At 44.4% G+C, this 144179-nt stretch overlaps 2 protein-coding genes across 4 annotated transcripts; both read left to right on the top strand.

Annotated features, from left to right (window-relative positions):
• The first annotated feature begins 14363 nt into the window (after nucleotides 1-14363).
• GFPT2 (glutamine-fructose-6-phosphate transaminase 2) lies at nucleotides 14364-59807 on the top strand. The gene is made up of 19 exons (XM_081230779.1): nucleotides 14364-14477; nucleotides 30144-30251; nucleotides 31116-31214; nucleotides 31713-31838; nucleotides 34282-34340; nucleotides 35008-35142; nucleotides 37443-37504; nucleotides 39848-39927; nucleotides 40364-40481; nucleotides 46253-46416; nucleotides 47843-47938; nucleotides 48018-48115; nucleotides 48387-48507; nucleotides 51140-51297; nucleotides 51448-51562; nucleotides 54294-54421; nucleotides 56364-56531; nucleotides 57557-57718; nucleotides 58932-59807. Exons 1-19 carry the CDS (start codon nucleotides 14471-14473, stop codon nucleotides 58974-58976), a joined length of 2049 nt encoding a protein of 682 aa, XP_081086905.1. The 5' UTR covers nucleotides 14364-14470; the 3' UTR covers nucleotides 58977-59807.
• A 9306-nt stretch (nucleotides 59808-69113) lies between these two features.
• Nucleotides 69114-128465, top strand: MAPK9 (mitogen-activated protein kinase 9). Of its 3 annotated transcripts, none has more exons than XM_081231005.1 (12): nucleotides 69114-69338; nucleotides 87694-87864; nucleotides 100129-100258; nucleotides 102750-102808; nucleotides 105426-105564; nucleotides 114788-114953; nucleotides 116411-116482; nucleotides 119646-119828; nucleotides 120849-120973; nucleotides 121998-122061; nucleotides 123667-123738; nucleotides 125105-128465. In XM_081231005.1, the coding sequence occupies exons 2-12, from the start codon at nucleotides 87743-87745 to the stop codon at nucleotides 125245-125247; spliced, it is 1275 nt and encodes a 424-aa protein (XP_081087131.1). In that variant the 5' UTR covers nucleotides 69114-69338; nucleotides 87694-87742; the 3' UTR covers nucleotides 125248-128465. The 3 variants fall into 3 exon arrangements, with proteins under 3 accessions (XP_081087131.1, XP_081087132.1, XP_081087133.1); XM_081231006.1 differs by having other exon boundaries at nucleotides 125100-125200; XM_081231007.1 differs by lacking the exon at nucleotides 125105-128465 and adding an exon at nucleotides 124995-125088.
• Nucleotides 128466-144179: the final 15714 nt, after the last annotated feature.

The following is a 144179-nucleotide window of genomic DNA, read 5'->3' as shown; positions in this document are numbered from 1 at the left end:
CATACAGAGTGAAGTAAATCAGAAAGAGAAAGACAAATACCGTATGCTAACACATATATATGGAATTTAAGAAAAGAAAATGTCATGAGGAGCCTAGGGGTAGGACAGGAATGAAGACACAGACCTACTAGAGAATGGACTTGAGGATATGGCGAGGGGGAAGGGTAAGCTGTGACAAAGTGAGAGAGAGGCATGGACATATATACACTACCAAACATAAGGTAGATAGCTAGTGGGAAGCAGCCGCATAGCACAGGGAGATCAGCTCTGTGCTTTGTGACCGCCTGGAGGGGTCGGATAGGGAGGGTGGGAGGGAGGGAGGCGCAAGAGGGAGGAGATATGGGGATATATGTATATGTATAACTGATTCACTTTGTTATAAAGCAGAAACTAACACACCATTGTAAAGCAATTATACTCCAATAAATATGTAAAAAAAAAAAATCACACACACACACACACACACACACACACACAAAAGGCTCCCCCATTAGCCATGCCCGTAGTCTAGTAACAGCACCTTAGATTTTACTTGGGTATGTCCACCCCTACCCTCACTCCCTCAGACACTCAGCAAGTGTGATGGATGGATATGGACCACACAGCATCTTCCCCCTTTCCCATCTGGGGACCTTCCGTTTTGCCTCTCATTCCAGGTGGCTTTGGGTTGAACCCTAGTCCCCAGCTCCCAGTTCAGGTCCATGACTGGGGAAGTGAACTCACTTCTCACCCGTCACCAGGGTGGCTCATTGTATAGACCCCAGTCACCAGGAGAGGGCACCTGCCTGAGCCCTGAGACCACCCAGAGGCAGGCTGAGTGGAAGACAGCTCCGTGAAGACACTGTTCAAGCCCCTGGATCTACTTTCAGGAACAGGAAACTTCCTTTCTTTATTGCTTAAGCTGATGTTATCGTCAGATCAGGCTGCTATAACAAAATCACTGTAGACCAGGTGGTTTAAACAACAGATATTTATTTTTCAGAGTTCTGGAAGCTAGAAGTCAAGATCAAGCTGCTGGCAGATTTGATTCTTCTGGTTCCTGGTGAAAACCCTATTCCTGGCATGAAGACAACTGCTTCTCACTGCCCTCACATGGCCTTTTCTTTGGTGCATGTGCATGGAGGGAAAGAACGTTCTCTCTTCCTCTTCTTGTGAGGGCATTTATCCCTCAGGAGGATCCCACCCTCAATGACCCTTGCTAAACCTAGTCACTTCTTAAGGGCCCCACCTCCAAACACCATCACTGAAGACCAGGGCTTCAACATATGAATTTGGGGGGACACAATTCCGTCAAACATCCAGTTTGAGGTACTTTCCTGCTCCATGAATTGAACAGAGGCCTGAGGCCTGCACTGTGTGGGACTCCAGGGTTGGTGACAGAAGGCAGGAGGCAGGCTCAGGCAAGAGCCCTGTGCTTGGCAGAGACCTCGGAGGTCCCGTCACAATGAGATGTTGAGGTGCCCAGTCAGAGGATTATAGGGATTTCCTTGTTGACAAATGAGAGAACACAGTGTCACATCCCAATCATCTTCAGTCAGCCAGGTATGAAAGGCACCTGGCACAAAGTCACATGATAGCCAGGACCCCTGGCAGGGGCAGTCACCACAACCTGCCTGTGTGCTTAGAGAGCTAAGACAGGGTTAGCATGTCCCTTCTAGGAAAGGCTTCTGTGGTTAACTGTTATCAGTGTCTCCGCCACGATTCCACATATGCACATGGACATGCCCGGCTGGAGGCAAGGGATTCTGATGTCAACCTGTTTTCAGTTATTTTTGCTCACCTTTGTCTGCAGACCCATGAGCATTTCCAAAATATTTCACTCCACAGACTGAGCCCAGTCAGCTTCAGGACATGGGATGATTTGCATCCCTGTAGGACACAGAGGCTCTTGTTCTCCTTGCCCCAGCTTCTCTGCTGAGGCGCTGGCCAGCCAGGCAGGCTGTGCCAAGAAGGCCAAGACCTCAGCTCAGCAAGCACGCAGGTGAGGGAAGTGCCAGGGGCCACCAAGAAGAGCTGGTGGTGTAGGGGATGCTGGCCCCATCATACCCCGTGGGCACTGTCCCTCCCCAATGAGCCTCTGAGGTCCCCAGAACTCAGAGACCTGGTCCTGGAAGGCCTGCGTGTGCCCCACAACCCTCAGACTCACAGCACCAGCTAGGCCTGAGTCACAGACCTGCCATCGGCCAATTTCCAGGCAGGACAGAAGACCCACACTGCTACTCCCAGGTGAGGGACCAGCCTCTCTGCTCCCCAGGAACACCTAAGCCTTAAGGACAAGGAGCCTTTTCTGCCAGCCTTGGAGGCTCTTGATTTTATTTTTGAAGGGAATGATGAAAATGTTCTCAAATTGATTGTGGTGATGGTTGCACAACTCTGTGCATAAGCTTAAAACCATTGAATTGTACACTTTACACTAGTGAGTTGCTTGGTGTGTGAATTATAACTCAATAAAACTGTTACATATGAAGCAAAACACAGTAAGGATTACACAGTACATAGCATCTCTGTAGCCCTCTTTTCTACTGAACCACCTATAGCCTGTACATACCTGTGCTGCCGTTTCATGGTGGATACTTTCCACTCTTCATGTAACCCGTCCCCTGTCTATATATATTGCCAAATTTCTCTCTAGAAAGTTGTACTTGTTGACACTTTCTCAGGCAGTGTGTGAGAGTGCCTGCTGTCTTCATCTTATGGAAGAAGAGATTGCCCTGCTCGAGACCACACCATGAGGCTGCAGACAGCCAGGGCTTATAGCTAGCCAGCCCAACTCTGGGGCCAGTGTCTTCTCTGCTGTCATAGCTAGCTGCCTCTGGCTTGCACTGGCATCTCCATTCCCTCCTGGTCTCCACACCTCCTGCCTGCTCCAGGCCCTGGGGTGCTGCTTTTCCAGTAGCACGTGGTCCCCACACAGCCTACTCTGTCTGCTCTGAGCCAGGCAGGAGACAGACATCCAAAGGAGCAGTTACGCAGGGCCTGGCAGGGTATAAAAACACTTGCTGTTTTCAGACCATCCCAAGTGGTGGAGGCAAAGGTGTGGCGGAGATTTTGTATGTTTTATGGATTACAAATTTAAAAGTCTTAGAGAAGTATAACACAAAGGCACTGTGTAGACATTGTTAGTATACTGATCAACAAGTTATAAAAAAACATTTTTGAGACAATCAAGGAATACTGACTACATTCCAACATACATCAATGTTGAAAATAAGTAGACACTGCAGAAATACAAAAGAGACACTGCAGAAATACAAAAGATCATGAGAGATTACTACAAGCAACTCTATGCCAATAAAATGGACAACCTGGAAGAAATGGACAAATTCTTAGAAATGCACAACCTTCCAAGACTGAACCAGGAAGAAATAGAAAATAGGAACAGACCAATCACAAGCACTGAAATTGAAACTGTGATTAAAAATCTTCCAACAAACAAAAGCCCAGGACCAGATGGCTTCACAGGTGAATTCTATCAAACATTGAGAGAAGAGCTAACACCTATCCTTCTCAAAGTCTTCCAAAATACAGCAGAGGGAGGAACAATCCCAAACTCATTCTACGAGGCCACCATCATCTTGATACTAAAACCAGACAAAGATGTCACAAAGAAAGAAAACTACAGGTCAATATCACTGATGAACATAGATGCAAAAATCCTCAACAAGATACTAGCAAACAGAATCCAACAGTACATTAAAAGGATCATACACCATGATCAAGTGGGGTTTATTCCAGGAATACAAGGATTCTTCAATATACGCAAATCAATCAACATGATACATCATATTAACAAATTGAAAGAGAAAAACCATATGATCATCTCAATAGATGCAGAGAAAGCTTTCGACAAAATTCAACACCCATTTATGATAAAAACCCTGCAGAAAGTAGGCATAGAGGAAACTTTCCTCAACGTAATAAAGGCCATATATGACAAACCCACAGCCAACATTGTCCTCAATGGTGAAAAACTGAAAGCATTTCCACTAAGATCAGGAACAAGACAAGGTTGCCCACTCTCACCACTCTTTTTTTTTTTTTTTTTTTTTTTTTTTGCAGTACGTGGGCCTCTCACCGTTCTGGCCTCTCCCGCTGCGGAGCACAGGCTCCAGACGCGCAGGCTCAGCGGCCATGGCTCACGGGCCCAGCTGCTCCGTGGCATGTGGGATCCTCCCTCCCGGAACGGGGCACGAACCCGTGTCCCCTGCATCGGCAGGCAGACTCTCAACCACTGTGCTACCAGGGAAGCCCCCCACCACTCTTATTCAACATAGTTTTGGAAGTTTTAGCCACAGCAACCAGAGAAGAAAAGGAAATAGAAGGAATCCAAATCGGAAAAGAAGAACTAAAGCTGTCACTGTTTGCAGATGACATGATACTATACATAGAGAATCCTAAAGATGCTATCAGAAAACTACTAGAGTAATCAATGAATTTGGTAAAGTAGCAGGATACAAAATTAATGCACAGAAATCTCTGGCATTCCCATACACTAATGATGAAAAATCTGAAAGTGAAATTAAGAAGACACTCCCATTTACCACTGCAACAAAAAAGAATAAAATATCTAGGAATAAACCTACCTAAGGAGACAAAAGACCTGTATGCAGAAAATTATAAGACACTGATGAAAGAAATTAAAGATGATACAAATAGATGGAGAGATATACCATGTTCTTGGATTGGAAGAATCAACATTGTGAAAATGACTCTATTACCCAAAGCAATCTACAGATTCAATGCAATCCCTATCAAATGACCAATGACATTTTTCAGAGAACCAGAACAAAAAATTTCAAAATTTATATGGAAACACAAAAGACCCTGAATAGCCAAAGTAATCTTGAGAAAGAAAAACGGAGCTGGAGGAATCAGGCTCCCTGACTTCAGACTATACTACAAAGCTACAGTAATCTAGACATTATGGTACTGGCACAAAAACAGAAAGACAGATCAATGGAACAGGATAGAAAGCCCAGAGATAAATCCACGCACATATGGTCACCTTATCTTCGATAAAGGAGGCAGGAATGTACAGTGGAGAAAGGACAGCCTGTTCAATAAGTGGTGCTGGGAAAACTGGACAGGGACATGTAAAAGTATGAGATTAGATCACTCCCTAACACTATACACAAAAATAAGCTCAAAATGGATTAAAGACCTAAATGTAAGGCCAGAAATTATCAAACTCTTAGAGGAAAACATAGGCAGAACAGTCTATGACATAAATCACAGCAATATCCTTTTTGACCCACCTCCTAGAGAAATGGAAATAAAAACAAAGATAAACAAATGGGACCTAATGAAACTTCAAAGCTTTTGCACAGCAAAAGAAACCATAAAGAAGACCAAAAGACAACCCTCAGAATGGGAGAAAATATTTGCAAATGAAGCAACGGACAAAGGATTAATCTCCAAAATTTATAAGCAGCTCATGCAGCTCAATAACAAAAAATCAAACAACTCAATCCAAAAATGGGCAGAAGACCTAAATAGACATTTCTTCAAAGAAGATATACAGACTGCCAACAAACACATGAAAGAATGCTCAACGTCATTAATCATTAGAGAAATGCACATCAAAACTACAATGAGATATCATCTCACACTGGTCAGAATGGCCATCATCAAAAAATCTAGAAACAATAAATGCTGGAGAGGGTGTGGAGAAAAGGGAACACTCTTGCACTGCTGGTGGGAATGTGAATTGGTACAGCCACTAAGGAGAAGAGTATGGAGGTTCCTTAAAAAACTAAAAATAGAACTACCATATGACCCAGCAATCCCACTACTGGGCATATACCCTGAGAAAACCATAATTCAAAAAGAGTCATGTACCAAAATGTTTATTGCATCTCTATTTACAGTAGCCCGGAGATGGAAACAACCTAAGTGTCCATCATCGGATGAATGGATAAAGAAGATGTGGCACATATATACAATGGAATATTACTCAGCCATAAAAAGAAACGAAGTTGAGCTATTTGTAATGAGGTGGATAGACCTAGAGTCTGTCATACAGAGTGAAGTAAGACAGAAGGAGAAAGACAAATACCGTATGCTAACACATATATATGGAATTTAAGGAAAAAAAATGTCATGAGGAGCCTAGGGGTAGGACAGGAATGAAGACACAGACCTACTGGAGAATGGACTTGAGGATAAGGGGAGGGGGAAGGGTAAGCTGTGGCGAAGCGGGAGAGAGGCATGGACATATGTACGCTACCTAACGTAAAATAGATAGCTGGTGGGAAGCAGCCACATAGCACAGGGAGATCAGCTCTGTGCTTTGTGACCGCCTGGAGGGGTGGGATAGGGAGGGTTGGGGGGAGGGAGACGCAAGAGGGAGGAGATATGGGAACATGTGTATATGCATAGCTGATTCACTTTATTGTAGAATAGAAACTAACACACCATTGTAAAGCAATTATACTCCAATAAAGGTGTAAAAAAAAAAGAAAATAAGTAAGTGTCTGATAATATTAAGGTATTGCTATTAATTTTGCTTGGTATAATAATGGAACTGAAGTCATAAGAGTATTTGTAAATACACATAGTGAATTATAAACAAATCAAATCATGTCAGGACTTGTTCCAGCAAAACAAAACAAAAGCTGGAGCGATAGGTGAGACAAGGTCAGCTATATGTTGGTAATTCTTGACTCTGTGTGATAAGTACTTGGGGATTCATTAGACTATTTTTGAAATTTTTCATAACGAAAATATGTGTATATATGTGTTCATATGTGCTAAGATCAAAAAGATTTTCTAAAGATAGTATTGTTAAGGATAGGAAATTAAAAACTGCACAATTTGGTTTCCATTTGCAGGAAAAGGAAGAGCGTTTTCTTAGACGGGTTATTTCAGAACATATGTAAGACATTGCCATGCCAGCAAAATGGGGAGCCCTGCTTTATTGTCCCGCTTGTCTTGTCTCTGAAGGAGGTGTTTTCACCGGTAGAGGCATCAAGGTCTTTCTTTGTGTCACCTCAGGCTGCATAGAGTAAATCTCTGTCCCTAGCAACAGAGCCACTTCACTGATGCAAAGGTGGAGAACAGACACCCAGCCAGGGCTCCTGCATTCTCTGGCAGCTGGTTTCCTGGAGCACCGTAAGGTGTTGGACCCCCAACTCCCCATATTGCACAGAGTGTCGAAGTTTCAGTAACAGTTGGCTCACAGGTTATATAAACAGGTGGTGATGCTACCTGCATCCTGTGAGAACCCTCAGTGCATTTCACAAAGATCAGTACTTGGAGGACCATGTCCAGCACATGGAGGACGGAAGGACCTGCCCCCACAGTGTACTGCACGGGAAGGTAGTGAACGCCTACTCAGTGAATGAGCAGGCTGCCTGGAATCCTCCAAGCAGGGGCCAAGGAGAGGGCACACAGGGCAGTAGTCCTTGTGGGTAAGGGTCAACCTCACCAGCTAAGGCAGGGCCCCTACCCAAGCAAGGACAATGTGCCTAAGAAGTCCAGGCATGAACAGCTTCAGACAGGACTGGGTCCACGTGCGCAGATCTATTTTCCTCTGTTTTATTTCCACTCCTGGATTTTCCCCACCGGGGTCAAGCTGGTTACAAATGGCATCCCAGTCTTACATTCTAATACCTTAGTAAATTCACCGGAAACCAAGTCCCTCTTTTCTGATGGGTCCAGCAAAACTCCTCCAGTATGACACTCACTGGTTCTCATAGACCTGATTTAAGCCCCTTGTCCAGCCCAGACCCAAGCCCTGTGTTCAGAATAGGTTGCCCTCATTATCGAAACCTGGGTCATGTGCTCACCCCAGGAGCCAGGCGGCAAGCCAGCCCCTGTGATCCAAAAGGCTGAGAGTAGAGAAGGGGTAATTCCACAGAGGAATCCAGGGTGTTGTCCCCAAAGGGGAGGGAAACAGGCCCAGATGTCTCCTCTGCCCATCGGTCACTCCAGAAGGCACCTTTGCCTGCCTACCTAGTGAACACCCAGACAGTCCCTCCCTGAAGCCTCCTTCCTGCGCCAGCAGGGTCTGGGAAGGTCTCACATCCCACTGCCTCAACAAACATGTAAATGAGGCCACACATGGGTCAGGAGTAGCTCCAGTAATGCTCTGGGGCCCGGTCCCCTGCCTGGTGGGATTGGACTGACCCTTATGTAGGATGCCCTCCATCGCCCTGCAGGGTGGCCCACCCAGAAGCACCCCCTCTCCACTGATGGAGAGGGAAACCATCAGTGAAACTCTCCATGGAGAGTTCTGGACCCCACACCTCCACCTTCTGTCCTTTCCCGGGGCTCTAAGAATCACAGCCAAATGCCACTGCTAGACTGGACGACTTGGAGGGACACTTACCCTTGGAGAGCCCCCTTCTCCACTCCCCCACCCCTACCCGGGAATCTGTAGGGTATCAGCAGTGTGAAGGAGTATCTGGCTCAGCTGCCTTCGGGGCCAGGCAGGAAACCCAGGCAGGTAGGACAGGCAGCACCAGCCTAGGAGGAGAGACAGGGAGAATGTGGGGGTCAAGCTCTTCTCGGGACACTGCCACACTCAGTGATGGGCAACTGATCCTCAGCATGGGGCCCGGATTGCCAGCTCTTCTAATTGGTCACAAGAAACTGGAAATCCAGGGCACAGCCTGGGCCCTTTTTAATCTCGGCTTAGTAGAGGGGAAAGCAAGGAGACAAGAATGCATATCAGAGTCTCTGCAGGGATCGGTGGCAGCTAGAGTGACCAACTGTCACAGTTTGCCCAGGATTGAGGGGTTCCCGGAACGTGGCAACTTCAGTGCTAACACCACAACAGTCCCAGGCAAACTCAAACAACCCAGGTCACCCTGGGTTGTGCCCTTGGACAGAGGGATTCAAAGCATTTCCTGAAAGGAATGTGCAGGGTTAAGGAGACCAGTAGGGCTGGGTCAGCTTCAGGGGGTACTGAGCCCAAGCATAACCACTCTGTCAGGAGCCAGAGAGGGCAACTATGGGAGAGGCCGCCAGACAGAACCTGAGGCCGTGGGGAGAGGATGGCTATCCTGACCGTAACCCCCACCCCAGGCCCCCTGCTGGGTTTCTCCCCCTGGCTAGAGCCAACCAGAAGTCAGAGGGCTTGGGACCCCAGATGAAGGCCAGCTTCCCAGGGCACAGAGCAAGGGGAGGGATGAAGAGTGAATCTGGTGCCTTTTTGTCTCTGAGATGCTTGCCTGAAATAATATACTGCTTGGCATGGGTTGAGCTCTGGTAGTGCCATGCAGGCATTACCATCACCAGCTCCTGTGTCTTGGCCAGAGAGCCTCCAAGGCCTGCACTCTGTGGGGTGGGCCTGCCGCTCACTGCCATCCCACAGCCAATGCTTGATGCAATCTCAGATTTTTGCTCATCCCGCACAGACCCACACCCTCTCCTGGCCAAGCAGAGCAGAGACCCAGCTTTCTCTGGGTGCAATGGCACCAGAGTTACATCGGGTACAAAGCTGGCATTCCTGGGTCAAATCCAGTCTTCACAGGACAATCTGAAATTCTTTCTAATCAGAATTCAAACATCAGCTATGAAACAATTTTTGCAGTAAGGTGTTTTACCAAAAGCCTGCTTTTAGTTTCAATGTTTGTTGGATTTGCTGGCAAAATAACCACTCGTTTCACACAACTGAACAGATCTAATTAATTTTTAATAGAAGATTATTAATTTATATAACTTCAATATCCAGTCATTAGAAGGGGGAAAAGTATGAGAAACATAACAGACTATAAATCACCAGATTGGGCCGACACCCACATCCAGATTCAAACAGCAGCTGGGAAGTACCGCGTAACAGCAATCTGGAGTCCCAACTGGGAAGGATCCTGGGCGGTGCGTCCACCCCATAGGTGAGACTTCTAATTGCAGTTCTGGGGACTTCCCTTTATAATCCCAGGCCACAAGCTGTTATCATCAGTTTGCGCGCAAAAACGCAGCTTTGGTTCAATCATAACAATGCTGTTGGTTTCAACGTGTGAGTCACAAGATTTTCTAGACCCGGGGGGACTGGCCAGGTCCCCAGGGCTCAAGAAATTCTAAGACCTACTCCCTTTCTTATCGTAAGTGCTGCTTGACTTGTTTATAACAATTGTGTGTGAGCAGGCACGCAGTCCAGGCAGGGTCACAGGTTGGCCAGAGGCCTACTTCTGCCTCTGAAGCCTGAACAAGACTACTTTACTAGTTTTCCCAACATAGGGCCATGTTGTTGTTTAAATAATGACTATATATGCAAAAAAAAGAGCGTTTGTAGTGGGGGCAGGGGGAGGTGTCATAAAACATTGACAGTGATTAACCCTTAAAAAATTTTTTATTCTGTATTTCCTAAAATGGATATGTATTTCTTCCGAAGAATGAAGTTATAAAGATTTATAATTAGCCCTATTTTTAAAAAAATTAACTTACAATTATAAAAGAATACGTAAGTTCAGCCTTGTGGCAGACCTCCTCCTCAGAACCTGCAGGAGACAGAAGGTGAAACAACTTCTCCAAGGAACTCCTCAGGAAGGTCACCTCTGTGCAGCACCAGCCTGTGATGAAAGGGTGGTCTTCTCTTGCCTCAGAGCTGGGGTGAGGTGGGGGTGGAGTGGAACCATCTGGCGGCCAAAACTTGAGCTGCACAACCCTCCCTCTTTCCCATGCCCTAGCCAAGCTTCTGAGGCCTTCCTCCTCCAGGCCCTCCCTCTGTGGAAGGATTCCTGCCTCACTTTCCCACCTAGCTCACCATTTTTGGCTGTCCTTGAACCCTGGCCCTTGGCCAGTCTCTCAGACTCTCCCTGGCCATGGGCTTTTTGTACACCACTCATCCCCCATCCACCTACCCCAGCTCCCAGGAGGGAGGGCGTGGAGGGCTGGAGGGTGGCTTCCTGCCCCACAACCAGGTCTGGTCTCATGCTTTGCTGCTCCTTGTTCTCCCCATCTCAAGTCTGAGCCGAAGTCCAGCTGTCCTGAGTCAGGGTACTCCATCTAGGTATGACATGTGAGGTCTGGCCCAGGCTCCCTGAACCCCATCTGCTGTGGGGATCACTCAAGGTGCCCTTAGAATCTTGTGCCTGCCCCCAGATGGAGTGATCCAATACAGGGCTCCCAGCTGCAAGCACCAGTACCCTGCATCCCCAGCTCCCTGGACCCTCCCGAGGCCTGGGAAGCACTGTATTCCACAGCTCTGGGCAGGGTTGGGTCTCTGGACAAAAGGAGCCAATATCGAGGTCTGCCTGGCATTTCTGCTCCCAGAGGGATACAAAGAGATAAGGAAGAACAGGTCATCATCCCAGGTTGCTCAGTGGTCACAGCCCAGCTGGGGCAGTTGGAGACGGGGGGCAAGGTCCCTGATGGTAGTCCTTGGGAGCTGGTAACAGCCCAGCCAGAACTCCTGCAGGAGTTAGAGAGTGGCCTTCACCATACCACGACCCTGTAACACTCCCTATGCGCCAGCAGAAATGTCAAAGGGAAAACAGCTGAACAGGGCTTATATCAGCCTTCCAGGAGAGAGCAGGCACCTTCTCTGTCTTCCAGAACAGTCATGGGACTCAGCTGTACTGTGTATGGGGTGCAGGAGAGCAGATCTTTGGGTTGTTTGGGAGAAACTAGATCAATGAGCAAATCTTCTGACTATAAAAGTTGGCTTGAGGTTGGAAAAAATGTGCAGGTGAAGAAGCCATGTCTGTGGCTGCAGTTTGCAATCCCAGTGTGAGGTCTCACCCTGCTGGCCAGAGGGGTCAAGGTCATTCCTAACAAGTGGGATCAGAGCTAGCCAGGGTGATCAGTCTGGGCACTAGACACCTAGCACCCACTGGGAGTAAGCTCAGAGCCCTGCTCCACCAGGCCCCGTGGGCTTCTGGCTCCAGCTCCTCAGGCTCACCCTTCTGGAAGCACAGGTATGGGGCCAGGCTGGGGAAGGTGTCTATGCATGGTCCCACATCCTCCCTCCTCTGAGAGGGACCAAGCCTTGGTCTCCAGATCCAGACCAGCCCCCCACTTCCTGGCTTTGTGACTTTGGTCAGATTGCTTAATTTCATCAAACCTCAGGGGACTCCTGGGCTGCACCCGGACAGGTCCCAGACAAGGCGAGAGCAGGAAGGGGCTCCAGCCAGCAAGACCTTATGGGCTGGGGCCACCAGCTGCCTATTTGCTCCCCTGGACCTCAGATCCCAGTTCCGACAGGTTGAAGGAATCAGGACTCTACTTGCTTGTAAATGATAGAAGTCACTTCAGAGTGCCTCAAGTGAAGATGGGAATTTATTGTGCTCTGATACTGAGAAGCTTAGCGATAGATCCTGGCTTCAGGCCCGGGTGAACCCAGGGCTCCAAAAATGTGTATCTTTCTCCATCTTAGGGATCTGCTTTGCTCTGGATTCTTCACTCTCAGACAGCCTCTCCCCACCCAACCCCAACGGTGACAAGAAGGTCCCGGCATCACCACTCTACCCTCTAGCCAGCTGTGCCACTGGGCAAGGGACAAGCTCATCTTTTCTGCTGATTTTCCCATGTCCATAAGCAGACTGACAAGGGCCAAGCATGGGCCACACACTAATCCCTGAACCAATGCCAGGACCAGGGGTATCTAGTGGTTATGTGGCCAGGCCCAGGCCACTGTCCTCCCAAAGGTCTCTCAGGGGCTGGTCCCCAAGGCAAGGCAGCAGCAGCAGATACCTCCACAGGGGTCCTAGCATTCATGCTCCTGTGCACCAGAGAGCTGTGAATCCCCGAGGAGGATAGGGGGCAGATGTGGACCCTGCTAGGACCTCAGGGTTCCTGCTGTCTTGGTGCTAGCTGAGGGCCTAAGAATATCATCCTATCCCCACCGCAGTTACAGAGGGTAGAGGCCCTGGGGCAGAACAGCCTGATTTCCCAACTCAAGCTCTAGCCCTCAGCCATGGGACCTTTGCACATACCAGTACCTCCCTTTTCAAGTCTGTTAACTTCCTCTGGCAACTGCCCTGACTCTATACTGACCTGCACCAGCCCCAGCCTCAGGCCCAGCCAAGTTCCAGGCAGCCTGGCACCCTCCACATCAGCCAGGCCTGTCCCTCCTCCCTATATCCCACTTGGAACCGTCTGGCTCTCTGTGACACTAGACTAAGTGTCTGCTGCCCACCACTTTTTAAGTGCCACGAGGGCCCAAGCTGGATCTATTTTCACTCACCATTAGGTCCCTAGTACCAGGACAGGCATGAAGCCGGCTGCTTAGGAAAGAGGGAACGAGTGTGTGAAAGTTGACAGTGCACTGTGGAGGTTGAGAAGCAAATGCGGCAGCTCCTGAACCAGCTCTGCTGTTTCCTAGCAGGATTACTCAACCAACCCGCTCGTTACTGTCGCTGAGCCTCAGTTTCCTCAAAGGTCCAATGGGTGCAATAAACGCCTACTCCTGCCAGGGCCTGCAGAGCCTTGTGAAGCTAGAGACGGATTACATTAGGAAAAATGCTCTAGAGAAGACGTAAAAAGCTTCATTTTTTTCTCTAACACAACTGAAGAGTATCTGTTTAGAATTTCAGGACTTTTTTTTTTTTTTTAAGTAAAATAAAAAACACCAGATGGCTTCGAAGTACGCAAATGTTGGGCCAGTTCTCGTGACCTTCTTCGTGAGACCCAGCCCAAAGTACAGGGGGAAGGGGAGGGGAAGGCCGGGAACCAGGCGGGGGAACGCAGGCCTCTGTGACTCACGGCGTGGCCAGATTAGGGCTCCCGAGATTAGGCCGGCCGAGTGCAGGCCAGCTGCGCGGAGAAGTCAACCAGCGCCCCTCTGGGAGGAGACGGCTTCCTGGGTTCCCCCAGCTTTGCTCAATACTTGGAGAATCCCGGCCTCGGACTTCCGGCTCTGCAATAAATCCCAGGTTCGAGCTCTGACACCGCCTCGGCTGCCCAATTTTGGCAAAGTCCCTTTCCATCTCTGAGCCTACCTTGTGCTGCGTCTCTGGTGCCCTGAGAGGAGTCTGGCACACAGAGGGGCGCACACCCGGAACACGTGTTATTATGCCCGACATTGTACTCTGTGACTTACACAGACTGCCTTAAACAACATTACGACCCGGGAAGTAGGTTCCATTGTTATCCCTATTCTACAGACAGAAAGGCTGAAGCGCAGAGCGATTCAGTCCCCTGCCCAAGGTCCCACGTCTACTCACTGGCTGAGTCTGGGTCTGAACTCAGGAAGCGTGCTGCCCCCACCAGCCCGTTTCCAGAATCTAACGCCGGACACCCACGTGCTTCAGCCGGGACTTGCGTCTGGGAGCCGCCCCTAGCCCGCTGCCCAGACTCCTCGGGGCCAAGTGCCCGCCGTTGTCACGACAACCGGGGGCCAATGGGAAGCGGGCAGGCGGGAGGAGGCCACGCCTCGACCCCGCCCCTGGAGGAGGGCTACGAGCTATAAGGGCCAGAGGCCGAGCGGCGGGAGCTAGAGTCCAGGAGCGCGAGGTGCGCACGGGGATATCCAGTGTCAGCTGAACGTAGAGGCCCGGAGCCGGGAAGGGTGCGAGGAGCGGCCAAGATGTGTGGTGAGTGCAGCGCCCACCTGCGGCCCCCTCCGTGGCGGCCGCGGCTTCCGGCGCCCCGGCCTCTCAGAGCCTGGGCCCAAGAGCCGGGCCCTGGGGACTGGAGGCGGCGCGAGATGGGGGCGTCGATTTGCCCTGGTCCCCGACAGAGGGGCTTTCACGGGCTGGGCCTGCCTCCCCTTGCCCCGGCCGCCGAGTGGGTGTCCCAGGGAGGGGTGAAGGGGAGGGTGCCCAACCCCGTTCTCGAACCCACAGCGGGGAGGGAATTGGTCCTGTCCTAGGCCTGGACCCTCGAAACACAGAGGTGTGTCCGCACCCCATGTCCAGTGAGGAAAGCGCCTCCAAGTCGCCCACAAGGCGGCCAGGCGCAAGCTAGCGCGCATCCCGGGCGCAGGGTGCCCAACGCGGCTCTTAGCCCATCGCGAACACCGATGAGAGGCGACCACACCTGCACCGTCCCCGTGGTGTCGGGAGCAGCCCCTGGTGCGCTCGGGAAGGGCCTGTGGGTCCTCCTCGCGTCCCAAAATGAACTTCTTGTCCCTAGAAGGGTTGATTCCTGATTGCCGCCTCTTCGCTGGAAAGAGCTCTCGGCGAGGCGCGGGGAAGAAGCAGCACCTACCGCCGAGCTTCGGGCGGAATCTGGGAGAGGGAGCCCTGGACTGGGAGCGGGGTCGGGCCCCGGCGTCTCGAATACCGCGGTGACTGGGCGCGGTCCCTCAAGGCTCCGGGACGGTGGGGAGGGCGGCCCGGCCCTGCGCGCACATCTGCAATTCCTTACTCTCCTTGCTGGACCTCCTCCGCTGGCTGGGGAGAGGGCCGAGAACTTCTGCTGGGACAAAAGGTCACTGCATTTTTTTTTTTTTTTTTTTTCCTTGAGTGGGATTCAGTTTCCCATTCCAGCCTCCTGTGGCTGGAGGACCTGGTGGAACTTTTGAAGCCATGAAAGGCCTCTGTCTGACCGTGTTCAGGGCTGCTGGGGTCGGGTGTGCCAGCAGTGAGCCGTGGGCCAAGGTCTGTACAGGCCTTGTTTCTGAGGCCAGACGCTCCTGAAAAAGTGAAAAAGGACAGACTGACCAAGGAACAGGCAGCTGACTTTTGGGGTGCAGCCTCCCCCAGGCCAAGCAGACATGAATTTAAATTCCTGAACCCTCAGCAAAAATGTCAGGACTCCTGGGCGTCATTGGTAATGTACATATAGGGCTGCCTGTTGGCATTCCTGGGGAGAGAGATAAGACAAAGGTGGCAATTTTGCCAAGAAGCTTTGGGTTCCAAACTCCTTAGTGTGGCATTCAAGGCCCTTGGCTACCTGGTGGTCTTAGAGCCAGACTGGTGCACCAAGACCCTCCCACTGGGTCTGCCCCTCCAGCTTGAGCAGCTTCCCTCCTTCCACCTCTCAGATGCCCTTCCGCCCCTACCACCACCCTAGCCATCCTGCTTCCTATGTACATCCACCTTTCTCCGTTGTCCTTCTGAGCCTGGGGGCGCTCAGACTCTCAATTCTGAGTTTGTTCTGCTTTCCTAAAGGGCTGCTGTGTTTTTGGCCCCTAGGGAAAGGATGAGCTTTGGTTTGTAACTACCTGTGTCCTCCCAACAGGGCTCCCTGCTGGCACACCCCACCCTCCAGCTCTCAGTGAAGTCTGGGAGTCTTGTGGAATTCCTGCATGGGAAAGTTATTTCCTTTTCAAATAGCCAAGAGAAAGTCTCAGCTGGGTGCTAATGTGCCTTTAACATCTTTCTGACACTTGCCCGAGCACCCCTTGCACAGAGGAAGCCATCCTGGGCTCAGAGCTCGGAGCAGCAGATGGCTAAAATTGAACCCATTGGTTTGGTTTGTTTGTGGTTTTTTGTTGTTTGGTTTTTTTGGATTATGATCTGTGTATATATGGCTAGTGATATTAGTTTTCCTTTATGTTTGTTTTCTTTTGTAATGAATTTATTTAAATTTTAAAAACTTTGGTCAATTTTATAGAAAAATATTAAAGAAATGATTGTGCATTTGGTACAAGGATAGTGCAAAAATTGTGAAGGTGCTCCTGGAATAAACCACTTACGTCTTCACTTTACCTTCACTTGAGGAGGTAAACCACTTACCTCCTCAATTTGGGGAAATTGAGGCCCAGAGAGGTCTGTGCATACCTTTGTCTGAGCAGTTGTTTTAGGTCTTTTCTCTGGACTGGCTGTAGCCCTGCTGGGATTTGCCACCTTGAAGCCACCTCAGAGCTCAGATCTCTGGGGCTGGTTCCGCAGTGGTCAGCAGGGGTTGAGCTAAAGGCCTTTCCTTATCAGTTCCTGATGACCGGGCTCACAGTGCCTCCTGCTCTCCCTTGTCTTTGCTGCTTCTCCCACAGGAAGCTGGACCTTCTAGTTGATCATCCACACACTAAGCAGATAACCCTCAAAGTTTTAATGAACTGAGAGTTTATCTGAAGCAACACGTAGGTACTCATGGGTGGTCTTGTTGACATCTGGGAATTGCTGGCATTTTGCTGACTTTCTGCTGATAAAAAGGTTACTATATTCCCTCTTCCTCCCTCCTTTCCCCACTCTAGAGAATTAACTGCTCCTGGAGAGGCCCTGTTTTCCAGGCCCTGGGGCTCTGTGGGCCTGGTCCTCCCCTCAGAGAAGGGGCAGGTAGTTGGAGGGGCAGTCCAGAGGCTGACCAGGGACGGAGTAACTCATGAGGTAAATGCTGCCATAGAGGGAAGACCTAAGGCACGAGCTGCAGCCTGGCAGCCCCATGCCAAACCGGCAGCCGGACATCTTTCTGTTTGGTGCACAGAATTTAAACTTTTTTTTTTTTAAATTATTGTAGTTACCAAATAACACAATTGGGAGATTTCACCTTAAATAGGTAGGATTTTGACTTCTCTTGAAAAAATCCAAAGATGAGCAACTCTGAGTCCATGTTTCTGAATAGTTTACAGTGATACCTGGGATGACAGGTGCAAGCTCCCCATTTCTCCCTCCCTGACCCAGCTGCCCCACTCACTGATGGTACCTGATGGCCCCCATGCAGTCTGAGGTTGGGACCCCAGCACAGTGGAGGCAGAGACACTGACTTTCCCCAGAAGAGGGAGAGGGACCTGGGACAGTGTCACAGGCCTGATTTCAAGTATGAGCTCTACAGAGAGAAGAGGGTGATAGGTGTGCCAGGCTGAGGGCACAGTATATGCAAGGGCATGACGGCATGCATGCTTGGGGATGTGACAAAAAGGATTGCATGTCCCGTCTATGAATTCTTAAATCTTCCCTGTCCTTCATTACTACACTTAGTCATCTATGAGGTGGGAAAAAAAGACTTGAAGAAGAAAAAATTCTTAGTTTTTGCTAGAAGGTAAAGCCCTTGCCTTGAATTCATCATCTTTTGTATTAGCTCCTCTGGCTGCTGTAACAAATTGCCACAAACTTGCTGATTTAAAACAACATAAATCTATTTTCTCACAGTTCTGAAGACTAGTTGTCCAACAATCAGTTTTACTGGGCCAAAATGGAGGTGCCAACAGGGCCCCACTTCCTCCAGAAGCTCTAGGGGAGAATCTGTTCCTTGCCTCTTCCAGCTTCTGGTGGTTGCTGGCATTCTTTGGCTTGTGGCTACTCATTCCAGTCTCCTCTTCCATGGTCACATCACTTTCTCCTTTTCCATATTAAATCTCCGTCTGCTTCCCTTTTATAAGGACACTTGTTATTTCATTTAGGGCCCATCTGTATAACTCAGAATAATCTCCCATCTCAAGATCCTTAACTTAATCACATCTATAAAGACGCTTTTCCATTTATAGATAGATTCTAGGAGTTAAGACCTAATATTTTTGAGGACGATTATTCATCCTGCTACAGTTGGGTTCTTGCTTTCAGATGCTTTCTGCAAGAATAGTCCAGTGTTGCCAATCCCAGATGGCTACAAGAATGTTGACCAGAGGGCTACCAGCATCGCCTGCACCACACACACCCAACTCCTCTGGTCCCAGTCAGAAGGTGAATGTAGGCATCAGTTAAATACCCCTTCCTTCACTGGCATCATGCCACACACCCAGATGGACCAAATAGTGTTCATACTTTCTCTAATAGTCAGTTCCCATGTCATATAAATATCGTGCATCTTCCTCTCCATGTGTGTACGTGATACCCTTCCCACTCATCTCTTCTCTGCAAGAAACAGGCATAGTTTTATTCCCCAGAATCAAGAGGGGCCAGGACACACACCCACACCCACACACAGTGTGTTTACTGCACAGCAGTCTCTCAGGAGAACTTGTCAAATGCTTACAGAGACTCGCTTGCCTCTTGTCTTAGGTGAGGAAACAGCAATCCAGGGAGATTACTTGGCTCGGGAGAGCTCATCCTTTTGTCCCAAACTTCTTTTGGCTTTCAGAACCCTGTCATATTTGACACTCCCTTCCTCCTTATAACAGTTCAGTTCATGGATGGATGCCTCAGAAGAGACTGGACTGGAGTTGATGGGGCACAGACTCTGGGGTCAGGACACCTAGCTTGTTGCCTCTCCAAGCCATAGGAGCCCTGAGAAACAGAGCCCCCTACACAATAGTGTGCAGATAAATGTTTAACAACCGGCTCTTTGGTTTGCCAGTTTCTATGGTGTGAATACTCTCACCGTGGCTAATTTCAGGTCACCAGCATGAGGTCCCTGAGCATGGAGTTGGGAAGAGATGCACACAGTTGGCTCTTCGGAGCCAGTCTTAGCAGCTCTCTAACACCCCTGCCCCTACTTATGGGACTTTTGTGGCACTCTCTGGAGGGCTGCAGAGAGGCCAGCTGGGCAGCCAGCCGGGCAGGGGCTCAGCGCGGCCTCCACCCTCCTCCACATCCTCCTCCTCCCCCCCCCATCATCATGCCATTTCCCCATCAGTCTTATTCATCAGGGGTTTCCCAAGTTCTGAGAAACCTTCTGGACATTTTGTGATATAAGATTAGTAAATAGTGCTTTTAAATTGAGGAGTTATTTTTATATTTAGCAAAATTTGCTTATAAAGGAGTAGTAACTTGAGGTTATAAACACTCTTGGGAGAACGTTCTGAAGATTCATTAGGTGCAAAGCCAAGTAATTTAATCTAGTCATCTGCCTCTTTTTAATTTTCAAAGGAAATATTTCACTGGAAAAAAAAAAGTCTGGCTTTTTCATAGCTGAATTTGGCAGTTTGAACTTCTTTTTTTTTTCTTGAAAGTTTTTTTTTTAAGTACAATGAAGAGTATTTGTATGTTGCTTCCCCTTTGTTTTGGTGAAACCCTAATGGGACAGGGACACCAGAAATTTTCTATTAAAAAGAAAAATGCCTTGCCCACATTTACTGCAGGAAGCAGAGTTCCCTGTTATCTCAGGGATTAGAGTGTTGTGGTAACTTTAACCCTTGGAGTCCCAGGAGGCCTGAAACAGGGCAAGGCTGTCCCCAGAAGAGCCAACCGCCTCCTGACCCTGAGCCAGGCCTGGGGACTCATCTGCCTTTGTGAGGGGACCCAGCTGTGCCATCTCCACCTTTACTCTCACTTCTGTGAGGAACCAGCAGAAATTGACCTTCCCACTTCATGAATAAAGTGGCCTTCCCCAGTCTGCACAAGGGAGGCCTGGACATCCAGAGAGGCCACAGCCTCCTTTTGCAGCCCTTGCTCCTGGCCCAGTGGCCTCCCCTTCCTCGGGACCTCACCTGGAAGGGTATACTGCCCACCTCCCCTGGCATGCCACACACACACTCACACACCCAACACACTCACACATACCTGACACTCAAACACACACACACACACACACACACACACACACATACTCAGGAATTTTATGAGGCATAAATCCAACTGGCCATGTCTTCCAATTTGGGACTTAGAATAGTACCTAATCTCTAGTAGACTCATGGACTAAGGAGGTCAACCTCTTCAGTTCTGAGAAGCATCGGATGGTGGTGGAAGGAGTGCCCTTGGTCTGGAGGGTCCCCTCCTGGCTGGGTGGTGACACAGCTCCAGCGGAGCGAGCCCTACCCTGTGTGAGGTACAGGTGGTATCTCTGCCTGGGACTCTTCGCCCTCAGTCACAGTGAGGGCAGTGTCTTTCATTGGGAAGCTGATCCTTGGAAAGATGGAGAAGTTTTCCAAAACGATAGCCACAGAATCATAATGTGGACCCTAGCCCACCCACTGTAAACTTAGACCTTCTTCCCTCATCCTGCAGGCCCCAAACAACCCCTCCCCGCATCCAATACCCCGAGCACCCCAGGGGTTGTGGAGAAGGTTCCAGGAGTTCAGTGATCCTAGTTCTGTCTGGGAATCCAGAGACATTGCCCCTCCATCTTGTCATTGTCATTATCTGTCACTTGAAGGTCGAAGTGCCCCTACCTGCATGAATGGACCTCTGTGGTGCGTTTGGTCCTGAGTTCCTATGTGATCTCTCAAGCCATATTTGGAGAGAACATTAGAATTCCCAGCCCCCCAAGGTGGGCTGGGCCAAGGGGCCACAGTCCCCTCTTAAAGGGCTCGTGTCTATCCTGCATCACATCTACAGTCTCTTCTGGAGTCCCTCTGAATTTATCTGGGTGTTTCTACCTTTGGAACCTTTTCTCACTCACTTTTCCCATCAGTTTTAAGAGTGGGACCCTGAAAAGCTGTTTCAAAGCTCTGGATGCTAGGATGGCAGTGTAGGCAAGGGGTATACACTGAGCTGCAGTGGTTGGGCCAAGGCAGCCTCTGCCCCAGGGCTGGGCATGTCTCCAACCAGCTTGGAGGTATTTCGCCATCCCTCTTGGGCAAGGGAGGTGTGTAGTGGGAGCCGGCCTTGCTGTGGTTGCCTCTGCCCTGTGGGGAGGGGGCTAGATGGGAAGAGGAAGGTGGAGTTAGAAGCAGGAGTGTCCTGGGGAAGGAGTGACCTCCCAGGGGTCAGGGGAGGGTGTATCAACATGGCCTGGACCTCACCAGGGGAGCTCTGAGTGTGTCCATCAGGGGCCAGATGGGCATCTCCCCACGGGCCAGGCCCCCTCTGCAAGCTATTTTTCATCCCTTGGAGTAGGATTCTAAGACAGGTCTTATGCTAATTTGGGGGGCAGCAGTGATGAGCCCCCTGCAATCAGGTAGACCTGGTTGTGAATTACTCAACTCTTTGGACTTGGAGCCGGAGATTCCCTGTCTGTCCATGGGAACCACAGCCTGGATATAGGCATCGTGAGGATTAGACAAGATGAGGTTCTGAAGGTATTGGCACATGGGAAGCCATCATGAGTGGTGACAGTGGTGGTTGTGATTTACTTTGCAATCCCACCCAGTGGAGTTCTGGGATCCTTCCCCAGGACCTGGTTCATTTATCTAGAAGGCTCTCCACTCCATTCCTAGGGTCCTCACAGTGCATGATGCTTGGGGGTGGGTAATGCTGGGGCATATACGCCTTTGTGCTTGAGTGTCTTAGGGTTACACTTACAGCAGTGCCTCACTGCCCTGGTGAAAGGAGCTAACACTCAGGGACACCAGACTCAGCACTACCCACCTCTCTTACCTTTCTGTCCCTCGTGCTTATACTTGGGGGTTCTCTCTGCTTGTCCATGGTTGAGGGTGGCTGTCTTCAGCCCAGCTCAAAGGTCACCTTCTCTGATCAACACCCCTCCCCCAAATCCATTCATTTATTCATGCATTCATTCATTCAAAAAGTAGTTACTGAGCACCTAAAATGTACCAGGCTCTCTACTGGGTTCTGGGAATATAGGAAGGAATAAGACAGATAAACAAGACACGTGTGGTCTCCATCCTCATGAAGGTTACAATCCAGTGGGGAGTCAGACAAAAGACACGAAGGGAAGTGCTATATAGGAAATAAACAGGGCCATGTGACTTTTTAAAAATCGGGAGAGGAGAAGGCCTGTAACAGGCCGGGTGGGTGAGCTGTCGGCCACCTTTGCAGAGAGCCGGTCCAGGAGCCTCCTGCCCCTTTCTCACCTCTCAGCTCTCAGCCTGTCTGCCTGCAAGTCTCTTGAGGGGTCGGGTGGTCCCTGTGCATCATGTCCTCTCATGACTCACCCTGCAAGGCCCCCTGACTGGTCCATCTCGGCACTTCGCAGCACGTAGCACAGTGATGAAGCCTCTGTGGGCCAGAGAAATGTTTATGGGATGATTTACACCTTAATCAGTCTGCAGCCAGATCACACATTTGGTTTAATCATCATTTCCCCAAGTAGAAAGCCAAAAATAAATACCAGTCAACTGCTACTAGTTTCCTTGTGGTTTTATTTAAAGATAATTTCTCAAGGGCTTCCCTTGTGCTGTATACATACCTGCATTTGTGCCGCATGCTCCCCAGGAGGAGGAACCTCTTTGCCTGATCCATTTTCACAGATACAGACACTTACTATGCGGCAGGCACTGTTCCTCTGGCTTTACAAAGACTCCCATGAATTGTCACAACAACCCTAGGAAGTAGGTGCTGCCATCACCACGCTCCACTGGGAGTTCAGTGACTTGCCCCAGGCCACACAGAAGCAAGGAGTGGGCTGGGATTTGAAATGGATATTTGGCAAAGGTGGTAGGCCATAGCTGCCACCCTCTGTGCTTCTTGCTGTCACAGACTAGTGAGCAGGCGAGGGAGGAGGAGCCCAGGCAGGGTGACCCTGAGCCTGTCTTTTTATGCATTGGACCGTGTGCTCAGACTGCTTTCTGCCTTCTTGTGGCTGTTGTCCCTCCAGGTGAGCAGAGCTGGGGAGCCACGGTGACGTTGGTTGGGCTAGCTGACAATCCTGTACCCACCACTCTCTAATTCATATAGCGGCACATGGTAACATACTACATACAGGCATGTGGCAAAATAACCTGACTGTACAAATAACCTGACTGACTGACACATGCAGTGGGAAAGGAGTTTCTGCCTTCTGTCCAGCACCCTCGTCAGTGGCAACCACTGCTCCCTGGGTCTTCCAGAAACATGCTATGTGTCTCCCTGCCCCACCTTGGGTAATTTACAGATGTTCTGCAGGCCACTTTTCCCCTTGACACATGTTGGAGATGTAGCCTGTTTTCCAAGAGAACATACAACTTCACCTTGTTCTCTGTATAGGGCTGCCTGCATGTGGCCCTACAGTGGCCACGTGTGGCCGTGCCATCACTTACTGGGCCCTGCCAGGCATCAGGCTGTCCCCAGTCTTCAGCTACCACAGACAGCGCTGAGCAACTATCCTAATGCACTCACACTTGAATCTCTGCACAGATATCTGTTGGATACATTCCTAGAAGTGCAGAAGCTTTGTTCAACAGATGTGTACATTTTAATTTGAGAGATTGCCAAATTGCCTTCCAAAGAGAGTGTACAAATTTAAACTCTCACTTGTCAAACTGGTGGATCTTTACTGATTTCATAGGTTAAAAATGGATTCTCATTGCAGCTTTTATTGCAGATGAATGGGATTCCAGAAGGGAATTCTGATATGAATAGCAAACAAAATTCCTGGGAAAGCAGCTTTATTCTATTTCATTATTTTTTTAAATAGTAAGAGCACAGTATAGGTGCTGTTTTATTCACTTTCATCTGGTGGCGTGCAGAGAGAAGCCAGCCGAGAGGAGAGAGACAGTGCTTAAAAGAATTTACTGAACAGAGGTTGGTATGCAAGAGATTTCATGTTAAAAATTAGATTTATGCCTTCTTGCGCAAAGACCTTGAAAACCACTTCTTGGCAGCCCCTCTCACCACAGTAATCAACCAAACGGTGCTTGAGTGGCTGCCAAGCCTCCCAGCTGGGTGTGGACACAGCTGGTGGTCCTGATGGCAACGACCCTTTAGCCGTTCCAGCCATTTCCAGCCCACCAGGGGCTCTGGCAGCAGCACCTCCCACCAAGGTGGCTGTTCTGGGTCTCAGAGCCAGAGATGCATACGTGCCTGACGTGAGTTCAGAAGTGAAGTTTGTGTATGGTGTTAGGGAGTGTTCTAATCTCATACTTTTACATGTACCAGTCCAGTTTTCCCAGCACCACTTATTGAAGAGGCTGTCCTTTCTCCACTGTACATTCCTGCCTCCTTTATGAAAGATAAGGTGACCATATGTGCGTGGGTTTATCTCTGGGCTTTCTATCCTGTTCCATTGATCTATATTTCTGTTTTTGTGCCAGTACCATACTGTCTAGATTACTGCAACTTAGTAGTATAGTCTGAAGTCAGGGAGCCTGATTCCTCCAGCCCCGTTTTTCGTTCTCAAGATTGCTTTGGCTATTCGGGGTCTTTTGTGTTTCCAATTATCAAACTCTTAGAGGAAAACATAGGCAGAACACTCTATGACATAAATCACAGCAAGATCCCTTTTGACCCACCTCCTAGAGAAATAGAAATAAAAACAAAAATAAACAAATGGGATCTAATGAAACTTAAAAGCTTTTGCACAGCAAAGGAAACCATAAACAAGACCAAAAGACAACCCTCAGAATGGGAGAAAATATTTGCAAATGAAGCAACTGACAAAGGATTAATCTCCAAAATTTACAAGCAGCTCATGCAGCTCAATAACAAAAAAACAAACAACCCAATCCAAAAATGGACAGAAGACCTAAATAGACATTTCTCCACAGAAGATATACAGGTTGCCAACAAACACATGAAAGGATGCTCAACATCTTTACTCATTAGAGAAATGCAAATCAGAACTACAATGAGATATCATCTCACACCAGTCAGAATGGCCGTCATCAAAAAATCTAGAAACAATAAATGCTGGAGAGGGTGTGGAATAAAGGGAACACTCTTGCACTGCTGGTGGGAATGTGAATTGGTACAGCCACTATGGAGAACGGTATGGAGGTTCCTTAAAAAACTACAAATAGAACTACCCTATGACCCAGCAATCCCACTACTGAGCTTATACCCTGAGAAAACCATAATTCAAAAAGTGTCATGTACCAAAATGTTCATTGCAGCTCTATTTACAATAGCCAGGAGATGGAAGCAGCCTAAGTGTCCATCATCGGATGAATGGATAAAGAAGATGTGGCACATATATACAATGGAAAGAATTGTAAAGAAAATTGAAAAGAAACGAAATTGAGTTATTTGTAGTGAGGTGGATGGACCTAGAGTCTGTCATACAGAGTGAAGTAAGTCAGAAAGAGAAAGACAAATACCGTATGCTAACATATATATGGAATCTAAGAAAAAAACAAATGTCATGAAGCACTTAGGGGTAAGACGGGAATAAAGACACAGACCTACTAGAGAATGGACTTGAGGATATGGGGAAGGGGAAGGGTGAGCTGTGACAAAGTGAGAGAGTGGCATGGACATATATACACTACCAAATGTAAAATAGATAGCTAGTGGGAAGCAGCCGCATAGCACAGGGAGATCAGCTCGGTGCTTTGTGGCCACCTAGAGGGGTGGGATAGGGAGGGAGACGCAAGAGGGAAGAGATATGGGAACATATGTATATGTATAACTGATTCACTTTGTTATAAAGCAGAAACTAACACACCATTGTAAAGCAATTATACTCCAATAAAGAGGTAAAAAATAAACAAACAAATAAATAAATAAATAAACACAGAAGTGAAGTTTGGCCCAGAGGATGGGGAATTGCAGGGGAGAATCGGCAAACATACAGCGCTCTTGTAAAAGAATTTCGGCTTTAAAAGAGTTGGTGTTTTTCCTTTCAAAACATTTAAAACAATTTATGCATATATTTGTTTGATGACCACCTCTCATTCTGACTATAAGGATCATGTATGTTTTATTTTCCTTGATATTTGTAAGACCTAACAGAGTGAATGCCACGTAGGAAAAAGGCTCTAGATATTTTCAAAAGAATGAATAAGAGGATGAATTCTGGCCAAATAAATAAATAAAAAGAAGTTGGAGAACACAGTAGATTGTATATAAAACTATGTATTATTTTTTAAGGCATAAAGCCAACAAAGAAGACAATGCCACTGAACAAATAGGATAAAAAATATATATATCTTTTATTCCATGCTTATGGGAGAAAAATAGACAATAATTTGACTTTTGGAAGTATACATTGTCTCCACCCAGCACCCCCCCCAAAAAAAAAAACAAGAGTTGGTGTATGGGCCTTTGTGTCATCTGCAATGCCTGTTAGCTCCCCTTTGTGAGGGTGCAGGTATAATTCTAGAACAATTCCCAAGGTGCCAGGATAGTTTTGTAGTTTAAAAGACTACAAAAATGGTTTGTGAGTTGCTCCATCCTTCCTATAGCCATCTCCCATAGCTATGTGCTCTTTACATTGACTGGAATTTGACCATATCCCTCCAGGGAACTTCCTGATTTTTTTGCAGAAAAACTAATGTTATAGAAAATTTTACCTAAGCATAGATTATGGTGATGGCTACACAACTCTGTGAATATACTTAAAAACCATTGCATTGTACACTTTAAATGGGATAATATTATGGTATGTGACTTGTATCCCAATGAAGCTGTTAAAAATTTACATTAAAAAGTGGCTGTCGGGCTTCCCTGGTGGCGCAGTGGTTGAGAGTCCGCCTGCCGATGCAGGGGACACGGGTTCGTGCCCCGGTCCGGGAAGATCCCACATGCCGTGGAGCGGCTGGGCCCATGAGCCATGGCCGCTGAGCCTGCTCGTCCAGAGCCTATGCTCCACAACGGGAGAGGTCACAACAGTGAGAGGCCCGCATACCGCAAAAAAAAAAAAAAAAGGAAAAAAAAAAAAAAAAAAGTGGCTGTCTTTTTTTTTATATATATGTAAGGTGACAAAAATACATCCTCTGACCAGAAGTGTTTAGGTTTGAAGCATAGGGTAAATTGTGAGCTCTTGAAGCACAGATGCTCAGCTGGGGAAGCGCTTCTCACCTGACCTAGAAGACAAAAATAGCTGACTGCCAAAGTTATCCTTGGCCATTTTTAAAAGAAAACATCTGTAACTGCTCAGAAACCACAGTGTGCGTGTTTTTAAATATAAACCCTGCCTCTTAATACTCGTGTGCAAATATATCCTGTGTACAGTAGCATACAGTACCTAAGAATGCAAAATATAATTTTTAGCACTGTATAATTTCATCGCCTTTTTTTGACTGTGTCTAGATTTATTTTAGCAAGTTAAATTTCTATGATGTGACCCTACTTACTGCTTAGGAATATAATATTTACTTTAATCATTTAGTTTAAATCATTTAATTTAATCATTCATTCAAAAATACTGTATTGACTTGAATATAATCTAGAGACATTACAGCTATTACAGAGATATGACATGTGGTTTGCTGTATAATTGGGATCATCCCTTAGTTATCTGCAGGCAGGTTGTCCTCTCCAAGGTTTATCTCTGGCAAATTTTTTCACAGTTTTATTGAGATATAATTGATGTATAACATTGTATAAGTTTAAGATATACAACATAATGATTTGTATATGTATATATGTATTGGTATATGTTACATATGTATGTGTATATGTATATACATATTGCAAAATGATTACCCCAATATTAGTTAACATTCATCACCTCACATAGTTAAAAGTTTTTCACTATGATGAGAACTTTTAAGATCTACTCTCTTAGCAACTTTCAAATATACAATAGAATATTAACTATAGCCACCATGCTGTACATTACATCACCAGAATTCATCTTATAACTGGAAGTTTGTACCTTTTGACCACCTTCACCTAATTCCCTCACCTCTCATCCCCCACCTCTGGCAACCACCAATCTGATTTCTTTATCTATGAGTTAGTTTTTTTTGTTAGATTCTGTATAAAAGTGAGATCATACAGTATTTGTCTTTCTCTGTCTGACTTATTTCACTTAGCATATTGCCCTCAAGATTCATCCATGTTGTCACAAATGGCAGGATTTCCTCCTTTTTTATGGCTGGATGATATTCCATTAATATTACATATATAGGGCTTCCTTGGTGGCTCAGTGGTTAAGAATCCGCCTGCCAATGCAGGGCACATGGGTTTGAGCCCTGGTCCAGGAAGATCCCACATGCCGTGGAGCAACTAAGCCCATGTGCCACAACTACTGAGCCTGTGCTCTAGAGCCCACATGCCACAACTACTGAAGCCCGTGTGCCTAGAGCCCATGCTCCGCAACAAGAGAAGCCACTGCAACGAGAAGCCTGCCACCAAGAGTAGCCCCCACTTGCTGCAACTAGAGAAAGCCCGCGCACATCAACAAAGACCCAATGCAGCCAAAAATAAATAAATCAAATTAATTAATTAATAAAAAAATACTACATATATATTCCATGGCTACTTTATCCATTCATCCGTCAATGGACACTTAAGTAGTTTCCATGTCTTGGCTATTGTAAATAATGCTGCAATGAACATGGGGGTGCAGGTACAGGTATCTGGAAATTTTTAAATTTTGCTCAGACCTTTCTGTCATCCCAGAAAAATGTTGAGAAAATTTAAAAATAATAAAATTTAAAAATTAAAATTGAGAAAATAAACCTTCTTTTAACCCTATTCATCCCCGAGGCAGTGCTGCCCAGAGGTTAGGATCATTTAGGTCCTAAAATCAGATCTCTTTGGTTCCACTCCTGACTCTGGCCCAGTTCCAGAAGGTAAGGGGAGGGTAATGGCAGGTCCAACCTCTAAGACTGCTTCGAGCTTTGATTGATACCTGTGTAGCAATGCTTAGCCCAGTGCCTGGCATATAGTGAGTTCTCAATAAGATGAGTCCCTTTTCACAATCCATACTGTTGCTTCCCTGCTTAATACAGATTCATGGTCATTCTATCCACATACATTTATTGAACAAGGACCATGTGCCAAGACGCCTGTGACCTTGTCAGGGGATGTAGATGCCTCAGGATCTAAGAGCAGGTGAACACTTCTGGCCAGGGCCTGGACAAGCCTGCCCTGGGAGGTGGGGTTGGAGCTAAACTTTGAGAAGGGAAGGTTTTCCTGTGTAGGGCAAAAGGACAGAGGGGTAATGGGATGGGACCCTCACAGAGCAGGATAGAGACAGACCAAGGGTCTGTAGTCTCAAGCAGGGGAGTGGAGAAGTTTGAAAAGAACCAACATGATGACTGTTTCTTCCTATTTGGGAAAATATTATTTTAATATATGAATGCAGAAAATAAAGCCAAACAAAATCTTCTAGGCTGGTGGGCCTCCCTTGAAGGTAAGGATTCTCTATGAGGCCAAGAGATGATTTTATGCTTGCTGTCGTAAAAGTAGTGCTTATTGATGGTAATGCTCCAAGCAGTAGGGCCAAGTGGAAAGTGGAGCAAAGGCCCCAGCCCCTGTTCCTACCTGTCGCAGGAGGCTGGGGTGACCTCCTTTTGACTCTTCTCAGGTGTGTTCTGTGCAAACCAAGGAGTCCACATAGCAGGGACTTCCAGATGGCCCTAGGTGGTTGCTTTGTTTTGCTGATCTTTTCTATTATAAATGTTGCCACAATGAAAGGTGTCTTCTGTGAGTATGTCCATAGGAGAAATTCTCCACAGTGGAATGGCAAGGCCGTGGTGTGTGAGTGTGTTCTTCACATGCTTTGTGTGTCCTTTTGTCACTGCAGGAGGGCTGCATACAATGTCCTTCTAGAAGCAGTAAGGGAGTTCTGCTCTTCTTCCATTATGTCTGGGGAAGGCCACACCTTCCTCTGCAGGCAGCCTGGAAGCGCTTCAGTGATGTGCCTCCAGTGGTATCTGTTTCCCCAGAAGTGTTTTCTTCTAAACATGAACCAAGTGTTTTGTAAACATATGGTTTTCCCTCTTTTAACAGGAATCTTCGCCTACATGAACTACAGAGTCCCCCGGACAAGGAAGGAGATTTTTGAAACCCTCATCAAGGGACTGCAGCGGCTTGAGTATAGAGGCTATGACTCAGCAGGTAGGCTCTGCAGGCTGCTGCCATATAAACATAATGCTTGTTCATTAAAGAAAATTGAAAATTTCTGTAGAAAAGTAGAAAGAAAAAACAAGGGTAAAAAAATATCCATCAAAAGCACCCCCCATCAATATCTGTGTCCCTCCTGTGGTCGTCTGGGGTCTGGGGACGGTAGAGGTGTCATGCAGATATTTATTGTTTTATCTAATTATAATTATGCAATTCTGTAATTTTGTGTTCTTCTTCTTTCACTTACCTTGTTTTTTTCCATTATCCTAAACACTTCCTAACATAATCTTTCTAAGTGGCTGCACAGTCCTCCACTGGATGCCTATCTCAGAGTTTACTCCTTCATCCACATAACAGGTGGATATTTAGTCTGTTTCCCATTTTTAATTAAGCAGCCTTAGGAGAAAAAGGAGAGCCAGATAATTATATATTCCTATAAATTCTTAATAGAAAGCAAGTCAGGATCACTAGTGCAATGGAAACACCAGCTAAAGTAGCAGAATGCAAAGTGCACAAATGTCCTTAAATGAGCCCGCTGCCTTTGGTGGCAGACGTGGGGGCACCTCTCCCGCAGGCAAACTCCGAGAATTACCCTGGTTAGAAGCCGGGGTGAGGCAGCCACAGCCTGGGTTCTAGGCACATGTTCCCTGATTGCTGGTTAGCACTATCACAGTCACAGCCTCCTCTTTCCAAGTCAATATCCTAACGCTGTCTAGTTCTCTTCTGGGCAGCAAGCCTGGGGAATAAGAACTAATAAATCCACAGTTCTGTGTAGCGCTCACCCAGGGTCATTCCCTGTAATGAAGCATGGGAGACAAAACTTAAATTCCAGTACAAAAAATCATGTTTATGTTACAGGTGTGGCAATCGATGGAAATAATAACGAAGTCAAAGAAAGACATATCCAGCTAGTCAAGAAAAGAGGAAATGTCAAGGCTCTTGATGAAGAACTTTACAGTATGTGAAAGACATGCCAAGTCAGAGTAATAATCGCAGCCTGGGTCACTTTAAAATCTTTAATTCCAACAGCATTGGAGACTAAAAACATTAACCTACCCAAGCATGGAAAAATAGGAGGGTTAAGTCCATGTTGCAAAACTGTTTCCCAGAGTGTGGGATGGTTTATTTCAGGTGATGGTGCGCTGAGAATTTTTTTTTCAATATTTAGTACTTATGTATTTTAATATTTCTGGCAAATGATACTGCTTTTCCATTTATGGTAGGGACCTGTAATTTTCTTTTTAAAGTAAGTTTATTTCAGTTAAGTGAGTTAGGTTACTGATAAGTACTAATTAAAGCAAGGGTCTGGCAGAATTCCCCAGAATGGGGCCTTTGTGGTTGATGGTGGGATGTACTTTTGGTGTAGCTGATGTGTCTTCATGTAATGAAGTCACCTCATGTAACAGTACCATGTCAATGCTTAAAGTGTGGCAAACTTATTTTTCCTTCATCTAGAACAGGACAGCATGGACTTAAAAGTGGAGTTTGAGACCCACTTTGGCATTGCCCACACACGTTGGGCCACCCACGGGGTCCCCAATGCTGTCAACAGCCACCCACAGCGCTCAGACAAAGGCAACGGTATGTAGTATAGCCTTGCTCCCCTGTCCTAGTGGTTGTGCCTGGCCCTGACCTGTGCCAGGGTTGATCCACACCCACCACCAACTGGCTTCTCAGCATCCCTGTCTTCCCCCAGTATCCAAACTGTTGGCACTGGGCCCTAGAAAGGAGGCAAATTCAACCTGACCCCTGGATAGTGCTGACCCCGCAGGCATCCACAGGAAAACAGTGGCACTTCCCATGAATGCCTTTGGCTCTGGGAACCCAGCCTGAGTGGGACTTGGTGGTGTAAAGGGTTGAAGGCCTGCGCACTCTTCCTCAGTTAGGGACCAGGGTGTTCCAGAGGGCTGGGCACTTGAGGAAAGATTGGGGATCCTTCCTCGTCCAGCTATACCCATCCCTGCCCCTGAAGAGAGTGGTCCTGAGCCAGGGCAGGTGTCAGTGCTGATCTTGTTTAACATCTGAGGTGCCTGCTCCAGTCCTGGTCCCTGTACCGAGGGCCACCCATTTCTCCCAATTCCCCCCTCACCGTGTCAGCCCCAGCTCATGGGTCCACATCACTTGCCTGAGCCCCCAGGACAATTCTTTATGTGGTGGTTCTCTTAAATGATGTCCCAGTCTCCTCTCATGGGGGAAGGACTGGTAGGTCTGGAGCTCCCACTGGAAGCTCTCAGGGACTCTGTGGTCAGCACCCAGGGGTATCAGGGCCTCTGGCAGTAGGACACATGGGCATATGAGATGGAGTCTGGGCCTTCTAGTGGGTCTCCACTCTGGGTTGGGCCTGGTCAGGTCAGAAGCCCCCATGACCCACACCTGGGCATGAAGCAAGAGGGTGTCTGGTGGACAGAATGATTTCTGGAGTCAGCTGGGATCCTCCACCCCAAGCCAACTCCAGAATGTGGCATAATGCAGGTTCTTGCCAAGCCTCATATTAGAGTAGGGATCAGACACGTAAGAGTAGTTGTAGGGTATTTACTATTATCTAAACACTTGACAAGCCTCACTGCCATTAATTATCTTGGAAGTCAGGCCACAGGAGAGAGCAGCACCTCCCTCGTCAGTGTCCTTTGCCCCTGTGGACACTGCAGTACCTGGAGGCAGCTCACCCTGCCCGATTTGGAAAGGAAAGCCTCCCGGAGAGAACAGGAGGGCCCCATGCACCTCTGTCATCAGAGCAGCCAGAGATAGCACAGGGACCAGGCTATACATACACCTACATGGTCAGAGACTTGGGTAGTGAGGTTTCTTTGCTGGGGACCATTCCTTGCATCTGGTCCATGTCCTGAGCCATGAGACACCCCACTACAGGGGCAGGCACCCTACACTCGGGAGGGGGACAATAGACCCCACGGTGCTGAGGACCTAGGATATACATCCAGCCAAACCCCAAGCTAGATGCAGAGGCTGGTCCCTGGAGCAACAGTGTTGGCTGAGGTAACACACTGTACCGAGACCATGTGCCCTGAAATGTCGCCACCTCATCCTCAGCCTCCTGCCCACTGAGATGATAGGGTGAACCACCGCTTCACTGCAGACAATGATTCTGTGTCCCCAAAGCAACTAGGCTCCAAGGAGATTGCCCCCACACCCAAATTTGGAAATGCCTGCCATGACTCAGGATGAATAATTGAAAATAAAACAACATGGGAAATAAGAAAAGATTTGTAAAATTTCTCTAACGACTTATCAGTGATATCTGAAGAGCATACTTTTTTTTTTTTTTTTTTTTTGCGGCACGCAGGCCTCTCACCGTTGTGGCCTCTCCCTCTGCGGAGCACAGGCTCCGGATGCACAGGCCCAGCAGCCATGGCTCACGGGCCCAGCCGCTCCACGGCATGTGGGACCTTCCCGGACCGGGGCACAAACCCGCGTCCCCTGCATCGGCAGGTGGACTCTCAACCACTGCGCCACCAGGGAAGCCCAGAGCATACTTTTAAGGAAGACTTATACCCAGCAACTACACTGCATACGAAAATTACACAAAGAAGTTTTCACAAAGAAAACACAGATTCTAGGAAACAAATTAATGATGAGAAGTTAAGACAATAGGCTGAGATGAAAGAAAATGTGACAGGGTAAAGAAAATAATGTAAAGAAACAAAGTCACAATAGATATGAAAAAAATGGAGAACGGGATGGTTGTGAAGACAGTTAATAGATAATGAAGGGTTAATCATCCCTTTTGACATAAATACCAAAGCCTATTTCAGGCCACAAGTCAGAGCTCAGTGCGTGGCCAGGTTGGTGGAAGCTTTTTATCAAAAGAGAAATGTGTTATTTCCTCGGGTTTAAATTGCAGTCATGGCAGATGTCAGCTCTAATCCCTGTAAATGAAGTTTGCTTAACACAAGTGTCTGTATGAGCAAAGTTTGTAGGTTTCAAGCTGTCAAATTGTCTTTCTTCACATCTGACTTGAACTTCATTTCTTCATAGCATTTCTCTCTTGACTAAACTTTTCTTCCAGAATTCGTGGTCATCCATAATGGGATCATTACAAATTACAAAGACCTGAGGAAATTTCTGGTAAGATACTTCCCCTGGGTAACATCTAAGTCAAGTGGTATTGGTCTTTCCCAGAAACTTTCCAACCAGCTCATTTCCCTCCAGAAAAAAAGGCAGAAGCTGATTGAGGTCCACTCTTGGCCACATCACCACATTAGACACAAACCTCATCCCCAGCTCAGGCTCCTCCCCAGATCTTGCTGGAGGAGAGAGCAGGGCATTCTCATTTACCTCAAAGGCCATTGCAGAGTCAGAGCAGAATCAAAAGAACATGAACTTCTTTTTATTAAAGTGTCTGCACTGAATAACATACCGACTCATACACCAAATGGAATGTGGGGTGGGAAGGCAGGCGGCGAGTGTTTCAAGTATGAAGAGGTTGTGGTATTGGTTGGGCGGTGGGTGGATTTGACTCAGTGTATTTGATCATTTTGATTGCTGTTATTTTGCAATGTCCAGATTAATGGCAAGGACAAGCTTCTGAGACGGGATGATCTCAGGGAAGACTACAATGACTCAGCTGTGTTAGGCTGTGGGATTCAGGCAAACATTTCTCATCCCTTCCCCGTTTTCCTTGTTCTTGCCTTAAGTCACTCCAAGGACAAGTCATAAGGGAGGAGAGGGAGCTGGCCAGGCCAGCATTGCACAACAACCATTATCTGACACTCTGTCCAACCAAATATTCCAGGAAAGCAAAGGCTATGAGTTTGAGTCAGAAACAGATACAGAGACCATCGCCAAGCTGATTAAATATGTGTTCGACAACAGAGAAACTGAGGACATTACATTTTCAACACTGGTCGAGAGAGTCATTCAGCAGTTGGTGAGTTACAAGTCTCACTTATCTAAATCATCCCTTCATTCCTTCAGTTTTTATAAACATTTATTAGGCAAACTGGCACCAAGTACCTGAGGATTAAAGATGGCTCATCTACAGTGCCTGGCCTTAAAATGTTACATCCTTGTAGAATTGGGAGAAGTTCTGAGGTTTTGGTAGTAAACATCAAATAGAAACTGCTTTGCTTCATTTTAACATCTCTGAAATGGTGATCGGCCTTCTGATCTGTGGCTTCTACCAATGGTGTGTTGCACAAGGGACCTTGATTGTGGCAGTTCATGTTGTCATCTTATCAGTTGACTTGTGTGCATTGTTGACTTGTGCGCATACATACCCAAGATGAATTTAACTGATGTTGGAGACTTAGAATTGTAGTCTTTCCTCCTGTTTCAGTAAAGCAGTTATTTGTCATGTGGTAGAAATGCCCACAAGTCCTTACTGAGTGGAGTTGGAAGGAAGGAAGAGGAAATAAAGACAGCAGGTGTGGACTTTTGAGAAGTTTGGTTGTAGAAGAAGAAGGGTGCAAAGAAATGGCCCAGTGAAGGGAGAGAGTTGCAGTTCTGAGGCAGGATTCTGTTTTTGTGGTAGGAGATATCAGATCATGTCTGTGTGCTGAAATGAATGATCCAGGCGGGAGAAAGAGATTGGTGATGTCCCAGAGGGCTGGACCCATGGAACAAGGTCCCTGCAAAGGGGCACATGGTGGAGGGATTGTCCAAGAGGGACACCTCCTTGGAGGAGAGGTAGAGCAGACCCAGGCCCTCCATGGGACGGTGGAGGGAGGAGGAGAGGGCTCCAGACTTACTAGAATCCATCCTTCTGAGCATCAGAGCTGTCCAATAGCTCCCCTGAGATGGAGACAGCTTGGAGACAGTGTTCAGGGCCGAGAATCTAGAACATCTGGGGTCAGAGGCTGCTTTGGGTACAACACTGTGGTTTAAAATATATGACCCTTTGGTGTTTTCCGTCTTTTTTTAAAAGTAAGTCAAACCCTTTGCCCTATGACTCCCATTTGGGGGGACCTTAATTTAGAGGACATATTTATAAATAAAAGCCTGTCCCATAACTAATGTACAGTAAAGCAATATAGTTTTGCAGCATAGTACTTCCTCTTTTCCATTTGTAATTTTAAATTTTGGAAATGTCTCTCAGTGATGGCACTTTTAAACTTCAGCGATTTATCTGAAGCAACACAGGGCTCTTTTTGGCAGAGAACGGGAAGAGTTTTTCTATTTAGTCCTACTTCATTGCTGACAAAACCAGCAGGGTGAATGTCAGGCTCCTCAGGTTCTTTCTAAAGCCCCTTCATTTTGGGCAGTTTGAAAGGCCCCTAGGGACCTGGAGATGCTGGCCCTGGGGTCTCTCTGGTTGTGTCACTGAGTTGGCAAACTGGCCATAGCATGAGGCCATGAGGTCTGCCTAGGTTTCCAAACCTTGTAAATCCAGATTTATACCTGGCTGTACATAAAGTCAAGTGGGGTCATGATTAGTACAGGATGGTCAGAATGTAGGAGAGAATTTTGCATTGAACTTTTAAATAGGAAGAGCATTTGGAGTCTTGAGTTAGGAGAACTGTATTCTAACTCTGGTTTGCACAAACCAACAAGCTGAGGCACAGAGCACAAATGGCAGTCATTGCCATAGAAATAATAATTGTAACATCTCATACTTCTGATGTGTCTCTATATGTCAGGCACTATTCTAAGCATTTAAAATGCATTAGCTCACAGAAGCCATACAAGGTAGGACTGTTCTCATTTCCATTCACCATGAGACACAAAGAAGGCTGCAGTGATTGCCCAGTTAAGGGGTGGAGCCATGATTTGAACCCAGGCACTAACGTGTGTTGAGCTAAACTTAGGTCGTGGATTAGCCCCTTTAATCCTCACAATTGCTCCCTGAGTAGGTACCATCCCTGAGGCCCAGGGCAGGACCCCTGGCTACGGTTCTCATTTCCTGAGGTTCTAACTGCAGCAGTCCACCCAGGTCATCACAGAGCTGGGAACTGTTCCTTGTGGGCCTGGACAGGGAGGTTTATATTGCTTACAATGAAATCCACAAGTTCTGGTCTTTGATACTTGATTGTGGTACCGCCTGTTTCACTTTCCCCTCCTGACATCACCCTGCGCAAGCTGTGCTACATTCAGCACCCTGAGTGAGTGACCCCAGGACTGCCCGCAGTGAAGAGGCTCCCAGGGAGAGTTGTCTGGGGTAGTGGGCTGAGCTGCAGCAACCTAGCTTAGCCAGAGTAAGTTGTTCCTCACTCTCCTTTCCCGTCTTTTCAGGAAGGCGCATTTGCATTGGTTTTCAAGAGCATCCACTACCCCGGAGAAGCCGTGGCCACAAGGTGAGGCAGAACGCATTAACGTTTCCAGTAACAAATAAATAAAATAAAATCACTTAGCTTGAGGCACAAGGGAGAAGTAGGGCCTCTGGCAAAACAGAAGGTGCTCACTCTATCTAAGGGGACAACTGTGGCTTAGCCACAGAGAATGTACCCCACCATCTCTGTGGCTGGAGCTTCTGAATTTTTTAAAGAGAGACTAGAAAGTTGGATTTTTATTTGAAATCTCTAGACTTTTTTTTAGAAATTGACAACAAATTCAATCTAAAAATAAAGTTGTATAGCAAGGGCAGGTCCAGGTTTCAGGTCAACTTCAGAGATTCCCTTTAGAAAAAGCATGCAAAATTATGAACATGAAATTAGGAACAAAAATGAATGTTGATTTGAATCCAGTAAAGAAGAGGCCTTGAAGGCCAAGAGCTCAAGCTTCATCACCTTCATGCCAGGTGTGATCCAGGAATCAGCTGAGAGGGCCTGGGTCAGCCCACATGTCCTTCTGTTAGAGCCCTGTGGCCCCCAGCAATGTGTGGATTCACACAAGTGGGCACATGAGTGCCATCCTATAATTTTATATTCAGATGGGTGGATTATCCACCCATCCGTCCATCTGTCCATCCACTCATTTGTCTATCTACCAGTTTATCTGTCCATCTATCTATCCATCTGTCTATCCATCCATCAATCAATCTGACCATCTATCTACCCATCTATCCATCCATCCAACTAATATTTGTTGAACATTTACTGTGTACTGGGCCCTGGGGACCTAGTGACACCCAACCTGGTCCTACCCTTAAGGTAGCAGTCCCCAGCATCTTTGGCACCAGGGACCAGTTTCATGGAAGACAGTTTTTCCATGGACCAGTGGCAGGGGGGATGGTTTCGGGATGATTCAAGCACATTACATTTATTGTGCACTTTATTTCTATTATTATTACATTGTAATATATAATGAAATAATTATACAACTCACCATAATGCAGAATCAGTGGGAGCCCTGAGCTTGTTTTCGCTTGCCACTCACCAATAGGGTTTTTTTTGTTTGTTTTGTTTTGTTTATTTATTTATTTATTTATTTATGGCTGTGTTAGGTCTTCGTTTCTGTGCGACCAATAGGATTTTGATATGAGTCTGCAAGCAGTTGATTTATTACGGTCTCTGTGCAGTCCAACCTCTCTGCTCATGATGATCTGTATCTGCAGCCGCTCCCCAGCGCTGGCATCACCGCCTCAGCTCCACCTCAGATGGTCAGGCATTAGATTCTCATAAGGAGCGCGCAACTTATATCCCTCACATGCGCAGATCACAGTAGGGTTCGCGGTCCTATAAAAATCTAACGCTACCGCTGATCTGACACAAGACAGAGCTCAGGCGGTAACGCGAGCGAAGGGGAGCGGCTGTAAATACAGACGAAGCTTCGCTCGCTTGCCCGCCCGCCACTCACCTCCTGCTGTGTGGCCTGGTTCCTAACAGGCCATGGATCGCTACTGTGGCCCGGGGGTTGGGGACCCCTGCCTTAAGGACTGGACACTTGTGCAGGAGGACAGAGCAGGGCAGAAGATGGTGATGCTCTGTGATGGAGGTTGGGAGGCAGTGCACGGGGGGCCAGGCAGAGAAACCAGCGTGAGCAAAGGCAAGGAGCCCAGAGTGATTGTGGTGGCGCTTTAGGGATCTGCACTTAGGCCAGGATGGTGATGGGGAGGGGCACTGGTGGGACTTGAGGCTCTTCTAGTCTCAGTGTGTGCTTACTGACACCTTTTGTGTGCCAGGCATGGGTGACAAGAGCGAACAAGATTGTAGGGACACTGCCCTATGAAACTCAAGAGCTGGTGGGGAGTGGGGAGGTGGGCAGAGGCCCAGCTCTACAGGATCTAGGTTGCCCTGTGGTTGCAGGCTTCATTGTGAAGGCACTGGGGAGCCATTGAGAATGAACCTGTGGACCAGACTGTCATAGTATCTAGGCAGGAAATTATGTGGATATATTACGATTTTATTTTTTTCTGGGACAGGAACTAATTTACCATTTGGAATTTAAGTCTTTCAAATCAGACAATTATAAAATGCCAGTTGGTCCCTATCAAATTTTGAAACTCCTTTTAAAATCTCTTATGTTATTACTAGTTTGCAGAAGAAGATAGTGTGAAGAAGCAGTAAAGCTTTACTTTTCTAAATTGTCCATAATTAGTGGCTCTATAACTTCTGGGACAAACCTTGGGATGTCGTGGGAGCACTTTGCACTGGGGAGAGGGCTAGATGCGGGGACCCTCTCTTCAGAGCTCAGAGGATATCCAGGCCAGCCCAGGGTGTCAAGGCAATGGGTAACTCGATTCCCTCTTGTCCCTACAGGAGAGGCAGCCCCCTGCTCATTGGAGTGAGGAGCAAATATAAACTATCCACAGAACAGATCCCCATCTTATACAGGACACGTAAGTTTCTTGAGCAGGACTTGAACAGCGCAGCACTGTTCTGGTGTCAGCAGCTCCCCTCAGAGGCAGGATGCCTTCCTCCGCTCTGCTAGGGCCAGGTCCAAAAGGTTTTCATGCAACTGGGACGTGGCTCCATTTTTTCAAAAGCTTTTTCTTGTGGATATTTTCAAGCACATACCCAAGTTGAGGGAGCTGCTGCTGTGGTTCTGTTATATAAAGGCACCTGTGCCCTGATTGGAGTGTTGATTTGGTTTGTTTTGTTAATAGCCGATTCAGTGCTCTTACTATTTGGGGATCTTTTACGCAATTTGGCTGATGCAGCCAAAGCTAAAAATTGCACATTCTCCCACACATATTCAAAGGGGAAATTGGCTTCTTCATGTTGTTCCAAGAAAATAGTCTAATGGGATTTGTGATCCTTTCCTTCATTTGCTAGGCAATATTGAGAATGTGAAGAACATCTGTAAAACAAGGATGAAGAGGCTGGACAGCTCGACCTGCCTTCACGCTGTAGGCGATAAAGCAGTGGAATTCTTCTTTGCTTCTGATGCAAGGTAGCTACACCTTGTTTCCTTTCTTTCCTAGGATTATGTAACCAAGAATGACTGGCTAAACACCCCCATTTCTTACTTACTCCCCCGTTTGAGCTGTTTTCTCAAGGGTCAGCAAGGCGAAGCGGGGATGGCAGATTTCAGCTCTCGGTGGCCCTCCTGACGGAATCCTTGCCCAGTGAGCACTTTTTACATGGCTGTCATCAGCAGTCCTGGTGGCCAAAGGCAAGGTCTACTGATCTACACAATGTTTTGGGCCTGTACAGAATAAATGAATTAATTGCCAACGTTTTAAAATTGGGAAATTTCCCATAAAAATCTGAATTTCCAGCTTTTCTAAAAAACCAGCAGGTCTGAGCACACCAGGCTGCTCCCCCCAGCCCTCTTTGGGGCCCTTCAAAGTCTGCTCCCTTTAGAATCTGGGGCAAGTGTCTCCAGACCTTTGGTCCTTCGTGAACCTTGCCCGCCTTTGCCAGAGTCTGACCATTCATACAAGACAGAGCCAAGACTGAGGGTTTTGGTCCAATAGATTCCAAAGTCCATGTTCTCATCAATACACCAAACAGTAATTCTGAAATTTGAGAAAGTAGGCTTCATGCCCATTTTAGTACAAAAAAATGTATACACACACACACACTTAGAAAAGACCAAAACACTTTCCTGCTAGTTGAAATAGAAAACCACCATAAACACCACCATTACTACCTCCTTTATCCAAACCTTTATTATGCCTCTTTCCCACCAGCCTCTGGTAAGGCCTTGGTGTGAAGCAGGGAGGACACCAGGTGAGGTCTCCTGGGTCACATGAAGTAACGGGAACCTACATCCCAGGCTGCAAGGCCTATTTCAGCCCACAGCCAGCATTGTACTTAATGCTGATAGGAAAGGTCAGCGTTTCCCAAACTGTGTTCCTTAGGGCACCATTTCAATGAGAAGCTAATATTATTTCAATGATTCTAAGACATGCAATTATTCTATAGATTTTAACATCTGTAAGTGGCATCTGGCAATTATAATTTGCTACAGCTTTTATATACTTCTTAGAAGTATATAAAATAATCATGATCTTAAGATCAATGTTACCACTCTATGACATAAATCACAGCAAATCCTTTTTGACCCACCTCCTAGAGAAATGGAAATAAAAACAAAAATAAACAAATGGGACCTAATGAAACTTCAAAGCTTTTGCACAGCAAAGGAAACCATAAACAAGACCAAAAGACAACCCTCAGAATGGGAGAAAATATTTGCAAATAAAGCAACTGACAAAGGATTAATCTCCAAAATTTATAAGCAGCTCATGCAGCTCAATAACAAAAAAACAAACAACCCAATCCAAAAATGGGCAGAAGACCTAAACAGACATATCCCCAAAGAAGATATACAGATTGCCAACAAACACATGAAAGAATGCTCAACATCATTAATCATTAGAGAAATGCGAATCAAAACCACAATGAGATATCATCTCACTCCGGTCAGAATGGCCATCATCAAAAAATCTAGAAACAATAAATGCTGGAGAGGGTGTGGCAAAAAGGAACACTCTTGCACTGTTGGTGGGAATGTGAATTGGTACAGCCACTATGGAGAACAGTATGGAGGTTCCTTAAAAAACTAAAAATAGAATTACCATATGACCCAGCAATCCCACTACTGGGCATATACCCTGAGAAAACCATAATTCAAAAAGAGGCATGTACCAAAATGTTCATTGCAGCTCTATTTACAATAGCCAGGAGATGGAAGCAGCCTAAGTGTCCATCAACAGATGAATGGATAAAGAAGATGTGGCACATATATACAATGGAATATTACTCAGCCATAAAAAGAAACGCAATTGAGCTATTTGTAATGAGGTGGATGGACCTAGAGTCTGTCATACAGAGTGAAGTAAGTCAGAAAGAGAAAAACAAATACCATATGCTAACACATATATATGGAATCTAAGAAAAAAACAAATGTCATGAAGCACTTAGGGGTAAGACGGGAATAAAGACACAGACCTACTGGAGAATGGACTTGAGGATGTGGGGAGGGGGAAGGGTGAGCTGTGACAAAGTGAGAGAGTGGCATGGACATATATACACTACCAAACGTAAAATAGATAGCTAGTGGGAAGCAGCCGCATAGCACAGGGAGATCAGCTCGGTGCTTTGTGGCCACCTAGAGGGGTGGGATAGGGAGGGTGGGAGGGAGGGAGACGCAAGAAGGAAGAGATATGGGAACATATGTATATGAATATGTATAACTGATTCACTTTGTTATAAAGCAGAAACTAACACACCATTGTAAAGCAATTATACTCCAATAAAGATGTTAAAAAAAAAATTTCAGAGGAGAAGTCACAGAGAAATTTGTCTTTGACCTGAACTTGAGTTTCCATTAAGATTGCAATGCAGGGATATTACAGATGAAGGCAATCACATAAACTTACTCTACTGAAACTTGCAGAGGTTATGAGTGTTGCTCAAGATCCCAAAGCAAGTGCACTGTGGAATCAGAATTTTAAATGAGGCCTAATGAACTAAAAACAAACAAACAAAAACAAGCCCTTCCTGTGATACCATGTTGCCTTTGAAGTCGTTTTTTTGGTGGGTTGGTAGAAACTGGTTCCAGTGTTTCTGGCAGGAATAACTAGTTCTGTCCCCCCCGTGGCCCCCCACCCCCGAGTTGATCCTCAAAGTTTCCTTTAGAATGGACTTGCTAAAATGCAGACACGCAAGTATTCACGACGCCTGTGTCCAATCATTTCTCCTGCCATTGCCTACTTCACTTCTGGATTATATGAACAATTCACTGTCTTCTTTTATGCTTTTCCCTCCTCCAAGAATTCCTTTCTCCCTATGGGGCACCTGGGAAACCCAGTTCATTTTTCAAACCTCAGTTTACATATTACGTCTTTTGTGCAGTCTTCTTTTTAGTGTTGTGATCACACGCTCCTTTTTGCTACCCTTGCACTTCTGCATGCCTGACTGCTGCACTCGCTCCACTGTAGTGTAATTGTATTGTTTACATATCTCTGTCTTCTCCTGGGCAACATTCGTTGCGGCCAGGTACTACCTTTTTTCATCTATTGATGTTGCCTTAGCATGTTAACTTGTTGTGAAGTGGTTAGTTATAAAAATGAGATTTGATTAAATTGAAAATTGTTATGTAAAAACAAAAGATCAGTGTTACCTTATATTCAATGAAGTATGGTAGATGTTTCTCAAAAAAAAAAAAACAAGACAAATGCTTGAAAGGAGATTAAAGAATTATTTGTAGGCAATACAATTATATACTTTACAAATCCACCTGAAAGGCTGTTGGAAGTAATACTCGTGGCTGGTCAGAGTGTAAAGGTGTAGAAATCCGACTTTCCAGCGGTAGCCACTTGGCTGTCAGCTAAGTGAGGTGGGTGGAAGGGGGCCACATCTACCCTGTTCCCCCTCATGTCTGGCACAGTCGGCTCTCAGCAAACCTCTGTTGAACGAAAAAACTAATCTGTTTACCACAGCTGAAAAAGAAGTTTGAATCCCTTACAATAAATTTAAATAAATTTAAATAAAAATAGTCCAAGAACCTGTTTGGAGAAGACTACAGAAGTTTACCATGAGAAATAAGAAGAGATTTGAATAAAGGGAGAGATTCCACATTCCTTGGTAGGAAGCCTTAATATTATTCTGAAAGCATTAATTGGTTTCAAGTTAATTTAATAATTAAAAATTATTTTGAAAGATATTGACTCTTCTTCATCTGCCAATTCGATGCTATAATTAAAATCCTTGACATTATTTTGTTTGTTTAGGTTTTGGGAACTTAATAATGTGATTCTATAATGTATTGTGTGTAGATGAAAAAGCATCTACTGCAAAATAAGAGTGACAAAGGTGACCCTCTCAGGTACGAAGGCACGTAGAGCTCTCGTGACAACAGTGGCCAGCATTGCTGTGCACTTATGGCTGGACACTGTGCTGAGGGCTTCACCAAGTCTATCCCATTTCATAATCACAACAAACCTCTGGTGAAGGCACAGTGGTCATCTCCCAGTTTAAAGCAGAGGAACCCGAGATGGGCTCAGAGGGGTCATGTCTGTGTTGCCCGAGGGCACAGGCTGGTAAGAGACAGGGATGAGGATTCCACCTCAGGTCTAATTCCTGGGCCAGTAATTTTGATGACTGCCATCCATTTTGTAAATTAAAACAGGAATTATATTTAAACATGCAGATGTACACACACATGAATGCAAACACACGTATGAAGCACTGTCTGAAGGACAATACAGTGTAAGTAGCATTTATCTACTGGAGATTGAATCAGGCCATTCTTACTTCTTCCTCTGTTGCCTGTGTTTTCTGCTTTTTATTCAAAGAATGTATATTGTTTAAAATATTTTTTCCAGTGCAGTGGCTTTCCGTCCTTCTTTGTCTTTTTTCCCTAGGATCTGGAGACACCTCTCTTAGAGCCATAGAACTTGATTATTTCTCTTTTTAACTTTGCATCAGTTTTAAATGCTCATTTTTCTGCACAGGGCACATGTTGGTGTAGCACTTGGTAGAATGAGCGGTTTTTTCTCCCATGGTCCTTCAGGTACCACCTTCATGGTTTTTACCATATCTGTGTACCACCTGTACTATTGATTACCTAACTTTCTTTTTCATTTACCAACTTTTCTAACAATTTTATTTTTAAAAGAAACTTTCTGTTTCCATCTCAAGGGAAAAATCGTTATTTCCATACAGGGAAAGTTACTATAAAAATAAACACAATGACTGCACATTTCATTAGTGGATAGATCTTATAGTTTGCTTTTAAGTCCCCCTGCTTTTTCTTGCTTTGTGTGTGTGTGTGTGTGTGTGTGTGTGTGTGTGTGTGTGTGTGTAAGAAAAGGAGTCATCTGTCCTAATGAGTTTCCCACTATATGGATTTTGTTGAGTGCCGCCTCCATGTTCTTCTGTTCACCGTATTTCCTGCAAACAGAAGTTTACAGGTGTCTAGAAGCTTGATCTTCAGGTTTGATTTTTTTTTTTTTGGCACGACTATTTAATAGGTAGTGTGTCCTCCCATCAGGAGGCACTACGTCTTATTGTCTTTTTGTAGTACTGTTAAAATTGATCACGGGGTTCAAAGATCAGGAGCCTTATCCATCCATTATAAAGCTGCTCATAGCTTTTCATTTCTTCATTTCGGTAGCCACCGATGGACCTTGATTAGGGCTATTAATGATTAGGAATTCATAAGTTGACTATTATAATTCTATCATTCCTTCTTTATTAGCTATATTTCTCCTATAAAGAGAAACTTGCCTTCATAAACTGTGGTTATTCTGAAAGGTCATTTGGAAAGGCAAGATAAATGTTTCATCTTTTCCCTTTATGATTCAGAATGTGTTGGTTCCTGAGCATTCTCCAAAGGTGACATTGTTTGGATCCTGATTCAAGGAAAGCAATTATAAAAGGACATCTATGAGATTACTGGGGAAAATTGAACATACTGGATACTTGATGATATGAAGGAAAAACTATTACTCTTAGATGTGATAATGGTATTACAGTAGGGTGAAAAATAATCCTTGTCTTTTAGAGCTATAAGCTAAAAGGTTTACAGATGATTTGATGTCTGGGACTGGCTTCAAAATAATTCTGGGTGGAGGGGAGGGGCGGGAAGTATGGATCAATGTTTATATGCCATATCCTAAAATGCTATTCAGTGTTACTGATATGGAACCCACATCTTGTAACTGTCAAGGACAGGCCCCATCTCTGACACCCATATTTTCCTTGCTCCAGTGCTATCATAGAACACACCAACCGGGTCATCTTCCTTGAGGATGATGACATTGCTGCAGTGGCTGATGGGAAACTCTCTATTCACCGGGTCAAGCGTTCGGCTAGTGATGACCCATCTCGAGCCATACAGACCTTGCAGATGGAATTGCAGCAAATCATGAAAGGCAGGTGTCCTCTGAGGGTCCCTGTGCAGCAGCCTCATGGGGCAGGTGCTCTGTGAGGGAGCTCCTGAGACTCTCTGCCCTGTCATGGGTGGGCACTACAGCCTTCCTGCCTGCTGTGAGCACCGGAGTGGGGCTGCAGGTGGTCTGTGGTTCATACATCTCAGAGGATGTGGGGCGCCTGGCCTGGCTACTCCAAAGGGGCTTCTGACCATGTCCCGGCACCAGGTCTCCCTGCTTGAACTGACCCCAGTCCGTCAACTACCTCCCTTTACAGAGTCTCTGGGACACATTCCTACACCCCAGGCATCATTTCTTCTCTGGATGAGAGGCCTGCAATAACGGGGGACTTTGGACTACTTTCTCCTTGTGAGGGGGCCTATCTTCGTGCACCCACACTTGTCTCCCTATGCCCTCCTCTCCACAGGGCAGCCTGGGTAAACGTTTAAGAAAGGGAATCATACCCTCTTATCCTGCTGTGTAAAGCCCTCCAATGGCTTCCCACTGTTCTTAGCATAAAACCCACACTCCTTGCCACAGCCCACAGCCAACCACACACAGCCTGGCCCCACCTTGCACAACCCTTCTCCATTGTGCCCCTCCCTGCCCACCCTGGCTGCCTCACTGTTACTCAGACAGGCGGAGTGCTTGCTCCCCTGGGGGTCATCACACTCACTCAGCTTCGCACAGGACCAGCTCCTTTTGATCATCTCCCCTGAAACGTCACCCCCTCAGAGAGCCCTTCCCTGATCCGTATCTGCAATGGCCCGACCCCTCCTCACTTGCTCTGTTTGCTTCGTGGCACTCTTTCTACAAGTTCTCTGCCGAGGGCAGCAGACAGGGACACTGTGATGCTTGGCATCATGCATGTGTGTATCGCAGAGGACACTCCCGCCCTGTCTGTGGACACCTGTCGACAGGCATCAGGCACAGCACCTGTCGAGGGTCTTAGATGTCATCCGGTTTCATTCACATCAGAGCCCTAGAAATATGTGGCTGAAAAGATTTTTTGTTTTTTGTTTTAATACAGTGTATAGGAGGGTATTTGGTTTTAAAAAATTGCCTATTTCCTTAGGCTCGCTTAATTTGTACTTCCCTAAGTAGGTGGGTGTTAGGAAGTAAAACACTTTACTTTCCTCTGGCCTTGCTAAGAGGAGCATGGCCCAGGAAGGCCAGCCATGCATTTGTTACTTACATCCCTCCCTCCCTCAAGTTGCAGGGTCTGATATGCACATTGAAGATAATAATCATACCTTACCTGGCTTGTCACCATGAGTATCAGGTGGGACAATACCTGGAGACACCTTTTGTAATCTGCGGTAACCTTTACATGTGTCACTGTGACTAACTGCATAACAACTGTTCTTCTTGATTAAAAGCTAAGCGGTGAAGGTTAAAATTGACATCCTGTTGATGTTTGTTTGACCAGGTAACTTCAGTGCATTTATGCAGAAGGAGATATTTGAACAGCCAGAATCAGTTTTCAATACCATGAGAGGTCGGGTGAATTTTGAGACCAACACAGGTAATCCCTTGTCCGAGCCCTGGGCCAATGCACAATCCCTGTGTCATGTTAGCATTAACACACTGCATGTGTCCTGCAGTGCTTCTGGGCGGCTTGAAGGACCACTTGAAGGAGATCAGACGATGTCGCCGGCTCATCGTGATTGGCTGTGGAACTAGCTACCACGCTGCTGTGGCCGTAAGTGCAACATGCTGGGCCCTTGATGCCTGGGAGGCAGCGTTGGCTAGGACAAGATGAGTCTTAATGCTGTCACGCATTTGGCCTTCCAAATTTGGTGTATGAGAACTGGCATGGAGCCTTTTCTCCTGCAGTTTGGCCTGTGAATGCCTGAAGTTCCCTGCTCAGCTGGACGCAGAGATGCCATTTCATAAACTGTCTTAGAAGCCCAGCTGCCTTTGTCCCTGTAGTGCTCATGACTGACTTTAGTCCCCATTCTTGTTGGCTACAGACGCGGCAAGTGTTGGAGGAACTGACCGAGCTCCCGGTGATGGTTGAACTTGCTAGTGACTTTCTGGACAGGAACACACCTGTGTTCAGGGATGACGTTTGTTTTTTCATAAGCCAGTCAGGTAAGGGTTACAGGTTTTCGCTAGTTCATTTCAGGGCTCTGTCCTCTCAGTGACACACCATGCAGCTCCCTCCCTCCTTCATCCCATGAAGTTCTCTGCACATAGACCATGTGCCACACTCTCTCATGCCCAGGGTCATTCAACCCTCAGAGCCATCAGCTACTGTCCCATTTTATGGGGAGGGCCCTGCAGCCAGGTTCTCCCTCCTCCTGCTGTTCCAAGTCCGGGACTTAAGGGACCACTCACCGAGATACTCAGAAATGTGTGCTGGGTTTAAATTAGAGGAAAGTTTAATTCTGCTGGTTGAGAGTCACTTCAAGAACTGTGTGGGCACCATACAGTGCTCACGCAACCCAACAGTGGGAGGCATGGAGAGACACTACTCAGGTGTAGAGAGCCCAGGCTACCCTCAGCTCAGGAAACCCTGCCTGGGTGGCATTCTAACACTAAGCTTGGGTGTTTGCTCCAGCTCAAGGCAGGACGGAGGGTCACGGAGATGACCCATAGCCATATGCTTGGAGTCCTCACGAGCTCTAAGAGGATTTTTATAACACTGAATTATGGCAAATCCCGAACTTTTATAAAAGAGAGACTTGCAGAAAGAAGCACCTAGGCTCAGCAGTTATGTTATGGAATAACTCACCCATCTTGTGTCATCATATCTACTTTAACCCCTCCCCTTCACTGGGTTATTTTAAAGTCAGTCTCAGACATCATGTTATTTCATCCATAAATATTTCAGAATGTATCTCTAAATGATAAAAGAAAAAATATAACACCAACGTCATTATCGCAACTGAAGCGTTAACAGCAATACCCTAATATCTTTTTATACTGCTTTCATTATGAATTTTCAATACTATTTCCATTTCAGTAACAAGCTAAGAAAAACTAACACAGACACACCCACCATCTAGCTGACCACCTCGTACCCAGGTGCTGCCCTCTGACTTCAGCTGCCACTGTTACCTTTGGGTTTACAATCCCGTCAGAGCCTAAAAATGTTTCATGAATTGGTGGAAGCCACTAACCAAAGAACAGAGGTGGTTTTAATGTGAAAATAATGCAGTGGCACCTCCTCAGTGACTTCATAGAAGGGGTTTAAAGTTTCATTTTGTTCAGCCCTTTACATTAAATTTTTTTTAACTGTATCAAAAATGGGGGCGTTGCCGATGAAGATAGAGCTCCCCTGCTCCCATAGGCGCTAAGGAAAGGCGTTGTGGCACCCCAGTGCACTAGACGCAAGTCTGAGCAGAAACAGGGGAGGAGAATTGGGCCATAGTAGCACCAGCCTGCACTGCAGAGAAGTTAGGACAGCACAACCAAGAGTGGTGGCTGTGTGAACATTGAATGTTTGGTTTTATGTTCTGGATCATATTTAATTTAGCTTGAGTTCTTTAGGGCTTACAAACATAGGAAGTTTGTGCTGGTTTATGCATGAACCTATTTAAGCTTTTTTATAAAAATAATTTAAGTACACACTAGGACAAGAAATGTTTTCCTTTAAAACAAGATCTGTTTGAGAAACACCATTTAGGGGCATTCTTGTTTTTTAACTTAAATCTCAGCCCATTCTGAATGGGCTAAAGACAGTTTAGAGTCCGAGAAAGGGCACTGGGAGCCAGGCCCACTCTATCACCCACAGCTACTTGGCCTCGAGTGAGTGAGGCATTGATTTGCTCCATCTCTGAGTACCTCATCCTCAAGGGAAAATGGGGATGATGCCCCCTACAGCGTTGTCATGAGAGTTCATTGAGACAGTGGATGAGCAAGCACTCGCCACATAAATAGTAGCAAAATCGTGAATCTGAGAATCAACCAGGGCACAAGGCCAGACTATAGTGTGTTGAATAGGAAATGGGAAGTGAGAAGGTGGAGGAGTATGTATAAACCACTCTGTCTTAATATTCAAGAGAAATTAGATTAGAGAAGAGCCGGGACAAGAGAATCTTGAGCCATTTTTAGAAAAAATAATCTCACATATTTTTCATGAAAACATCAATTGTAGAACTTAAATGTTCTATTCAACACTTAATCATGAACAAACTTTTAATAAATTCCTTCCAAATTAGTTCCACTTACTAATCAGCTTTCATCTTCTAGTTACATAAGTGATCACAATGAACCACATTAATTGCATTACTAAACACCCAAGTGATCGAGTGACTCCCATATGCCTGTGCTGTCAGGGTCCCCACATGGAGGCCCCATCCAGTAGAACAGTTTACCAACTTTCATGAGAAAGGTCTTAACATCCCCTAGAACATGCACTTCACACTGAGTGGTAAAATGAGAAGTGATAAATTAATTTCAACCTTCAAATTGAAATCCCTATGAATGTTTTATTTTCCTATTAACTTTTAAACCTAAAAGAACTCTCCTTTTTCAAGATCTAAGTGCTAACTGTGTTTTTGGTATTCATAGCCCTTGAATAAAGAACATCTTACATAAAAAAAAAAAAAGAATCAACCAGAAAAATTGTTGAGCATGCATTTTCCTTTCTGAGCACACAGCGACTGTGTCTGGACATCAGTTTCTGCCCAAGGGCCAGAAGTAAATGAGTTGGGGGCTGGGGGTTAAGTCTGGCAGAGCCTACATACCTGTGAGCTGAAAAGAAGGACCTGTGTGGCAGGTGAGACCGCAGACACCCTCCTGGCACTGCGCTACTGTAAGGACCGCCGGGCCCTGACCGTGGGTGTCACCAACACTGTGGGCAGCTCCATCTCCCGAGAGACTGACTGCGGAGTCCACATCAATGCAGGACCGGAGATCGGCGTGGCCAGCACCAAGGTAGAAGGAGCCATGTGGGCACCCGCAGGAGGGCTTCTGCTGGGTGGGTGGACAGGGGGCCAAGAGGGGAGCCCAGGGATCTGTCTCGTCTTGAGTGGTCACCACATGCACATCACCCCGGCTCTGCTAGCCCCACTGTTTTGTCCTCAGGCTTATACCAGTCAGTTCATCTCCCTGGTGATGTTTGGTTTGATGATGTCCGAAGACCGCATTTCACTACAAAACAGAAGGCGAGAGATCATCCATGGCCTGAGATCTCTACCTGGTATGTTCCAGAGCTAAACTGCTCATTATCAAATCCTGTGGACTGTTCCTGGCTGCTCTCTTACTTGACTCTATCCCATAAACAATGCTGTTAATCATTGCCTTCTCCTCAAAACTTTTACTTACCACTGAATCCCTGAAGCAGCCCCACTGGGCCAAGATTAAAGTCCACACTTGTCACCAGGCCATGGAGCCTTGCACTCTGGGACCCTGTGCCTCTGACCTCATCGAGCTCCCTCCCCCTCCCTGAGCTGCCTCACTGACCTTCTGATCCTCAGCAATGCCAAGCTCTTTCCACCACAGGGCTTTTGCACTGGCTCTTTCCTCTACCAAAACCCTCTTTCTCCAGCTCTTCATATGACTGACGCCTCCCATCACCCAAGTCTCAGCTCAAATGTCACCGCCGGGACCCTCCCTGGCCACCCTAATAGGGGCACTAATCCCCTGCCCAGCTCTCTAAAAAACATTAGCCCATTTCTTTTCTTTATAGCACATACCATGATCTGAAATTACCTGTTCTCCTGTGAATTGGCTTGTCTTCCCCAACCGTGTCAGCTCAGTGAGCACACAACCATGTCTGTCAGAGTCACTGCTGGATGCCAGGTGTCCAGCCAGGGCAGACATTCAGTAGTTGCTCAGGAAATACACAAGAAGGAGTGAATGGCCTCACACCTCTTCCTGGCCCAAACTGCTCCTTCACAGTCTCACCAGACTTTATTCTGGAACCAAGGGCAAACCCCAGGGAAGGCAGTGAGGGAAAGCCACCATGTAACCATACAAGGTCTAGGGGTCTGAATCTGACCAAGACAACATGCTGAAAATTTATTGACAAGAAAAACTTTCTTAACTTTAAGCCATATAATAATCCTGCAAAAACAGGACTCTATTCTGCTAAGTAGGCAGTTACCAAGATGTAAACCCAAAGGTCCTGGGCTCCCTTTCAGTCAAAACTATTTTCTTAGTAATATGTTATTTATAGTGAATAAGATGCTTTTGCCTTTCTCTCTGTGAACATCTGCAAAGGCAGTGGTGGCCGCCGCTGGCACTAGCACATTTCAAGGCAGAGGCACCACACTGTTCCCATGACAGAAATGCACAGAGCTTCACTTAGGAATGTCTTTGATGATACGGTAAAATGCATTACTCTTATTAAACTGCAACACTTTTTAATATTCTGTGTGACAAATGGGAGGTAGGCAGCACCCTGAGGTTGTTCCAGAGAAAAGCGCCCTATGATTGATTGAGTAACAAGCTGAGTTGGTACTTGGCAGACATTTTCTCAAAAGTGAACCAAGTTATCCCGACACGTTGAGAAAAACAACTGATAACAGTTTTTTTTTGGGGGGGGGGGTTGTTGTTGTTGTTTGGTGTGGAGCCTAGGCTCCGGACGCGCAGGCTCAGCGGCCATGGCTCACGGGCCCAGCCGCTCCACGGCATGTGGGATCTTCCCGGACCGGGGCACGAACCCGCGTCCCCTGCATCGGCAGGCGGACTCTCAACCACCGCGCCACCAGGGAAGCCCCTGATAACAGTTTTTGTTGCTAACGATAACCTTCGAGCTTTCAACCGAAACATGATCTGGAATACTTGTAGCTGTCAGCTCGAGTTTGACCTCCTCCCAATACTCAGAAACATCTCTGATGAGATCACAGTGATTTTAACAAATATGATTTTTTAAAAGAATATTTTATAATGAAATGTGTCCATTTTTAGAAGATTTGTGTAACTCAGTGAACCAATATTTTGCAAATGGCCAATGCAGTGTTATAAAAGTATGCACATATAAAAGACCCATTTAAGTAAGTGCAAGATAGACTAATACATTTTAATGTAACAAGGTAGGAAAAGTTTGTTGATACGATCTCAGATTCCACATTTGCACCTACCCTTTTAAGAAATTGTCACCTCTTAAGTTTGGTGTACTATCAAAGAACATTCACAATTATTTGAAAAAGTTATTTAAATACGCCTTCTTTCTCCAAGTACAAATCTCTGTGAGGCCAGATTTTCTTCCTGTACTTCAACCAAAAAACCTATCACAACAGATTGAATGGGGAAGCAGATAAGAGAATCTGTCTTTTATGAAAAAGTCAGGCATTAAAGATTTGCAAAAATGTAAAATAGTGCCACTCTTCTCACTGATTTTTTTTCATTTCGTGGGTTTATTGTTATTTTTAAATGAATTAATAAGTATCCTTAATTTTCTCAGTTTCTATTCTGGTAAATATTGATAGCTATAACCCACAAAAATAAAGGCTCTTAGAAGTTCACAGTAAATGTTAAGAGTGTAAGGGAGTCCTGAGACCAAAAAGTTTGACAAGTGCTGCTCCAACCTACACAGGCTTTGTTTCCAGACATGGCATGTGGCCCGGATGAGGGACATTACTATGGAGTGTCAGCTGTGTGGCTGGTCAGCTGGGGATTTAGCCTCTCTGAACCTCTGTTGCCTTGCTTGTAAAATGGAGCTAGACATAACACTTCCCTACTTACCTTATGTGCTCAGGAAAGTATAAACACAAATACGAATCACCATCACAATAAAATCCTGGCCGATAACACAAGCTATTTCCCATAATCTACATTTAAAGTCCTTTTAAACTAATACAAGGAAGGCAAGTGTGTAAGTGATGTGAGTTCTAAAACCTTGTCTTATACACCATGACTTTTCTTTGTGAATCTTGCTTTATAATTGGTGTGACGGGCTCTCCCCCTCTGCTATGTGCTTGACTTAGAGCTGATCAAGGAAGTGTTGTCACTGGATGAGAAGATCCACGACCTGGCCCTGGAGCTCTACACACAGAGGTCGCTCCTGGTCATGGGCCGGGGCTATAACTATGCCACGTGCCTGGAAGGAGCGCTGGTGAGCCCCCTCTGACCAACCCCCACCTCCACGGGCCCCTGCATGACGTCAGGCATGGGAGACACCCCAAGAAACCAGCAGGAAGGAGGGCAGGGCATTGTGCTAGGGGAGGGGAGGGTGTCGCTCACTGACCAGGTATTCTAGCCCTGGCCACACGGATATGAGGGCTCCTGATCTCCTGAAGACAAAGGGGCAGGGCACCCTTATGGGAGCCCCTGAGGTGTCAACCTGCACCAGGCTCCATCTGGAATAGCTCATTCTTACCTCATGAGTATCTTCTGAGAGGCTGGTAGTTATTGTTTACATTTTACCCAGGAGGAAACTGAGCCTCCAAAAAATTCATCTTGCTCAAGATTACATAGTGGAAGTGATCAGCCTAAGATTTGAAATCAGGTCCATTTGGACTTTGCTTTTTTCCACTGCCACAAGCAGTCTGCATGGGAGGATTTGGGCAGACCAGAGTTGCAGCGTTGGGTCTCTGTAGAGTGTCCCTGTTACTCCTCAAACTTCCAAGGGGAGCTGGGATCCTTCAGGAATGAGCATTGAAATTCCTGCATTTTTTATATCAGTGATTGGCTGTTTTGCCCACTGCAGCTATAAAGATCCATACCGGCTTAAGAGAAAGCCGATGGAGTAGGGGTAAGATGCCAGGACCACAGGGCTGCTGAGAGGGTGGGAAGTGATGTCCAGGGACCCGAGCCTAGTGCTTGCCCTTTACTCACTATCCACCTGCTGTTTATGGATCAACAAGCAAGGTAAATGGGAGACTGTCACAGGTGAGGCAGCATTTGGTACCCACACATGGGTATCATCTATAACTCAACTTGGCTGCCCTCCTCTCCCTGTGGGAACAAGTGGCTGCTCCCCACCACCACCCCCATTTGGAAGAACGATGCCAGTTGTGGGAAACATTCACAGTATTACAGGAAGTGGGGAGTGGGTGTGGGGTACAAGCCATGAATTGCCTGACTGCAGTGAGCTTCAACTCCCACATCCTTCCAGTGGATATTCTGACCCCTGTCAAAGGAAGTGAGGGGCCAGACAGACTGCTTCTCAGGGGTAATAGAGGCAATGCCTCGGTGGGGCACACTTTCAGCGCCCCAGCCCCATGCCTCTGCCATCCGGTGTGGGGTGCTCAGCTGCAGCTCCTGAGTGTGCTGGTGAAAGATGAGTATTCAGCTGTGTCTCCAAGTTAGTCTTGGGGGAAAGAAAGAAGCTTTTACGCTGCTGCTGGCACAAGTCAGTGGCCCCTCTGTGGTGACTTGGGTACCAGCACTCCAGCTGTCTGCGGCATCCAGGATGGAGCCACACTCCTGACAATGTTTCCCTGACCCAAATAAATAGTTCTAGGGAGTTGAGAAATGTTTTCTTCAACACTCTCACCAGTTCGATGACATGGGTTTAATGGTAACTGAAAAAAATGCGTCTCTCTAAACATAGGGGGAAAACTCCATTAACACCCCAGTATGTGTGTGATTTTGCTTGATAGTTAAGTTGGAGCAACCCTTTGGAAGTTATTAATGATCCAGAATTGGGGGAGTGATTAATCAGATAATTGAATGAAGCTGTAGAATAAAATGCCATCATTACAAATTATAACTGTTAGGGAGGCCATGGGGCTGGCTCCAGAGGGGAAGGGGGAAAGCTAGAGTGGCACTGACTTGTCCATCCAAGGTGGGTGACTGCGTCCCAGAGCTGGTCTGGGTTCACAGGCTGTGTGCTGGGCTTTGTGCGTGCTCTGGACAGCAGCCAGCCCTCTCCCCTGGCCCTGGCCTTTTCGGCTGCCCTCAGTGCTGTTGACCGCTCCCTATGTCCATCTGCCTCTTGGCCCTCAGCTCCCTGCTTCCTGGAATCGTTCCTTCCCGGCTCCCCTTTCTCTCCTCTGGCTGATCTGCTCCCTGTCTTCCCAGCGTGACACTGATCCCACCTCGTGTTTCCCCAGAAAATTAAAGAGATAACCTACATGCACTCAGAAGGCATCCTAGCTGGGGAGCTGAAGCATGGGCCCCTGGCGCTGATTGACAAGCAGATGCCCGTCATCATGGTCATCATGAAGGATCCTTGCTTTGCCAAATGCCAGAATGCCCTGCAGCAGGTCACGGCCCGCCAGGTGAGGGCTCTGTGCCAGGCTGGGCCACTTTTCTCCTGTTCTCTTCCACACATGCCCACCTCACCCACCATCTGCCGGTACCAGCTATGGGTATTCCTGCTGGGGAGTAGGCGTGAGCACTCACTCTCCCCTGGGGCCCCTCATGCGTGGTGCACATTCAGAAAGGGACTGGCCAGCCTGCGGTCATGCCCACAGAAGCTCTTAGGTGAGGCCCAGTGATCCAGATTGCCCAGAGTGGTCCTGGATCCCAGGCGTGGAGACCAGAGGAGGTCTGGTGGAGAGCCCTGGGGGTAGTTCTGATACTGGCCACCCAGAGTTAGTCAGATTTCACAGGTGAAGGGCACTGTCCTCCACAAGACCGCCCTCACTTCAGCCACTAGCTGCAATCTTTGGGCTTCCTAGGCCACCCACACTTCTGACCAACTGGATCCAAATTCAGGAGTTCCCACCACCCCCTCAGTTTCAATAATTCGCTAGAACTTGTAGAACACAGGCTGCTCTCTCTGCCCCGAACATTCTTCCCACACTTCTTCGGGGAGTTGGCCTCTCATCATTCAGGTCTCAATACAAATGTCTCCTTTTTAGAGAGCTCCTCGGACCTCACCACTGTCTCCCAATCATGTTACGGGGTTTTACTGCCCTGGTGGCTTTTATCTGAAATTCATTGTTATTTATCGGTTTGCTTATTTACGTTTTTGTTTTCCTACCACTTGACTATGAGCCCCTGGAGTAAGGGGTAAGAGCTCCTGCTCTTTCCAAGGTACATTGGAGCCACTCAGCAAATGGGTGCTGCATGAACGCAGCAGGAGGTGACCCCCTACCAGGGAAGCATACGAACCTCGCCAAAAAGCCTCCAAACTCTTTGTCCTTTACACAAATCGGATACATCGCCTCATCCATAACTCCAGCAAAAGCAAAAGATCACTGTTATGATTGCAATATGTTTATCTCAGAAACTGCTGTGTGTGAGGGATTGCTTCTTTCAGAGATGATCTGCATCTTGTGATCACATTTCTCTGTCTTAGGGTCGCCCAATCATACTGTGCTCCAAGGATGACACTGAAAGTTCCAAGTTTGCATATAAAACAATCGAGCTGCCCCACACCGTGGACTGCCTCCAGGGCATTCTGAGTGTGATTCCACTACAGCTCCTCTCCTTCCACCTGGCTGTACTCCGAGGATATGACGTACGTCTAAAAATTGCACATCACCCAGCAAAGGGGAGAGACTAACCCAGAGTTCCATTTGGTTCTTAAATACTTATTCGGCATAAAAATTCATGAGAAATATTTTCATTTAAAATAACTCTTTTTAAAGTAACTTATACCCCCTGAAAACAAGATGGGAACTGCAAGATGTATGAAGGCCATATTAAACCATAAGCTTCTCACCCAGAGGCAATGTTAATTAGCAAGTTTAATATTTTATTCCAGTCTTTTCCTTGTGCCTGTGAATTTTTAAAGACTTTTTTGAGATAATATCAAGGATGAAATTTTATAACTTTCTTTTTAACATATTACAAATATTTTCTCACATCTGAACTTGTAAGCAACATTTGATCATTGCACAATATTCCACCGCAGTCTTACAACATTGATTTTAACAATTACTTAACCGGTCTTCTATTATTTAAACTGTTTCTAATTTTTGGGAATATCTGCATAAATAACAATTGCAGTGAATTATCTTTGTACATACATCTTCCTCCCACATTAGAAGAATTTATCCTCAGTCTAGCAAATCATTCAACATTTTGGAACTCCTATATTGTCGATTTCTGTTCCAATTTATGATCTCACCGGAAAGTGTGTGTGCAAAGAAATAGTTTTATTACAATTTTGAGAAGCTTTAAAAAAGACATATCAATACCAAAAAAAATATAACAAACGTCCGATGGTATATATATCATCCAGTATTGACATTTGCCAACAGTTTGTCATTTTTGTTTCTTCTCTTTTTTAATGTTATTGTAAATAAAATAAGACCCTGTAGATAAAGTTGAAGGCTACTTTATCAACCATCCTCAGTCACATTTCCTTCCCAGTCCCCACCCTTAAGCAATCATTTAGTGCATCTACTTCCAAGAAAAGTAAATTTTTAACAGTACAAATTGAGCTAGCTGTTCTTAATAGCATGAATCATATCCTTTTAATAGTGTTAACACTGCGTGACACATAGGTGCACCATAAATATTTATTGCATAAACTAAACATTGTACAGTTCAGTGAAGTTTCTGGAATAAGGAACTGCTTCCAAGATGCAGGTCTCAAGGAGCTCATGGTTGGAGGTGCCCAGGAACACCTGTCTCCTTGTAGTCAAGTACTCTGAGAGTAGGCTTTATAAACACAGTGTGTTGCTGAGACTTGTGGGGTCCTGAGCCACTACTTTCTGTCATTTTAGGTTGACTTCCCCAGAAATCTGGCCAAGTCTGTAACCGTGGAGTGAGAACAAGAGTGTGAGGAGACCATCACCACCTTTAATCTGATTCAAGACCTGTCCCAGTGACACCAAGTGGGAAGAAAAGCTGGCATTCTGCGTGTTCTGAGTAGATTCCAGTAGAGCTTGACAGCTTTGACGTGCCTTGTACCCAAGTGCTTTGCTTACAGCAGATAGTGTTTCTCTTTGTCCTGAAGTTGCCAGAGGAGAAGGGAATCATTGTTTACACATGGGATCTGAGTGGACTTTTCCAATACCGTGCAATAGAGATACAGCTCTCTTCAGAGTAACTGTGAACCTTTTTTAACCAACATTAGTTAGTTTTAAAGACAAAATATTTATAATGACAATTGTATAGCTTTTAAGTTATTTTTCTAGTATGTGGCTTTCTGTAGCCGAGGTAACGCCCAGACCACGCCCTCAGGCCACCCAGTGCACCCAGTCTCCTGGCAGGGAGCATTCATCTCAGATTTGAGCGCCAGGCATTGCCCCTCTGGACTCCTTTCTCCTTTCCCATCCTCTCTTGGCTGCTCCTGAGTCCTGTCCCCTGACTTCAGGGAAGCCCCCTCCCACCATCTTCCTATGCCTCCTATAAGTCCTGTCAAATCTCAACTCCCTTCATCAGTGTCTTCTCATCTAAATCTCTCCGACAACTTCTCTCTGATCATGGTTCTTTTTAAGATCAGGCAGCATTTTGGTCCCTGCTCCTGCCCATAGTAAAACAGCCTGAAAAATCCCATGCAAGAGAGTAGTTTCAAGAGGGCTACCTTGGCCTCTATTTAAAAGCATGCACAATCAAAGTACTATGCAATTTTAAGACAATAAATACAGTACAATTTTTTTGTCTTGTGCGTGTGGATTTTTGTTAATCTCATTCTTTTCTCATGCTTTTGAGGGCTCCTCAAAACAAACTCAGCAATGTCTTGTGGGGGCAGCCCTGTTTGTTGGTAGCCACACCCGTGACCTATGTGCTTCTAGGATGAAAATGAGGGCTATTTTAACAGAATGGAACAAAATGCAGAAGATTTGGGACTCTGGAATGAGAATCCACTGAACAGCTGTTGGAGGGGGTTGCCCAGAGCCTGAATGCAGCATACAGAGGTGAAACTCAAATTTGTACTTTTTTCCCCCAGTAAGCCTATAAAGTCATCAATTTTATTAATAGAATCAGGCAGGAAGATAGAAAGCCAGAGACAGAATTCTTGTGGAGTTCGAGTTTGGCTGTCTATGAAAGTGCTATCCCAGACAGCTCGAATGGTGTCTTCACGGCAACTACTTGGTATGTGTAGCTCTAGAATCCCATCAGATCTTTGTTCTGGATTATCTGCGGGTTATTCAGTGACTTCTCCATCCTCTTCCATGCTCTCCTCTGTATCACAGGGGTTGGAAACCTGGGAACTACATTTCCAGGTTAAATTCCACCAGCAAGAGACACTCCTGGGATATTTGAAAGACAGTTTAGAAATTATATTATTCAATGAGAAATTCATATCACTTATTCATATAACTTATTTCTGTGCTGGCAGAGGCAGACAGGAGGTCCTGTTGTGGCCCTTGGCACAAAAATACCCTCTATGGTGGGGCTCCCTAAAACTCACCCATCACTCAGTGCTCCAAGCTGTGGTGGCCACCAGCAGAGCTTTCCTGTGGCTCCTCCAAAATCCTAATTCTGGAGAGTTGGCAGGAACCCAAGGGGCTGTGATGGCATTCTCTGACCTTCCTCCTGCCCTTCTCACAGATTAACAAGTGTGTAAGTCTTGTTGGAAATGCCTGCTCTGGTTTCTGTCTTCCTGACCAAACAATGACCAATACAACTCCAGGTTAGGAGACTACAAACTAGCCAGAACATTTTTATCTGAACAAGAACCAGAAAAATGTATTTCATCCCTAACACCTGAGAGGTGATGACCATCCTGACTTCTGTGCTCATTGTTCCCTTGCTTTTCTTTATAGTTCTACCTGTGTATCTACCCCATACAATAATACTCAAACAATCATACTGCCTAATCTTGAAATCAGAGGGCAAGCACACACCAGCCATGCAAGGAGTGGTCAGCACTGTCCCTGCTGGGCAGAGGCTCCGAGAGGAGGTGCGTGGAGCAGTCTTGGGTCTTGGTCTGACTTCTGCTTCTCTGAGAGGTGACAAGCCCCTTTCTGGGGATCTCACGAGCAAGGTCACAAGTGAGTCTTGGGAAACACTGGGCTCTCCACGGTCGGGTGCCTGGCAAGACTGAGGTGTAGACCAGGAGCTGGACATGCAGCAGAAGTCCGGTCAGTGAGAGTGGGCTGCTCTGTCCTTTCTATAGCTGAGCCCACCGTGGTCTACCTCCCGCTCTCAGGGAAAAGCTGGAAACTTCTGTGAGTGATATGCGTGTCCTCAGCAGAGCCTGAGGGGAGAGACCCTCATCAGCACATGGTCAAGACAAGCCAAGTACTGATGAGAATCTGGGCCAAGTTCTCCTGGGTTTTCTGTCCTTGGGTTAAGAAGATGGCCTGATGGAAGGGTGGCGGGGGGTCTTGGTGATGACAGTCTATGTGCCGGGTCACACTGCTACAGTGTGGCTCAGTTGCCCTCCACAGCTGCTGCAGAGCTGTCACCTTGGGATCACCTTTCACCATCCTCCAGGGGATTCTCTCCTCATCTCTCATGTCTCTTGCTTCCTGTCTCTGTCTCTTCCTTCTTCTGAGTTTCCTTTTTTGTTTTGGTGGAGCACATACTTCTTGAGTAAAGATGCTGGGAGATAAATGTTTTGAGACCTTACATGTCTGGAAATGACTTTATGACTCACACTTGATTGAGGGTTTAGCTAATTATAGAATTCTAGGTCAGATAAAAATGTTTCTTTCAGAATCATAAAGGTAATGCTCCCTTACCTTGTTCCCAGTATTGCAGTTGAGGAGTCCAAAGTCACTCTGGTGTGCCTTTGTCAGTGACCTCTTTACTTCCTTCTTTCTTCTGAAATATCACAACAAAGGTGCCTTGGATCTCTTTTCACTTAGTGTTGATTTCAGTCTGGTTACTCATGACCTTCAAGTCTGGGATGTTTTCTTGAGTTACTTTTTTATGGATTTCTTTTTGTTTCTCTAGCCTCTCCGTTATTTGGAGGTGAAGCTGCTAGGGGGTATAGCTCAGGGGTAGAGCATTTGACTGCAGAGGTGAAGCTGCTGGAATGGCCTATAATTTCTTATCCTTCTATTGTTCATCTTATCTTTTTTCTCTACTAATTGGGAGATTTCTTCAATTTTCTCTCCCAACCTGTCTACTACCAAGATTTTTCATTTCTGCCAAATGATTTAATTTCCAAGAGCTCTTTTTTTGGCTCTGAATATATATATATATATATATATATATATATATATATATATATATGTATGTATGTATATTTAAATACATATAATATTTTTAATTAACTAAAGCCCATAATTTATTCATATCTCCTTAATTTGTATCTAATTCCCTTTTCCTATTCAAGGACATCACATGTCTCCTTGGGCTCCTTTTGGTTGTGCCAGTTTCTCAGACTTTCCTTGTTTTCAATTACCTTGACAGTTCTGAGGACTGTTGCTGGGTATTCTGTATTGATAGAATGTCCGACATTTGGATTTGCCTGGTGCTATTCTTGTGGTTAGACTGGCACTCTGTGTTTTGGGGAGGAAGACTCCAGAAGTAAAATGCCATTCTCATCACTTCATATTAAGGGTACATACTATCAACATGTCTTATCACTGTTATGTCAGGTGACCCCTGACTGAGGTAGTGTTTGTTGGGTACTCTATTTTTCCCCCCGTTCCATACTGAATTTTGGGGAAGGAAGCCATCATGCCTATCCCACACTTAAAGAGTAGGGAGCTATGCTTCACCTCCGTGAGGGGAGTATCCACATAAATTATTTGGAACTCAGTACAGATTTGTCTGTTCTCCATCTTTTTGTTAAATCATTTATTTCTGTTACTATGAAACTCATGGATATTTATTTTACACTTGGAGTCATAACCCAGTGCTATGTTACTTATTTTGTTGTTCGAATTGTTCTAGCTATGGCTATTGGGAGCTCTTTCAGTTGGCTCTTGTGACATGCCCCCTCGTTTGTGTGTGTACTTTGTAAGCACTTCCCTTTCTTGCACTACAACTTGCTCTAGGCTCATCTTGTATATTCCCTGCCCCTGCCCTAGAATCAGCCATTGCTCCAAGGACTCCTGGTTTCCTTTATTTGAGAATGGCATTAGAAAACAAGACCTGGGCTCTGGCTGTGTTTTCACTCCTGGGATGTCATTGCTTCTAAGCCATCTCAGCTGAGAGAGCAAGACATAACTTGTGTGCTGAATTTTTTTAATGGTGGTTCTTGTTACAAGGATGCAATATTTTTTCATACGCTTTGAAGCCTGCAATGTTTTTTTTTCCCCTTTGGAATTTTCTTCTCTACAGTTTCTGTTTCTTTCAAGATGCAGTTTTCTGTTTGCCTTAATTTTCTTTGCCATGTGACCTTGGGCTGTCCAGTCAGATTCAAGGTAGGTGGAAAGTCCTGAGCACACAGTGGCGCTTATTTTGATGCCAAGATTCACTGCCGGTCAATCTGGAAGGGGGCTTGTGGGGAGATGGAGGTCAAGCCTTTACTTTAGGCTTCAGGGCTGGTCAGACTTCCAGAGAAGAGCTTTCCAGTCCCTTGCCTTTGAGCAAGGGTCCAATGGCTGGTGCTCTGGGAGATACCTGGAAGAGGAGGGCTGAGGGTCACTGCATTCAGCATTCAGTCATACAGTCATGGGTCAACCCCATTTTCCATACAGCTCCCATGCCTTCAGCTGTGCCCCCAACTCAGACATGCTGTTTTTTTTCCTTTAACATCTTTATTGGAGTATAATTGCTTTCCATTGTTGTGTTAGTTGCTGCTGTATAACAAAGTGAATCAGCTATATGTATACATATATCCCCATATCCCCTCCCTCTTGTGTCTCCCTCCCACCCTCCCTATCCCACCCCTCTAGGTGGTCACAAAGCATGAGCTGATCTCCCTGTGCTATGTGGCTGCTTCCCACTAGCTATCTATTTTACATTTGGTAGTGTATATAAGACACCCTGTTTCTTATTACCAGAGAATAAAACCCAGACTTCTGTCTTTCCCAACTGTTTTCTGCCCTTTTGCCTGCCACATCCTCACATGAGCCTGACTGACCAGCAAAGGGTGGGAGCCCTGCAAGGGGGAGCCATCAGAGTCCTCCTATGGGGGTGTTCAAACTTGACTTGAGACAGAGGGTCACCCCCCTTGGGTGGTGGAAGAGCAGAAGGTGACATGGAGAGAAGGAAGCTGACACAGAGGAACGGGATGGGTAGAGAGCTTGCCTCTGGCTTTCAAGGCCTCAGCCTGTCTCTCAAGCCTGCAGTACTGAAGCCAGCCCTACGCCTGCTCTCCCTCAGGTGCAACAATGCAGGAAACTCCCCCAAATTGTCCCCATTGGTTTAAGGGCAATGTGGCTTTCTATAACACACAACTAAAACAGTCCTAACTTGAATCCTTTGGCACATCTCTGGTCTTGGTAAGGGCTGGGTAGAAGTGAGAGGAGGGGTTAACGGACTGTGGGGAGAGCAGGCAAAGTCGAGGGAGGGGGCCGAAAGCAGCCAGAATGAGAACACTCACATACTCCGTGTGTAAGGTCCGCACCCCACGTTTGGTACTTTGCTCCTTGAGTCCTCACAGCGCCCCCATCAGGTTGGGGTCACCACCGATGCCCACTCCCCATGGAACTGAGGCTCTCTGAGCCTAATCCCTTGCCCAGAGGAGCACAATTAAGTGGAGAGCCTGACTGGAACCCAGGTGAAGAGGCCCACATGGGGTGGGGAGGTGGGCAGTGTCTGCCAGCAGCAGCATCAAGGGCAGGGAAGGGCAGCCAGAAACGCTCTAATGAGCCTTGACAGAAGCATGAGCAGGCCAAGGGCAGAAGTCCCCAGCCAAGAACCAAGCCAGGTTCTTCTCTCTGACTACTCACTCTTCTCTCACCCCTACATCCTACCTGTAAGACCTGACCATTCCACCTCTTGAACAGTTTTTTTTTTTTCCTTTACATCAAGTTTTTTTTGTATAATTTACACACATTAAAAGTCATCCCAGGGGCTTCCCTGGTGGCGCAGTGGTTGAGAGTCCGCCTGCTGATGCAGGGGACACGGGTTTGTGCCCCGGTCCAGGAGGATCCCACATGCCGCGGAGCGGCTGGGCCCGTGAGCCATGGCTGCTGAGCCTGCGCGTCCGGAGCCTGTGCTCTGCAACGGGAGAGGCCACGACAGTGAGAGGCCCACATACCACACACACACAAAAAAAAAGTCATCCTTTCTTAGGTGCACAATTCTGAGTTTTGACACATAGATAGTCATATGAGGACCACCATAACTAAAATACAACAGAGTATGCCCATCATCCCAAAAAATTAACTCGTGACCCCTGGGAGTCATTCCCCTCCCCACACTTGACTTTTCGCAACCACTGATGTGACTCTGCTTTTTCCAGAAGGTCATATAAACGGAATCATGTATAGTTTTATGTTTGGCTTCTTTCACTTACCATGTTTTTAATACTTATCCATGCTGTGCTGTGCACTCGCCACCAGGCCAGTCCTTTCTGTGTCAGGTAATATCCTACTGCATGGATGTACCACAGTTTATCTTTCCAGTCACTGAATTATGGACACATGGGTTGTTTCTAGTTTTTAACTGTTTTGGGTAAGGCTGCTATGAACATTCATGTAAGCTCTTTGTGTGAACATGCTTTTATTTCTCTAGGGTATATATCGAGGAATGGGATTGCTGGGTGGTATGACCGGTATGTGTTTAATGTTATCTGAAACTATCAAACTGTTTCCAAAGTGGATAAACCATTTTGCTTTTCTACCAGCAGTGTATGGGAGTTCTATTTGCTCCACATCACCATCGACACTTGCTATTGTCTTTTTTCATACAGCCATCCTAGTGGGATGTGTAGTGATAGTGGGTTGTAATTTAATTTGAATTTCCCTAAAGTCTTGAAACAGTTTTAAAATCAGATCCTTCCTTTTGACACCTGCTGCCTTGGCCCCAGACCAGACCTCATCTTCTCTTACAAGGACCTTTGCAATAGCTCCCTAATTGGTCTTGTGGTCTTAAGCCCCTCATCCCTGAAACTTCATGTGCCCTAGTGATCTTTCCAAAATAAACATCTAATCACTCTGCTCACTTCCTTTCTTAATACTCCACAACAGCTGCCCTTTACCTCCACAGACAGGTCTCCACCCTGCGATGCCCCAAGGCCTAGCAGGTAAGAGATGAGTGAAGTTGCAGGCAGATGTGGGTAATAGGGAGTTGTGGAGACTGTGGTGAACTAGGGGTCTCACCTAAAGGGGCAGCTGCCACTCAGTTCCAGCTGACTACTATGCGAATGTGGGCCCCACGTTGCCAGAGCTTTAATTATTCAAGAGAAACCAACAATTGAGTGTTTCCAAGGTGAAAGCTCCCAATTTTTAAATGTTGGCAACTAAAAAACTTAAAAAACAAAGAAACAAACAACTCTCAGGGTTAAACAAGGCATATCAGTGAGCTGAAGCCAGCCTATGGGCCTCCGGTCAGCTGTGCCAGTCCACGCACCTCAAAGCCCTCAAAATTCTCCAGTCCCCCTTCTCCATCTCCAGCAAGACTAGGTGATATGTGGTTCCCTGAACATAGCATGCATGTCCTCAGTTCTGAACCTCTGGGTCTTAGTGTGCTTTCTGCCGAAAGCACTGGCCCAGAACATTCCTGCTGGCTTTCCAGCCTCAGCTGGGGCTTCCTCCCGTCCAGGAGGCCTTCCTCAACTGCTCCTCTCCACCTGGCAGGCTAGATCAGCTGTCAGTGCTCATGTGTTCCCCCTTCCCCCACCCCTGCAGTTCTCACCACACTTGTGGCAGGATCTTCTCACTTGTTGGCCTCAACCGGCATCCTGTGCGCTCTTCCAAGCACAGACCAGCTCCAAGGCCCCCACCCTGTCACCTCAGCCCTATGTCTATAAATGTTCCCTGTACTTCATAAGCCAGAAAAAAAGCAGAATCCTTTCAGAAAACCCAGCAGGAAATGCATAGAGGTTTGTATGTGTGTACAATGATTTTTGGTACTCACTTTCCATGGGGTGAGTGCTGCAAAGTCAGGGCTGGAGTGTGTGTGAGAATGGGCGCTCCTTCCTAATCTGAGGAGAAGCACCCACGAGTGCTCCACTGTAAAACCACAGCTCCGACAGTTTCCCATAATCCTTGATGGTGGCAATGTTTGCTCCGTTTTCTGTTGTGCACCTGGGGCAGGTGGCAGTAAGATTGAGTGTGGGCAGGAGCCTATCAGGTGGGCCCTCCTCAATCAGGCAACACTCAGGAGTGACAATTTCAAGCAGGGCCATACTCAGTTTTAGAAAACTTGTTCTGGTAGCCAAGGTGGGGGTGGCCTAAGGGGGACACCGTACCTGGATCCCTTCCTCTACCCTACCTCTCTTCTGAAGTCCTGGTGCCCCCAGCCTGGCCGTGGGTCACAGGCTTGCCACCTTCCCCCAGTTCTGCCACCCTGCTCCGTGCCCCTCAGCCCCGTAACCTCCCCCCTTTGCAGAGTCCTGCTCCTTCCCCCAAGTTTGGCCCCTGCCCTGACCACCCTGTGGTCCCAGCCACCCTGTGAGGGCAGTTTCTCCTTCACAGTCCACCACTCTCCCCATCCGCAAAGTCCAATTCCCCTCACGCCATCCACGGACCTCTGAGCTTTTCCCCACTGTGTCCAGCCTCCTTGCCTCACTTCCAGCCTTGCTCATCCAAACACAGATCCAACAACACCTCTCCCATCATTTCACACGACTCCAGACATGCTGGAACCCGATCCAGAGACTAGAGGGCTGTGGGAGATGCCTCAAAAGAAGGTCAGTGTCTATATGTCAACGCTATTCTCTGTCTTCTTCCCAGCTTACCCTTCCCCCTCCCCGTGTCCTCAAGTCCATTCTCTACATCTGCGTGTTTAATCCTGTCCTGCCCCTCGGTTCATCAGAACCATTTTTTTTTTTTTTTTTTTTTTTTTTTTGCTGTACGCGGGCCTCTCACTGCTGTGGCCTCTCCCGTTGCGGAGCACAGGCTCCGGACACACAGGCTCCGCGGCCATGGCTCGCGGGCCCAGCCGCTGCGCGGCATGTGGGATCTTCCGGGATAGGGGCACGAACCCGTGTCCCCTGCATCGGCAGGCGGACTCTCAACCACTGCGCCACCAGGGAAGCCCAGAACCATTTTTTTAAAGATTCCATTCACTTTGTTATACAACAGAAACTAACACAACATTGTAAAGCAATTATACTCCAATAAAGATGTTTAAAAAATAAATAAATGAAGTGATCAGGATAAGGGGGAAAAAAAGAGGTCAGTGTCAACAAACCCCAGGTCCTAGGGGCCCTCAGCACTGCACTCCCTTCCCTCCATTTACACGACTCTGCCATTCCCCTCTGAGACAGAAGCTTGAACTCTGCCCCAGGCGCACCAGCCTGTCCTCTCCTGCCCTGTCGCTGACCTGCCGAGGAAACTTGTCTGCACATGGCCATCTCCTCGCATCTCCGTCCCCGACTTCTGGGAGCACCCCTACAAACTCGTTCACAGTGAGCAGAGGAATCCAAGGTCCTCTTCTCTCGTCCCCACTCCCTCGCCGCCTCCGCCTCCCGGTCCTGGATGCCAAGGCCCCAGCTTCCCCTCGCCCTGGCCCTCGCCCTGACCCTCACCCCGGGCTCTCCCCAAAATGGGCAGGCTCCGTCTCCCTCCAGGCCGACTCGCCGCTGCCAGTCTGCACCTGCAGCCCAGTGGCCCGGCTTTCGGTCGCGCCAGCCCGCCCTCTCCACCGTCTCCCGGCTCCGTGTTCGGCCGCTGCGCCGCGGGCCCCTGTGGGGGCAACGAGCTCAGCTAGCTCGCAGAACAGTGACTGCGTCAATAAGGCGCGGATGCGATCTGCTGCGCTGCCTTCGAGCGCCGCTCCCCCAGCACTGAGGGCCCTGGCTCCGCCCGCCGCCCCGCCCGAGCCGCCCGGTAGTAGTTCGCCCCCACCACCCCGCGCGCGATTGGCTGCACCTGCCCGGCTTACCGCGCGCTGATTGGTCGGCGCACGGGTCAGTCAGGCCGGGCGCCGCTGCGGCGGCGGCGGCGGAGGAGAAGGGAGCCAGACCGGAAGGGATCTAAGCGCTCCGGCGCCCCTCACACCCACTGCGGCGGCGGCGGCAGCGGCGACGGCGGCGGGGCGGAGCGGAGCAGAGCGGGGCGGGGCGGGGCGGCCGGCCGAGCCCCGGACAGCGGAGCCGCGAGCCGCCAGCGCGCAGCGCCGCCAGTCCGCCCGCCTGCCCTCTCCTCTTGGCGCGGCGGCGGGGAGGCGAGGTGAGCCCGGCGGGCGGGTTAGGCCCAGCGGGGACTCTCGGGCCGAGCCTCGCTGGGGAGGGACGGCGGGAGGGCCGCGCGGCCAGGATCCGCGGGGAAGGGGGAGCGCGGGGCTGGAGGACTGGGTTCTGTGGGGCCGACCGGGGTCTGCGGGGGTGCTGGTGACCCCGGCCGCAGCCCCTCGTCCCCCGGGCTGCCGCAGTCACCCCCTCCCGCCCGGCTGTCAGCACCCCAAAGCTGAGGGCCCGCTCCCTAGTCTGGCCTTGGAAGACCTACCGTAGGGTCTGTGGGCGCCCCCCCCCCCCCGATTGTTTGGCACACAGCAGCACACCTGCTCCGGGATGCTCAGAAGCCTGGGATTTGGTTCCTGCGACCTTAGCAAAGGCACTGACACTTGATGTTTCTCGGTTTTCCCCTCAGCAAAGTGGGAGAAATGTCTGCCCTTTGGGACAGTGTTGTTGTCAGGCTATATGAATATGTGTGAAAGCGACTGGGCAGGAGCCCAGTGCACATTTGTGAAAAATTGGGCGGCATACTGCTCCTTGCTGGTTTGAGTGTGGCAGGAACCCCCTCCCCATCCGCCCAGAGTCCCCCATACTCACGCTGCTCCAGTGCCTTGTCATTGCACACTCAGTGCCCAGCAACGCCAGAGCGGGCCCTGCCCAACCCACCCCGCCAACCCCCCACCACTCCCCCAACCCAGAGCACCGTTCTCCTGTCCCACCCACCTTACTTGCCTTGAACATTCAGCCCTGTTTACCTCAGGACCTTTGCACTTGCTGTGTCCGGTGATTGGAGTTGTCTCCCGGATCTTTGCACAGCTGGCTCCTTCTGGTTCTTCTTCTGGTCAGATGTCTCACTTTACACAATGCCTTCCTTGACCACCCTCTTTCTTCCCTTAGTAATTCTTTCTCATTATGTTGTTTAATTTTCTTCCTAGTATCTGGTTTGAAACTATTCTATTGATTTGCCTGTTTATTTTCTGTCTCTCCCACTAGGATGTAGCTTTATGAAAACAGGTAGTTGTCTGATTTGTCCACTGCTTTATCCCCAGTGCTTAGAAAGCACACAGTAAGTACTCAGTAATATCAGTCCAGTGAATGAATGAATGACCCTGCCCGCCTGTTGCTTCTCCTTTATGTTTGTTTAGTGACTTCTGACTAACTTGTGAAACTAGTATGCAGATGGATGCTTGCTTTCATTTTGTGAAACATTTTAATGTCCTTGACCCCTTTATTTGGTAACTGTCAGAACAAGCTGTGATATAAAATCTTACATTTTTATAATGTTTTAGCTGTAACTTCCTTCCACACATTCAGGAGACATTTACTGAATTCTACATTATCTAGGTCAGGCTTTCTGCTCGGCCCTGGGGACACAAAAGCAATAGCAACAGGGTCCCTTCCTCCAGAGAGCCCAAGAGCCCAGTAGGGAAGGCAGACATGTAGCCAGTATTAGGACAGCTGGCTGTAGAGGGGGGGCTGTGCCATGGAAACTTGGAGGAGGTGATGGGTGGTGCTGGAGTTGAGCCTTGAATGGTGATGAGAAACTTGTCAGGTGGGGGAAGCAAGAAGTGGGAAAGGGCAGGGTGAAGGAAGAACTTTAGCCCAGTGTGGGGTCAAAATCAGCCTGTTGGGCCAGGTGTAAGAGAGCTTGGAGTAGTGGGGACCCTGGAGAACCAGACCCAGCTCACCCAGCAATTTTTAGAAAGAAGTCAGAACTCGACATTTCTATCTACACTCTCTTGATTTTGAAATGTTGGCAGTAGCTAATTTTAAAATGTTTTAAATGCTGTGAACCAAGCAAAATACAGACCCCATTCAGCTTTGTTGCAGGATTGTCGACCTCCAGTGTAGGTTGTATAGGAGGAAAGAGTTGCAATGAGCTGGAAAGGTAGCCCAAGGCCAGAGGAGCTAGGCCCTATTTGTCCAGGTACTCTCATTTAATTGTCACTGGAGCTCTGTGATAGCAGCTATGAAGCCCATTTCTGCAGAGGAGGAAACAGGCTCCCAGAGTTTCAGCAGTCTTGTTTCATAGCAAGCAGCTGGAAAGTGAAATCTGAACCCAGGTCTCCCCCAGATCAGCATTCTTTCCTGGGTCCCTCAGCTCTGAGTATTCTCTTTTGGCTCTTCATTTGTTCTGGAAGAACAACATCCAATTTAGATAATGTTTCCCTTCATTTAACCCTTTTTTTTTTTTTTTCCCCTTCAAAAGGATTCTGCAGGGTTAAAAATAATACTATTTTGGCATAGTCTTCTCTGAAGAGTTTTGATTCTCCTGAGTCTCCTGAGGAGAATCCACTCCTGAGGATTTAATTTTCAGGATACCACTTTAAGTAATTTGTTGACAGATTAAAATGTGTTTATTTGGCCTCCCCAAATAAATGTTAGAGGATACACCTCAATTTGTCTATTTAAAATCAAATTTCTGGGCTTCCCTGGTGGCGCAGTGGTTGAGAGTCCGCCTGCCGATGCAGGGGACACGGGTTCGTGCCCCAGTCCGGGAAGATCCCACATGCCGCGGAGCGGCTGGGCCCGTGAGCCATGGCTGCTGAGCCTGCGCGTCCGGAGCCTGTGCTTCGCAACGGGAGAGACCACAACAATGAGAGGCCCACATACCGCAAAAAAAAAAAAAAAAAAAAAAAAAAAAAAAAAAATCAAATTTCTTAATTTTCTGGATAGAGAAAAGTGCCAGATGAAGCAATTAACAGTGAGAAAACCAATTTATTTCATGATGCATAAGGTAAAACAAAACCACATTGTTTTCTTAACACTATTGATTTGGCAGTAGGGCAGCTATTTCTAATCTAAATATGTAGTTATACTTGGTTAAGAAGGTGACATTTTTACATAATTTTCCCTAAGAATTAAGGAAAATTAAATTTGTATTTGGCCTTCTGTGATTGTATGAACTAGTTTCAACATCAGTCTTTATTTTAACTGTTTATTATGAGGAATTTCAAACATACATGGAAGTAGACAGAGTAGTATCTGGCTTTAACAATTACCAACTCACGGCCAATCTTGTTCGTCCCTAATCCCATCCATACACCTCACCCCACCTATTATTTTCAAGCAAATCCTAACTATGATGTCATTTCATCCATGAATTTTTCAGTTTATGTTCTAAAAGATAAGGATTCTTTTAAACTTTGAAGAGCAATAATTCCTTAATATCATCAAATAGCCAGTCAGCATTCAAATTTCTAGTTGTCTCATAAATTTTATAGTTTCTTTAATAGTTTCTTCATTGGAATCAGGATCCAGATAAGGTCCGTACATTGTGATAAGTTGATATGTCTTTTAAATTTCTTTTAATCTGTAGATCCACCTTTATTTCTTTTTTTCTTTTCCTTGTAGTTTATTTGTTGAAGCAATAGCTTTTCCATTATTGGGATTTTACCGATTGTACCTCTCCAATGTAATTTCTTGTGTTTCTCTGTATTTCTTGAAAAGTTGTAGTTGGATCTAGGCGAGGTTTGGTCGGATCCAGGCTGCCTTCCTAAGGGGGTGCATGCTTCCTCTAGAGGCAAGTAGTCCTGGTTGGCTCACACTATGATGTTAGCCACTGTTTGATACTCAGTGCCTGGACCCACTGATTCATTAAGAGGGCATATTATTTCGGGGACAAGTTTGTATATCATTAGCCCAGCAAGAACTCATTTTTTAGAAAGGACTGTGGATCTTTTCACATTTTTTATTGGCCTTTGGATTGCCAGTTAAAGTATTGTTAAAAGGTGCCTCAAATCCTCTTTGGAAAATGTTGGGGTGTAAATTAATAGATATAAAAATAATGAGCAAGAATTGTCTCCATTTTAGCATAGGAATTCCTTACAGCTAAGGAAATTTACTAAACATTTGAAGGTGAAATTCAACAAATTTGATTTTATTTAATGTCATTTGGTTTCTTGGTTCTTTTTTTGTTTTTGGATTCTATAAAGTATTCTACTCCTTTTTTTTCCCCAGCTAACTTTACCTTAGAACCTTTCTTAAGCAAAGACTACATACTCTGAAACATTTCAGGAATAGTAAAGTTTCTAAGGATATATGGATTACAAATGAGGCAGGTTTTTTTCCCCTTAAAAGAGAGGCATTAATATTAACTCTCATTATGTTAAACGGGTTCTTGCCTGTTGTGAAGTTGTTATTTGAATATTTCTATAACAATTATTTGGCTATTAGGAGAATGAACAGTGTGAAAACCACCTGTTAGTTTGTCTTTCCATAGGCCAGTGTAGGAAAATCTTGGGGATTTGTTTTAAAAACATATTGTTTTTTTAGAACAATTTGTTTAAAAAACATGTCTCCACTCCCCTACAATGATTTTAAGAGAAAGAATCATTGAGAATGATTGCTTTTAAAAACCTCCTTTTCCTTAAAAAAGAAAAAAATATATATATATACACACACACATAAACATACACACACATGTATTTCTACAGAACTGTAAATGATTTAATTTGTTCGACTATTTAAATATTGTATATCTAAACTGATGCTGCTACTAGTTTGATTTCAGCATATCTAGGCATGAGGGTGCAACCCAGGTAGTAAATCCCCCAGCTCTGATTCTAGAATCAAATCCATTTTTCCAATTCTTAACTCTCAGAAACATAACTACTATTATATGTTGGAAAGTGGGTGTCTTCTAAAAATTTCCTGAGAAGATGGCAGACTAGAAGGATGTGTGCTCACTCCCTCTAGCAAGAGCACTGGGATCACAACTAAGTGCTGAACAGTCATTGACAGGAAGACAGTGGAACTAACCAAAAAAGATACCCCACATCCAAAGACAAAGGAGAAGCCGCAGTGAGACGGTAGGAGGGGTACAATCACAATAAAATCAAATCCCATAACTGCTGGGTGGGTGAATCACAAACTGGAGAACAATTATACCACAGAAGTCCACCCACGGGAGTGAAGGTTCTGAGCCCAACATAAGGCTTTCCAACCTGGTGGTCCGGCAACAGGAGGAGGAATTCCCAGAGAATCAGACTTTGAAGGCTACCAGGATTTGATTGCTGCACTTCAACAGGACTGGGGGAAACAGAGACTCCACTCTTGGAGGACACACACAAAGTAGTGTGTGCATCAAGACCCAGGGGGAAGAAGCAATGACCCTATAGCAGACTGAAGCAGACCTACCTGCTAGTGTTGGAGGGTCTCCTGCAGAGGCAGTGAGCAGCTTTGGCTCACCACAGGGACAAGGACACTGGCAGCAGAAGTTCAAGCCTGTAGGCTCCAGTGCTGGGTTGCCTCAGGCCAAACAACCAACAGGGAGGGAACTCAGCCCCACCCATCAAGCAGATTAAAGTTTTACTGAGCTCTGCCACCAGAGCAACACCCAGCTCTACCCACCACCAGTCCCTCCCATCAGGAAGCTTGCACAAGCCTCTTAGATAACCTCATCCACCAGAGGGAAGACAGCAGAAGCAAGAAGAACTACAATCCTGCAGCCTGTGGAACATAAACCACATTCACAGAAAGACAGACAAAATGAAAAGGCAGAGGACTGTATACCAGGTGAAGGAACAAGGTAAAACCCGAGAAAAACAACTAATTGAAGTGGAGATAGGCAACCTTCCAGAAAAAGAAATCAGAACAATGATAGTGAAGATGATCCAGGACCTCTGAAAAAGAATGGAGGCAAAGATTGAGAAGATGCAAGAAATGTTTAACAAAGACCTAGAAGAATTAAAGAGCAAACATCTTGAAGAATTAAAGAACAAACAAACAGAGATGAACAATACAATAACTGAAATGAAAAATACACTAGAAGGAATCAATAGCAGAATAACTACAGCAGTAGAATGGATCGGTGACCTGAAAGACAGAATGATGGAATTCACTGCCTCAGAACACAATGAAGAAAAGAGAATGAAAATAAATGAAGATAGCCTAAGAGACCTCTGGGACAACATTAAACGCACCAACATTCGCATTATAGGGGTCCCAGAAGGGGAAGAAAGAGGGAAAGGACCTGAGAAAATATTTGGAGAGATTATAGTCAACAACTTCCCGAACATGGGAAAGGAAATAGCCATCCAAGTCCAGGAAGTGCAGAGAGCCCCAGGCAGGGTAAACCCAAGGAGAAACACGCCGAGACACATAGTAATCAAATTGACAAACATTAAAGACAAAGAAAAATTATTAAAAGCAACAAGGAAAAAACAACAAATAACATACAAGGGAACTCCCATAAGGTTAACAGCTGATTTCTCAGCAGAAACTCTACAAGCCAGAAGGGAGTGGCACAATATATTTAAAGTGATGAAAGGGAAGAACCTACAACCAAGATTACTCTACCCAGCAAGGATCTCATTCAGATTCGATGGAGAAATCAAAAGCTTTACAGACAAGCAAAAGCTAAGAGAATTCAGCACCACCAGACCAGCTTTGTAACAGATGCTAAAGGAACTTCTCTAAGTGGGAAACACAAGAGAAGGAAAGGACCTACAAAAACCCAAAATGGTTAAGAAAATGGTAATAGGTGCATACATATCGATAATTACCTTAAATGTGAATGGATTAAATGCTCCAACTAAAAGACACAGGCTTGCTGAATGGATACAAAAACAAGACCCATATGTATGCTGTCTACAAGAGAACCACTTCAGACCTAGGGACACATACAGACTGAAAGTGAGGGGATGGAGAAAGATGTTCCGTGCAAATGGAAATCAAAAGAAACCTGGAGTAGCAATACTCATATCAGATAAAATAGACTTTAAAATGAAGCATGTTATAAGAGACAAGGAAGGACACTACATAATGATCAAGGGATCAATCTAAGAAGAAGATATAACAATTATAAATATATATACACCCAACATAGAAGCACCTCATAAGGCAAATGCTAACAGCTATAAAAGAGGAAATCAACAGTAAGACAATAATAGTGGGGGCCTTTAGCACCTCACTTACACCAATGGGCAGATCATCCAGCCAGAAAATTAATATGGAAACACAAGCTTTAAATGACACAATAGACCAGGTAGATTTAATTGATATTTATAAGACATTCCATCTAAAACAGCAGATTACATTTCTTCTCAAGTGCACACGGAACCTTCTCCAGGATAGATCACATATTGGGTCACAAATCAAGTCTTGGTAAATGAAAAAAACTGAAATCATATCAAGCATCTTTTCTGACCACAACACTATGAGATTAGAAATAAATTACAGGGGAAAAAAACGTAAAAAACACAAACACATGGAGGCTAAACAATACGTTACTAAATAACCAAGAGATAACTGAAGAAATCAAAAAGGAAATCAAAAAATACCTAGAAACAAATGACAACGAAAACACAATGATCCAAAACCTATGGGATGCAGCAAAAGCAGTTCTAAGAGGGAAGTTTATAGCAATACAATCCTACCTCAAGAAACATCTCAAATAAACAACCTAACCTTACACCTAAAGCAATTAGAGAAAGAAGAACAAACAGAACCCAAAGTTAGTAGAAGGAAAGAAATCATAAAAATCAAAGCAGAAATAAATGAAATAGAAACGAAGAAAACAATTGCAAAAAATCAATGAAACTAAAAGCTGGTTCTTTGAGAAGATAAACAAAATTGATAAACCTTTAGCCAGAATCATCAAGAAAAAGAGGGAGAGGACTCAAATCAATAAAATTAGAATTGAAAAAGGAGAAGTTACAGTAGACATCGCAGAAATACAGAGCATCATAAGAGACTACTACAAGCAACTCTACACCAATAAAATGGACAACCTGGAAGAAGTGGACAAATTCTTAGAAAGGTATAACCTTCCAAGACTGAACCAGGAAGAAATAGAAAATATGAACAGACCAATCACAAGTAATGAAATTGAAACTGTGATTAAAAATCTTCCAACAGGGGCTTCCCTGGTGGCACAGTGGTTGAGAGTCCGCCTGCCGATGCAGGGGACACGGGTTCGTGCCCCAGTCTGGGAAGATCCCACATGCCGTGGAGCGGCTGGGCCCGTAAGCCATGGCCGTTGAGCCTGCGCGTCGGAGCCTGTGCTCCACAACGGGAGAGGCCACAACAGTGAGAGGCCCACATACCATAAAAAAAAAAAAAATCTTCCAACAAACAAAAGTCCAGGACCAGATGGCTTCACAGGTGAATTCTATCAAACATTTAGAGAAGAGCTAACACTCATCCTTCTCAAACTCTTCCAAAAAAATGCAGAGGAAGGAACAATCCCAAACTCATTCTATGAGGCCACCATCATCCTGATACCAAAACTAGACTAAGGTACTACAAAAAAAAGAAAATTAAAGACCAATATCACTGATGAATATACATGCAAAAATCCTCAACAAAATACTAGCAAACAGAATCCAACAGCAGTTAAAAGGATCATACACCATGATCAAGTGGGATTTATCCCAGGGCTGCAAGGATTCTTCAATATATGCAAATCAATCAATGTGATACACTATATTAACAAATTAAAGAATAAAAACCATATGATCATCTCAATAGATGCAGAAAAAGCTTTTGACAAAATTCAACACCCATTTATGACAAAATAACTCTCCAGAAAGTGGGCATAGAGGGAACCTACCTCAACATCATAAAGGCCATATAGGACAAACCCACAGCAAACATCATTCTCAATGGTGAAAAACTGAAAGCATTTCCTCTAAGATCAGGAACAAGACAAGGATATCCACTCTCGCCACTTTTATTCAACATAGTTTTGGAAGTCCTAGCGACGGCAATCGGAGAGGAAAAAGAAATAAAAGGACTACTAATTGGAAAAGAAAACTGTCATTGTTTGCAGATGACATGATACTATATGTAGAGAATCCTAAAGATGCCGCCAGAACTCTGCTAGAGCTAATCAATGAATTTGGTAAAGTTGCAGGATACAAAATTAATGCACAGAAATCTCTTGCATTCCTATACACTAACAATGAAAGATCAGAAGGAAATTAAGGAAATAGTCCCATCCACCACTGCAACAAAAAGAGTAAAATACCTAGGAGTAAACCTACCTAAGGAGGTAAAAGACCTGTACTCAGAGAACTGTAAAACACTGATGAAAGAAATCAAAGATGACACAAACAAATGGAGAGATATACCATGTTGCTGGATGGGAAGAATCAATATTGTGAAAATGACTATGCTACCCAAAGCAATCTACAGATTCAATGCAATCCCTATCAAGCTACCACTGGCATTTTTCACAGAACTAGAACAAAAAATTTCACAATTTGTATGGAAACACAAAAGACCCCGAATAGCCAAAGCAATCTTGAGAAAGAAAAACGGAGCTGGAGGAATCAGGCTCCCTGACTCCAGACTATACTACAAAGCTACAGTAATCAAGACAATATGGTACTGGCACAAAAACAGAAATATAGATCAATGGAACAGGATAGAAAGCCCAGAGAGAAACCCACGCACATATGGTCACCTTATCTTTGATAAAGGAGGCAAGAATATACGATGGAGAAAAGACAGCCCGTTCAGTAAGTGGTTCTGGGCAAACTGGACAGCTACATATAAAAGAATGAAATTAGAACACTCCCTAACACCATACACAAAAATAAACTCAAAATGGATTAAAGACCTAAATGTAAGACCAGACACTATGAAACTCTTAGAGGAAAACAGGCAGAATACTCTTTGACTTAAATCACAGCAAGATCTTTTTTGACCCACTTCCTAGATTAATGGAAATAAAAACAAAAGTAAACAAATGGGACCAAATGAAATTTAAAAGCTTTTGCACAGCAAAGGAAACTATAAACAAGACGAAAAGACAACCCTCAGAATGGGAGAAAATATTTGCAAACGAATCAACAAGGATTATTCTCCAAAATATATAAACAGCTCATGCAGCTCAATATTAAAAAAACAAACAACACAATCAAAAAATTGGCAGAGGACCTAAGTAGACATCTCTCCAAAGAAGATATACAGATTGCCAACAAACACATGAAAGGGTGCTCAACATCACTAATTATTAGAGAAATGCAAATCAATACTACAATGAGGTATCACCTCACACCAGTTAGAATGGGCATCATCAGAAAATTTACAAGCAACAAATGCTGGAGAGGGTGTGGAGAAAAGGGAACCCTCTTGCACTGTTGGTGGGAATGTCAATTGATACAGCCACTATGGAGAACAGTATGGAGGTTCCTTAACAAACTAAAAATAGAATTACCATATGACCCAGCAGTCCCACTACTGGGCATATACCCAGAGAAAAACATAAAAAGACACATGCACCTCTATGTTCATTGCAGCACTATTTACAATAGCCAGGTCATTGATGCGACCTAAATGCCCATTGACAGATGAATGGATAAAGAAGATGTGGTACATATGTACAACGGAAGGAACGAAATTGGGTCATTTGTAGAGTCATGGATGGACTTAGAGACTGTCGTACAGAGTGAAGTAAGTCAGAAAGAGGAAAACAAATACCGTGTATTAACACATATGTGGAATCTAGAAAAATGGTACAGATGAACCCGTTTGCAAGACAGAAATAGAGACACAGATGTGGAGAACAAATACATGGACATCAAGGGGGGAAAGCAGGGAGGGGGAGTGATGGTTGTGGGATGAACTGGGAGATTGTGATTGACATATATACACTAAAATAGATAACTAATAAGAACCTGCTGCATAAAAAAAAAATTCAAAAATTTCCTGCAACATCATCTGCCTACCACACCCTAGAATGAAAAGTAAATTCTGTGCATTGCCTCCTGTCTATTGTGTCTTTCAGTGAGGTGCTCACCAGTATTAACCATGTCATCAGCTTTTGCACTTACCAGACTTTAATTCACATTTGCAGAATACAGACATTTGTTAGGATAAGTAGAATGGGTGTCCTAAGGTCAGCTGACGTTGAGACCTTGCCCTGTGCTAGGCACTGTGGTAGTTTTCCTCTGAGGTTGATTCTGCAATTATTCCCATTCTACACATGAGTGTAATTGCTTGCCCAAGTTCACTCACCCAGATAAATGGCAGACCCACTGCTCTCTGACTCCAGAGTCCTCATCTTAACCATTGCACGAAGCTGCCTTACCACATTTACTCTCCCGCTTAGTTTTGCCTTAACATATATTTCCTGGGAACCCACTGTGTACTTAGTAAAGGATTGAGAAATAGATCAGACACATTTTCTGCCCTTGAGGAGCTCACAGGGTAGAAGTAGAGATAGACTTGCAGTGCAAATGAATACATGATGTGGTGCCAAAAAAGGGACATGCCCTGCACAGTTTGAAAGGAAAGCCTATAGAGGAAAACTTGCAGGAGAAGCAGGTGCTTGCACTAGACTTTGGAGGATGAAGTTTGTCCAGGAGAGCAAAAGGGGGAGGGAAGTCATTTCAGGCAGATGGGACAGCTCTGGCAGAGACCTGAGGTATGCAGCAGCTGGGGTCTGCTGCTCCCAGGTGGTTTGATAGTGCCAAAGAGTGGGCCAGAGGCCCTGCAGACCTCCTCTGCTCTTCTAAGAGTTAGAAGTTTACTGTCAAGGCAGTCAGTCACTGCTGAAGGAATTTAAACAGGAGAGCAGTATGATCACTGCATATTTTCAACAAATCTCTTTTAATTCCTTATTTTGAAATAATGACAGATTCACAAGAGGTTGCAAAAATAGTAGAGAGGTCCTGTACACTCTTCACTCAGTTTTCACCAATGGTTGTATATTTATGTAACTATAGTACAATACTAGCATCAGGCAGTTAGCATTGGTACAATGCTTGTACAGTTCTATGTCATTTTTTCACATGTGGAGGTTCATATAATCACCACCATCGCCATCAAGATACAGAACTATTTCATCATCCCAAAGATCTCCCTTGTACTACCCCTTTATAACCACACCACCCACCTTGCCCCTCACCATCCATAACCCCTGGCAACCACTAACCTGTTCTATATCTCTATAATATAGAGAATTTTCATTTTAAGAATATTGTATAAATGGAATTATGTCCTATGGACCTTGTGAAATTGGCTTTTATCACTAAAAATTGTCACTAAAATTTCATAATACCCTTATGACCCACCCAAGTTGTAATGTATATCAGTAGTTCGATCATTTTTATTGCTGGGTGATGGTCCATGGTATTGACATACAGCAATTTGTTAAACCACCCACCCACTGAAGGACATCTGGATTGTTTCCAGTTTTGAACTATTAGAAATACAGCTGCTATAAGCATTCATGTAAAGGTTTTCAAGTGGACAGATCTTTCTTTCTAATGTGGTATGTATACAGTGGTTTGGAGGTATCAGGAATGGAGGCTGGAAGAGCACTTTGGCTATTGGTATGTCTGGGGATCAATGAGGCCTTTACTCACAACACTGGGCATTGGGCATTGGGCCTGGAGATGGGGAGACTGACGACTACAAGGGGCCGGCAGGAAGAATCCTTGCTGGAGTCACTCACGTCCCTGTGAGTGACATAATAACCAAATTCTGTATCATAGTATGTACTGTAACTTAAGAACTGATGTTCAGAAGAATGGCCCTGAGGTGCTGTGAAGTTTTTGGTTATCCAAGAAAGATTAAGTTGTTGTGCTATGCTATTTTTAATACGAATTAAAGTAGGAAAAAAGAACAATTTGATTCAAACTTTCAGCAGCAAGCATTGAAACAAAGAGGGTGATTGTGAAAATCTGCTTTTAATCACAGCAGTCAGTTAATTTAAATATTGAATGTCCTGGGTATTCTGAAACATTAGTGTGATTAAAGGTTTGAGTCTATGGATCGCTGAATTATCTTCATCATCAGAAGAAAGTGTCTTAGTGGGGTGAAGACAACAAGATGAGTTGTGAAGATCTGCGTTATTCTGGCCTGGTCTTGACCAGCCCTTGGACAGTCACTTTCCTTTCTAAATAAAATTAGAGATATTACAGTAGTATATTGGGAAAAACATGAATATAGTAGTCAAATACACCTCAGTTCAGATACAGGCTGTGCCACTTTCCAGCTGAGAATTTGGGCAAGTTCCTTACTGTCTCCGAGTTGTTTCCTCATTTGCAGAGTGAGGACAGTACCACCACCTCACAGGCTGTTAGGAGAAGGTGTATAACTGCGTACTCAGAGCCTGGCCCACTTGCCTTCCTGCCTCCAGTCTCATCTGCCTCAAATCCATTCTCTGTAAAGGTGTCAGAGTGAGTGACCATTTTGCAGCTTTTCATTTAAAAGTGTTTGTTTAGTTTTTAAAATGTGAAATATGTGCATAGTTTTAAAAAAAAGAACAAAGTTATAATGGCAAGAATGAAAGTCTCATTTCCCACTGTTTCTCTGCACTTGCTAGCATATTGCGTGTGTGTGTGTGTGTGTGCATGTGTTTGTGTATTTTTCCATACATTGGCATTTACCGTATGCACTCTTCTTTAACTTGGTTTATTTCCTTATATATCTTAGACATCTTTCCATATCAACGCATAAAGTCCCTGCATTGTTTTTAATGGCTTCATTATACTTTTGTGCCATAATTTATTCAGTCATTCCAAGGGTACTTTTTAAGTTACTTCTAGTTTTTTGCCTGTTACAATCAGTGCTACAGACATCCTTGCACAAATATCTTTGAATATTTGTACACATGTATTTGTCAGATACATTTATAGAATTGTAGTTGCCAGGTTAGGAGTCTTGTGCATTTAAATTTTTTCTTAGGTATTACCTATTTTGCTTCCAAAAAATGTTTTACCAATTTATAGTTCTCACCATCATGTGTGAAAGTACCTGTTTCGTCACACCTAGGTTGATACTTAACTTGCACGCAGGTCTTGCCTCCTCCAGGAAGCCTTCCTTTACGTCCATCTCTCACTCACACATTCCACTTGTTCTCTCGCTCTGCCCTCTGGACACTACTCTGCTGGGCTTCTGCCATGCAACCTGTGCATTCCCCTAGGACACTTTCTACGTGGTGTGATAATTATGCAGTTGGTGGTTTGAGGGAAGGGACTGTCCGATTAGTACCCCATTGACAGCTGCTACCTCATGCTTGGCACACAGGAGGCCGTCAGGAGTTTGTTAGGAGAACTCAGTAAATGGTAGCTGTCATCCCCACAAGACTCAGACTGTATGCTCTCCACTGTTCTTTCCCACTTTAAAATTTTATAACTATGTAAAGCTGTAGTTAGAGCTAATTTTTCTATTTACAAAAATTAATCAGATTTAATATTTATAGTACCTGAATTGCTTATATTTAGAATACTAGAGGTAAAGAAAAAAAATTTTAAAGCATTTCTTACTCTAGGCTCTAAACAGGTAGGAATGTTCCTCCTGCCCAATGTTTATTTATAGAGTGGGTAGATTTTACAGGTCTCCAGTCTTGGAGAAATAGAGATTTTCGATTAGAGCATTTCATTAAACAAGCATTCCTCGAAGCAGCATGGTAAGTGGAGAGAGTGTGGACATGAGCCAGATGCCTTTAGCAAAGGCCGTGCCGATTCCTAACCTCGAGGTACCCACTCAACCACACTTAGGTCTGTAGGAGCAGAGTGTGTTCTTCTAGGAGCTTTTTCAGTGGAAAAATGGTGGGCATTGAACAATGTCGTATGAGAGGGAAGACAGGCCCTCCCTGCTTTTGAGGAGCTCCTGACCTGGCGGAGGGAGGCAGAGGCAGACCTGCAGAAGCTGAGTGACAGTGAACACGGTAGGCACTGGGTCCCACTGCAGGGAACCGAGGTGAGGAACCAGCACCTTCTGGTGAGGGAAGTTAAGGCAGGGACTGCACCTTCAGTGTGTTGGTAATGTGGTTGCATGAAGAATTCTTAACACCTCTCAATTTGTAAATTGTCTTTTGAAACCAGGTTGACGTCCATTTTGTTGAAATACAATCTCAAGAGAGAGTTGATTTCATTAATAGCTAAATTACATGCTTTCTTAGTTTGGTTTGGGGTTCTTTCTCTGGCTCTCATGAAGCCCATGAAGCCCAAGCTTGACAGAGGAGGTGGCTTTGACAGATTCTGTCTTAGGTGATTTTTTTTTCTGCCTAATAGGGGAAACTTATTTTAATTTTAAAATTATTTAAAATCTTGAGATGAAATTATGTTAATTATTGACCTCATAATGTAATGTACTCCCCAAATTCACAAAAGCTAACCTAATACTGTACCAGTCTGAGTACAGGTTACAACAGCTGTAGCAGAGAGAGTTCCAGAGTTGTTCAACAAGGTTGAGATTAATTTGTGCCAATCTCAGTGTGGGCAGGTGGACCAGAATGGGGGCCAGCTCAGTGCCACAAGGTCATTCCAGACTCAGGCTGGTGGGTGACCCTAGCATCTTCCGCATGTGACTTCCATCTCTGGGTCTATGACTGCTGATCCCTCAGCCAACAGCAAGGGAGAAAGATAGATTGAAAGGCAAGCAGCTTTCTGTTTAAAAAAATGATCTGGGAGTAGCATACATCACTTCTGCTCACATCGCATTAGCTAAAGGTTGGTCATCTGGCCACACCTGGCTGCCAGGAAAGTGGCCAGATGTCATCTCTAGTTAGGTAGCCATCTGTCCAGCTGGAACAGGGTGGCTTCTGTTACTAAAATGAAGGGAGGGGTGGATCCTGGAGTAGGTCAGCAGCCTAGGCCTGCCATACTGTCCCTTGGCCACTTCAGACTTAACTTGTCCAAAGCCGAACTTTCCGACTCAGCTATCTCCTGCTTACCTCCAGCTGTTTCACCTTTGTTTCTCCCCATCTACTGCAGGGCAACAAGTCACGTACATTCTTCCTCCGAGCCGTGCATTTCCTTCTTTTCCCCACCTGCCACGATCCTGCCATTTTTGTCAGGTCTGCCTGTTTTGAGTCCTACCCATTCGAATCCAACCCTTTCTCAGCTTCCCGAATGACCTCTCTGAAAAGCAAGTGTGAGCCCATGCCTCTCATGCTTTGATGGCTCCACAGCCCTCAGGCCCAGGCCCAGATGGCTCCGAGCGGCTTCCAGGGCCTAGGGTGATCTGGCCTTGTTTTCTCTCCAGTTTTTTTCCCCCCATGACCCAGCAGAATCAAATCTCAAATGATTTGTCATGCTTAGAATGCACCTCTAGCTCTCTGCACATGCTACTTCTTATCCCCGCACCCTAAACCTCCATCCTTCTGGATTTAGGGCTCTCCTTGCATCCGATCTCTTCTGAGTGTACCCGCAGTGTATGCCCTCTGTAAGCTCGAAACACAGAAGGCAGGTTCTGGCAAAGGACCTGGTCCACAGTGGTGCTCAAGAAATGCTTTATGAATGGCCAGCATTGCTGGTGCATTACAATATGGCCAAGAAATAGCAGGTTGTAGTGGCTCCTGCCTTCTCGCTGAGTCTGTCTCTGATCCTTTGCGTTTTCACCCCACTCATCAAGCTGAGCAGTTCACCATGTCTGAGCAGTCAGTTTGAGTTCTGTGCTTCTACTCTGTCTCTGGCAAAACTATCCAGGGCAAATGCCACCTCCCCCATGAAGCTCTTCTTGTTTTCTGCACCCCTGCTCGTGGGTAGGACCTCTTTTGCCTTTCAGCTTTGTTTCTATTTTGCTTATGGCCCTTACCTCTTTATAACTTATATTACAATGTAGGTAATAGACTCATTCCTCACACTTCTCCCCCAAATAGTGAAGTAGGTGCTGCTTCAAGACCAATACCTGTTTGATCTTGATATATGTCTTCTATATTATTTATCACTTTCTTGTACAAAGGTACCCCGTAAATGTTGAGATGAATTGTCTCAGTCTCTTAAAAACTGTAAATAAATTAGAAAAGGATACTCCTTCAGATGTCAGTAAAATAGAGCAGCATTGTGAGGGAATCATTAGCTACAGTGTTATGGGTCAGATCAGCAGAGGTATATTGAATGGTCACTCTGTCCCAGGGGCCAGGCCCTCCCTGTCCTCCTGTTCTGGGAGTACAGGGTGCCGCCGTGAACAAGACAGACCTGTCCCTCCCCTCTAGAGCTTAGGGCCCCCTTCTCACAGCAGCATGGCTTGGCCAGCTCACTAAGCCTTGGGTCACTCCAGTGTAACACAGGGCTGATAATTCCTGTTGGTCGTTGTGAACAGTGTGTTAGTTTATCTAGTGCAACGCTGACCTCTGAGATGCAATCCCCAGCCAGTGTGCAATGGCTCTTGGTCAAAATGGCTGCTGGTACTACCAGCTGTGCCTCAGCCACTGCCCTGAGAATGGTAAAACATGAAGCAACAGTCAGTTGGAGAAACTATTCACTTGATTTAAATTCTTTGTTCAGTCTTGTTGTTAATCAATTTCCATGTTTAATGGAAGTCCTAGACATCATTGTGTTGAAACACATATCGTCACTCCAAAAAACTCAGTGGGTAGATATTAAATATTAGGTGTTAGAACAAACAAGCAGGAATTTGGGGAAGCTGTAGAATAAAATTTAAATTCTGTGTTTGTAAACAGTGTAGAATATTTACCTAAATGATTCTATTGTTGGCTTTTTAATTTTTAAGAAATGACCAATATAAATAGCTTGCTAACTTTTGAATAAATATTATCAGACAAGAGCTAGGGAACGGAGTAAAGGTAGCTGCCTGCCGATTTCTGTTTGCTTTGTTTTCTGTATAAAATCATACAGGCTCCTGCAGCGTAGGAATCTCAGCCTACTGTCTAAACCACAGAAAGGCCGCTCTGGGGCTGCCAGTTTATACTCATGCCTTGTGGATAACATAGCGTCCATGTTATTGACTGTAGCTTATGACAGAGTTCTCTGTCTATGGCTGTCTGTATTGAAGCTAGTGATGTAGGGTTTGGGGAATGTAGGCCGGCTCCGGGACCACCTCACAAGGTAGGAGCGCACTCACGAGCATCCACGGCACACACAGGTGTCACCAGGCCTCCAACACCCTGTTGTTCCTTAACTTAGCACTTTTACAATCACTTTGGCATCAGACTTGCTTTCTGGTTCATCACTTTAACCTGAATTTGTGGACACAGCAGAAGACTGGTCCATTTGTTTCTCCGCATGAATGAATTGTAGACATGTTCATTTTGCAGCATCTCCAGAGTGCCTCCATATCTGGTTGAGACAGCACGGTGTAATCTGGTCCCACAGGAAGCAATCTGATGAGAATCACATAGTGATGTAGTCTTGTCATGGCTAATAAAAATGTACAAATTCTTTTCTCCAAAGGTTGTTATTTCCTAATCCAATCCCTTAAGATGTGGTCATGCAGGGTCTCAGAATTCCTTCCTTTCATGATAATCTTGTACCATTAAAATGTCTTTGCATTTTTTGCATGTTGCTTAAGTTCAGAACTTGGTCTAACTGAGTTTACCAACTTACAGCCACATTGTCTTATATACCAATAAATCTGAAACACTATTAAGTGAGCTATGCATGTATAATTTCAGTAAGAATGCATGTTCATTCTGTTTCTCTTTCAAGGAATCTGACGACTGTACCAGCTCTTCGGAATATTATATGACACTGCATCATGAGTGACAGTAAATGTGATAGTCAGTTTTACAGTGTACAAGTGGCAGACTCAACTTTCACTGTCCTAAAACGTTACCAGCAGTTGAAACCAATTGGCTCTGGAGCCCAAGGAATTGTCTGGTAAGTATGGTCTGTTTCAGTAGTGTAGATTGAGTTTTTGTTGTAATAAAAACTTAATAGATCTAAGTCGTCAGAATGTAGAAACACTGATGATAAAAATACCCTTTTCTTTGCTATAGGTTTATAAGCTAAATTGAATCAACCTCTTGCTTTAGTTACATATAGTCAGATTGTAGGATACAAGCTCAAATTCTTAGAATGCTGCGTAAATTTAAATAGGTAGCAATTTTTCTTTTTTCTTTGTTTCTTTTCTCTTTTTTTTCTTTTCCATTCCCCCTGTCATTATGATATTAGAGTAATAGGTATGACAGTGAGTTGTAACAGAAATTTGGAGTTTTATTCATTTCTTCATCCTGGCCACCTTTCCCCCCTCCCCCTTTTACTCCCAATCACTCCTATTCATTTCTAGGCGCCGTCATTGCAGTGCCTTGCCCTTCATTGGCAGGATGAGGCCAGTCAGTGTCATTATCACCCCATGGATTAACCAGGAAGGGATGCCGTATGAGGGGTTGGGCTGGCCGTCTCTTCCTTGGTGTCTCACTTCAACTATGTGTCCAGCCCAGAACGTCAGAACCGTTGGTCTGACCCTGAACCTTAGTCTCTTGCTTGGTAAGACAGTCAGCTGCCGCGACATCACTGGCCAGCTAAAGGTAAAGTTTTTCACATGTTTTCTAGACTACAGTTATCAGCACTTCCCAAGCTTTTTATCCCTTAGTTTTTTGGCAAAATCTTTTCTTCTTTTTTTGGTTAGTAAAAACAAGATTGTCTTTGCATCTAAAAGGAACTGTGGTAAAGCTAAACACCCAATGATTACAGCTTGTAGGTAAAGGGGATTCAAGATAAAAGAGAACTCTTGTATGGTCTGGTAGGAGAGTTTATATTTTTATTAGAGATGTTGAGTTTAGAGAATCTGCATCACTGGTTAGTAATTGATCCTCTGTTGTAGAGATATGTGATCAGGGAAGTTAGTTGTTTTATTCGGCTTAGGTAGTTAGAGGCCCTGGAAGCTGAGAGGAGATGGTAGTTCAGAGATTCCCAGAAAAACTAATGAGGGGGAAGGGGCTGTTTGGAAGGAATGCCTGGCTTGCATCTAAAATAGTGGTGATCTTAACTTCCAATTGATAACATGCTATATTGATACTTAAATCCAGTGTGCCAGGAAAGTTTTAAAGTGAATGGATGGTTCATATTAGGATACTTTGATGTTAATAAAAAGTTCTAGACAGTAAAATATTCTTTTGATTTATAACCCATCTCTTATTTGGAATTGGATGGTAATTTGGCATAGGGAATTAAGCAAGACTGATATCAAGGACATTTAATGTAATAACCACATTAAGAGCTTGATTAGAAATTCATGATTAATTGTATAATGGAGAGCTTTACAAGGGTTATACAGTTAAAATTAATGACTTCATTACAGCATGGTAAATGACAATAAAATTACATGCTACTTTAAAAAATACTGTTTTTCAGAGATTAGTTTTGATTTCCAGTTTTCATATACTACTTCCCATCTTTGTTTTTTAAAGAAGTGTTTAATAATGAAATTACTCATTATGGGTGTATATTTTTCATTAAAAAAATTCTAATTTTGAAATGAAAGTTCCCAAATAAACAGTTATAAGCTAAACCTCCTCTGGTAAAAGCAGTGGTAGAATTATAGGATGGAAAGTTCTGAATTTTTAAAGAATTTTAAACACTAAGAGTCCAGAAATAAACCCATACATCTGTGGCCAGTTGATTTTCAAAAAGGGTGCCAAGGTTATTCAATGGGGAAAGAACAGTCTCTTCAACAAATGGTGCTGGGACAACTGGATACCCACATGCAAAAGAATGAAGTTGGACTCCTACCTCACATCATGTAAAAGGTTAATTCAAAACTGATCAATGACCTAAATATAAGAGTTAAAACCATAAAACTCTTAGAAGAAAACAAAGGGGGAAGCTTCATGACTTTGAATTCTTAGAAATGACATCAAAAGCATGAGCAACAAAAGAAGAAATTGGACTTTATCAAAATTAAAAATTTTTGTGTATCAAAGAACACTGTCAAGAGAGTAAAAAAACAACCCACAAATGGGAAAATATTTGCAAATCGCGTATCTGGTAAGAGTCTAATATTCAGAATATAAAGAACTCCTACAACTCAACAGCAAACAGACAAACAACCCAATTTATTTATTTATTTATTTTTAGGTAAAAGCATCTTTTTTTTTTTTAAATTGAAGTATAGTTGCTTTACAATGTTGTGTTAGTTTCTGCTGTATAACAAAGTGAATCAGCTATACGTATACATACATCCCCTCCTTTTTGGATTTTCCTTCTCATTTAGGTCACCACAGAGCACTGAGTAGAGTTCCCTGTGCTATACAGTAGGTTCTCATCAAACAACCCAATTAAAAAAAAAAAAAAAGCAGGCAAAGACTTGAATAGACATTTCCCCAAAGAAGATTTATGGCCAATAAACATATGAAAAGGTGCTCATTGTTAGTCATTTGGGAAATGCAAATCAAAACCACAATGAGGTACTACTTCATACCCACTAGGTGGCCATAATCAACAAAATGGAAAATAACAAAGGTTGGCAGGGATGTGAAGAAATTACAACCCTCCTACATTGCCAGTGAGAATGTAAAATGGTGCAGCCACTTGTGTAAAACAGTTTGACAGTTCCTCAACAAGTTAAACGTAGAATTATTACATGACCCAGTAAATACCCCTAGATATATTCCCAAAAGAATTAAAAACAGGTGTTCAAAAAAGACTTGTATACAAATGTTCATAGCAGCACTATTCTCAATAGCCAAAAGGTGGAAACAGCCCAAATGTCCATCAATAAATGAATGGATACACAAGCTGTGTTTTATACATACATGGAATATTATTCATAAGAAAAAATGAAGCACTGATATATGCTACAACATAGATGATCCTCAGAAACATGCTAAGTGAAAGAAGCCAAACATAAAAGGTAGTATTATTATATGAGTCCATTTATGTGAAATATCCAAAGTAGGTAAATCCATAGAGAAAGATGCAGATTGGTGGTAACAAGGGCATGGGGGAGAGAGGAATGGGGAGCAACTTCATAATGGGTATGGAGTTTCCTTTTGGGGTGATGAAAATCTTTTGGGGTTACTTAAAGGTGGTGATTGCACAACACTGTGAATGTGCTAAATGCTACTGAATTGTTCACTTTAAAATGGTTCATTTTATGTTTATGTGAATCCCCCCTTAATAAAAATTTTTTTGAAAAAAAATATAAACTGAAAGGTGCCTTAACTTAAGGATATTTGTCATTTTTAATGGATATTTTACCCCTGATACTACAGTATTATATGTAATATTTTCATGTTATATTATGCATTAAAATATGTTGTCATTTTCTTGTAACTTAAGTTATATATTGCTATAATCTTAACTGTACTTTCACTTAACTCTTAGTATTTTCATTTAAATAATTTTATGACAATTTTATTAACATTTGTAGGAGCAACTTTCACCTCACATACATGTAGAGGCTAAAATTTTAACACCATCCTAAATTTCACATCTTGCAAACCCCCATTTCCATAGCCTGAATTTTGATTTTAAGGAAGGATCAAAAACTGGGTTTCACCCTTTTCTGCTCAAGAAGGAAGTCTTTGAACTGATTAAAATAGCTCTTAATGAGCCTCTTGCACAGCTAACAGTTTATTTTGTGATCTTTGATGTAATTATTCACTTAACTTTGTAACCCAAGCCAGTTGTTCATTACCAAATCAAAACCTTTTAGTTGGGTTAACTTTACTGATGCATGGAAAAGAGGTTAGTTAACTTGATTCAGATTATTGATGGTTTCTTTTAGAAATGTTTGTGCAATTATGAAAATTATTCTTAGATTTCTGGGATGTTTTCTTTTGGCTTTTAGACGAGGTGCCGTCACGAGAGCTGGGCCTAGATGGTTGGAGACCTGGTTTCCATTATTACTTTACTACTACTTTCTACCAGAGCCTGTGCTGGCTTCCTCTCAGCCGGGAAGGTGGGTGACTGCTCCTCACCTTCCTTCTAGGCTTGAGGCTTCGTGGTCCCATTGAACTGCAGCAGTGGTGGTGCAGGCAATGGTAGTCCCAGACTGACAAGAGAGAAACTTTTCCCGTGATACTTCCCCCACATGTCTTCAGAGGATTTTTTCCTGGCTCTGTTTTGCACAGAGTCTTGGATATTGGTATTATGCTTTAAGGTCCTTAAAAGACAAGTGTTCTTTTTATATGAGGTTCAAGGAGAGGATCTTTTACCTTGTTCTGCTGTGTAGATAGAGCAAGAAACTATGAATGGTGCCAGTCAGACTCCTTTCTTCCTCATCAGTGATGGAAGGGCTTGAGTATACCCACCATCAAGCCCTAACTTTTAGATAACTTCTTACCTCCAATGGTCCCTTCTCTGCAAATATGACAGGTTCTTTCCCACGCCCATCACTTTTGTCCCCGCTGCATCTCCTCGTTGGAGTCTCCTTTGAAACCCTGCTCTTCTGTCCCTGTCCTGACACTATCCCTGATCTTTTGAGACTTATCTATGGAACTTCAGATAATCTCAGCTCATGCTTCGAATAGAGCCTTCTCTCTGATCGAACCAAAGAGTGTGTGATTGGTTTGATTGACGCACATGCGCGTGCGCACACACACACACACACACACTCCAGAACTGTAAGATAATATGTGTTTTAAATCAGTAAATCTGTGCTAATTTGTAATAGCAACAATAGGAAACTAATATACATGTGTTTTTACATTTTTGAGAAGTAAAATATCATAGCAATAATGCATTGTTTACAAAACTTGTTAATCATCTATTTAAACTAGAGCTTGATAAAGATATAGGGACAGGTGTGCAGGTACACCAAAGTGCAGGTATTGTTACAGGATTAAAAGGAGGAGCTGGGATCCAAATAAAATATTCTGACTCCGAATTTTGAATTGTTTTTACAGTTGTCTGATTTATTTGTTTCTATGTTTTTGTTGTTCATTAAAACTGTTAGTAAAATAATTAAGTTTTAAAATGTTTATCATTTGAAGTATTTATAAAATTAAGTTATTAGTAGAATTAAGTAATTCAAGGTTTTAAAGCTCTACGGGGAAAATGTGTGTACATTTCTTTCATATATATATATATTCACTTTTTCTCTCTCCTTCTAAAATCTCAAGTTCTTTAACCAAAGTAGTGAGGACTGTTTGTTTTACGAAACAGTTCTACGAAGTGCTTAACTTTTTTTTTTTTGCTTTTATTAAAAAAATTTTTAATTGAAATATAGTTGATTTACAATGTTGTTAATTTTTGCTGTACAGCAAAATGGTTCAGTTATATGTATATATGCATTCTTTTTTTAAAATATTCTTTTCCATTATGGTTTATAGTACAATATTGAATATAGTTCCCTGTGCTATACAGTTGGACCTTGTCATTTATCTATTCTAACATATAATAGTTTGCATCTGCTAACCCCAAATTCCCAGTCCATCCCTCTCTCACCTCTCTCCGCCTTGGCAATCGCAAGTCTGTTCTCTATGTCTATGAGTCTGTTTCTGTTTCATAAAGGTTCATTTGTGTCATATTTTAGATTCCACATATAAGTGATATCATATGGTATTTGTCTTTCTCTTTTTGACTTACTTCACTTAGTATGATAATCTCATTCCATCCACGTTGCTGCAAATGGCATTATTTCATTCTTTTTTATGGCTGAGTAGTATTCCATTGTATATATGTCCCACATCCTCTTTATCCTTTCATCTGTAGATGGACATTTACATTGTTTCCATGTCTTGGCTATTGTGAATAGTGCTGCTATGAACATAGGGGTGCATGTATCTTTTTGAATTATAATTTTCTCTTTATATATACCCAGGAGTGGGATTGCTGGATCATATGGTAGCTCTATTTTTAGTTTTTTGAGGAACCTCCATAGTGTTCTCCATAGTGGCTGCACCAGCTTACATTCCCACCAACAGTGTAGGAGGGTTCCCCTTCTCAACACCCTCTCCAGCATTTGTTATTTGTAGACTTTTTATGTATATATATATATAAATTTATTTATTTATTTATGGCTGCATTGGGTCTTCATTGCTGCGTGCAGGTTTTCTCCAGTTGCGGCGAGCAGGGGCTGCTCTTCGTTGTGGTGTGTGGGCTTCTCATTGTGGTGGCTTCTCTTGTTGTGGAGCACGGGCTCTAGGCGGGTGGGCTCAGTAGTTGGGGTTCGCGAGCTCTAGAGCGCAGGCTCAGTAGTTGTGGTGCAGTGGCTCAGTTGCTCCGCAGCATGTGGGATCTTCCCGGACCAGGGCTTGAACCCGTGTCCCCTGCATTGGCAGGCAGATTCCTAACCGCTGTGCCTCCAGGGAAGTCCCTTGTAGACTTTTTAATGATGGCCATTCTGACTGGTATGAGGTGGTACCTCATTGTAGCTTTGATTTGCATTTCTCTAATAATCAACAATGTTGAGCATCTTTTATGAAGTGTTTTTTTAAAAAAAGTGTAATATTAGATCTGACAATGCTTAGAAGTGACAGTTACAACCTTAACATGAAATGGTTGGTATAGCTCTTACTCCTTCTTGCTTCCTCTAGTTTTGTACAAGTATGAATGTTGGCCTGTTTTATACTGTTTTGTTTTCTATTAGTATATATAAATAACCATAATGTCCACAACAAAATTTTTATGATAAAGAAGATATAGGCTATAAGGCATAGGAAGGCTATGATTCAGGAGAATTGACTTCTAAGTCTAGCTCAGATCCTCATAGCAGTAGTTCTTAGTGACCTTGGGCAAATCATTGTGTCTTCATAGTTACACCTCTAAAATGTATAGTTTGGAACTTCTAATTTAAGATGGTGGGTCAGACACCTAAACAAAGAGACAGGAGAGCAGTAATCAGTGGATATGAGAGCATTTAACAAGTTTCTGCAGAGGAAGTGAGAATAAGTAGATAAGACATTTGCCACAAAGAAGAGAACCTATCTATAGTAGAACTCCAAAGAGGCTGTGAGTATACAGATGCCAGATACAAAAAACGAAGATGAAACGATGGCTAGAAGCAGGGATGTTAATTAAAAGTGTGTCTATGAAACAGTTTTGCTAGTTGGCTCCCAATGTTCCCACCCCCACCCCCATGCTCAGCATTTGCCCCTAGAGAGTAAGTAAATGAAGAATTATTAGGCCAGTATCTGGGGAAGGAGAAGCCTAGTAAGAGGAGCCCAGGATTTGGGGTGTTCTTTCCCTTGAGGGCATTTGAAAATTCTGGAGTGGGCAGCTGAGAGACTTAGAGTCCTTTGGACTGCTTTGTGGGACTATAGGAGACAGGGATTGGAGTCCAGGGCCCTCTAAAGGGGCTTAGTGAACTTCCTTTGCTTTAACTGGGTCCAATAAAGGGCTGCATCCTAGAAGTAAGGATGAACCAAAAAGAAACCGGCCCTTGCAGGAACTGCCACTTAGCTTCACATCATCTCATTTGCTGAACCCAAAGTGAGGTGAGCCCAAATTGCTAGTGCCCCCAGGTAACCAGCAGAAATAAATGTAAATTCTACCTGGAGGAAGATAGCGTCATACTGGATATCAAATTATTTCTAGATAGCAAACAGTTTTGCAAGTTCAAGGTGCAACACGTAATCAGAAATAACTAGTCACACAAGGAGATTGGACAACATTCACAAAATCCAGCACAAACAACAGAGAAAAGAAACAGATCCACAGGGGTTATTGGCATTATTGGATCCAGACTTCCAAAGAGTTATGATGTTATGTTCCAGATGATAAAAGACAGTATGAAAAATTTTTGGTGGAAAATGAAAACTTAAAAAAACTAAATAGAAATTATAGAACTATAAGACATAGTAATTAAATTATGAAGTTAATGGGTGGGTTTAAAAGCATATTAGATATAACTGAAGAGAGAATTGTGATCTGAAAGATAGGTGAGGAAAAAAGTATCCAGAAAGAAGCCTGGGGAGACAAAAGGGTAGAAAAATATAGAAGAGAGGATGTATTTGTTTTCTGTTGCCACATAACAAATTACCATAAACTTAGTGGTTTAAAGCAAAACAACAACCATTTATAATTTCGTAGTTCTGTAGGTCAGAAATCTGGGTGGGCTTCCCTGGGTTCTCTGCTTGGCATTTCACAAGGCTGAAATCAAGGTGTCACTGGACTGGGCTCTTATTATCTGGAGGCTCTGGGGAAGAATTTGCTTTCAAGTGCATTCAGGTTCTTGGCAGAACCCAGTTCCTTGCAGCTGTAGGTCAGAGGTCTCCATTCCATTCCCTTGCTCTCTATCAGCCAGGGGCCACTCTGCTCCTAGAGGCTCCCACATTCCTTCTAATATGACCCCCCTTCCATCTTAAAGGCCACAACATGTCTAGTCCTTCTCAGGATTCAGATCTCTCTGACAGTCCCCTCTTCCCACCAGCCAAAACAAACTCTGCTTCTAAAGGGCTCTTGTGATTGGATTAGTGCCCCCCCCACCCCTTCCCTTGTGATCTCCCTTTTGTTAAACTTGGCCCTCTTGCAGGACATAGGGTCGATATACTACAAAAATATCAAATGCCTAGAAAACAGTTTGGCATTATCTACTAAAATAAACTATATGTAATACCACTTTTAGCTATCTACTCGTCAGAAATGCATGCCCAGAACCATGTACAAGAATGTTTATGACCATGTTTTTTGCTTGCAAACTGAAAACAACCAATGTATCTATCAACATTATGTCATATAATCATAACAAAGGAATATTATAGCGATGACACAGAATGAGTTATAGCTTCACACAACAACGGATGTACCTCACAAATATAATGTTGAGTGAAAGAAGTCAGACATAGACAGTTTCAAAAACCAGGCAAAAATAAATGATGCAGGGGCTTGAAGATACATGTTTAGCTGGTAAAAGCAAGGAAGTGATTATCATAAAAGTCAGAAGTAGGGGACTTCCCTGGTAGTCCAGTGGCTAAGACTCCGTGCTCCCAATGCAGGGGGCCCAGGTTCGATCCCTGGTCAGGGAACTAGATCCCACATGCCACAAGTAAAAGATCCTGCATGCCGCAATGAAGATTGAAGATCCTGCGTGCAGCAGCTAAGACCCAGCACAGCCAAATAAATTTTTTTTTTAATTATACTATAAAAAAAAGTCAGAAGTAGTTATCGTCTTTGGGGGGCAGGAAGGATAGTGATTAGTTGGGGGGGAGCGCTTTGGGGTTGTTGACAAAACATGGTTCTTTGTAATAAATCATTGAGATGAGGAACAAAAAAGGAAGCAAAAGAATGAATACCAGGCAGGCATACGCCTTCTCACCAACAACACTCAGCTTTGGAAATCATTGGAGCTCTGAGAGAAAATTGATTTCGAGCTTAGAAGACAAACTTATCAGTCAAGGATAAAGGAAGAGTAAGGTAATTTATCTTCCATGCCCTTTTTTCTGAGGAAATTCCTTGAGAATGTACTCCAACAAGAAGGAATACAAGAATGTGTAACACCAGAAGCAGTGGAAGGCAGAGAAAAGAAATCCCAGGGCGATAGGTACACATCAGGCCTTGAAACCGCAAGAAAAATGTCTTCCCCCAAAATGGAATAGATTCCAAACAATAGATAATGTGAGTAAGAAGGTAAGAAGTACTAGTGGCAGGCTCTAAAGAGGTATATTTGTCTTCTCTTACTAAGGAAAAAAAAAGCTTATTAGAAACTTGTGGTAGAAAAGTTAGAAAAAGTCATGATCTAAGAATAAAACAAATTTAAAGCGGCATGATGTTTGAGAACTTATGGAATGTTAGAAGAGAATCCATTTAACCTTAATGCTGGAAACAATCACATTCTCTTATGAGTGGCAAGGGTCATGTGATCTTTAGAAATGAAATGTAATCCTCGCTCTGAAATTAGTAATGTTTACATGTGTGCACATACATACATACACTCTGCAAGTTGATTTTCAACTTTTAGATACATCCTAAGGAAGAAACACAGAAGATTTAATTACAGAGATTGGAAGATGTGTTATTAAACTTGACCACTTAAGACAGAAATTGGAGGAGAAGAGATGAGAGAGCTGGAGGAAAAAGGAGACGAAGTGTAATATTCTCATTCTACATAGTGAGGAGCAGGAGGTTCCTTTGAAAGTTGATGCAACAAGTTTAGGCATGTTATTTAAAGTTACAAGGGTGACCAAGAGAAAAGTTAAAAATAACATGAGAGGGCTTCCCTAGTGGCGCAGTGGTTAAGAGTCCACCTGCCGATGCAGGGGACACGGGTTCGTGCCCCGGTCCGGGAAGATCCCACATGCCGCAGAGCGGCTGGGCCCGTGAGCCATGGCCTCTGAGCCTGCGCATCCGGAGCCTGTGCACCGCAACGGGAGAGGCCACAACAGTGAGAGGCCTGCGTACTGCAAAATAAAATAAAATAACATGAGAACCAAAAACTAGGAGGAGTTGGGGGTTTCAACTAAGTGACTAAATCCTCAGTTTTCATAATAGGGAGCAAATAGCTAATTTCTGAAGTTGATAAATGAGGAAATAGTGATAAAAGTATATTCTTTGGAGTTGAGATATTACTAAAAGAAGTAAAGCCAGGAATAACTGAAGGTAGCTCCTCCTGGAGTTGGAACTAGGAATGGGGAAGCATGAGTCCGCTCAGATATTCAGAATTGGTCCATTTGGCTCATTGGACAAAAACTTTTGAGACCAAAAAAGGTGTGTCTGTTTTTAAATTCTCAAGACTGAGAAATATATATATATATAAGTACAAATCACATGTGTATGTATTAATTAATGATTTGTTTCACAAATAGATTTATTTTTAACATTTTATAATCCATATGAATATTACATTTGCATATGGGCATGTGATTTTAATTAATTTATTTATTTTCTTTATTATTTTTTTAGCTCCATCATGTCCTAGTTGTGGCACGCAGGGCCTTCATTGAGGCATGTGGGATCTTTCCTTGTGGCATGTGGGCTTCTCTCTACTTGTGGCCCATAGGCTCCAGAGCGCGTGGGCTCTGCAGTTTGCGGCACATGAGCTCAGTAGTTGCGGCACACAGGCTTAGTTGCCCCACAGCATGTGGGATCTTAGTTCCCCAACCAGGGATCGAACCCAAGTCCCCTGAATTGGAAGGCGGATTCTTTACCACTGGACCACCAGGGAAGTCCCTGGGCATGTGATTTTACATCTGTGTATACATGAACACATAATGTGAACTGAATTTAAAAAAAAGTAATTCCAAAGTAACATGAAGCTTCTAATAATTCTTAACCAAATGCTACAGCAGACAGCCTTCAATTTAAAAAAAGTTAAAATTGAATTAAGTTTGGGTTTTTTGGCAAAAAAAATTAATAGAAGTGAATAATGTAAACAGTGTTATAAACTGAATAGAATAAATAAATAGAAACAGTATTTTAAATGGTGCTTAGGTTCTCAGATGGTCTTTAGCAGCTTTTAACCCCTGATGAGGAGCCAAAAGGTAACAGTGACAGCAATCATACTGTTAGCGCTAGCTTGAAACTAGTACAGAAGGTACTCAATTTTTCCTATCTATTTTCTGGAGGAAAATCAATCATAAACTTCAGCTGGGAACTTGAGATTCTGGAAACACAGCTCCTAGAATATTTTATTTCTTACCATAGTAGTATGAGGAGGTATTTCTAGCAGAATTTTATGGATAGCAATTGCTTATGTTAGGGATTTTGTATCTTGGGGATTTACCATGAAGTGAGATTTTGGCTTCTGTTTTCCTTTTAGATTCTTATATCTGGGAAAAACACAATCAATCAAAACTTAGATTTATTATATCCATCTCATGAGTTCAAACCATCTTCTCCCCTGTGATACTCCAAAATATACTTATATTTCATTCTGTGATACCAGTGACTTTTTTTCAACTTGTTGGCATATTTAAACTGAAGATTTTGTTTCCTGAGCAGTCTTACATGCTCTCTATTAAATTACTTGGTTCTGAACATAGTAATCTCAACTAATATAATGAGACGTCCATGTGCGAAGGATTGCTGAATCCCATCCTAGCTTCAGCTGCCATGGTGGCGCCTCTGCGGAGGAGTCCGTTCGTCCTGCACTCTTAGCCAACTCACCTTGCTCTTAATGTGCAGGAGTACCAGAGTGGAAGCAAGCAGATTTTTCCTTATTTGTTATTCATTTAAACAGATAATACATTGAATGTACATTCTGCATTGCTGTCTATTCCAAGATCATCCTAATGGGTTGCCTATTACATTTCTTAATTATAGTGCTGCTTTTGATACAGTTCTTGGGATAAATGTTGCAGTCAAGAAACTAAGCCGTCCTTTTCAGAATCAGACTCATGCAAAGAGAGCTTATCGTGAACTTGTCCTCTTAAAATGTGTCAATCATAAAAATGTAAGTTATGTCTATGTTTCCTCTAATAAATACTTTAACGTTGTCAATGCTGTCATAATCATCTGGGTCTTTGGAGATACAATGAGCTTAGACCTAGGGTAAACTAGTGATAAAAATACTATTTAAATGGTTATATTTTACTGACAGAATTTTTAATCAACATGGGGGATATTGAAGTCAGCGAGAGGCATCATTGTCCACAGACATTTAGGTCACTCAACACAGATGGGAATGTCAAATAACCTTGTAACCATTTGGTTTTCACTGTTTCCCTGTGTATAAAATGGCAACAGTATTGACCTGGCAAATTGAAAACTATCCAAATACTTTTTAGAAAAACGTTGTTCGATAAGTAGCTTTGACATATTCACATTTATTTAAATAAATGTTATTAGATGAGGTTATATTCAAGATAGTTGTACTTGGCATCTCTACAGAAATCAAAGCATTGTAAGTTTTAAGGAAAAACAGTATAGCTCTAGAAAATGAGGTACTCAGGCCCATTTTATGTTCTACTACTGATGCCTGAGCATTATTTTGAACATGATTTTGATAACCTTGCCATGTTATAAAATTATAAAATGTTAAGTCTGGCAGGGGCTTTGGAGATCCCCTCCCATGTGACCTCTTTTTGTTACGGGGTGGGGGGGATAAGTATTTAAAAGTACACTCAACTCTATATGGCTCCTTTTGTTGTAACATTTATGCTGGATTTTTCTGGTGTAGGGACATTAAACACAAAACTAAGATAGGTTCAGTCTTTTGAGTCTGTGGTTTGAGTTTGTTTTTAAATTCTCCAATGCATGCTTTATTTTACAGGTTTAAAAAAAAAGTAAAGTGTTTTTCTCAGGTTACAAAAAAATATGTTTATTATTTTTTTTAATTCAGACAGTATAAACAAGAAAGAAAAATCCTTGAATCCCACCACCCACAGGTCACTATCATTAACATTTTGGTGAGCGTTCTTATACATATATGTACACACATACATAAATAAGCTCAGTTATGTTATTATGCATCCTGCTTTTTCCCTAGTGGAATGTTGCTAGATCTCATATACATTAATGAACATAGATCTAAACCATTTTTTAAATGGCTACATAGTACAGATGCACAGTAATTCATTTAACCAATCACCTATTATCAGATTTTTAGATTGTTTCCAGTGTTTTGCTATTATAAGCGGTGCTGCAGTGAACATCCTTATACATTGCATCTTTGCACACTTGTCCAGGTGAATTCCTTGGCCAAGATTGCTGGGTCAAAGACTATGCACACTTTTAGTTTTAATAATATATACTGACAAATTAACCTCAAAGAAGACTGTCAGTTTTACACTTTTATTGAGTATCTGAGTATGTCTTTTATTTCAAAATACCCCAGAGCTACATACTGTTGATCTTTTGTTTTACCTTACCAAACTGATAGATGACAAATGATACCTTATTTTTATTTGTGAGGTTGATTTTCTTTCCATATCTCTATTAGCCATTTATTTTTATTCCTTGAGAGTTTGTTTTTCATGGCCTGTGTCCATTTTTCTCTAGAACTGTTGGTTTCTTTCTTATGCATTTATAGAAGATCTTTGTATATTAAAGCTGTCAACCCTCAGTTCTTTTCCATCTGACCTAATTTAGGTTGTTTTTGTCATACTGATTTTTGTTGTTGTTGTTGAACATAATCAGATCTCCTAGGTTTCCTGTCATGCTTAGAAAAGGCTTTTCTACACTAGAATTTTATAAATGTTTATTCATATTTTAATGTTTCATGGTTTCATGTTTTAGATTTAAATTTTTGTTCCATTTTGAGTTTATCTTGGTGTGAAGATTGAAGTATGAATCTAGTTTTTTTTCCCCTTGGCTAGCCAGCCACTCCAATCCTATATACTGAATAATTCATCTTTCCCTCAGTCATTTGAAATGATTGAGGACGTGTGTTTGATGCTCAAGCAGCAGAATTCATTGTTTAACCATTGGGGTGCCAGGACCAAGGCCTGTGGTGGGGTCAGTTCTTGAATCCTCCTTACGTAAAGGTAATGTAAATAGGTAATGCTATGAGGCATTTCATCTTTATCATACCAAAAATATAAGCTTAGCCTTCACATTTCAAAACTTTTTAGAAATTTGAATATTGTATTTAAGTTTTCAGAGTTAACATATTGCTTTATTTAGTGTTTTTCTACTTGTAATTGCTACTTTTTTATGTTCAGAGCTAGAAAGACATTATGTGTTAAAATTCTATAAGTTACTGGGGACACATAAAAGTGATTTGATTAAAAGTGCGTATTATTTCCAAGATGAGAATCCTAATCATTTAGCTTTTTTCAAATGTTGTGTAATAGAATGTTTTGGTAAAAGCAATAACAATAATAATAAATACAAAGCTCTGCTGTGATTTTTTTTTGTAGTTTTAATACACTTTAATGTTAAACTTAATTTTTATAATCAGGTAGAGTCATTTGACATGCTGAGATATAATTTTCTCTTTTCAGATAATTAGTTTGTTAAATGTGTTTACACCACAAAAAACTCTAGAAGAATTTCAAGATGTGTAAGTATAATTTTTATTCGGCAATACACTGCTCATCAAAGACTGAAAATTTAGAAAAGAAAGTAACTGCTTTTTTTACTTAGGAAATATAGGTGAGAACACATTTTTAAATGATATCCTAGCCACTTTCTCTGTGGAAGAGAAATATTAAGGAAAATGAATAATAATATTAAACTATTTGTGCCTAGATGGTTATCATTTCTACAATAGATAAAGGATGACTGAAAATAATTCTTCAGAGCAGACAGTGCCATTAATGCTGGTGATTTCCTTTACTGAAATATAAAATATAATATGTTTTTCTCTAGTCCCCTGAAAGCCAAATTGTAAGGTTTAGGTGTTTATAATTATTATTTGAAATGGGTAAGTCATTAAACCTAGAAAATCTGAAATAGAATTATCTTAGTAATGATGAAATGAGATATTAATTTATTATTGAGATATAATGCACAACTTTATCCTAAATTTATTCGTGTATTCATTCATTCAACAAATATTTGATTGCCAGGAATTCCCTGGCAGTCTGGTGGTTAGGACGCCATGCTTTCAGCCCGCAAGCTACTCGGTGAGGCCAAAACAAACAAACAAACAAACATTTGATTGCCAACTGTGTGCTAGGCACTCTTATTTTTTATTTTTTATTTTTTTTGCGGTACGCAGGCTTGTCACTGTTGTGGCCTCTCCCATTGCGGAGCACAGGCTCAGTGGCCATGGCTCACGGGCCCAGCCGCTCCGAGGCATGTGGGATCCTCCCGGACCGGGGCACAAACCCGTGTCCCCTGCATCGGCAGGTGGACTTTCAACCACTGCGCCACCAGGAAGCCCTAGGCACTCTCTTGAACTTGGCATACTTTAGTGACCAAAACAGCAAAAATCCCTTTCATTTTTTAAGAATTGCAGGTGGTCATATTTCTTCCTAGAGCTTTCAGGAAAGCCAGGGAAGATAGACAGTCAACATAACAAATAAGGAAATGATGTCATTCATTAGGATGTGTGGCAAATGTTGTAGAAGAAATGGAGCTGGGTAAGGGGGATCAGAAGTGCTGGGCGTTAGGAGTCAGGTTGCAACTTTAAGTAGGGTAGTTAGGGAAGGACCTCACTGGTTTGGTGACATTTGAAGAAAGCCTCCAAGGAAGTGAGGAGGTTAGTCCTAGAGATATTTGGAGGAAGGCAGTATCAAGATAGAAGGAACAGGCAGTGTAAAGGAGCAGAAGGGGAGTGTGCCTGGTGTGTTCTAAGAACAGCAAGAGCCAGTGTGGCTGGATCAGAGGAAGCAGAGGAAAGTTGAAGAGGTGGGCTCAAAGAAGTGACAGGGCCAGACACTGCTGGGCCTCTAGGCCATTGTAAGGATTTTCCTTCACAAGTCAGTAAGACTTTCAGCAGGAAGAGTGAGCTTATCTGACTTATGTTTTAAAAGAATAACTTTGGTTTCTGAGTTGAGAACCCACTGTTAGGGGTAGGACACAGAAGACCAGTCAGGAGGCTATTGCAGCATTTCAGGTGAGAGATTATGATGGCTGCATTTAGACCAGAGGGGTGATAGTGATGGTAAAGGCAAGAGATAGGATGCTGACGCTGGTTTGAAGGTAGAACCCCAGTGTTTGCTCCTAGAGAGGATGTGTGGTATGAGAGAAAGAGGAGCTGAGAACAACACTTGGATTTTTGGCCTGAGCACCAGAAGGATAAAAGTGCTCTCAGCTGAGATGTGGAAGGCTACAGGAAGAACAGATTGCGAGGTAGGGTAGAATCAGGAACTCAGTTTTAGTTCAAGATGTCTATTGAACATCCAAGTGGAACTGTGAAATAGGCAGTTAGATAAATGAGCCTGGAGTTCAGCGGGGGGTCTGGGTTGAAGGTATTAATTTGGTAGTTGTCAGTCTATAGATGGTATTTAAAGTCTTGAGACCAGAGACCACCAAGATTGTAAGTACAGTTAGAGAAAAGAAGACCAAGGACCGAGTGCTGGCACTTGAACAGTAAGAAGCTGGAGATAGGAAAAGGGCACACAGGATTGTAGGACTGGCCACTGGATTTAGCAACACGGAAGGCCGACATGGAGGCTTGAGGACAGTTTCAGCAAAGTGGTGGGGGCAAAAGCCTGATTAAAGTGGGATTAAGGAAAAATGGGGGAAAAAATTGGAGAGGGTAAGTATAGACACCTCTTTGGGGAGTTTTTGCTTGCATAGGGAACAAAAATATAGGATGGTAGCTGGTGGGGGAAGTAAGGTCAAAAGTTTTCTTAAGATGAGAGCAATAACAGCATGGTTTCTATATTGGTAACAATGATCCAATAGCAAAAATGTTTAAATATAGGAGAATTTGAATGTTTGAGATTCTATTTACTATGATATAAAAATTGTTTTATATTTAACTTGAAAGACATTTTGTTGTTGTTTTTATTTTTATTTTTTGAAAACTTTTACAAACTTTCATTATACATTTGCTTCTTTTCAAGATACCTTATAAATGTTTAGGGAAAACAAGTTATCTTTTTACTTTAGCCAGTGCAGTGACTAGGCGGTAAGTTATTACTATTTCATAAAAATTCTAGTTTAATAACCATAAAGGAATTTTGGATAATTTTCATGTGTACACGGCTGATCATTTATTTCCTCAGGTATTTGGTTATGGAATTAATGGATGCTAACTTATGTCAGGTTATTCATATGGAGTTGGACCACGAAAGAATGTCCTACCTTCTTTACCAGATGCTCTGTGGTATTAAACATCTACATTCAGCTGGTATAATTCATAGAGTAAGTAGTGATACTATATTGTTTTGTTTTGTTTTGTAATCACAATCATTTCGTTGTCATAATCTCCAGTTACAAAAGAACGTAATATTTTTTTTAAATTTGTCAATGTTGAAAATCCAAATAAACTATGGGATCATGTTACTCTTCCAAATATAGTTGAGATTAGAAGACATTTGTGGAATGCCTGGTTTGCCTGGGTGCATGTGAGCCACCCTGGATTCAGGCATGAGCCAGCTGTTCAGACTAGTACTGCAGAAAAATACTTCTTTTTTTTTTTAAGTTTTTATTTGAAAGTAACTTAAAACTTTGAGAAAAATTGCAAGAATAGGGCAAAGAACTTTACTCTATACCCAGATTTACCTGGTGTTAATAGTTTTTCCATATTTGAAATCCCATTTTTAGTGAGCAAGGAATTTGGATTTGGGGTGGGGGAAAGTTAGAGGCCAAGTAGTATATGATACAGTTGCTTGAGAAGTCTTACGTGAATTATGGCCCAAGTGTTCATTGCTTACATCGTAAAATTCTACCACTCCAGCATCCCAGCCATACTGGTGGGAGCTTTTGGAAAGGCTCCAGGCAGACCTCTAGACTAGGCCAAGGCTGGAATTTGAATGATGGTGTTGCCTGTCAGGGGATACATATTTAAAAACCAGAGAGATATTCTCTAAGCTGGTTTTATGAGTTTTTGTTATTTTCTTCACTTGTACCGCTGTGTGAACAGATTATGATAGAGTTGTGTTTTTTTGTTTGGTTTTTTGTTTTTTGGGTTTTTTTTAGCAACTATAATGTTGAGTGAGACTAGAGGCAGAGATAGTTTTATTGAAAACATTCTTAGCATTCCTTAAATTATTACTATACTAATTTTGTTGACAGACTGTCTTTCAATATTATGTTTCAACAACAAGAAGTTGTATTTTCTCTGAACTGAAATCTGGGGGGGGAAGAAGATGGACAAAAACAATGAAGCCTTTTCATACAAAAAAGAATAGAGAGATTTTTGATGGTGTAGTAGTAATAATTCTTTTGGATCTGTTGGGTGCCAGGAAAGGCTGTTTCCATCACAGCCACTGAACAGAGGCCTAACACAGTAGCAGAGCCTACCAATCCAGAGAGGGCCAAACTCTTACCCCTTGTGAGCATGAGGCCTGAGGCCTGAGTGAGGTCTGCAGCCTGAGGCCAGTCCTGGCCCTCCCAGTGCCTGTTGGGGGCCTGGCACAAAGATTCCTGACCAGTCTTCAGTCATTTAAAATACAGCCTTTGCTGCCGCCAAGTGTTCAGTTTAAATTATATAAATACTGTTGACGAATTTGCTTTAAAAATAGTAACACTAGTCTTTTTAATTAAAAATAAAGATTCCCCAGCATAACATTCTGTTTCTCTTCATAAAATAGTCACAGACCTTTATATAAATTAAGGCACTCTTAATTTCTCTTAAATACATTTTGTATTAAAGTCTTAACTGAGAATAAGTTCCCAGATTATTAGGCTTCATTATGTTAGGCCTTATTAATTTTGTAAAAGGAAACAGGTTGCCTTGCTTGTATCTCCCCTCTTGGGCCCAGACATACATGGGGAAGCAATATCCTCCCGTTTTAGGGGGCCTTGTAAGAGCTGCAGCATGCATGTGCCTGTGTTAGGTGATGTCCCGTCCCTGTGGTTTAGGCCCGTGCCTGCAGACTAGGAGGTCCAAGGAAGTTTTGGTTTGCCCAGCATGATTCCGCCAACCACCTCTCCATCCCATTTACCTCCCCACTGGATCTCCCTCCCCTTATCTTATGCCCTCCTGTTCACACATTTGTGGGTCTGCCAGACTTTGTGTCTGCTGTAAAAGTACCATGCGGTCATTGTGGGAAAGGTAGATAAGGCACCTGTTTGCACACCCACCACCCCTCCAGGTCCCAAGAGGTGATGAACCGCAGTTATCCCTTTAAGCCTGTTAACAGTTTTCTGTGAACTTTTCCTGTCCTTTTTTCTGTATACTATACCATAGGCATAAATACACACATTCGGTTTCACTTACTAAGATGGTTTCGTTCTAAACATAAAATTTAATTACTTGAAAAATAAAACACCTGTAATCCCACCAATTTTTACCTTGTATAATTCAAAAACTTGAATGGAAGTCCCCAGCCCTCCATTGTCACCTGGAGGAGGCCAGTGATAGCAGTTGGGTGTGTTTCCTTCCTAACTTTACACTGACACGTTTTCTTACTGATGCTAATACTAGCATATCTGTCTATACTTACGTCCTTTTTAACTTAACATTTTTCAAAAACAGGATCATCTTGTACATATATTGTTCTGCAACTTGCTGAATAAGTTGGTCGATCTGTTTTGTATTTTTATCAAGGATCAAATAATTTTACAAATACTTACTAAAAAAGAGCCCCCACCTCCTCCCTCTTATTCCTCTCTCCCCAGAACAAATTCTTTCAGTTCTTTTAGCTGTTATTTTGGTGTTTATCTCCATATCTTGAAATAATATGATGAGATCTCTATTTGTTGATCTTTCTTCAGTTTGGGACATAAGGTACTGATTTAGCTCTTTTTCACCAATCGTGCCCCTCACCTGCCACCTTTCCTGTCCCCCTGTCCTCCCAGTATAGTTACAATGTAATTGGTTTGGATCAGTGTCCATAGTGTGTTTTACGTCATCGTGACCCTATAAACGCTTTTCACAGCTAAGCCTATATTTACACCATGATTATATTTCTTTTCCTTTCAACTTTTTGTCCCTAGAGTTAACAACACTTGTCTTTTATCTGTTAGAGTTTTGGTCTTTTTTGTTTGTTTTAAGGAGGGAGCAGTTTTCCACGTCCTTATTGCTAATTAAACCCTAAGGTTTCTACCAGGTATCTAAGTCTTCTCTCACTGCATCCAAACGTCTTAGCTGTTCCATCACTTTGATTGTCTCCTGGCGCCTCAGCCCTGCTCGCATCTGGACTGGCTGCCCCCGTACCTGATGCAGAGACCTTATCCTGGACCGCGCTCCAGCATTTTCCTGGGGATTTCCTTCACCTGTCTCTGGAGTTGGAGCCCGCTTCCTGATCCCCATCTCTCCTTTGTTTTGGTGGGACACATCCTCCAATAGCTTCCCCAGAAGTGGTGCATGGGAAGTAAAGTTTTTGAGGCCTCAGATAGCTGAAACTCTTTATTCTGCCCTCTAACATGATTAATAATTCGGTTGGATATAAAATTCTTAGTTACAAATCAGTTCCCCTCTAAGGTGTAAATACAGTACCCTGTTGTAGTGTAGTGTTGTATGGCTTTTGAACTTCCTAATGCCATTCTTGTTACTGATCCTTTGCAAGTGCCCTGGTTTGGGTTTTGTTCTATCTCTGGAAACATTTTTTAAAGTTTCTTTATTTCTTATATTCTGAAATGTTAGGATGATATGCCTTGATATGGAAATTTTTTTCGTTAATTGTGGTGGGCACTTGGTGGGCACTTCAGTCTGGAAGAACATGCCATAGAGTTCTGGAAAACTTTTTATTATTTCTTTCAGAATGCCTTCTTTACTGTGTTCTTTATTCTATATTTCTCTGAAGTACCAGTTAGTTGGAGTTCTTTTTTATCTTTAAAAGTTCCTTTTTATAGCATTTAGTTCTTTTTCTTATTGGAGTATGGCTAATTTACAATATTGTGTTAGTTTCAGGTGTACAGCATAGTGATTCAGTATTTTTTCAGATTACATTCCATTGCAGGTTATTACCAGATAATGGGTGTAATTCCCTGTGCTATACAGTATTTCCCTGCTGCTTACCTACTTTATATATGGTAGTTTTGTATCTATTACTCCCATACCCCTAATTTGTATCTGTTAATTTGTATCTGTTAATCCCATACCCCTCTTCCCTCTCCCTTTTGTTAACCACAAATTTGTTTTCTACATCTGTGAGTCTATTTCTGTTTTGTATATATATTAATTTGTATCAGTTTTTAGATTCCAAGTGATATCATATAGTATTTGTCTTTCTCTGACTTATTTCACTAAGCATAATATTCTCTAGGTCCATTCATGTTGCTGCAAATGGCAGTATTTCATTCCTTTTTTTATGGCTGAGTAATTCCATATACACACACACACACCACATCTTATTCAGTCGTCTGTTGATAGGCGCTTGAGTCTTATTCAGTCGTCTGTTGATAGGCGCTTGAGTTGCTTCCATGTCTTGGCTATTGTAAATAGCATTTTGTTCTTCTTGTATGGAGACACTATCATCTCTACAAGGCTAAAATTTCTTTGAAGTTTGTTTTCTGGGTTTTTCTTGTTTGTTTTTAGGCACGCTGTGTGGCATGCGGAATCTTAGTTCCCCGACCAGGGATCGAACCCATGCCCCCTGCATTGGGAGTCTTAACTACTGGTCTGCCAGGGAAGTCCCTTTGAAGTTTTCTTATTGCTGCCTGCAGTGTTTTTCTTTCCCCTGAGGTTTTGTTTTGTTTTGTTTTGTTTGTTTTAGTGCATTTGGTCTCTCGCTGTCACATGTGAGGTTTTCCTCAAATGTCTGGTGACCTTTTGTCACTGGTCCTATTTAAGACTGAAGGATTAGAAGGCCTGGGTTGGGATTGTTGAATGAGGGGTTTTTCTCTAGAGCAACACATAGCCACAGGTGTCTCTGTTTGCAGGTCTTTTCTCTGGACATCATTTAGTTTCTCTAGAAAAGGCTCCGGTCTCTTGACTGAGGGAGAGCAGTCTGGCTGCTGGTATGAAAGGCTGTGTGGGGTGGGGCTGAGGTTCTCATGTGGCAAAATGCAGACCTTCACTACAGCACCCTGTCTTCAGGCTGGACCCCTCACCCATGCCCTTCCTCTGCCTCATACCAGCAGATCTGTTGGTATTGTGCTTGAGGCCTGAGTCTGGAAACTTGGTTTCAGTTTTTCTAGATAATAGGCCAGTAGGAGTGAAGGAGGAACCAACACCTCTGTGTGGGTCTGGGAGGCCTACCTTTACCTTTCTGTGAACCTTCCCCCACCCCGGATCCCTCAGTGTCCTGCTCCCTGCCCCATCCTGCCTTCCACAGTACTTGTCGTTCAATTCCTAAGCCCTTCCCAGGAGTTATGGTCCACATTATTTCACTGTGGGCCACTCACTGAGGTTGGAATTTACTCCACTCAGCCAAGTCATTTATTCCTCTCTGCTGCCTTCCCTCCCCATAGAGCATGTGGGGTTTTTCATTGAAGGCATTAGTGTAGCATGATGACATTGGACATGCAAGAGATGCATGGGGAGAAGGCCTGTGAGGAAGAACAGAGGGAGTGAGTCAGAGGAGGTGGAGAAGCTGACAGGGGTCAGCCCAGTCTGACCCCTTGGAGTAGAGAGGGCATGAAGGAGGGTTGGGCTGCCCGTCAGAGGAATCTGGTGTCTCATAAGAATGGACCTCCTTCCCCATGCAGTCATTAGCCAAGAGCCACTGTGGGTTGTGTGGCCTTGTCATAAGCAGAGGGGAGGGTCGGGGTACCTCAGTGGGGTGTCTGTTCGTTGCACTCCCACAGCAGAGAGCCAGATACGCATTTTCATGGCTACCACCATCCACCCTTGCCCCCCTCAGCTCTGCTTCTCCACACAGGTCAGGAGCAGCCCCCTCAGTCTCCCCGTGGGCCTCCCTTCCTGAGGGGAAGGGACCAACTATAGCCCCTTTCACTACAGTTGACCTCGGAGCCACAACAGGTACTCATTCTCTCCATTCTCCGTTATTCATACCCTCAGCCATCCCCTTGGCAGGTCTCTGTGCCTTACCTGAGTGTGACCCAGACCTTCATTCCTGAGGTGTCTAAGTCTGGTGGCTCACAATGGGCCACTGGGTCCATGGACCCACCCAACAGTCATCTCCCCAGTCCCTGAGTGTGTGATTGGAACTGACACAGTTGGCAGTTGGTACTCTTAGCAGAGTGACCCCTACATTGGTTCTCTGGTCTGTGAGGTAAGAGTTATGATGGGGAAGGCCAAGTGGAAACCTGAAACTGCCCCCCTCAAGATAGTACGTCAAAAACATTATTGAACTCTGGGAGGTGGGGGAGAATGGAGGAGATTAATACTGCCATTAAAACCTAAAGAATGCGAGGATGGTGGTCCCTCATAGCTCAGTTTAATTCACTAGTCCAGCCCTTGAAGAAACTAGATGGATGCTAGAGAATGTAGACCATCGAGCCTTAGCTGATCAGTAGTCCTGATTGCAGCTGCTTGTGCTGGACATGGTGTCATTGCTAGAGCAGATTAATAAAGCCTCAGGTGTGGCATGTAGCCTTTGACTGGGCAGGTGCATTCTTCTACTGATTAGAAAAGACGATCAGAAACCATTCACACTCGTGAGGTGAACAGCAATATTCTTTCACAGTTTTGCCCTAGGCCTGTGTCATAATATAGCTGGAAGAGATCTGGACCAGTCTCCATTTATTACCTGGCCTCCACAACTCACCCCCTACCACCAGCTAGAGGAGGCATGATGTTGCTTTGAGTCTTTGACTTTCAGTATCCACTTAGAACTTGTGTCTAATTCTTCTCCAAATGTCTGCTGTTCCCAGGTACCGTCACCTGAGTAAGGGGTCATAGGTACCTGTGGGGAAATCAAGGCAGTGGACGCTTGTTACAATGTGCAGGGTTCTCCCTCTTAGGACACCTCCAGTCAGTGGTTTCTAGACCGAGAACTGACCAGGAGTAGCAACGGCCTCAACCTTCCACTCCTCTGCTCTTGCCCCTTTTTGGTTGCAGATATTTCGTGCACCCTTATTGGCTGCCCCAGCGATACCATCCCCGCACTCTGGGTCAATTCCCCAAATTTAGGTGTTATTTTTATTGTAATGTGTGTTTCTTGTTTTCCTTGTTGGGGATGGTTTTCAAGATTTGACGGGGCAGAACTGTCTTTACTCTGCCATCTTCAAACTACAAGTCCAGTTCGTTTGTGGACAGCTGCTTCTGGTTGTGTGTGGAGACTGATGGGAGAGCGGCTGTGCATGTGGGGAGCCCTCAGGCGCCCTGAGACCTCTTTAAGCACCTTCCCATGGGCAAGCATTGGGAGGCAGGGCTGCCTCTCCCAGCCCAGTCCTGCCAAGACAACAATCCACACCTTTTGACAGCTTGGTTTGCATTTTATTATCATAGTTTTCCAGCAGATGGCAGTAAAGTGCATTGTTCCAACAAAATCGGTGCAAGAGGACAATCTTCTGACAGGTGGAGGTGGCTGGAATGGGCATGTTTTCTAATCACGCAGCAGTTCATCAGACTGGCTGGTGGCACTACTCTAATCATCCTTGTTCATGTGGCGCTGTGTTAGTTCAGGGCCAGGTTGGATTTCAGGGACTGCTGGTGGTAAAGTATAGACATCTCAAATTTTTTAAAAAATCAGTCTCCTAAAAAGAAAGCACCTATTGACGTCCCCACCAACAGTGTAAGGAAGGGTCTGTTTCTGCTTCTTCCTCCAGCACTGGGTATTGCCATCTTTTCCTCATTGCCAGAAGAGAGACTAAAACTTGTTCCTTGTCATTTGGGTTTTTAATTTTCATGAAGTTGAGCATTATTTTATGTGTTAGTAATTTGTATTCTAAAATGCCTGTTCTTGCCATATTCTTTGGTTTTAAAAAAGGAACCTAGAAACAGATTGGTTTGTTTTACCTTAGCTGCATTACTGCCTTCTCACAGGAAGGGATCACTGGTTTGAGCGTGGGGCTGATTCTTCGCTCGCTTTCCTTTGTGCAGAATAGCAGCTGTGGGTGAGTTGGCAGTGTTCCCCACAGCACATCTCCACATCGGGACATGCACAGCAGAAGTGCTCTGGGGCCAGCCAGGGACCAGTGCATCTGCATGGGCTTGGTGGGAATTTTAATTATGTTCTTAAACGATATATATTTATAAGTTATATTTTACTGAATTCCGGGTGTTTAGAAAGAGAGCGCTTAGCAGTAATGAAACATAATTTTAGCTGATGTAATTTTTAAGTGTTTTTCTGCGTATCCCAATAACACCTGGCAGCCGTCACTCAAGGCACACCTATACCCTTTGGTGACACATCGATTGGAAAGTTTCAGCCAGGTGCTGGGCCTGAAACGTCACTAAAAGTGACGGTCTTACTGTGTGGTGTGACTTGGCAGTTTGACGTTGTAGCTACACATTGGAAAGCACTTGTGAAAAGAATAGATGTGGACTGTTTAGAAGTCATAGTTCCTAGGGTGAATTTGCAGGCTGGAGTCCAAGGCAAGAGTCAAATTCCTGTGGCCTGAGGAAGGGTCTGGGATGTGGGGGATCACCACGGAGAAAGTCCCTAGAGTTATGAAGGAGAAAACTGCACAAGTGATAGGTTGTGTTGAGAGTGTGGTGGAGTATGATGTGTACATTCACTCAGCAAACGTTTTCTGAGAGTTTGCTGTGCCAGACTCCGGGCTGAGAGCTGAGAGCACAGAGAGGCCCTCGAGGCCTCCTCTTACAGAGCCCGTGCTGGGCAGGGCAGAGGAGGGACTCTGAGGGTAGTATGTGTGGTGGGGCGTGGGAGGTCCCAGGGAAGGGTGGGAAGTTGGGGTTGGTAATCATGGGATTCTTCTTCCAAGGAGAGAGGCAGCCTTTGGAAGATTACAGGGTCAGAGAATTCTAGCCATGTGCTGTCCAGTATTATAGCCACTAGCCACCTGAGGCTATTCAGTACTCAGAATGTGGCTATAATTGTAAATAAACACTGGATTTCAAAGACAGTACCCAACAACAAGAATGCAAAATATCTCATTAATAATTTTTATATGTTGGTTACATTTTAAAATGAATATTCTGGAAATATACTGTATTGGAATAAAGGAAAATATTATTAAAATTAATTTTACCTTTTGTAGTCACTTTTTTAAAGGTGGCTATTAGAAAATGTAAATCACACATGTGAGTTGAGCTATATTTGTATTGGACAGCAAGGAAGAGCCAGAGTGTTGGGAACTGAAGGATGACCAGGCGTGGAGCGAGGGAGGAGAGGGTGTTGTGGAAGCTCTCAGAAGGTTTTAAGCCAAGGAGTGTCATGAAGGTTTCCACACAGGGGTAAGGGCAGCCATCTGGCCTCTCTAGGCTGATTTGTATTAGTTTCAACATGAGAGTAGGATTTTCCAAAATGGTTCCAAAATCCCAGGGTTCAATTCTAACTTTCCTCCTTCTCCCAGCACTCTCATGTAACTCACAAATGCTTACCAATGTGAGATTGTTTACTTAGCATGCTTTGGTTCCTTTTATTAATTTAAATCATTTCTGCCCTAGGATTTGAAACCTAGCAACATTGTAGTAAAGTCAGACTGTACCCTTAAGATCCTTGACTTTGGCCTGGCTCGCACAGCATGCACCAACTTTATGATGACCCCCTACGTGGTAACGCGGTATTATCGGGCACCTGAAGTCATCCTGGGCATGGGCTACAAAGAGAACGGTGAGTACAGACAGAACTGGAAGACGCTGAGATGTGTAAAAATAGTGCTATTCGTCATCACTAGTTTTTTTCTCTTTCCTGTGAACTGTATGAAGTATAATGCGGAGACTGTGTTATACGTAGATTATCATAGTTCACAGATGAGAAATAATTAATTTTATATTTCCATTGGCTAAAATTATCCACTTAAAAAATTCCCTTTTAAAGTTAATATTTTTGAACATTTATCAAAGTATAACGTACTTACAGAAAAGTATGCAAATCCCGAGTGTGCAGCTCAGTGGGCGCACACCCGCATAACCAGCAGCACCCAAAGCCTCCCCAGCCCTGCCCTGGGTCTCAATCCCCACAGGCAGCCATTATCCTGATTTCCAGCAACGTAGATTGATTTTGCTTATTTTTGAACTTGATATAAATGGAATAATACAACACGTGCTTTTTGTGTGTAAAATTGGTATTTTTTTCACAGCAAAACTTATCCAAGCAATATCAGAGCTCTTTGAAACTTAGCTTTTGAAAAATTTGTCAAAAAGAACTAAATCGCATTCACATGTTAAAAAAGAGAATCTGAAAGTTTGCCTAAGTCATCTGAAATGAGCTGTGCTTCAAGTCTATTCAGATCTTTTATAACCTGTGCTCCCGTTCTGAGAGACACAGCTCTGTGGGCTTCCAGTCCTCTGTGGACATGAGAGAAAAGTCGGTCCCCTGTTAGCTTCTCTCACCCCACCCCCAGCAGCAGGGGCAATAAATAGCCCTCTGCCTGGTCATCTGAGGCCTGTAACTCAGCTGGGCCCCCACAGAAGATGGTGAGCGGCCGGAAGCTGGGGCGCCTCTGGCCCTCACCTGGGGCCCAGAGAAGCCTGTCCTGTGAGGCCCTGCTGACTTGACAGTTTAGAAACGGACCCTTCTGGAGGCCATGGTGTGTTCGTATTGTACAGACGTCCTGCTGGCAGGCTGGGCTCGTCTTTGTTTGGGAGGGGGCTTGAGAAGGGACATGTGGGGGGGGTCCTCTGGCCGGTTTTAATCACCTGGTGTTTGGTAGTGGACATCTGGTCTGTCGGGTGCATCATGGCAGAAATGGTCCTCCATAAAGTCCTGTTCCCAGGAAGAGACTGTATCCTTCACAGGGAGAGACCCAGCACTGACCACGAAGGCTGGGGGCAGGGGTGGGCATGTGCCTGGAAACAGCTTTGTGGGGACAGGCATTCCGTGCTTCTGGGACTTGGTTTGTTTCTGAAGCTGTAAAGTATTGGACTCTTCGGCACTAAAAGCCCAGATTGCTGCAAACTGAAGGCCAAAATAGAGGTCAGCAATATTTCATACTGTGTAAGAAAGTTCACCTGTTACTACCAATTTATTTTCCTTGTTTGTGTGTTTAGTACACTGTTAGAATCCTTTTTCTCACCTTTGTTTTGTTCATGGCACTTCATAATTTTCTCATTTCACTTTATTTTCAGTTGATATCTGGTCAGTGGGTTGCATCATGGGAGAGCTGGTGAAAGGTTGTGTGATATTCCAAGGCACTGATCGTATCCTTCCCGGGGGACCTTCCCGGCCATGTTTCCCATAAATACCAAGGGCAGCAGGAGGTCAAAAGGAAAATGTCATAATTCTAGACTATTCTAAGGGGGTCTTGATTATGTTTGTTAAATTAGTGTCACACACCAAATGGTTCAATTTTATGTTTCTTTTTTACTTGACTACCTGTAACAATTTTATTGAGGCATAGAATTAAGTTAAACCAATTTATATTAGTTCTTAATTTTATTAAAAATAGCTTATGAGAAATGTATTGACTCTTTGACAAATGTATTCTGATATTTAAATGAAAATTCTGTTTAGTTAATTCAGTTAACTTAGCTAGCTAGAAAGTTGTCTAAATTTAATAGGCCAATAATTTGTAATTTGTTTAATAATATACTATTTCATTAGTTACCAGGATGAATTAAAATATTTTCCTCCAAAGTAAGAACTGAAGCACACTACATAAAGACCTAAATGAAAAAGATTAAAGTAAAAAGTCTGTGAGAAACAATATTTGCTACATTTTTTGGTTTTGTTACTCTTCTGACATTTTGTAGAAAATTTTAGAAGATCCACTTAGAAGGTTATTTTGTGACACACTGGGGAAGTTTAACCGACATTTAAATAAATATAAAATGCAAAAGGTTAACTTATACTGTGGTCAGCAAATCATATTAATGACATATAGCATAAAGGAGAATAGATATATGATAGTTTCAATAGCTTTCTTTTCTCATATTCCTCATATTCTTCCATCTTCAATATTTTTTGCTCTGACATGGTTCTTCACATATACATACCCTTTTTCATTTGTGTTCTAACCACCTAAAATTTTCATTAGTCTTTTGATTTTGTTTTTTGTTATGAAAGTGGTCTCTGTCTGCTGGCAGATTGATGGTTACCTTTAAAAGAAATTAAGTTGTAGAGTCATGTTTTATACGTATTTTATTAAAGTAATTTTAGTTTTTTATAATTTTATGGGGGTGGTTTATTTGTAATATAAATTCTTCACAACACAAACCTGGAATGAAAAGATTTTATTCCTATCATTTTATTTACCTTCCTTGACATTTTTCACATCACAGATTTTATGTGAAGTTAAATACAGCATTTTATTTTGTTCTAATAAACTTTCTAGCAATTTTCCATAACCTTACCTTAGATTCAGTTGTTTCAAAATGTAAATAAGGAGATCTTTAATTTGCAAATAAATTCATTTAAAAAGGGGAAAGTTGATGTATTCTAAAGATTGGTTGATTGAGTGATTGATTGATTGATTGATGGCCATGCCACAAGGCTTGTGGGATCTTAGTTCCCCGACCAGGGATTGAACCTGGACCCACAGCAGTGAAAGCGCAGAGTCCTAACCACCAGACTGCCAGGGAATGCCCTAAAGATACATAATTAGAAGTATCTACTTAACATTCAGTTTGTCTCAATTTTTAATTCATTTTGTGACTTTCCTTTCTTTAATTAATTAAGGTTTTCTTCAGAAAGTACAGAAATGAAAAGTGTAGGAACTCTTTGGTGCACTATTAAGTAATATAAAACTCTTAATTTACATATTAGCATCTTGCAATGTCAGTAATAATAATTTTATGAATAACGTCACCTACTGTCATTCTCAGGACACACCCAGAGATTACATCATTTTCCAAAGACAATTTTGCTAACTTTTTCCAACATTAGATAGAAAAAGATTCCAGAAACCAGATTACAGTTCTCAGAGATTTGTTTTAGATTTGTAACCTGAGGTAGAAAAGGAACTCCTGTCCCCACATGGCCTAAGAGAAAGAGAAAACTTTAGGCAGGCACCTCCCAGAGAGCAAGGGACCCTGGAGGCCAGGAAGCAGGTTACTGAGGGAGGCTCACTGACACTGTCAAAAAGGTGAGGACTGAGAATTGAGGGATGGTCACCTGCAACTTTGATGGGCGCAGTTTTCATGAAGTGATGGGGGAAAAGCCTGATGAGAGGATGTTTAAGAGAGAATGAGAGGCTGGGAGTTAGAGATACAAGTATAGACAACTCTGTTTTGCTGCAAATGGGAGTGGTAGCTAAGCTACGGATGTTCAGCCAAAGGAGAGTGGCTGTTGCTTTAAGATGGGAGAAAAAAAATTGTTTGATTGGTGATGGAATCCTCCAGTGGATGGTGTAGCAGCAAGAAGAAAGACATTACAGGAAGCGAGAGGGCCTTCTCCTTTGTTCTTTAAAGAACGTGTCTGTTCCCTAGGTTCTTTCACAGTGATGTCATTTTATCTTTCTAAGACATACCTCAATTAGTCACTTTTTAAAGATGCTGTTTATTTGATTCCTCTGGCTTGCGTTCTGTTGTATAATTTTTATGGTTTTATCAATAGAATCCCTTTCCACATTCATCTCGCCAGTTATCTCAAGCCCTAAGTGAAAGAGGCAAAGCTGGTATTGTCTGCATTTTACAAATAGGAAGGTGAGATCCAAGGGAGATTGACTGCCTGACACCTAGTGAGTGTCTAATACACAATGGAGTCTGAAACCCAGGTCATGTACTTTGAAAGGAAATGAAACACACTCCTTTGTATTGCAGTGATGGTCCGGGTCAGTGCCAAGTAAAACAGAATGACCTCTCAAAGCTGTCACAATGCAAGCACAGCTACAGTGGGAAAGGACATGGTGAGAGCTCAGAAAGTCCAGAGCCTTGTCTCCTGCCCACCCCCTCATGCACCCCATCCCGCCAGGCCTGCCTCGCAGGGGTGGCTCCCAGCAGTGAATTGAGCAGTCAGATAGGTCTCTCTACTTTAGGGAGCTTTAGATCTAACATCGTTTTATTATGAGAACTGATTTCAATTTGCCTATATAATTACTACCTAATTTCATGTTTAAGCCTTTCAGTCATAGGTATTCTTCTTATTTTGATCTAGAGTGGGAAGGCATATAGGCTTCATCGTGTTGATTTAATAAACTGTGATCAGAGTTTATAAAAATGCAGAGTTTTTTTTAAATAGTCTTAACTTGGAGCCCAAACCTTTTTCAAATATTATTTCAGAATGCTTCTGCTGACCCAGTGAGGTGGCCTGGTTAATTACTTGTTGATAAGTATAAATATAATTTAAGTTTTTTTTGAATGATGCTACTTTATGTAATATGAATATAAGGCATTTCAGTTGTATTTTCCTCAAGAGACTCCTTAGATATTGATCAGTGGAATAAAGTTATTGAGCAGCTAGGAACACCATCTGCAGATTTCATGAAGAAACTTCAGCCAACTGTGAGGAATTACGTAGAAAACAGACCAAAGTATCCTGGAATCAAATTTGAAGAACTCTTTCCAGATTGGATATTCCCATCGGAATCTGAACGAGACAAAATTAAAAGTAAGATATCCTTTTTTCTTATACTGGGTGCAGCTTTCACTTCATATTTGCATTCTAAAAGCTGTGAACCTTGAGAGACAAAGTAGTTGAAACCCTCAAAGTCATTTGCAGGTAGAATGAAGGCATTTCAAAAAGAAAGCTTAAAGACCTAGAAAGTTTTGTCCTCAATAAAGTGACGTAACTGAAGCCTGTGGTCAAAATATTTACATCAGTCCGAAAGACTCTTATGTTAATGACAGCAAATGGAATTCACACAGTTTTCAGGTATAAAGAATACTTGAATAAAGATTCTAGCCCAGTTGGAGAGTCAGAAATTTTAAAAGTCTCTTTCTCCCCTTCTCCTGTGCCTATCACTAAGTGTTTTAAGGGAAAGAATAGATTTGTTTCTCTCTACATCAAGGTAAACTGTGCCTCATTCAGAAAAGCCACATCTCTTCTTTGCCTATACTATACCTGTGAATTTTAATTGCTAAAACCTAGGTGAGCCTTGTATTTAACCAAGTTATCGAAGTTGTTGGATTTTTTTCTAACTAATCTCTAGATTTTAAAAAAAGTGTATGTTGCCAACATTGTATACAGGTAGGCAAAGCAGAGAGGTATCTGTGAAGTGTTCTATACTGTGCAAATATGAAATCATTGTGTGCCTTAGTCTGTTCTAATTTCACTTCGATGTGGCATCAAGAAAAAACCCTTGCCTATGCTTCATGCCTGCATTCTTGGCAGTGCCGCCCTTAGCTTAGCTCCTGCACCCTCCCCGGACGTGGCTTCTCAGCCTCGTGCCCTGTCCTTCTCCCCTCCCAGATTCAGAGGCTGAAAGCACATTTGAAAGCCTGGTTTGTAGTGGAAGTGGCTGCTTGACTTACTATTAAATAAAAAGACTCTAATAATCTTGAAGCTATCAACAGTTTCTCAAAGTTAGTATATTTTTGTTCCGTCTCTGCTATTACATTTAGTTCTTTATTGTGTGATTTTCAGGTTAACGGTATTACTTTATTAATCTAATATTTGTTTTTACCCTAGCAAGTCAAGCCAGAGACTTACTATCAAAAATGTTAGTGATAGATCCCGACAAGCGAATCTCTGTAGATGAAGCTTTGCGTCACCCTTATATCACTGTTTGGTATGACCCTGCTGAAGCAGAAGCGGTAAGCATCTATTTTGAAAAGACTTGTGTGTAAAGGCAGGGTATACATTTCCTTGGACCTTCTGTCTGTTAGTCTGGAATGGCTGCGTAAAGTCCTAGATTTAAAAGGACTCCTGATTACAACGAGGCCATGTAACATAGGTCACAACCCCTTTTGGGACTCTTGTTACTGGGGCTCTACTCAGAGTACCTCAGGAGTGAACATGCTTATGCTGTGGTGATATAATTATCTTCATTTATGCAGATGCTGATGTGTGATCATAATATCACCTTTTTTAGGCATCCATTTGTGTACCTGGCACTGTGCCTTGGGCTTTGCTTTACATCATCTTGTTTAGGCATCCAGTCAGGCTAAGAAACTTCCTGAAAATCACAAGTTTGTTCATCCTTCCCCAGAGGTACCTGCTAGGGGGGTTCCACTTCTGAGTTTGGTGCTCATGTGCATTTTTCTGTAGCAGCATTGGTATGGATGGTCTTTAGTTGGAAGTGAAATAACCACATAGTGGCATGCTCATTATTATGTCTTGGCCTATGCATTTAACCACCATTTTAAACATTGTTTTATATGAAAAGAATTTGATTTATAAACACGTGATTTTAAGCAGATTTTTGAAGCAGTCCATTTATGAATTGGGGATTGAGTTTGGGAGTTCTAACAGGAAGAAATATAAACCTGAAATGTGTTTTGCAGCTTCTGTATTTCATAGCACAGTACCTTGTCCAGGGTGGATCTCTAGGAAGCAGCCTGTAATTACTAATTTTATAATTACATTTGGGCAGATGTCTTTAGAGTGTGATTATTAAGAGGACTATAATAGCTCTATTTTTTTGGTTAACTTTTCCTCAATTAATTTGATTCTGAAACTGATGGAAAATCATACTTATAAAGAAATCTTTAATAAGCCAAGTATTTAATGAAACTACATCCATATTATAAATATTTTAGAAGTCTTACAAAGTGATTCTTTTTCTTCATGCCTCATTATTTTTTTAACTATTGACTTTACCTGTAATTTAATTTTTAGCCACCACCTCAAATTTATGATGCCCAGTTGGAAGAAAGAGAACATGCAATTGAAGAATGGAAAGGTAAAGACGGAACTTATTTTGACTGTTACTTATGACATTTCTTGCAATGGGGCAACATCACTTTTTGACAATAGCCTTTCTAAGAGAGGGGCAAGAAACCCTGCAGCCCATTTATCCTCTCTCTTCCCACTTCCCAGTAGAAAAAGAACTTGAAGGTAACAGAATTAGAGAGGAACGTGTATGAATTGCATATTATTTGCTTCAAAAGAGAAAAATAAAGGTTTTTTCACACAATCTTACATTATCAAATCTTGGTTTGTAAACTAAACTCAGTGATTGTATCACACTTACCTTGACAACATGTTGCAAGTTGTTGAGTAACCCCAATTCACAGGTCCCTGTAAAGCAGACGTGGGAGACCCCACTGGGGTCATGTGAACTTCTGCTGTATTTGTAATCCATGTAGTTATATATGTGTTTTAAAGTAAGAGTTTGGGGAAAATTGCAGATCAAAAATATGCAGATAGTTATTATTACCACTCTAAGATTAACCAAACAACCCACAGCAAACTAAACCAGTAAAAAAGAGGCTAAACTAAAAATTTTTCATTAAAAAGCAGAATCAGTAGTAATTGAGAACTATGGTCAGCGCAAGTCAAACATGGGGATGTGTCCTTCCCAAGAGCCCCTCCCCGGGATATAGGGATGCCAACAACCTGCATGTGCACACACCCATAGGCCTCACTAAGTGCTTGCAATATGCTAATTTTATTTCATGAATAGCAAAATTTTAGGAAGCTACTTAGTTAATAAGTAATTAGTTTTTCTTACAAATGAAAATTGAGGAAAACTGAGATTGAAGCCAAGAAAAAACTTAGGTAATTAGATTAATTTCTGACCAATCTGGAGGGGTTATATTTGGAGAACCACAGTAATGATGGAGGAAAACATGTGCAAAAAGATGTGAGAATATCCAGTACTTAAACTGTTCTGTTAGAGCCACTTTGCTAGTACTTTGCCTCCCTCTCTCCCCACCTCTCTCCCTCTGTGTGTCTCTCTCATTCTCTCTCCCTCACCCCCACTTTGTAAAATCCCCATCATGGATCCAGAGCTACCATACATTTTTGGCTGTCTTGTTTTTTTGTTTTTTTGTTTTGGCTGTGTTGGGTCTTGATTGCTGCGCGCAGGCTTTCTCTAGTTGCGGCAAGTGGGGGCTACTCTTCGTTGCAGTGCACAGGCGGTGGCTTCTCTTGTGGAGCACGGGCTCTAGGCATCCGAGCTTCCGTAGTTGTGGCACGCAGGCTCAGTAGTTGTGGCTTGCGGGCTCTAGAGCGCAGGCTCAGTAGTTGTGGCGCACGGGCTTAGCTGCTCTGCAGCATGTGGGATCTTCCCGGACCAGGGATCAAACCCATGTCCCCTGCATTGGCAGGCAGATTGTTAACCATTGCGCCACCAGGGAAGTCCCTGGCTGTCTTAATAGCTGGGTTGAAAAGATATAATGGATCAAATTATATTTTGGTCTAGATAAACTATATTACTTAATTGTCTATCACAATTAAAATAACACATCACAGTGCCCTTGGAGTGGTTCCAATTGATTTGGAAGCAGGATTTTGAGATGCAAGGAAACTGATGAAGCATTTTAACTTGCATTTCTATTTGAAGAGCTAATTTACAAAGAAGTAATGGATTGGGAAGAAAGAAGCAAGAATGGTGTTGTGAAAGATCAACCTTCAGGTTAGTGATTGCTTTAATAGTTTGACTGCATAATATTTTTCTTTCCCTATTCATTTTTTATAAGTGGCAACAGTGTGTTAAATGCCAGCTTGACCAGCATTGGATTTGAAAACTCCTTATGTGAAATAGTCTTCTCCTTTTTGGTTTGTCCTGGTGGTGGCAGCTAACATTGTACTGTTGTGCCAGGTAGCGAACCAACTATATTATGAACATTCTTGTTTCATCCTTGTAACAGCTGCTGTCAGTTTCGTTAATAGATAAAGAAATTGAATTTAAAGCCTTTTCAATGTGCTTGACCCTCTTTGTACTGTCCCCAACCAGTTAAAAATGAAAATCAATGTGAATCTAGATAAAATGGAATTGGGTTTTCTTTTGAGAAAATTGTTCATATAATTCTCTCATCTTTCTACATGCTCTACTTAGTGGTAGAAGTCTGACTAACAATTAGGTAATTGTATGAGTATTAAAGACATAGTATATATGGTGTCCTGTAGGGTTCTACTTAAACAAAACTCTTTAGTTATATTTATTTTCTCACTCCACTCCCACTGGAAAGCACATGCACACACACACACGTAAGTACATGTTGGACTGCTTCTTATTCTTGAATTTTATATTCAGCATGACAAATGTGTCAAGTGTCTAGAGATTATATAACTTCAATACGAATTTAGGTGCTCGTTGTTAACTCAGCACAAATTTAAGACTTACCTCTGAGAGCCTGGATGTTTTGTTTTTGTTCAAACCAGACTAAAATATAGGTAGTAGGAAATAGGATAGTTTCATTTGCCTTAACATGTCAGCTTTGGGGATTTAGAAAGCAAAAATAAAATGAACAAGAGTCCACTAATTTTTTTTCCTTTTTTAATTTGCATGCAATCCTTCTTTTAGAAGGTATTTTTATTGCAAAAGAATTTTTCAAAGGTTGATGCTTTTTTCCTTGGACTAAGTGTTTATGATCATAATTGAAATATCTGATGACACTTGAATCCTACTTGGGCTTAAGCCTTTTGTGATACTGATAGTTTTAGGATAAATTCAGCAATTTTATTTTAATATCTTTTTAAAACCAGCAGGTATTTTTAAAGTAGTTAATAACATGATTATACATGAGTACATATATGATGTTTAGCCACTGGGAAGAAAGAGAATACTGCAGGGAAAGACAGAGGAATAATTGGGATTTTGAGCCTAAAGAAAGACTCCAGGAAACGTTCAAAATGTACAGTCAACTAACTTCTTGTTTATACTAATAGTATAGGAAACTACAAAAGGACAGAGCTGAGAAATGACCTGAAGTCTCATTGCCTGGATTTGCAGCAGTGTCGTGCCTCAGATTTTATTATATTTGGTTTTCTTAGCACAGATGCAGCAGTAAGTAGCAACGCCACTCCTTCTCAGTCGTCATCTATCAATGACATTTCATCCATGTCCACTGAGCAGACGCTGGCCTCAGACACAGACAGCAGTCTGGATGCCTCAACAGGACCCCTTGAAGGTTGTCGATGATAAGTTAGAAATAGCAAGCTTGTCATCAGTGAAGGAACTCTCGCTTCCATGGGCCTGAAATACTTGGGAGTTGATGGAACCAAATAGAAAAACTCCATGTTCTGCATGTAAGAAACACGATGCCTTGCCCCTACTCAGTCGTACTAGGCTTGCCTTGCTTAGATTATAAAATGAAGCAGATTATGTCTAAAGAAAAAAAGTGCAAACCACACTTTTAGAGATTTTGTTCAAGGTCATTTCAGGTGAGCAATTAGAATAGATGAATTTTTTCTTAAGTTGTACAGTAATAGTGACAGTTTCTCATCCTCAGTAACCGTTGGGACTTATATGCATGTGACCACAAATGCTTGCTCAGACTTGCCCTCTAGCACTTTGGAAATCAGTATTTATAAAGCCAAATAATCTTCAAGGTAGTGCTGCTTCTAGAATTGTCTCTTAATCCTCTTAAGTAATTTGGTGTCTGTCCAGAAAAATAGATTTATGTGTATGAATTGGCCACCATCATATTATCATATCTTACCTTCTTTTAGGGTATGAGTTATTTTCTTTCATATTTCAGAAGGAATATAATTAAATCTATATAATAAATTTAAAATGTAACTTTTCTTAAATTTGTCATGTTTTGGGCTGAGAATTACCACTGCTAAGACCAGGACACTTTGTTTTCTCTAAATTGTCTTAGTCTGGGTGACTGTACATTCAGCTTTACTGCATGATAAAATTTTAAGTTTTGTTTTGTGCTGCTTAAAACATATATACCTTTAAAATCCTATCTTCCCTATCTCTTTTTTCTTGGTCTTCTGGACTTATTAATTTAAAATGCTACCTAGAACTTCACCTTCTTTATTAGCCACCTTATACCTATGTCAATAATATGATGGCAAATAGATTCTTGAACCCATCACCTGCTGTTAGAGTAGAATTTTATGAAGTGATCACTAAAGATGATTGCAGTCACTTACTAAGTGCTTGCTTTGCTTGAGCCTGGACTGGGTCCTTTCTTACCTTCTGTCACTCAAGGTGAGATACATGATTTCACAAGGCAGAGTTTCCCTCTTCCAACATAACATTCTTACTCGACTTTCTTTCTTCTCCGAAAGAAACCACATAAATCCCCCTTTGATCTGTTTTAGGAAGCAGACTGATTCAGAATGCCTGTTTGTGGTTTGTTTTCCACTTTGTGGAGGCATTTCCTTTTCCTAAGGGAAATCCATGAATGTTCTGGAAAAACTTCTGAGGGATATGGAGGAAATATCTATTGAACTATTGAACATTTTCTGATTTTAAACTGCTCACCTGAAATTGATACTTTCAGACTGATATGGAAATCATTCAAAGTTCAGTAAAATACTGAGTATTGAAGTGTCATTGCAGAAATGGAGTTACGATGGTCACATATGGCTACCTGTGCTCATATTGCTTTTCCCTTGAGCTTATTCTGTTACAAATTCATATCTTGTGTTTAGTTATTTTGGAAGCTATTGAATCAACATTGTTCACATTCTATAGAATGTGTTCTGAGGAGGCACTTTGATAAGAAAGTTTATTATAAATATTATCTAAAATATATGATTATCTCCACACCAGTTGTATCTTATTGGTCTTATCACTGGAAACTGGAACCCTTGATGAACAAAATTAATATTGAAGTAATAAATAGTTTTATATTGTGAGGTTTAGACACATTCAACTATAAGATGGAAATACTAACTTGAATTGAGGCAGAAACACCTATTACATGGCTTAGGATTATTTTGGTTTTGGAGGCCTGATGGTATTGTGAAGCAAGTTATCACTATACTTATATGAACATCTTAAAATGGCCTCCTCTCTAATACACATTCTTTAAAAAGACTTTACTAAATCTATCTTTAAAGAGAAAAACAAAGAAAGGTGAGAGTTTTAAAAATACATTATCTGTCCTAGGCTTATGTATATGCAGCACAGGCATGCTGAGGGTGCATCGAGGTTTCGCTGGGTGCTTGTACATTCAGCCAGGCGCCATTTGTAAGTGGAGCTAGGTGCCACGCAGATTGGCTTTCTGCTCACTCATTCCTCTGTGTGTTCACGGATGGAGTCCGTGATGGTGTGGACGGGTTTCCTGCCAAGACCACCTTCCATCAGAGATCAGTGAGTGCACCTAGGACAGGCCACAGGGCTGCAGACAGCCCAGCTCCATAGAAATACCTCACCCCACTTCAGGGTCCTCCCTCCTGAGCCGAGATGTGCCAGGGCCCTGGTGCAGTGCAGATGGTTTCAAACTGCTCTCCATAGATAAATGCTGATGTTGGATAAAGAACTGAAAAATTTGCTCAATTTTTCATCTTTTCTATTTTATTTTTGTAATTTATATTGTACACAACCCTGAAGTAACTATTTTGGACACATATTTTTATAAACCAGGTAATTTATTATTAGCCTGGAATTTGGACTAGGTTCGTTTTGTTTGTTGACTTAGTTTTTTGTTGAAAAGGAAATGACTGCCTCCCCTATGTCGGGTCTTGATTTCAAGTACAGGTTCCAGAGAGCAGACAAGAGTCTGTCAGAGTAGGAGAGCATTCTCGAAACACATCCTGCTCAGTGTAGATCAGCTGTGGAAACAGGAGATGGAAACAGGGCTCTGTGTTTATCTCTGCACCATGAAACTCAGAGCCGCAGTGCTGAAAGGAGAAAACCCTTGGCAGGGCCCCTTACTGACACCCAGAGTCCATAGTTGAAACACTGAATGGGATACTGGTTTAGTCCAGATTTGATGCTGTGTAAGTCATGGTAATGATGTATGATGAATTCGTCTGGTTGATTTCTAATGTAACTCCTCTGGTGTTTCACACTGGTAGTAAACACAGGTGTGACCTTTCAGATTGCATATCTCAAAAGTAACATTGCCTAATGTTTTATAATAAAATATATTATGTGTGCTTTGATTGGTGAAAATAATACAAATACATTTTGAAAGAGAAGTGTATAGCATGTCCAATTTTTGTGGTGTGTTTTTAAGTGACAGTTGACTGTATTTCTACATCACCATCTCTGATTACAGATTTAACGTGAACACAGGTAGATATTGGAGTGTCGTCATTTCAATCAATATTAGCAAATGTTTTTACGTTGAGAAGCAAAACATTTCTGTTAGATCTCTTACTGAAAATATCCTGCAGATTCCTGAATCTGAGTTTTCAAAAACATGCAGTGCAAAATCGAGTGTTCGGAGTAATTGTTTTCTCACAAGGTGTGGCCAGAAGAATCCCCCAATCCGTCAGTCTTCCCTTGTATTACTTCAAATCCTTAATGGTGCTTGTGTGCTTGTGGTTTTGTGCATGGATGAGCCTCTTTCATTTTGCTTCTGGTTTTGAGGCACTTTAGGATGTTTACTACTTAAAACCATAGGAATAGAAGGGCCCACAATGGCTCACTCTCTTCACTGCTTAAAAGGAGTAGAATCATTCCAGATGGATGAGTATCAATCTTAATTTTAAAGGTTTCTAGAAAAGGAAAACATTTCTCTTGATAATGATCGGGGTTCCATTTCTCTATCTTACCCCCTTCCCACTTTTAGTGTAGATAGTACTAAAATACTTTTAATTTATTTACTTAAATGGTACATGTAGGTGGGTGAGATTTTTTTTTGGTGGGAGGAGGGGTAGTATTTCAGAATAACTTAGTATATACTTTCCTGAAGATTCTGTAGCTACTTGTGTGAATTTAAGTGTAAGCTTACCTTTGACAATAAGGCAGTTGTTTGATATTTTTGGTCTTTAATCAGTAAAGCTGGTCATAAAATCCGTAATAACGGTGACAGAGTGGCCAGTGACGTCTCTTTGAAGCCAAATGTGACCATGATTTAAGAGGGCTGTGCCTGTCATGGCCATTGGGAACCTTTCATTCGCTGGGTCCTCAGGGCCCAGGGGTCCTTGTGAACAAGGGTGTTTGCTATGCCATTTCTGTGCTGTGGGGTTTTAGCGTTGGAAGGGAAATCCAGCGTCAGTTCTCTAACCCCTGCACAACAGTGAGGAAGCTGCAGCCCCTGACCCACATCAGGAAGGGAGCAGCAGGGTTGCCCCCAGAGTACTGTCACACTCGTGCAGCTCTTACTCTTCATGTAGTCATGAACACCTTTGAGAGTCGGATGAAAACTGTGATCCTCTCCTTAGACAAAGGCCATGAGCACAGAAGTTTGCCAAAGTTTCTGAGGAATCCCGAACCCTGGTGGATACCATGTTAAGAGCCCCTTTCTAGAAGCAGCTTCTAGATGCTTCGTGGTCTTAGAGGGAAGCAGAGCTTGAAGGAGGGTTCTGCTGGCCTTTTCTGCTCTTAGTGGTTCTGACACTTTTACAACAGATCTTGGGTATAAATAGGGGCATTTTTACTCTGAGCCCCAGCACAAGTCAGTGTTCTTGTTCTGTGTCAAAAAGAGCATATAGAGTCTCAGTTCAGTGAAATGGATCATTTACAGTATTCCTTCCACATGGAACTTAGGTGCAAGGTAGGAACTATAGGCTTATAATATAGACTTCATAGAAACATAGGTGTGATGAAATGCATCTCTTCATTTTAAAGAAGAAGTTCTGTGCTGAGCTTTGAAATAAACTCTGGGCTTTATTTTGTCTACGCACTTAGATTTCATAGAGAGTGGGAATGGATGAAGAGGTTCTCTAGTTCATACTGCCGTTCAGGGTAGGAATCAACCTGAAGAGGTTACCCAGCCTCTGCTCAGATGGTTTTAATGGAGAGAATGCTCCTCCCACTGAATTTTTTGTAGTTTTGACTGTTAGAAAGTTCTTTCTTTAACTGAACCAAAACCTGGTTCCCACAACTTCCACCCATTGGTCCCACGTCTTTCCTTCTGGTGAAACAGAGTGAGTCTGATCCACCTTTATGAGACAGGCTTTAATACGTTAGTTGGAAAAGTGAGCTCCAAGGCTTCCCTTCTCTAGCTTAAACTGCTAGTTCTCCCAACCCTCTTTCATATGAAAAAGCCCCCAGAGCCTCACCACCTCAGTGCACCCTGAGAACATGGGCCCAGAAGTGAACGTAGTATTTCAGATACAGCCTGAGCACACGCCCTCTAAACAAGGCCCCACTAATGAACACAGTCTCAGGTGGCCTTGGCTTTAACAGCCACGTCACACTCGCAGCCTGTAATCCAGCAAAAGTACTGGATTTTGTGACGTTGCAGTTGATCCTGATTCTGCCATTCTTCATAAGCATTCTGTCTGCCAGCTTGTGACATCCGTCAGTTTTATGAGCATGAACAGGCCTTCTGAAAATTTATCCACAAGGTGACTAATAACCTTGAGCGGCAGGATGGAGCCTTTCGGCAGACCCCACAGTCACAGTGACAGGAGCCATGTGGCCAGCACTTTGCCAGCCTCCTCTGTAGGGTTCTCAGCCCAGTGGCTTGTCATTCAGCTCACGTGGAGTGTTACCTTGCCATGAGGTCAGGAAGAAGAATCTTCCTGGACACCTCAAAGAAATCATGTAGACACTTCAGCAGCTGTCTCTGATCTACTTCAAGAAAAGAAATGAGTTTGGCACCAGGCACTGGTTCTCAGAGTTCATTCTTTTATTTTCTCTTGGGAGGAGAAGGTGGTGAGCTCCAGCTTCCCCTTCATGTCTACACCTTTGAGATCTTGTGGCCACTTAGAAATGTGACCAGTTGCTGTCTCAGTGTCCACAAGTGAGTGAGTGGGCAGGGGAGCAGGGTAGAAACAAGTGTTGGCCTTATTTTATTTCCACGTGAATAAAGAAGTGATGTTTCGAAGTGCACGCAACTGTGATTCCACAAGGGGCCAAGCTGCCCTCCAGTAGCCCGTTGATCACAGGATTGTGTCCATCCAGCACAGTTTATCACCTTGAACATACCTTGCCTTTTTTCAGCTAATAGCAGTCAGGCTACTTTGTTTTTATTTGATTTTAATCTGGGCTAGAGTTGCATAACAGAAGTTCACTAATAGTTAAGTTTGTCCACCTCTCCACATTAAAGTTGATGTCTTGGGTGTTTTTAAGCAGCAAATTCTCATACTAAAGATGCTCTTTAAAAAAATAACTATTTGACCAGAACACTCAGCTGTACGTGTTTGTTCTCACATATTCTCAAAGATGGCTCCCTAACGGTACTTGACAAAGGAATAGAATGCAGCAAGTGAAGGCTTGCCTCTTCCCCCCCTCACCCACCCTCCCTGCTCCCATGGGAACTGAACCCCGGCCCCTTGCAGGAACTTCACTCCTGCAGTCCTCTCTGTCCTGTGTCGTCACTCTCCCCACCTCTGCTCCATCACTTCCTACCTTTATGTCACCTGTGTTAAAAAGAAGACGCTGCTTAACCCTTGAGTTGCTCCCCTCACAACAGAAATGAAGAGTCTATACTCATCCTCTCCGCCTCCTCTCGTCCCGTCTGCTCCCGTTTTTAAATAAAAAAGATATGTGTGAAAACACAATCAAGAATGAAACACTAAACAACATATTCCCCCATCCACAGATGACCACTTGATACTTTATTGTCTATCTTTCAGATAGTTTTCTATGGACACATACATATCTAGATTATTTTTTGTTTTGCTTTTTGCCCAAATGAGGTCACACTGTACATGCTTTTTATCACCTACATTTTTCAGTTAATGGTCTCCAGCTGTCCATGTCGGTAAGTTTTCATCTGGTTTAATACCCAGAGCCTTGGGATTTCCCTAGTGTCCCCAAAGTCCTTTTACTAGTGTGTCCTGCCAGGATCTAGTTGAAGCTCTTGCATTCCTGGTGTCTGGTTTCTGGTTGTCATGTTCTTAAGAATCTTTTAATCCTCCATGACACCAGGATTGTCAAGCAGGTTGGCCTGCAGGGTGTGCACCCTCTAGCTCTGTGTGGCTGCTTCCACGGGGTTGCACTGACCATGCTCTTCATCTCCAGTATTTCTTGGATCTGGAATGCACATCCAGAGGTTTGAGAGATACACCCACATCTTTTGGTTATAATACATTTAAGTGATAGTGTGTTCTTTATATGAACTCACACCAGAAGACATTTCATATCTTTTTGACCCACTGTCACTGATGCTAAAATTGACCTCTGGGTTCAGATGATGCCAGTCCAGTCCTCTGTCACACAGTCGTGTTTTTCTCATGACTAGAAAGTCATCCACGTGGGCTTACTTTGGCAGGGGGCCCATCCACCACATATCCCGTGCAGTTAACCCCAGGTGATAATCCTTGCCATGAGCAGGAATTTTACAAGGGCTTAGTTCAGCCATCCCACTGACGTCATTCGCTGTCACTCTGCTCTCAGGGAGAGCTTCCCAGATCAGCTCTGGCTGAAAGGCAGGCTCCACGTGTTGTTCCTTCCCTTCAGCAACCAGTGCTCAGAGTAGGGTGTGGGTTCAATCCCTACCTCAAATGGTATCACAAGAAGGTTTATATTTCTGACTTTCTCTTTCTTTGAGTATTTCCAGTCATTCTTTTGGAGACTTAAATTGCTGTAACTGTGGCCAGGGAAGCTCCTTAAAGCTGATTCCTTCTAGTCCTTTCTACTGACTTCATTAAGTTTTTAACTTTTTATTTTGAAATAATTTCAGACTGACAGAAAAGTTGCAAAAATAGTCCAAAGGGTTCTTATATACCTTTCCTCACCCCAATTCCCCAAAGGTTAACATCTTACCACATGTGCTTGAGCCTTCTCTGCATACATACAGCTATACATGCATGCATGCACATTTGCTTATATAGATGCATGTGTTCCTGTATACACACATTTATGCTGGCATATAGTCACTAATTTCCCCCCATTGATTGTTTTTACATGCAACCAGATTTTTTTTTTCACAAAATTTATCTATTTATTTATTTATTTATGGCTGCATTGGGTCTTCGTTGCTGTGCGTGGCCTTTCCCTAGTTGCAGTGAGTAGAGGCTACTCTTCATTGTGGTGCACGGGCTTCTCACTGCAGTGGCTTCTCTTGTTGCAGAGCACGGGCTCTAGGCGCACGGGCTCAGTAGTTGTGGCTCGTGGCTCTAGAGCACAGTCTCAGTAGTTGTGGCTCATGGGCTTAGTGGCTTCGCAGCATGTGGGATCTTTCCGGACCAGGGCTCAAACCTGTGTGCCCTGCATTGGCAGGCAGATTCTTAACCACTGCGCCACCAGGGAAGTCCCCCAGACTTTTTTAGTGTCTGTAAACTCGTGTATAATGAGGTATATGCATGTACTTTACAAAGACACAAGTATACATAGACATATACATAAATAAATACTTTATTAAATGTGGATATGTTAGTAGTGTTTATAATAGGCAGCATTCGTGTGGGTAAATGTGTCCACATGACTTCAGAGAAACCTACTAAAGAATCTGTGTGTGTGTGTGTGTGTGTGTGTGTGTAATGATTGACAGTACCATGGGGAGAAATAAATTTTAAAATGTAGCGGAAATCTGAATGCACTCCTCTCAGAAATTGACAGGTCAAGCAAGTGAAAAATTAGCAGAGATCTAGAAGACTGGAATGCCACAGTTATTAAACTTGGACTCATAGAGAATATTATACCCAAAAGGCAAATTCCTTTTGATCACACATAGAATTTAAAGGAAATTGACTATATACCAGGCCACAGAGGATGCCTCAATAAATTCCAAAGTTAAAAATACACAACTTTTTCTGTGGTAGTGCAATAAATTTCAAAATAAATTTGAAAAGACCTCACACATCTGGGAACTAAACAATACTCTAAAAGCAATCTAGGTGAAAGAGGAAATCATAAGAAAAATTATGAAATTCCTAAAAGTGCATGACCTCAGAAACACACTGCATGCCAAATTTGACCCAGCTAAGGCTTAAATACATTTATGAAAAACAGGACAGTTTTTTTTTTTAATGAGTTCAATGTTCAAGTCAGGAGATTGACAAAAGCGCAACAGCGCAAGCCTAAAGACAGAAAATGAGTAATAATAAGGATAAGGACAGGGACAAGAAACTAGAAAATAAAAATGAGAGAAAAAAATCAGCAAAACTGAAAGATTAATAAGCTAGATAAACCTCGGGAAATACGATCAAGAAATAATATGCAAGTGACAGACAAAGTGAAAAAGGGAAGTTATTATAGACAGAAAATATACAGTATTCTAATAAATGTGATCATCTACAAGAAGCAGACAAATTTCTATAGATATATAAAGCACTGAAATTGTCTCAAGGAATGATGGTACTATGCACATCGTACATACGAACGTATTTAATCTTCTCAACAGTTCCATGAGGTCAGTATCATCTCCATCTTAAAGTCGGGGGAATGGGGGCAGGAAGGAAACATAAGCTCCCACAGCCAGAGAGCATGCAAAAATGGGGTCTGAGGCCAGAGGAGCGGGTGTGCTCTGGCTGACCTTCAGAAAACTTGAATGGATCAGTGGCTGTCAGAGGAAGTGAAATGGTAATCAAAGGGTACCCTCCCACCCCCAAATACTCTCCAGAAAAAATTAATCTTACAGATCACTTTTCACTCATTTTCAAGAAACAAACTAATTTATCCAAGATTTTCAAAGCCACCCAACTCAATTTAGGAGGCTGGATTAATCTTGATTCCAAAATTGAATAAAGACAGATCAAGATGATGCCCTTTTCATAGATGCTAACTGAATCCAAGATTGTATTGTTTATTCACGAATGCAAGGGTGTTTATTGAAACTGTTTCAATAAATAACATTTTTATTTTGGTTTTAGACTCTCAGAAAACTAAATAGAAAAGAGCTTCCTTTGGGGAGTGGCAGGGCTTATTCTGGGAAGAGCAGGAGGCAGCAAATTTCAAACGCGTTAGGGTGAGCTAGCAGAGAAGTGCAGGGTGTGACAGCCGTCAGGGGCCACCTCGGACCCATCAGACCAGGAAAGACTAAGGCGGTGTGGCGGTGGCAGTGAGAGGACTTGGGGCTTGTGTGTGCTGTGGGCCTGTGGGACGAGGCTGAGCCCTGCTGAGCATAGGCAGACAGCCTGGCCGAGGCTCTTCTCAAACCCACTGGTCTAGAAACAGCCCAGCAGCCTAGCTGGAGGCAGAAAGCCCCACTCCCCATGGACACACTGCCACCTCTGCACAAAATCAAAATGCATCCTTCTACAGGACTATGTCGGGACTCCTCAGCTGGGCCAGGATGCTTCCCAGGGGTCCCCACTTCCAGGACCCCTCCTGTGCCCTCTTCCCCTCATGCAACTCCTTCATTTTCAACAAACGCCTGCTGAGAGGCTCCCGTGTCCCATTAATAAGACACAAATACTTAATCCAGCTGAGCTGACAACTAAGGACAAGAAGTTGCCTGGGTAAAGGAGGCTCCAATCCTTTTGGCTCCATCTCCAACAGATAGCTCAGCAGTGGCTGTGATGGCCTAGAGGGGCTCCTGGCTTCCACTCCTGTCCAGCCACAGCCCGGCCTTTACCCCACACTAGAGTGAGCCTGCTACAGTGCAGCTGTAACCACACGTCACTGCCTCTGTGGCAGCCTCTGTGGGTCCCACTTGACCAGATGGGTGTTAAACCTGGGCTCCACTGCCACATTGCTCACACACACTTTTACATGATCAAGGTTGCCAGCGTCACATTTGGGATATTTGGATGTCCTAAAACCACCTTCTGTGCTTTTTCTGCTGATAAATTCTAAACAACTGAAGGTCGGTAAGCCATTTTGATGCCGTGATGCAGATTCCTGGGCCCCACACAGATCTTCTGAGTCCAAGGTCTTGGGCATCTGTGTTGTAAATGAGCTCCCAGGGAAGGCCCATAACACATCCACTCTGCCGGTTGTGGGCCCTTCGGCGGGCAGCAGCTTGATCCTGACCTGCCTGCCTCCCACCCCGCCCCCAGGGCAGTTAATGGGAAGCATGCAGGGTTTGGGCCCCCGCCCTGTTGTGCCACCTGCATAAGTTGCCTGCCTTCTCCATGCCTCTCTTGGAGAATGGTGTCCGAGTTTCCCGTTACCACTCTTGCAAATTACCACAAACAGTGGCTCAAAACAGTGCAAGTGTATTTTCTTACGGTTCTGTAGGTCAGAAGTCTCACATGGGTCTCACTGAGCTTAAAGCAGGTGTCAGCATGGCTGGTTCCTCCTACAGGTTCTAGGGGAGAATTCGTTTCCTTGCCTTTTCCAGCCTCTAGAGGCCACCCACATTCCTCGGCTCTTGGCCCCTTGCTCCATCTTCAAAACCAGCAGAGTAGCATCTCTCTGACCCTGCTTCCATACTCATATGTTTCTCTGACTCTTCTTCTGTCTCCCTCTTCTGCCTTTAAGCACCCATTGATTATATGGGGCTCACCCTGATAATCCAAGGTAACGTCCCCATCTCAAAGTCCTAACTAAGTCACCCCTGCAAAGTTCCTTTTACCGTGTAAGGTCACACATTCACTGGTTCTGGGGATTAGGACTTGGGCATCTGTGGGGGCCATCATTCTGCCCACCACAACTGGGAGGGATCACCCTGTACCCTTTTTAATCAGCATTTCTTGCAGTGTGACCCATCTTCTGCCTGCATCAGCATCACCTGGGGCTCTTGTTACAAGCACAGACTGTGGGGCCACCTAGACCCCCAAACCTGAGTCTTGACGGGGGTCTTGGGGCGCTGCCTCTCCTCGAGGGCTCCAGGTGATTCCTAAGCACAGTGACATTTGACATCTTGGATAAATGAGATCTCAAGTTGTGGCAGGTGCCAAAGGCACTTAGGACGGAAGGGGAGGTTTATGCCATCAGTCCCCCGACAAGAACCTGGTGGGCCCATCATGTCACATACTTTCCCCTAAGCTTGGGAGCTGAGGACCCTCAGGAGGTGTTTTCCAGGCCTACAGATGTAGGCTCTGCTGGACACTGACCCCAGGACCCAATAATGCCTCCTCTGAACCTCAGTCTCTCCTTTGGGCCACTTTGGGCTCCTCGTGCCACTGAACCAGTAGGCAGTGAAAGGAGTCGGCAGGGGTGGCCACCCCCAGCTATGCCACCTAGCTGGCAGAAGTGCTGCCTGCAGGCAAGGGGACTCTGGGAGGGTGGGAAAGGGGGTGACTTGAGGGAATCTGAGTGTCCCACGGGGGGCCTGTGGCAGGCAAGTTTTGCACTCCGAGACTCAATCTCACCTGCTTGCATTCAGCACAGGTGGGTGGATGGCACTGTGAGCGTGCTGGGGTGGCCAGCCTCAAGCTCATGCTTTTCTGCCTCAGGAATTTTGCTTGAGATGTGGATGTACACTCAGCCTTCATGCAGGAGCAACCTGGAAGTAGAGGGGGCATGGATAAATTCTCTGCCCAGCAGGAGAATGCTGAGACATTTCCTGTACAGTTCCTTAAAGGGTCTAGGCCTTTATCAGCCATGACAATAACCATCTGAACAATGCACCCTTTATGGGCTGTCCACCCTTCCCTATCTCACCCTCCCTCTTTTCCCCAGCTCCCTTGGATCCTCTCCTACCTGCACCTCATCTCAGGCCCCGCTTCCAGGGACACCCCCCCACCATCTGTAATGCCAGCCTTTGTCCTCAGCCAGCCAAGCCTGGAGCTTTGTGATGGGGGACCAGACCCACACTCACCTCCCACACACATGCACCACACATGCCACACACACTCACATATTACAAAAGCACACGCATACATGCACACTCACTCTCTCTCTCCTCCCTGATCCCTACCCAGACTCAGTGGATGGTCAGGGCCCTGGTCTATACACAGTCATTAAATGTGACTGTCTTAGTCCACTCAGACTGCTGTACAAAGTACCACAGAACAGGAGGCTTATAAATAACAGAAATTTCTCTCTGACAGTTCTGCAGGCTGGAAGTCTGAGATCAGGGTACCAGCATGGTCAGGTTCTGGTGAGAGCCCTCTTTCAGGTTGCAGATGGCCACCTTCTCACTGTGTTCTCACCTGGCAGAGGGAGCAAGGGAGCTCTGTGGGGTCCCTTTTATAAGGGTGATAATCCCATTCATGAGGGCTCCACTTTCATGACCTGTTCACCTCCCAAAGGCCCCACCTCCAAATACCTTGGGGCTTAGGATTTCAACATATGAATTGTGTTTTAATTGAGGTATAGTTGATTTACAATATTATATTCGTTTCAGGTGTACAACATAGTGATTCCAAATTTTTATACATTATACTTCATTTAAAGTTATTATAAAGTATTAGTTATATTCCCTGTGCTGTACGATATATCCTTGCAGTTCATTTATATTATACATAGTCGATTTTTTAATTGAAGTATAGTTGATGTACAATATTATATAAGTTGCAGGTGTACAATATAGAGATTCACAATCAACATATGAATTTGAGTGGGACACGTTCAGTCCATAACGGTTACCCCCCACCAGTGGCTGGCCATGTGATGACTTTCCCCTGGAGATTTGCCCTCATAGTAAGTTTGCAGAGTTTTCACTAGAGCCAGCTCGGCTCAAGGAGCTGCTGGGCGGTGGTGACTGCAGCACTTGCTGTACCCTCAACGCAGATCTGACCTCCGGGGCAGCGAGACAGGATGAGTTGTCACCAGACCCAAGAATGGCTGAGTTGTGGGTTTCACTAATAAAATGCACTGACCAGAGGCCAAAATTGTCCTCACTGTTCTCTGATTATTGGTGCCAGTGCTTGGCAGCCCGCTTGGTGTCAGGCTCATTCCTGAGTCACCTGCTCCAGCTGGGCCAAGAGTTGGGGCAGACATGTTGCAGGGGCCCTCACAGGCTCTGGCCACTGAGTGTCTACAGCAGCTGGGACCACAGGATCTCCTTCCTCCACCTATGAGGGCCTACCTCAGACTGCACCCACAGGTCCAGCTGCCTCCAGATGTCCCCTAATAGCTCCCTGGCCCCACAGTCTCAGCAAATCCCCCATCCACCCTGGCCAGACCCCAGCTGCCTCTGATTTCTCACACTTTCTCCTCATCTTCCCATCACCCAGTCCCCCAGCCCCCTGCCCCTGCCCCGGGTCTGTGCTGCTCCGATGTCCCTGGCCTGCCTCCCTCCCTCGTGTGCACTTCAGTGCAGCAGCTGCAGCGGTGGCCTCCTCAGTGGACAAGGACCCCAGCCCCGCCATCCCAGTGTTGGGCTGGTGGGACAAATTCAGGTGGTCCCAGAGCCGTGTGTGGGTGGGAGGTGCCATCTGGACCATGGGCAACCAAGGCAACGACTGGGGGTGCTGGGAAAGGTCTCATGGGTGTCACGACCAGTACACCTCTGGCTGGAGGGGCTGCTGACAGATTTGAGGTGGATCCCGCCCCTGGGCCACACGCAAAGAACAGAGTCCCGGCTCCTTACCCCCAGGAGGCCCTGACCTGGCCCTGGCCCCTTCCGCCTGGGCTTCTGTACTCTCCCGCACCCTCTCTTCCTCTCCAGGCACAACTGCCTCCTCTCTTTCTCACAAAAGAGAAGTGCAAGCTGGCCACAGGGTCTTTGCTCCTGCTATCCTCTCTGCCAAGGACAATGTTCCCACAGACCTTGTAGGGCTGACTCCTCCTTCGGGTCTCAGCCCAAACCCCAGAGGGACCTTACCTGAGCCCTTCCATCTAAAGTAGCCCCGGACACACTCAAAGACCTCACCCTGTATTGGTGACTTCATGGCACTTAGGATTCTCTGAAATGATCATTTTTATTATTCTTTTGTTTGTATGTTTAGTTTTCAGTCTCCCCGCTCTAAACTGTGGGTGCCGAGGTGGCAAGGACCCCGTGTCCTGCTCGCTGCCGGATCCCAGCGTGCGGCCTGGTGCAGACCACACACAGGCCCTCAGGAAATATCCACCAGAGGTGTGTCCCAGGTGGGGCTGGGGCAGAGTAGACTGAGATGAGAGCTCTCGGGATTGCTCACCCTCTGTGCCAACGCCGGACACTCCGGGGACTAGTCCCTGGGCATATTCTGGAGTGGGAAGGTAGGCTGGGGCAGCGCAGGCCAAAGGGACTTGATGGATGCAGGTAGGCTGGGGAGGGGCCCGGGAAAATGTGGTGCCTGCATGGGGCCAGACCTCTCCCAGGGTCTAGCCACGGCACCTGCAGCCAGTGTCCCCCAAGCTGGGGACAGCTCAGAGCAGAACTCCCTGCTGGCCTCGAGGCTCGGCCGAAGGAGCTGCTGGGAGGTGGTGACTACAGCACATGCTGTACCCTCAACACATACCTGACCTCCGGGGCAGCGAGACACGATGCAGGAGACCTCAGGAGACACGGCTTTCTTCCCCGTCCCAGGCATAGCCTTGCCTCACTCAGGCAGTTGGGACATGTGCTGTGGCCACAAGCAAGTTCACAGGTTTCAGTTCCTCCACCAAGCGCTGCCCCGACTCCAAGCAGCCCCAACCCTGCACCCAGCATGAGAGCAGTGCCTCAGTGGTCCCCAAGCCTTTGCTCACAGAGAGGGGTGCAGTGGGATAGGGAGAGACTGGCCCTCCTCCTCTGAGCTACAGTCTGCGAGGGGGCCCTGACGTGCTGCTCGGGCCTCAGCGTGTCACGGGTGAGCGGGCCAGCTCTTCTGAGTCCTCTCATGCAGCCCTCTCTCCCTAGAATCCCAGCATGTCTCTGAGGCCTGACCTGAGGGTTTGGGGCGTGGGGTGAGAATCAGAGAAGACCCACTGGCCTCAGGACTGGCCTGAGCGCCTAAGCCCCGAGGCGAATCCATGTGCTGGGAACCCGCCCCAACCTGCCTCTGTTTCCTCTTCCCCTCCACCACAGCCCGGCCATCGGCACTGGTTTCAGGCACGACCCTCACTGGGACCAGCCTCTGGCCCCGGCCTTGTCACAAAGCCCCGCTGCCGCCCTGCCCAGCGCAACCAACCCACCCACCCTAACACATCTGTGAGCCCCAGGGAGATGCCTGCTGTCTCCAGGCCTCAGTTTTGCCAACTGTGCAAGATACCAGCTGGACTCTGTTGTTTTCATTTGTCCAGTCTTCTGGAAACAGCACTTGGGGCATGCCAGAGCAGAGCCCTGCTCCAACACCAGGCTTAGCACAAGGGCTACTTCACCCTCAGCTCCGGGGAAGCAACACCCAGGCCTGTAACCCTCATTCGTCAGGTCTTTGGAAATAGCCAGAACTGGCCTCCTCAGAGCCCGTGCGGCAGCTCTGGGCTCTCTTGGGAATATCAGGCACGTGTGCTCTTTCTGAGGGTGTCAACCCAGGGCTGCTAGGGGCCATTCTGCCATAGAAGCTCTGGGAGATGGGAGAGGTGGATTCCTACTCATAACGTTTAAGCGTCTGCATCTAACTATTCCTGAAAGCAGAATACCTGGACTTTTAATGCTTCATGAGCCAATAAATTATGTTTGCTAAAGCTAGTTGGGTTGGGTAACCTGCCACATCTCCTCGGGCAGGTCCTGACTAAAGCAGAAGACAGATATCCTGACCTCTACACTGGGACAAACCAGGACACTTTTAATGTTCAGGTGGAGCCAGCTGAGAAAGGTCTCCGGATCTTGTTCAGGCGCCCTCCTCCATTCTAAAAGTGAAATAGCACACCGGTTATCCTCTTAGTTATCCTCTTAGTAGCTCAGTGTCTTCACAGTGGTGAGCCACCCTCCCAGTGGGCCAGTTCCCGGGACCACCTCCCCTACAGAAGCCGCTTGGGGGTTGATGAGCACTCTTCCCCACCCTTTGATGCCCACCCTGTGCCCACCAGACACAGGGGCACAGACAAACCACAGTTCAGTAGCCATCTCAGGAGGAGAGTCCAGAGGGGCGGCCAGAGCCTAGCCTTGAGGAAAAGAGGTGAACCAGATTTTAGGGTGCCAGGGGTTTTCCAGGTGAGGGAGTCGGTGGGGGGTCAGTTCAGGTGCAGAGTCCAGCAGGAGCCATGCTGTGGCAGAGGGGGTTGGCATCTGATGCTTGTAGTGGGTCCCCCTCCATGGGGGTGGGAGGCGAGTCACAGCTGAGGGTTCTGAATGCAAGTCTGGACGTGTGGCCTTGACCCTGAGGCCTGCAGCAGAGGAGAGGCCTGGTGAGCAGGGACACCTCGGGTATGGGAGGCCTCAGGAGGGAGTGGGAATGGGACCGCCCGGCAGGGGCTCCCGCAGCCCCTCCCCTCGCCCTGCTCGCCCTGCGCTTCCCCATGCTGCCGCGAGGGGGCGCCGCGCCGCGCTACTACAGGGTCGGCCGCCAGCGCACGGCGGGCTTCGCCCAGGAGCCGCGCGGGCGGCAGGCAGCGGGCAGCAGCCCGGGTCCTCAGCGCCGCGGCTGGCAGCCGTCGCGGCGGACGCTGCCCATGGGTCGGGCTCCAGGGTTGGGCGCACCGGGAGCCGGTGAGTTGGGGCACGGCCGGGCGGGACACGGGCGCTGCGGGCAGGGGCGCTGGGAGGGGCTGCGGCGGCGGCGGCGGGGCACAGGTCGCGACGCGGAGGCTGCGAGCCTGGCGGGACGGCGGGTGTTCGGGCCGCTGCGCGGGGACGCGCAGGGTTGACCCGGGGCACAAGTGCACGCGCGGGTGACAGTGAGTGTGGCCGGCCGGCCGGCCGGCCGGCCGTGGCGCCACGGCGCGCGGGAGTGTACAGCCCTCGCGGCAGGGGTGGTGGAAGGTGGGAGGGGCTGCGAGGCGCGCGGGAGTGTGCCCCGAGGGGCGCGGGTGCGTGGGCAGGGGTGGCGACCGGGAGGGGACCGGCGGAGGGCACACCCCCAGCCGCCGTTGCGAGAGACCGGCTGTGCCGCGCACGCCCCGCCACTTGACTCGGCGCGAGCAGCAAGCTTCCTCAGTTGTTCGGGTGGCAGGAAAAGCCAGCCTGGACCCAAGGCCTCCCCAGCACTAGACCTCAGTTTCCCGAGCTGCGAAATGGGAACAGTAAGGCTGACCTGCCGAGTGGTTGTGAAGAAGGGAAAGGGCCTTGTCTGTGGGAGAAGAGGGTGGTGTTGTCTCTGAAGCTGGGATCGGATTGAGGAAAGGAGCAATGCTGCCGCCAGAGAGCCTGCAGGGACAGTGGGGTCAGCTCCGGGTTCTGGGTGTGTCCCTCACTCAGTGACCGCAGGCAGGGCTAGGGAACCCGTAGTCCACTCCTCTCTGTGTTCAGGTGGGGAAAGGGAGGCCGGGAGGGGAAGAGGCAAGGGGAGGCTCCCGACCCTGCCCCAGGCTCAGCGTGGGGAGCAATGTTGAAAAGACAGACAAGCCAGCTTGGGGTGGTGGAGGGGCTCACCCCTGCTCCCCAGCCCCTGCCTCCTGGGCCCCTGAGGCAGGTGTTCTGCTGAGCCTCAGGAGTCAGAGGAGTGTCCTGGGAAGATTTTCCTGCAGGGCAGGTGCTGTGTCCCCATCTTAGAGTTGAAGTAACCGAGGCTTTAGAGAGGTGACAGGACTTATTCAAGGTCTCAGGACCATGAAGTGGCAAAGATGGGGTTTCAACGGTGTTAGGACTGGTTCCAAAAGCCATACTCCAGCCACTGAGTCAGGGGAGTGGCTGGGGTTGTTAACTCACTCGCCGTGAGCATCCATGGAGCTCCTACTGTATGGTATCTGCTCCGGGCCCCAGTGAGTGCTTACAAGCAGGTGTGGGAGAAGGAAGCTGAACAAGTAATCAAAGGAAGAACCAAGGTCATGGCAGAAGATAAGTGGTAGGAAGAAAATAAGACCGGGTAATTAGGGTAGAGACTGGGGGAGGGGGGAGGGGAGCCTTATCCTGGTCAGGGAGTGTGTCTCTGAGCAGTGACCACTGGCTGTGATGTGAACTCCCACAAAAAGATCTGAGGGTGCAAGGCCCCTGAAGCAGGCACAAGTGGTGGGTGGGAGGAGCTGGAACAGAGCCAGTTATGCGAGCTGTGGAGTTTGAATTTTCCTCTGGGTGCAGTGGGCAGACCCTGGAGGGTTTAGAGTTGTGAGTATTGAAAGGACGTCCCTGAGGTGGGTGGAGAGGACTGCAGGGGGCAGGAGAGGGAGCAGGGGTTTTCAAGGATGAGCCAGCTGGCTGCTGGATGTGGAGTCTGCCATCCTGGCAAGGCCAGGGGCATGAGAAGGGCAGGGTCTTCGGCAGGTGGTGGAGTTGTTAGCTG

This window comes from Mesoplodon bidens (assembly GCF_964165515.1).
Source record: "Mesoplodon bidens genome assembly, chromosome: 4".
In the NCBI taxonomy this organism is placed as follows: domain Eukaryota; kingdom Metazoa; phylum Chordata; class Mammalia; order Artiodactyla; family Ziphiidae; genus Mesoplodon; species Mesoplodon bidens.
This window is presented reverse-complemented; position numbering and strand designations above follow the sequence as displayed.

Bases quoted from the DNA above. Each gene is read 5' to 3' on its own strand.
- MAPK9 (XM_081231005.1), top strand. From the start codon at position 87,743: ATGAGTGACAGTAAATGTGATAGTCAGTTTTACAGTGTACAAGTGGCA. The intron at 105,565-114,787 runs GTAAGTAGTGAT...TTTCTGCCCTAG, and splicing joins CAGCTGGTATAATTCATAGA to GATTTGAAACCTAGCAACAT. The intron at 122,062-123,666 runs GTAAAGACGGAA...TTCTATTTGAAG, and splicing joins TGCAATTGAAGAATGGAAAG to AGCTAATTTACAAAGAAGTA.
- GFPT2 (XM_081230779.1), top strand. The intron at 34,341-35,007 runs GTAAGATACTTC...CAAATATTCCAG, and splicing joins AAGACCTGAGGAAATTTCTG to GAAAGCAAAGGCTATGAGTT. The intron at 57,719-58,931 runs GTACGTCTAAAA...CTGTCATTTTAG, and splicing joins CTGTACTCCGAGGATATGAC to GTTGACTTCCCCAGAAATCT.